Source organism: Mustela lutreola, chromosome 2, assembly GCF_030435805.1.
Source record: "Mustela lutreola isolate mMusLut2 chromosome 2, mMusLut2.pri, whole genome shotgun sequence".
In the NCBI taxonomy this organism is placed as follows: Eukaryota; Metazoa; Chordata; class Mammalia; order Carnivora; family Mustelidae; genus Mustela; species Mustela lutreola.
Window position 1 is genome coordinate 148,909,151 of NC_081291.1, and position 105,271 is coordinate 149,014,421.

Sequence of the window (105,271 nt, forward strand, 5' to 3'; positions counted from 1 at the left end):
AATAAACTCTTCAAAAAAGTTTTTTGTTATAGGAATGCCTATCTGGCTCAGTTGATTAAGCATCTGCATTTGACTCAGGTAATGACCCCAGGGTTCCGGGATTGAGCCCAGTAATCTGCCTCCCTGTCTGCTTCTCCTTCTCCCCTTGCCCCTCCCCCTACTTGTGCTCTCTTTCTCTCTCCTCAAGTAAATAAATAAAATCTTTTTAAAAATTTGTTACAAAAGGAAACATGGGGTCTGAAAATGTTGGAATTATAGATTCCATTGGAAATTCTCTGAACAAGCACACATATATAACTGATCAACTGGGTCATCATTTTTCTGAGTCCAGACTTAGAGTTCTAGAGTTCCAATCTATTTAGAGCTAAACTTTGAATTGTTTTGAAAACCATTCTCCATCCTCTCAACTCAAACTTGGTTTAGATTTAGTATGGCGAGTAAATACTTTTAGAGGGTAATATTACAAAGTAGCAATTTATGTGTACCACTAATGCAAAAAATTCCATTTTTCACTATCTTCTCTAGATCATTAAAAGCCAAGAATATTCCAGAAAAACTGCATTGTCTGGTCATTATAGGTAATGTCAAAAAAGACTAAATGGAAGCACGTTTTCTTAGTTTCCCCCTTCCTTGAGCTATATTTTTTCATCCCAAGATGAGAACAACCCAAAGAGTGCTCATTCTCCCAGTCACCTCCAAGGATTCTGATCCTGATTTGTAGCCCTGCAGTCCCAACTATAGTAATACATTCATCTTATGCCACATTTTAAAGTCTAGGAGAGGTAAAATCAGAGGCTGAAATTTCTTTAAGATCAGGACGAAATCGTGAATTGCCTTACCTATCTTGATGCCATAAATTTCAACCGCTGGCTGCTGGCTTGGAATGTGTTCAGCTGACAATGACAAATGAAAGGGAAAAAAAGATCCACTCCTGGCTGTTACTATGAAAATATCCTTATTTTAAGATATTGCTTTTCTTTGTATTAAATAAACACATTTATCCCCCAAAAGTACAGAGGAGCTTGGCAAACAAAAATAAACTTTAGAAAATTTATGAGTCTGGTTTATATATATTGCTTTATTTAGAGGATAATTCTCACATATTTTTTTCTTCCACCTACCAAAAGGAACATGCATAATAAATGAACTAAGCTTGGCAGGAAATCCATCAATAAGGTTAATTTAAACTGTAGGCAGAATAGCAAATCTCCATATGGATATCAAGGGGCTTGTTCTTATTTCAACACCAATTGACTCCCAGACATCTGAATGTGCCTCTCTGAAGAACCAGACAGAAGGAAATCCCAACAACTTAAACATCCACCTCCCCATCCTGATGATATGTCTTCTGGGAATTCATTTTTAGGATCGCTTACAACATAGGAGCAGAGCTGAGGCTAGATACGGGGTTGTGCAGGGGAGCAGGTGCTCAAGACATGGGCCATGTGGTTTTAAGCTCTGGTGCCATCACTCACAAGCGCTATGACTTTGGGTAAGATGCAGAACTTCCCTAAGCCTCAGTCTCCTCGTCTATAAAATAATGACAGCACACAACGCTATATGACATTATAGATCGATACATGGTTGGGGTGACCATATTGGAAAATTCATTAAGAAATCTTACACTCTGCCTGGCATTATTATACTTATGAAATATTGAAGACTTGGGTTTTTTTAATACAAGAAATTGGTGGGGAGTGGGTGTGCAGATAAATGGGAGAGTATCATTTTAAAGATTAATGATTTTAGGGGCACCTGAGTGGCTCAGTGGTTGAGTGTCTGACTCTTGATTTTGGCTCAGATATGATCTCAAGGGATCAAGCCCTTTGTGGAGCCTATTTAAGATTCTCTCTCTACCTCTCCTTCTATTCCCAACCCCCACTCTCAAATAAATAAATCCCAGATTAATGATTTTAAAAGAGCAGCTTCTCCAAAGAGGAAAAAAAGGAACTAAAATAAGACCTCAGAATAAAGCCCAAATTTTTGTCTTTTAGCATAAATGAACTTGGTTCTTCACCGGGCTTTACTCTTTTCTTGGCGTAAGTCCTCTACCGAGAACTGCACTAGGGAGAACTCTGAACCATACTAGGGAAAAGGTAAATTTCTTTTTTGATTCCCTGGGTATTACTTAAAAATAATACTGTCTGATTTAGCAATCCTACTTCTGGATAGATATCCAAAAGAATTGAAACCAGAGTCTCAAAGAGATATTTGCACACCCCTGTTCTTAGCAGTAGTATTTAAAATAGCCGAGACGTAGAAGCAACTCAAAAATCCATCAACAAATAAACATGTAAACAAATGTGGCATATACATAACATGGAATATTACTCAGCCTTACTGGAAGGAAATTCTGTCGTGAACTACAACGTGGATAAACCTTAGGGATATTATGCTAAGTGAAATAAACCAGTCACAAAAATACTTATATGCTATATAATTCCTCTTATATGAAGTATCTAAAGTAGTCAGACGCATAGAAACAAAGCAGAATGGGGGCACCTGGCTCAGTCAGATAAGCATCAGCCTTTGGCTCAGGTCATGATCTCAGGGTCCTGGAATCTCAGGGTCCTGTGTCAGGCTCCTTGCTTGGTGGGGAGCCTGCTTCTCCCTGTCGCTCTGCCAGCTGTTTCCCCTACTTGTGCTCTCTCACTCTCTGTGTCAAACAAATAAATAAAATCTGGAAAGAAAGGAAAGAGAGAGAGAGACAGAGAGAGAGAGAGGAAGGAAGGGACAACGATGGCTGCTAGGACCTGGGGGAAATGGGAAAGGAGGAATTATTTAATGGCTATAGAGTTTCAGACTTGCAAGATGCAAAAGTTCTGGAGATCTGTTTCATAACAATAAAAAATATATATATATATATATATATATATATATATATATATATATATATCTGTTTCACAACAATGAATATACTTCACACTACTCAGCTGTACACTTAAAAATGGTTACGTTGGTGAATCTTATTTTTTTTACACAATTTTAAAAGTGAAGGCTTAAATGAGATGCATGGATGCTTGGCATGCAACAAATGTGCAGTAAATACTAGCCATTGGTGTTCCATAAGGTCATCAAGTGCCAGTCCTCCAACATGGTTCATTCCCCCCACCTCTCCCCCGCCCTTTTCTCACAGGCACCATATGTTCTCTCTCCATCTGCACTTGCACTCTGTCCTTTCTCATAGCTTTGCTTGCACCTCTGTTCTGTCAAAGGCAGGAGCCTGGAAGTACAGAACACTGTGTTCCCTGCTGAGTCCTACCCCATGCCATGCACAGAGAGGGTGCTTTTTTTTTTAAGTGAAGTTTAGTTTGTCTTGTTTTGTTTTTTAAATCTTTCCATTATAGGTATAGCAAATCATTGCTTTAGAGAATATTGACAATAGCAATGTAGGAGACAGGAAAAAAATTTATCGAAGTCCTACCACTTAAAAGCAATTGCATGTTAATTTGTTGGCTTTTTTTTTTTTAACCATTTTGTGAATTAAATAGAGGAAAAATAAAATGCTAACTGCCTTAAAAAGGAAGGTAAGGGTTTAATATTCAAGTAAATTTGGGAATTGTTTTACTTGAGAAGATTCTAGGGTAGATTGAGATACCTGGTAGCTAAGATCTTGATGGGTAAGTTGGATTCAAAAAGACAGTGTAACTATGAAAATACAAATATAGCACTTTTAGTTAATATTATTTTGGTTGCAGTCAAAAGAACCCAGCTCTGGCAACCAAAGCAAAAAGATGAATTAATTATTGTCAATATAATTTTCCAAAAAGCTAAAGCATTAGTCTCCTACCCAATGATAGAGTGTACCTGTGTCAGAGATTTATTTAATGGATTAATGAGGGAACCAGCAGGATGGGAAAGCTGGAATGCACAAGACTGATGTATACATGATCAGGAAAAGACAGGATGCTAGAATCAAATTGCTAAATTAAATGCCAAAACCCCCAAAGTAATACAACTAGAGCCTCCATGGATATCCATTCCACTGAACAAAAATGATTTGCATTTCTATTAGACAAAAATTACATGGAACTTAATTAGTTAACATCAAATGTTTAGGAAGCGGGGCCCTAATCAAGGGTCCACTGTGAGCCAGAGTTCCTTCCTTCCAGGGTCATGGGACCTTGACACAGGAGTGCTGGATAGACAGTTCTCCAATATGACTTTGAAAGAAACATAGTCATCCTTCCTCTTGCCTTATCTCCGAAGGTCTGATAATTTTCCTGAACTGGGAGTCTCAAGTCACTGGACAATCATTACTATCACGTAATACACCTGTTCTGTGGGCCAGGCCTGTGTGACATGCTCTTGTTGCCATGTCTTTTTCTCACAACCGCAGAGTAGGAACTATTGTTCCTGCATTTTACAGAGAAACAACCTAAGGTGTAGAAAGTTCCAAACTTTCCCCAAGGTTATACAGCTGATACAGTGGCAAGGCCCAGGCAGGGCTCTGTCTCACCAGCTCTAATTTCTAATTTCTAATTTCTCCCAGACACTCCTGGAGTTCACCCAAGAGGAGGTACTGGGGTGGGGATGGGGTGGGGGGAAGAGCAGAACTCTCACTGGGGATGACCTAAGCTCTTCTTCGTTATCATTCCTGTCATATGCACGCTTTCTGGTGTCTAGATGAGCAGAACAGTGCTTGTGCAGTTTCTGAATGGATAATTATACAAGTTTTAGGACGCCACAATCAGAAAGGTTTGTAACCTTCTGCTGTAAAGCTTTCAGTTCGTCAGGACCATGGTTCACGGTGCACGTGCGTGCATTTTCGTGTTTGCTGCTGGGCATTTCTGACTCAGTTCTCCAGTCTTACTCAATCTTACTCAGTTTCCTCAAAATGTTTCAGATTCTGGTGTCCAGCCATGAAGACTGAGAGCCTCACACGTTTTCCTTGCAGTGTGAGGGGAGAAGCAGTTTCACCTCTAGTGAGATTAGGAGACGCTTGGAAGCACTGCTGTTTTCCTTCTCTGCGCTTGCTGGGAAGGCATGAGGGAGGTCAAAGCCATGTTCTCCTTCACTTCTGTCTTTAGGTCTGGGCTTTGTGCGAGTGAGGGGAAGGGGGCCAACCACAAAATGGAGAGCGATTCGCACATAATTCTCAAGTTCCTATGCAGAACTTTCAGAAATCACCTTGGTGGGTGACTGAGGGATCTGAAGATGAAAGAAAGTAAATTCTTTCTAAGGCTAGTACATTCTAGCCTTAGAAAACCAAAGAGCAGTGAAGGCTGGACACAGAGTCCACGTGAATGAAGATTTGCTCTCAGAGCAAAGTGCCGGCATTGTCCCCAAAGCCAGACTCAGGACGACTCAGAGCTTTTGGAGCAAAGCGTTCCAACTGTGCTGTAACATTAGTATTATTGGGCATTCTCTGAAATTACTAGTTACACTCAGTTGAATCAATGCTCCTAAATGCAATTAAGATTGTATTATATGTTGACTTTATGGATGAGCTAAGAAAAATACTCATTATCTTGTCTCTCTGGGAAATACTACATATATTTAGAGGCTTTCTGCCCTTGCACAGTTGTAGGGGACAAACAAGCAGGGGGAGAACCAGAGCTCCCCAGCCTAGCTGCGGGTGCCTATTCTGTGCCCCCGTATCCACACACAGAACTCAGCACCCCTATCCCCTTTCCCAACTTGGAAGCCTTCACTGAGAAAGTTGTGTGTGGTAAGGCTGGGAAACACAGCTTCTTGCCTGGTCTCCAAAACAGATAGCCTTCAGGACTTCAGGAAAGTGTGGCCCCACATCAAGGAAGAGGTCTCAGAAAGGGCATGGTGGGGACTCCCGGCTCCCCTGCTCGATTCCCTCAAACCAATCCTCACTGTTTTTCCAGGTGAATGACAGAAGCCTTCCAGCCTATTGCCTCTCTGCCTCCCCCTTCGCGAGTATAACGTGTTTGCAGGACAGACTGGGTCGTGGGCTCCAGCTCTTCTCCGAAGAGAAGCTTTGCCATTTGTCTGACAACTAACTGTGCCTGGTGCTGTGCTGGGGTATCCGCACCCCTTACTAGAGTGGCCCAGAGGAGTTCGAAAGCCTCCTTCCTCAAATGAGGCCCGGCCTCAGCAGCAGCGGTATTGCCTGGGGTCTTGTTAGAAACGCAGAATCCCAGCCCTGGCCTGAACCTACTGAAACAGAAGCTGCATTTTCAACTGCATGCCCCCAGGTGATTTGGATGTGCCTTCGTTGGAGAAGCACTGATCTAAAGGGTAACTGGTCGGAGATCACATCTCAGCCCCATCATTCACAGGCAAGTCACTTCCCTTCTCTGAGCCTGAGTTTCACCATCTAGAAAATGGAAATAGAAACAGGTCCCACCTTGCAGGCTGTTACCTTGCAGGCTGTTGCAAGGAGCAAATATGCGCCTGTATGTGAACTCTAACAGCTACATAAAGTAAGAGCTCAGAAAATAACATCAAAGAGTAAAGTGCCGTACCCCCCAACACACGGAAAGCGAGCGCTGCCACAACTGTATATTAAAGGGTGTCCCCATCTGCCTGGCATCTTCTTTGCTCAGCCTATATTCTTGAAAGGCTGACGAACCATCCTTTAGCTGAGGGTGACAGTGAGAGGTGGCTTTGATACCTCTCGAAGAGCACCAGTGGGATTCACTGACTGTTCTCCTGCAAGAAGTGAAGACGACAAATTTCAGTCTTCAGCAAATCCCTCACTGTGGTAGCCAGCCTCCAAGATGGTCCCAATTATCCCCGACCTCCATCTTTATGCACCTGTGAGGCTCACTCACACTCAAAAAAGGCTGACTTGGGGTGCCTGGGTGGCTCTGTCTGTTAAGCATCTGTCTTCAGCTCAGGTCATGATCCCAGGGTCCTGGATCCATCCTCCAGCCCCTTAGGCTGGCTGCCTGCTCAGCGGTGAGTCAGCTTCACCCTGCCCCTCTGCCTCTCTGTTCATGCTCTCTAGCTCACTCTCTCAAACAAATAATTAAGATCAAGAAAGAAAGAAAGAGAAAGAAAGGGAGAAGGGGGGGGAGGAGGGAGGGAGGAGAAGGCTGGCCTGTATAACCAAGAAGATATTGTAGAAAAAGTTCTCAAGTGTGACTTCCAGGGGTAGGTCACAAAAGACACTGCAGCTTCTGCTACGCTCTCTCTCGGATCACTCACTCTCGGGGAATCCAGCTGCTGTGTCATGAGGACTCTAAGGAGAGGTCTACACAGCAGAAATGAGGCCTCCCACCTGCTGTCACGGGAGTGCGTCCTCTCAGAAGTGGGTCCTCCGGCTGCTGTCAAGCTTCAAATGACTGCAGCCCCACAGCCCCAGACAGTATTTTAACTCCAACCTCTGAAGAGATTTTCAGACAGAACCACCCAGCTAAACCATTGCTGAATTTTTTTTTTTAATTTTATTTATTTATTTGACAGAGAGAGAGACACAGCAAGAGAGAGAACACAAGCAGGGCAAGTGGGAGAGAAGAAGCAGATTCCCTGCTGAGCAAAGAGCCCGATGTGGGGCTCCATTCCAGGATCCTGGGAACACAACCTGAGCCGAAGGCAAATGCTTAACGACTGAGCCACCCAGGAACCCCATTGCTGAATTCTTGACCAGCAGACACTATGTAAGACAATAAATCTTTAGGGTTGTCTTAAGTCATCATATTGTGGCAATTTGTTATGCAATGATAGATAACAAATACATCCACTATAGTAGCTAAATATTTCTCTCCAGTGTGTGAGCATAGTCTTTCCCAATAAAATTCTCCTATCTAAGATCAGTAGAAAGCAATGAAGAGAGTAAAATTCTCTTTCAGTCTCTTTTGATAAAGCATTCCAACAGTTTCAGACAAGCATAAAGTGTGCAGATCTAAGATAAGAAGTGTTAACAAAGGGGAGACTTGCTCCCCCCATCCTCCGTAGAAGGAATGGATTAACCACTCCATTTACCAGGAGGAGAGAGGAAAAAAAAAAAGAAGCCTGAGTCTCCTTCCCAGGACTTCTTTCTGTCCCCTCAATCTCTCCTCCAGGGGAAGCAGTCTTACCAGAATGGCACATTTAAGAGAAGGAGCGGGACATCCTCAGCTGAACCAGGGTTATCTCCCAGTTCCAAGGGGAGGCTGCTTCCACAATTTCCCACAGGAGCTTAGGGAAGTGGGGTGCCTCCTCCAAAGAAGCTGTGCGGAGTCTGAAACTAGGTGAGTATTGGGATCCCTGTGCCCCACGCTTAAGCTGTGTCCTCTGAGCCACCTCCATCAGTAGCAAAGCACCACTTGGGTCTCCATTTGTGCATCTATCTTTTAATTGGCTCCAAATTTGGAGGAAGAAGGAAGAGGTGTTATTAGCTCACTCATCTTGCACAAGGAGCATACATTCGATAAAGGTATAAGTTATTCTAAATTAATTTCTCATGATCTGTCAGCATTTTCCCAGCTCTCACTTCCCCATGAAACCACCAATAGAAGAAACATCTGATACACCCTAACTCTGGTCTCTCGTTCTCAACATGATTGTTGATCTTCAAACTCCAAGTTCTGTCTAGTAGAGGGGGATCCAGGTGCTTGAGGAAGTCAGACCATATCATTAATCATAAAAACAATAATGACATATACTATGCACTACTCTACTGTTTATGCATCTGTCTTTTAATCCTCACAATAATTCTATGAGAGAAATATCACCTATTCCCATTTTATTAAGGAAGAAACTGAGGCTCAAAGGGATGATACAGATGGGGAGTGTGCAGAACATTCTAGGACTCGAATGCAGGTTCTGTCTGGCTCTGAAGTCTTCTGTTTCTAATATACACTATTGCATTTTGAGCCCTACTTGGGAGCCCAGTCCTTAGTTTAGGAAACTTTGTTTTAAATTTCTTTAAATTTTTGACCTAAAGGGTCAAATTCTGATATTTTGTAAGCATTTTGGATTTGGTCCACTTCGGAAGCTGTCGATCACGGCCATACAACCAATCTTTCTTAGCTAGAAATAGACTTAGAAACTCCATTTCTGACACTTTCAGGAATTTCCTGGCCATTCGACCAAGAAATATCACTTCTTTGGAAAGTGAAACAACTCCCGTACTTTCCTGATGAAAAATGGCTCGTTACCTTATGAGAAAACACAGGCATATACTGTTCGACCCCGAGGAGCCCTACTCGCACCAGGGAAGCCACTGAGCCCACCACAGGCCTAGCCTCAGCCCCTCGGGAGACAAGTCCGAAAGAATATAGTGCGCTCTGGACTTTTTCCTTTGAGGATCCTTCGGGAATGTGGTAAAACACAGGAAAAGAGCACTGGCTTCAAAGTCAGATGGCCTAGGTTAGTTAGGTCTCCATCACACAGGTTTGTGAACTTCTAGATGTTTTTTTAGCCCCTGATCCTTGATTTTCTCACGTGTGAACTGGAGACAAAATATCTAACATGTTGAGTTGCTGTGGAAGGAAATAATATTCGTCTAACATCTAGCATAACACTAGGAGGTAATAGGCATCCATTAATCAGTGTTCTCACTTCTCATTATACCTTAGAATCACCTGGGCTCCGTTTTTAAAATATCCATGCTCAAGACCTGTGACCTAGGGATTCGACTTAATTATAAATTTCTAAAAGCTCCAATGAGAATCTAAACTATACCCAGGGGTCTTGTCCTGGCTACCTGTCCCTTGCTTTTGTCCAATCCTTCTAGAGACTGAGTTCTGCTCCTAAACTGACTCCATGCCCGGCGTCTGATTCAGACATGCCACCCCAGGTCCAAAAACATTGCAGTGTATTCAGGTTATCTCCTGGTACCTATGTATTGTAATTGCCACATATTTAGTTCCTTTCATCGTGCCAAAGCTTCTGAAATATGTTTCTCAATTAATACTAATTTAACCCTACGAAGTAAATTATATTCTTGTTCCCATTATACAGAGTAAGAAACTGAGACTCATAAATGTGCATTTATTCTTTCAACAAATATTTATTGCATGCTATTAAGATGCCAGCCACTGCTCCAGGCGAATGACTTGTCCAAGTCACAGAATTTTTAGGAAGGAAGGGAGCCTGGATTCAATCCCAGACTGTCTGACTCACAGTGCACTCTCTCCCATGGCTCATAGCCACCCAGCAGAACCATTGAGCCCAGCAGCAGGTGCCAGAAGGGGATTTCTCCTTAATCATTTATTCAGCCCTCTCCCTCCAGGGAGCGCTACTCCGTGGTCTTCTGCCTGAGTGATGCTCCCTAGAGCCATGCAAGCCGCAGCTCTGCCATTTCTGTTTGCTGGGGAACCATTTTGTAGGTGGGGGAACCAAGGCACAGAGAGGGTCCTAGGGTCACAAAGCGGGTAAGTGCTTCCCACGCCTCAGGCTGTTTGGCAAGGTTCCAGAGGACAAGGTGCCCATCTTCTGTGTGGCATAGAAGGCAGCGGCCTTCTCTGTAGTGGGTACTCGAGCCAAGTGAAACAATGGCAGAGCAACGCCCGCCATTGCCCTCCTGAGGGAGTCCCTGCCCTGAGGGACTGGGACAGTTGTAAGCCTCACCGTCGTGGGTTTCAAGCAAATGCCAATCTCAAGCCTGTGGTGACTATGAGTCTTCATAGTTATATTTAGCTTGCATTACTTCACATACTCAAGCAAACATATTAAAACACAGTATCTGTGTCCAAAGAACTAATACACAAAAAGAGAGAAAGGGAGATGTGTCTGGAGGAAGTGAGGGAGTCTTTCCTTTGCTCTTTCAGGATTCCAATTTGCACTGAGAGCTGATATCAGATATGCATCAATATATACTATATATACTGTTTTTTGTTTTTCTAACTGGTAGGTACAGTGGGAAGACGCAAACAAGATAGCCTCACCATGTTCTCTCTTCACCTGTTCCTGAGGTACATCGACCCGTGAATAGCCACAGCCTTGATCACGTGGGGGCCCGGCCTCATTCTGGAACTCTGGCTCTTGAACTCTGGTGGGCGTCAAATGATCCAGAGACCTTGTTAAGACACACATTTCTGGGTTTCATTCCCAGGGTTTCTAACTTGTTTGCCTTCCCTCACCACTCCCCCAAAAAGATTATTTTATTTATTTATTTACTTACTTACTTATTTGACAGAGAGAAAGAGACAGCGAGAGAGGGACACAAACAGGAGGAGCGGGAGAGGGAGAAGCAAGCTTCCACCCCAGGACTCTGGGATCATGACCTGAGGGGAAGGCACACACACACTTAAGGACTGAGCCACCTAGGTGCCCCTTGTTTGCCTTTCTAACAAGTTCCCAGGTGATACAGATGCTCCTCTCTGGGGACCATGCTTTTAGAACCTCTGGTCTCCAATAACAAGGTAGCTCCATAAATGCTAGAAGGAGCCAAATCCGAGATAGACTGTTGAGTGTCTAAAAAGCAAGGGCAGGGGTGTGGAGGAGGCAGGGGAAGAGTTTACCACTATTTGCATAGAAAATGGGTGGACATATACACTTAAAGCTTGTATATGCATAGACTATTTTTGGATGGTTACCTGAAAAAATGCTAATAATTGTTGCCTCGGGACTGAGGGTCTGGGGTGCTATGCTGTTTCCTGGGTCTCTCCCTAACTCCAACACCACCCCAGATCATTTCCCTTTCTCTGCTCTGTTCCCTGCAAAGCGTCTGTCCTCCATGGCCTCCATCACCCCATTTCCTTCCGGGGTTGACATCCTCCTGGATTTGGCCAGTGGGAGGCAGCAGGAGGAGATCTGAGGGTGGGTGGGGAGGAAGCCTGACCTTTCTGCCACATGCTCTCCCCACTTCAGTGTCCGGCTGTGGAACAGCTGCTCTGTCCACAGCTAGCTCCAGCTCTCCCAGGATCCCAGTGACATTCTTTTCTTCTTCAGCTGTTGCTAGTTCCCCAGGCCCTCAAGTCCTCGTTTATCCCCTGAACCCTCCCCTGACCTCTGTAAGTGGTCCCTTCCTTAGAGTCCCTGAATCCGGACATTCTAGAGGTGCATTTTGCTTTCTGCCAGGATCCTGACTGAGAAAGTGAGGAAACTTACTATTCACCGTGCTTCCTTCTACGTCATTTAAATATTTTGCTACATGTCTATAATATGTGTTCAAAAATGCAAATATTAAAAAAATACACTTTAGGAGGACACCTGGGTGACTCAGGCAGTTGAGCATCTGTTTTCAGCCCCAGTCATGTTCCTAGGGTCCTCGGGTCGAGCCCCACATCAGGTTCCTTGCTCAGTGGGAAGCCTGCTTCTCCCTCTGCCTGTGGCTCTCCCTCCTTGTATTCTCTCCTCCTTTCTCTTTCTGACAAACAAATAAAGGGTTTTTTAAAAATGCATTATAGGAGTAGAAATTCAATCTTAAATCATCTCACACAGTAAGTTTCCAAAGAGAATTACTGGAGAATGAGTCTACTTTCGCACCTAATGTCCCTTTTTCACGTTTGGCTTTAATCTGACGCTTAACAAGGGCATTGTTGTTTATCTTCTCTTCCAGCACTGTTGATGCAGTTAAGGTGAACATTCCTGGGGGACAAGGTCCAGACCTGATGCCTTTTTGCAATGCACATGGTGTCTGGGTTGTCAGGGTAGAATATGGTGGGAAGACACTTTGAACTTTGGAGTCACACACACTAAATTCAAATCACATCTACACCACTTGGTTTCTTTGATTCCGTGGATCTCCTGTCATCGCTGGTTCCCTTAAGGAGACTCACCACATCCCACCGTGAGTTTGCACAATTTCGGTGTGGTCTCTTGGACGCCATAAACCTTAATACTTCTACATTCTGTCGTGAGCTTAAGAGGTAAGCCATTAAATTCTTAACTGTTTTCAGTCCAGCTTGTGCCCGACGAACGTACCCTTACCCTGTGCCTGAGTCGCACCCCCTCCCTGGCAGGCCTAGAGATGGCCCAGGGGTCAAGCATGGGAAAGGGGCTGAACCGAAGGCACTGAGCTTTAGAGGACATGAAAATTGTAAATAATGATTTTGAAAGCTTAACATCTATTTAGCAAGAGTAATGGTTGAAAGTGGGAAACCGCCAGATGGTATGCTCTGTTAATAATGCCCATCTGTGAGCCATATCATGAATTATAAAATTGATTTGGAGGAGAACATCTCCTGCTGTTTGCCCCAGGTGCTAAAATGGCTCCTTCTATCTCTGGGGGTCAGGTACAGGGTGAGCAGACTAAGGTGCCTTCTGCTGAAAAATAATACTGTGTAATATTTTTACCTCATAACAAGAAAAAACCTGAATGCTATATTTTTAAGAGGTTACAAAATATTTGCAGCATTCAGAGGGCCATGTCAACTTCCTGATTTGCACACAAGCCAAGAGCCTGGGGATGCCTGGGTGGAGGCAGAGCTCCTCTCTCCAATGTTGGGTCTGGGCAACTTTTGACCTCCTGCCCTGGTTCTGGTGACCCTGGTTTCTGAACCCCTGAACCCTCACCTGGGCTCCTGACAAGAGCATCAGGTTCTCTTGCATTAAACACCAGTTTGCTCCTGCCTCTCCCCCCTTAACCCTGCAAACTCCCCATAACAGGTGTTCCTATTTCTCTTCGTGGTCCTCCTTAGTGACCTGGATGCTTCACTTGAATTCTGTTTCTCACCCCCTCGAGTACATTCTTTCCCGTACTTTTGGTCTCACCTGGGGTGAATGTCCTCCCCTGCTCCCCACAAAGCTCAAACTCAGCACTTTCCCTGTGAAGACTTGATGATCTCTAGCCACGATGTCTTGTCTTTCTAGAGTACCTGTAGGTCGAGCACCCACCTGATTTATATTTAGCTTTATGCTGCCCTCAGTTATCTTCACTTGTGCCTATCTTGTCTCTCAAATAGGTGAGAAAATCTCCTGACGCCTCTGCCTCCCATCTTTGCACCTTCTCCCACAGGGCATCTGAGCCAGACTGGAGACGTCAGAGAGAGCATAATTATTCCTGTTAGCCGTTTAATGCCTCTTATCCCATGATGTGAGTTTTCCTCAACCTTCACAGTGAACTGGAATCAGCGGGGGAACTTTAAAATATGCAGATTCCCAGGCCCTACTCCTAGAGATTCCGTTTCAGTTGGCCTGGAATGGAGCTGGCTTTGGGGTCTCTGTTTGAAAGCTCCGCCAGAGATTCCGATGTACAGCTAAGAGTGAGCACCAGGGCACTCTATGAAGTGGATGACTTGGCCGTCAGCTGGCAATTCCCCATGCCAGTCCGTTTGTCTTCTGGCTGCACTTTCTCTGTATTTCAAATTATATCTTACAAGTTAAATCGCCACCCTCAGCTCCTTTCTGATACAACCTACATGGAATCGTCTTTAGGCAAGTGAAAACTTTCTGCCATTACCTCACTGGGGAGCAAGACAGGCTGAAAAAAAACCAGCCAGTTCCCTCAACATGAGCCGCTCATTAATCAGTGAGCCGTCGTCTGAGCACCTGCATGAAGCCAGGCGGTCACCATTCTTGACATCCTACTTCCTTCCCCCAAATAAATCAGACGGGGGAGCTGGCAAACAAAAAAGAATAAAGGTGCTTTTACGTATTGAGGTCGCCAGTAAGTAATGATAAGCGAACAGAAAAAGGAGAAAAAACAGGTATGATGAATTAATGAGGCTATTATGACAAAATGATTTAATGGCAAATACGTGAAAATGAATTAATGAGGCTTTGATGGCATGTCCAAGTTTCATTTCCCTTGAGTATCTCAGTGAATCCTGTATCTCCTGGAAAACTTTTAAGAATATTTTGTTTTGAAGACTTTCTGCTAACAAGACAGGAAAAGCAGCCTCGAGGAATATTTTTTCTCATTCACCTCTTTCTGGCTTACTGCAATTTTAATTACTGCTGAAATAAAACCATGGGGTGAAAAGGGAAAAAACCAAAAACCCACAGAACTCTTAAGCAGGGAAAGTGCTTTTAAATGTAAATTTCATAAGAAGGTTAAAAGGAAGAAGAAAAGGAAACCCTAAGGAAGTACACATTATATTAAGGGGTTGTCTCTAAATTATTTTTTTCAAAATTATCCATCAGGCACCAGTAAGTTTTTAAATACCCATCAGATTCATTTTCTAAGTAAGTGCTTTAAAAGGAGCTCTGTTTGCCTATTTAGAACCAGGAGAGCTATTGTACTTTGTTATAAGCTGTGGAGCTGCTTTACTGATTACTTCAACTTTCTCTCTACAATGCAGTTTAACTGGATTCTAGAATTTAATAATTTCCTTCTGCATCTACCCAATCACTCTTTCATAAGCACAGTTTTCATTACATGAATCTCTGGTATTGAATGGGTTACTTTTTTTTTTTTGGAAATCATTTTGCAACATTATTTCTATCAAAATTTCCTTTTTTTCTTTTACAGGGGAGCCTACTAGGTGACACACGCTGCTCACACACCCAGAGTTTTCACACTTTTTAATTCCTCCCTCTAAAATATGAACAGAAGCCAAGGATCACCGAAATTGAGAAAGCCTCCAATATGAAATATACAGAGTAAGGAATGTAGCTCAGTGAAAGGTAATGAAGAGAGCAGGAGAAAAAAAAAAGTTGAAACAATTAGAACAAATAACCCTCGGGAGAAAAGAAAAGCTACTCTGTCCATTAAAACAAATCAAACCTGGGGAAAAGGATACGATCAAATAACAAGAAAGAGCTCATATAAATAAAATATATAATAGCCCAAGTGAAAATTTCAGTGAAGGATGGGATGGTAACATCACAGAAACCTACTACAAGTAGAACAGAAAGAAACGAGCAAGAAGAGAAAAAGATAAGAAATGGCCCTGAAGGTCCAACAGCCACCTCTAATCCAGAAAGGGAAAACAAGGGGTGTGTGGTGGAGAAAGGAGGAAATTATACAGAAATTATTCAGAACTGATGGATATGGGTTTTATATAAAAAGGAATGGGGACACCTGGGTGGCTCAGTGGGTTAACCATCTACCTTTGGCTCAGGTCATCATCCCACGGTCCTGGGTTTGAGTTCTGCATCGCATCAGGGCTCTCTGCTCTTGGGGGAGCCTGATTCTCCCTCTCCCTCTTATTGGTGCTCTGCCTGCTTGTGCGCTCTCTCTTTCTCTCTCTGTCAAATAAATAACTAGAATCTTTAAAAACAAATTTTTTTTTAAAGAAAAGGGATGGACTCCAGGAAGTCAATCATAGTGATGGGGTGGGGAAACAAAGCAAAGCAAATCATTAAAAAATTTTAGCACCAGGATTAAGAAAACATCTTCAAGCTTCTAGTAATTATTTCTCTCAAGTTCACATTCAGTAGAACAAGAATGAAAATGGCTCCAGGTTTATCAACAGCAATGTTAGATACTGGGAGACAATGAAATGCCAACAACATTCTTTTTTTTTTTGAAGGGATGAAACTTCATTTTTATTTATGTATTTATTTGAGAGAGAGAGAGAGTATGAGAAGCGGGAGGGTCAGAGGGAGAAGCAGACTCCCTGTGAAGCAGGGAGCCCAATGCAGGACTCGATCCCAGGACTCCAGGATCATGACCTGACCCGAAGGCAGTCACTTAATCAACTGAGCCACCTAGGCACCCTGCCATCAACATTCTAAGAAGACTCAAATACTTAACTTTTATCCACACTTCCTTAGGAAAGTATAAAAAAAAAAAATACATATACCAGCAGAAATAGGAAATGAACTAAGAAATAGGAAGTCACTGAATCGGCACCTGGTGGCTCCGTAGGTTAAAACCTCTGCCTTTGGCTCAGGTCATGGTCCCAGGGTCCTGGGATCGAGCCCCGAACATCGGGCTATCTGCTCTCCCCTCCTCTCTCTCTCTGCCTGCCTCTCTGCCTACTTGTGATCTCCATCTGTCAAATAAATAAATAAAATCTTTAAAAAAAAAAAAAAAAGAACTGCTCTGATGCAAAGCAGTAAGAGAAATCACTGAATAAAAGAAGCAGGGGACGTAAGAGAATGGTGATAGGAAGTCCCAGAAAGAGGGAGAAGGGGAGTCCGAAGTCAGCATCAGTGTCAGATTGGAGTGGTCATAGGTCTCTGGAAGTTCTCCAGAAAACAAACAAACAAAAAAAACATAAAAAAGAATTCCCAAACTGAGGTTCCAACTGACATTCCCCTGAATAATGTTTTGAGAGTTCTAGTTGTTCCATACCCCTGCTAACACTTGATATTATCAGTTTTGTGGGGGTGTTTTGTTTTGTTTTTTAGCCAACTGGGGGAGTGTGTACTGATATCTCATTATGGCTTTTATTTTAATTTCTCTGATGATTGATGATATTTGATGCCTTTTCATTTGGTTATCAATCATTTAGATATCTTCTTTTTGCCTGTTAAATCTTTTGCCTCTTTTAAATGGTGTTTTCTTTTTTTTTCTTTTCTTTTCTTTTTTTTTTTTTTCTTAATCTATACGAGTTCTCTTATGAGTCCTCTGTCAGGTTTGCCTTTATACTCTGTTAAAGGTATCTTTTTAAAAAAAAATTTTTTATTAACTTATAATGTATTATTAGCCCCGGGGGTATAGGTCTGTGAATCGCCAGGTTTACACACTTCACAGCACTCACCATAGCACATACCCTCCCCCAATGTCCATAACCCAACCACCCTCTCCCTACCCTCCTCCCCCAGCAACCCTCAGTTTGTTTTGTGAGATTAAGAGTCTCTTACAGTTTGTCTCCCTCCTGATCCCATCTTGTTTCATTTTTTTCCTTCCATAACTCCCAACCCCCCCACTTTGCCTCTCAATTTTAAAGGTATCTTTTGATGAATAAAAGGTATTTATACAGTGCAATTTATCAGTCTTTTCCTTTAAGATTAGTACTTTTCAATGTCCTGTTGATTTTGGAGTTTTCATCCCAAATTGGGATTATTCTGTATGTACTTTTTATAGCATTTTTAAAGTTTACCAATACATAACAAAGCATTTGATCTCATAATGTTTCTTCCAGAGCACTATTTAAGATGACTATATAATATTCCACTGTATGGATATAGCATTCCTTATGGAACTCAACATTTACTCTTGGATATTTAGATTGATTTAGAACATTATTTAAATAAAATTATAAAGTCAATGAGTACATTACAAATTAGAAACTAGAGATTTTAAATCCAAGTTTGACTACTTCCAATCTTCATTACCCAAAGAGTGCATATGGAGACCTAATGTTACTTCAGCATTATTTTAGAGGATACAAAAGAAAACATGAGAGGAGACTTGTCCCTAAGGAGCTGACAATGTATTTGGTGGCCAGACACTTCACCTGTTTAGCAATTAAGGAATAGTTGATAGCTCAACAGTTACTAACTATAGATGGAGTAGGAAGGAGGGGGAGGGGGAAAGCCACATGAGGATAGGCTACAGTAGTTGGCGTTGGGGAAGAAATGAGTCTTGAATCTTCTTCACATGGGGGCAGTGAGCATTCCACAGTGCATAGTCAAAGATGTGGAATCAGGAACAAGCAGTGTGTGTCTGAATGACAGGGGCGTCACTCTAGATTGAAAGTAAGATTAAATGTTGATTCGTTGTAAGAAGTAAGTCAGATCATTAGGATGAACCCGTGAGCTGTTGAGAGCGCTGACACGCAGATTTTGGATTTGATTCCATTGGCAATTCCACTGCAGCTAGGGGGGCAAGGGTTGGGGGTGGGGAGGAAATGAGATGGGTATGCAGTTGGGAGCCAGGCCACCAAATTGCAGTTTCATTAAGTTTCTTCAGGTTAGTGGTTGGGTGGGGAGAGTCGAGTCAGAAGGACGGATTGAAGTCTATAGGAATAATCCAAGGACCAGTTGATATTGTCTTAAAATAAGAATAAACAGCTTTTACAAGTTGGAAGAGAAACAGAAAACTGGATATTTGCCTCCATGGTCTCTTGTCTAACTATTAACCTGAGTTAATTTTTTAGATGTCATTTCGAAAAAAAAGAAAGTATCTTCACAATAATTGAGACATCACTAACGAGTGTTCTCTCTAATCAACTTTTCTATACACAAGAATAGTTATGAGTCTATCCCTTCCTGGAAAAAAAGAAAGTAAGACTTATTGAACAGTGCTTTTATGCTTCACTTCCATAGACAAGCATCAGAACATAGGGGTCAGGGTTCAAATCTCAGCAATGCGGTGTGAGAGAAGTCACTGCACCTCTCTAAAGTTGTTTCCTCACCTGTAAACCAGGGCCAACAATAATTAGAAAAATACCTGCCACATAATAAATGTTTACTATTATCCTGGTCTGTGAAGTAGATGTTATTATCTTATTATATTTATAAATGCATTAATCAAAATATCAGCTGCATAGAGCCAGTTTATATTGGAAAGAATACTGCTATCTGTTAGAGTGGTAAATGAGGAGTTAAGGGATGCTGTAAGTAAAAATTAAGTAACGGACATTGGGAAATTGAATCAAAGATATTAAGGACAAAGCTCCCACTCCGTGGCTTTGCGTCTATTATAACTATAGCATTATTAATAGTAATAAAATGCTTGATTTCTACAGAGCCTAGGACTTGGGAACAATGCCAAGCGACATATGTATATATTTATTTAATGGTGGGAGACCCGGCACATTTGGCGACAAGCGCAGTGTTCCACTCAGTGGGATGAAATGCGTGCCTCATGCCAGCTTCTTTGGAGGGACTGTTATTCATTACAGCTGGAACGTTCCCTTCAGAGAGCTCCCACCGGAATGGAAAAGGCGCACTGGCAATTTATATACAAAAGCCAGCCCACGTTTGGCTTTGAAAATTCACTGGGAAAACTGTATGCAGTCTGTTAGTTATTCACGGACATGCTCTGGTTTCTGATGGAAGTGCCGCGGTTCCGTTTGTTATCATCACAGTAAAATTAGAAAGCAGCAAAGAAAAATTAAAGGACTGGCATGTAGACATCTTCTAGCCAACGAATCATTATGTGTGTGAGGTATCATGGTTCAACTGCCATGTAAAAATAATCATAATTCACGCAGCCCCGTGTTTGTAGGGGGTGTGCTGGCTTTGCCCAGACTGTCCAGCCTTGCCCCCACTTTTCTTTGGTGAAATTACATAGTCATCCTCTGCCCAGGGAACACGCAACACGCCCTGTGAAGACTATGGATTTGGCTTGCACTACTACTCTGCCTCCCAAAGCAGTGTCATTTACAGAAACTATAACGAAAGTTTCTTAATAGCTAATGAAATGGGGTAACTGAAAATGTAGAGGTGCAAATTACCTTACAGTTAAATCTTGATGCCAAAGGAATATTGCTGGAGCACCTGACTGACTTCGTCAGTAGACCATGTGACATTTAGTCTCAGAGTCTTGAGTTCGAGCCCCACATTGGATGTGGAGCCTACTTAAAATATAATAAAATTCTTTTTAAAAAAGGAATATTATCTCCAGTTAACCTCACAGCCAGAATAGTTTCCCACCCCTTAGTTGGATAGGTGCCTAAAGCTAGACACCAAGCTTTCTCCCCAAATTACATACTATCTTCCATCTACAGAGGGACGATATGCTATTTTAAAAAGTGTATTCACAGATACTATCCCATCTGATCTTCACAAGAAATGAGAGAGGCGAGTGTTACAATGCCCATTTAATTGGTGCAGACTCTGAAGTCCAGGGAGATGAGCTACTTTAGCCCAGATCTCACAACCAGGAAGCACAGAAGAGGAGTTCAAACCTGGTGCCCAGTACTTTATGCTGCTTTCCTGAACTATGTTTCGCAAGGGAGAAAAAGCTCTGTCTCCTACAAAGGTGTGTTAATTCTTGAAATGATAAGTAGTAAAAATAAGTTTCTTTTAGTCTTTTAGTCTGTAGCAAGCATGATACCAGATTGCTTATGTACGGAATATATAAGAAATATGATGCCGCCATGTTTTCCCCCATGGGATTAGTTTTGTACTTATTCTAGTTCAACCAGTCTTGAACTGAACAACCACTATGTAGCAAGCAACGTGCTAGACATTGAAGACATAAAGACTCAAGTTCCAGCCCTTGTCCTGACAATCCTTATGGAGAGAGGCAAGCAAACAGATAATAACCCACAGTGTATTAAATGCTGTGATAAAGGAAGTTGCACAGGTTGTCAGAGAAGCCCACAGGAGGAGCTGGGTGTGCCAGTTCAGAAAGTTTTTCTGCAGAAGGATACATCTACGATTAGTTGTTGTTTTAAGATTTTATTTATTTATTTGACAGACAGAGATCACAAGTAGGCAGAGAGGCAGGCAGAGAGAGAGAGAAAGGGAAGCAGGCTTCCCGCTGAGCAGAGAGCCTGATGTGGGATTTGATCCCAGGTCCCTGAGATCATGACCTGAGCCAAAGGCAGCGGCTTAACCCACTGAGCCACCCAGGTGCCCAAAAGGCAGAGTCTTTATCTACTGAGCCACCCAGGCTCCCCCACATCTAAGATTTTGAAGGATGTGTGAGAATTCTCTAAGTAAAGAAGAGGGGACGCGAATTCTGGTGACTTTCAGAGACATGGGGATACAAAACAACAGGAAAAAAATAGTCTCTGTTGAGGAACACAGGAAAAAGAGAGGAGATCATTTTAAAAAGGAATGGCATGTAATTGTAATGATAGCTGATGCTTTCCTGCAGCTTGCCAGCGTGGTTCTAACACGCACATGAAGAAACGCATTTAATGCTCATACCACCCTGGGAGATAGGTGCAGTTATCAGCCCTAATTTTGCAAACGGGCAACTGAGGTACAAAAATATTAAGCAACTTGGCCAGTATTCCATGGCCCATAGAATTTCTAATGGCTTTTGATACTTTCTACAACTGCCTTTCAAAACTGTTTGTGGGGGAGGAAGTGGGGAGAGAGAAGAAGAGGAGGGCAGGGAGGAAGTGGGAGAAAGAGGGGGAGGAGACATAGAAAGTTTCTAAAGAGAGAAGCACAGATGAGCAAATTGGGGGAAAACATGTAAATTTGGGGAAAAAAAATTAAACCCATTGAGGGGCTTTATTCTGGAGAAGTGGGTTGAGAAGGCAGGCTGTATGAAGAAAATGATCCTCAATATTATTAAAGAGCCTATTAATTAAATGCAAGTAAGAATTTTGTACTGATTAGAAGGAAACCCTGTTAGACCTGCATCGCCCACGGCCTTGTCAACCATCCTTCCTGCGGGCTGTGCTGCATGTAAATGTCTGACTGGTCAGGATCCTGTCAGGTTACTAGGGCAGCATGAGAAACGCGTGTGAGTCTGTTGGACTGCATCAGCCCTTTGGGTACAGATGTTCAATAAATATTGACTGATAACAACTCATATTTACTGCTATAACTAAGATTAGTAAACTTAATTGGAAACACATTTAATATTAGCATGGTTGTTTTGATTCATGGCCAACAGGTAAAAAGTAAAGTAAAAGCCATTCTCTCTTCTCTTTTTTCAGGACTTTAGTGTAGATGAGCTGTCCCTCACTATTAAAAGTTCAAAGTCAAGTCCACTTCCGGCAAGGAAGAAAGAACTCTGTGGTATGTATTTTAATTGCCAATCTTGCTCTCATGTTATCTTATTTTTTTCAACGCATATTTCCTCTCCATATCCACTTTTTCCTTTTTAAAGATTTTATTGTGCTATATGTATCTTTGAAAATGACCGCACATTCTTTTGCAATGAGGTAAGGTACAATTAAATACATACATAAACCAGATGTGGCTTGAAGACCCCTTAGAGACTTAGTCAAAATTAGTTCACCCCCAACCCAAGAACCTCAAAGTATCCCCATGACTTCTTCACTCCTGTGGGCCGTGTCAGTGCAAGTCCGTCTATTTGTTTTTTCGTTCATGCTTTCAACAACTATTTACTGACCAGCTGCTACCTCCTGGGCATTATTATAAATGATCGCAACACACTAAGGCCTTCAGTTTGGTGAAAACCAAAGGCAAGGCAAATTCCTGTCCTGGTGGAACTTACGTTCTAGCAGGTGGGGGATCTATCAGGTAGGGTACTGTGGCAGGAGGCAGACACACAAGCAAGCAAAAGTAAGAGAATAATGTGCGTGAAAAGATGGTTTCAGAGAGCAAAAAGTTTGATGAAGAAAATGAAACAGGGTAGTGTGAGGTCCTGTGATGTGCGGGTAAGGGGGATATTTAATTTCCCCGGGGGGTCAGGGAAGGCCTCCCTGAAAAGGTGACCACTGACTGGGACCTGAATGGCTGGTTGGTGGCCTGAAGATCTGCAGGAGGGTTTCTGGGCCAGTGGAGCCACCAGGGCCATGTTTGAGGCTGGGCTTGACCTTGACACATTGCAGAAAGGTCGGGGAGGCCACTGCAGTGGGGTCAGCTATACCTGGAAGAGAAGGGCTGTGATGAGGGAGGAACAGGAGCTGGATTATAAGGGCTTCATAAAAACCAAGAGAGAGAGATGAGTGTTTATTCTTAGTGGGGCTGTGAAGGGATTTGCTTTATGATTGTACACCAAGACCCTTTAGGGGCTTACTGGAACCAGGATGGGGTGTTAGACATGCAGGTGGGAGCAGGTGGAGGCAGTGTTGGTTTTGGTGATGCTGAGAGAGAAGCCTGTCTCCCACCACAGTCCCCCCAACTGATCTCCTCACTGATTTCCGCAAGAAATCCAATTGCACAAAGATTGTGAGTCTTAGAATATTACTTCAATTTGTGGGACCAGAAGAGGGAGTTCACGCTGGGGAGCTTGCACACATCTTTGAAAGGTCCCCCCTCCATCTCACTGCCCTTTTCAGGGTCCATGGTGCCCACCTGTGACCCTCCTTTCTATGCAGTTTCTCTGACACACGCAATCCCTTCCCCATGGCCAATATCCTCAGAAACTTTTTTTCTTGCTTTATAAAGAACCATATGTATTTTCATTTACAGCATCAAATACCATAAACAAAGCTAAACGTCGTTGGCTGTGTGCAAAATATAGGGTTCCATGTGGCGCTGTAAAGAGCTACCAAAGGTCACAGACATGCCTTGGGAGGAGATGAGGGGGTGCTGGCTAACTAAAGAGAAGGCTGAGAGAGAAAGAGGGCCCTCTCTGGTTGACATTCTATAAAGGGAGGGAGACTCTGCAAGAGAAGACAAGAGCAATGACTTGCTCGATACCAGCTTAAGATCATGGCAGACATATTAAATCATGTGGAAGCTGCCCCATTCCACATTCATTATTATTTACATGTGAGCTGACTTGCGGTTGGCTAGGTGATGGGCTATTATGGTTTGCAGACCTTTAATTAGATGCTTAGTTTTATTTTATGATTTGTTTTTCCATTGCCCATTGTGATTTTTGGTAGGCCTCTACCATTTGGTAGGCCACTACAAAGCTCGCAACCTCGGTGCCTGTGGAATTTCCTGATTCACATGGCAGTGATCAGGCCTATGGCACGGCCCAGGCTCACCAGCATTCTAACCAGTGACGTCGTCTCCATGACCCCATGGAAGTGCTGTCCACTAGTGCGGCAGCTAGTGTGGCATGGGCAGGAAGAGATGGGGATGAAGCTGGGAACAACAGGGAGGAAGGGGTAGGGAAGGAGCACAGTGAGGAAGTTCCTGGGAAGACCAGCCTGGGCTGGGCAGATGCCACCAAGGCGGCCTCATCTACCTCTGCTGCTGCTGGGGCTTTGTTTCAGCGGCCACACAGGTCACCCTGCTTCATACTTTCTGGCATCATCCCATGCCTGTCCACCCACCTTCTTTTCTATCTCTGTAGGTCCAGCACATCTTGGAGTAGCAAGGTATCTTCCCCATGTGTAGAGACTTTTGAAACTGAGACAGCAGATTGGGGAATTGAACATGTTAACTCTGAAGCCACACTACCTGGGCTCAAATCCCAGCTGTCTACATAATCACCTGGGCAACCTGTACCTATTTCTTCATGTGCCTGTGCCTCAGTTTCCACACATGTAAATTGGGGTGGGGGTAGTTCCTCCTTCACCAGATTGCTGTAAAGTTTCCTGCTGAATGCCCAGTCTATGATAAAGACTCCATATATGCCAAGCTGTTATTATATGAAAGAATGGTTGAAACAGGGTTCCCAAATTGTCGTATGTTTTAATATTTATATTAACAAATTCTAATTCTAATTCAAAACACACATCATAGAACTGTGCTAGTCACCGGTGACCACAAGAGTTTGCTCATTTTTAATTAATCCATAGCACCTGAATTAATTTAATTAATAAAAATAATTTAATTAATACCACCAGGAGGTGGTATGGTCCAATCATGGGACACGAGTTAGGAGTTGGATAAGAAACACCTGCATCCATGACTGCATGTAGGACCTCTTTGCAAACAGTGTCCAAATTCTAAATTTGAGCTCCTTCATGAATGTTTGTCTCCATGCCAAATGCCCCCCATTCCCTCCCACATTCATATCTTAAGATATGGGCAGATAAAAGTGGGGAGTTGAAATAAACTCCACTTCCTAGCTCTCTGATTTCACTATTAAAGTAACAGAGTCCTAAGCATTCGATTCCATAATTGGGTGATTCATACATGTTAGTGTGTGTGTGTCACACACACACACACACACACACACACACATATATATATATAATATATATATTATATATATATTATATATATATTTATATATAAGATGCTTAAGATGCAACTGGAGAAGGAGAAATAACGCCAGGCTGAATCTCATTTGTCCTGGAAACAACTGAAGTCAGAACAGCATTTAGGAGACGAAGGCCTAGAGGTCCTGGTCAAAGGCAAAGCATGGGGAGGGCGGGCAGTTCTCCCTGAACTGCACAATTTTGTTTTAAGCTGTGTGTAACACCAGCAAAGAGTGGATGATTTTCAACCAAATGACACTTCATGCCTACAAACATGACCCTAAATTACAGCAGCCCATAATGCAGGAGCCTGAAGAGGGAGGCAAAGTTAATACTGCAGCATGATTTCCCTTGGAAATACCAATGCTGTGCATGAAGGGCTTTGTGGCTGCTACCCAGGGAATGTAGCTTGCAGAACTTTAAAAACAGGAGCCTTGGCAGCTCTCCGGGAAGCTGAGATGAAAGTCTACCTAGAGTAGAGAGGACTGGCTGACCTTTCAAAGGCCCTTTTATCCTTGAGAGTCTATGGTTTTGATGTAGGGTTGAATATTTTTCAACTTCCTATCAAGAAGAGTCAGTGAACATATGAAAAATAAAGTCTGGTTCTGCACTAATTCCCTCATGCATTTTTAAAAGGTTAAAAAATGGATAAATAGTGTAGCCATGCAATAAATAATAATTCTAAGAGGATTAGAATTTTGTATTTTTTATTTTGCAAATTTAGGAGTTAAAAAATTCCATGGGGTGCCTGGTTGGCTCAGTCGGTTAAGCATCCGACGCTTGATTTCGGCTCAGGTCACAATCTCGGGGGCCTGCGATTATTGAGTTCTGCACTCAGTAGGGAGTTGGCTTGAAGATTCTCTTCCACTCTTTCCCCCACTCACACTCATTGGCTCTCTCTCTCTCTCCAAAAAAAAAATAATAATAATTAAATCTTTTTAAAAAGCCTTTTAAAGAAAGAAGAAGAAGAAGTCCTATGAAGGCATGCTTGGGGGGCAGTGGGAGCAGGATACCATTTTTCTTTTTTAATGGGGAACACATCCTTGTTGTTTTGCCTGTAGTCAAAACAGCACATTTTTGTTGAGTGAATGAGTTATTGAGGAACACAACTTTCCCTGTCTTAATTATTATTTTTTTTAAAGATTTTATTTATTTATTTGACAGAGGGAGATCACAAGTAGGCAGAGAGGCAGGCAGAGAGAGAGAGGAGGAAGCAGGCTCCCTGCTGAGCAGAGAGCCGGATGTGGGACTCGATCCCAGAACCCCGAGATCATGACCCGAGCTGAAGGCAGCGGCTTAACCCACTGAGCCACCCAGGCACCCCCCTGTCTTAATTATTTTGGAGGAAATAAAATCTATCAATAATGATGACCACTTGAAAAAGTAGATGACATTTATTGAATGAACTTTACCTCAGTTATCAGCTGCTATATAGCAAACCACAACAAAATATAGTGGCTTAAGACAATATGGGTTGGCTGAGTTCTGTTGGGTGGTTCTTCTGGTCCACATAGCATCTGCTGGGACTGGAATGTCCAAGATGGCTGTCTGGAGCCTCAGTTGGAATAGTGAAGGTTTGATAGGGCTTTTCTCTCCCTCCCTCTTCCCCTCTCTCTCTTTCTCTCTCCATGGGTTCTGTGCAATTGAATAGGCTAACTTCATATGATGGCTCAGGGCTCTAAGAGCAAGTGCCCCAATAGGACAAACCCCTATGTGCAAGCACGACTCTGCTTCTGTACCACTTGGAAGTATCTCATTGACCAAAGCAAGTTATCCAGCCAAAGCCAGAGTCAGTGTGGAGGGCACTACATAGGGGCTAAACCCTGGAGTTGGGGGGGTGGTGTAAGGTTCATTTGGAGCCACCAGTGTGATAATCAACTGTACTACCCATGTGTCACTCTCAGGTTAAACATTTTACATAAATTTACCCCCTTCAAAAGTTAAAACAACCCTATAAAGTGGATACTACTTATAATTTTCATTCTAAGATGAGAAAACCAAGGCACAGAGAGATTGTTGACTTTGGTGCCCACGGTCACACTGGTAAGAAGTAACAGAGGTGGGACTGAGTTCAAGCCATCTAACCCTAGAGCCTAAAATCACAAATCAGAAGGCACAAGAAATAGGATAGAAAATGATCAACTTCTAAAAGTAAATAATTTCTCAGAAATATTTAGGTAATATTTGATTTAAAAGTTTACACATTCAAAAGCAATTATAAGAACTGTATCCTTGGGGAGCCTGGGTGGCTTAGTGGATTAAGTCTCTGCCTTTAGCTCAGGTCATGGTCTCAGCATCCTAGGATTGAGCCCCGCATTGGGCTCTCTGCTCAGCGGGGAGCCTGCTCCCCCCCCCCCTTAACCTACCTCTCTTCCTACTCGTGATCTCTCTTTCTCTATCAAATAAATAAATAAATAAAATCTCTTAAAAAAAAAAAAAAAAAAACAACTGTATCCTCCTCTTTCCATCAAATGTCATATACCTCTACCTCCTAAAAGAATTATGAACCAGGAAAAGCAAGAGCACTAGCTTGATGAGTTCTGCTGACCTAGGTTAGAAGTTTTTTCTTATTTATTGAGTCACTTGTTGACTTGATTTCCTCAATTGTAAAATGGGTGATAATAATATCTAACTTGAAAAACTGTAGTGAGGACAAAATGAAGTAATATAGGGAGCATATAGGGAGGATGTTTTTAATGAACGAATGCTCGTGCCCAGGTATAAGTTAGCATATTGGACAGGGCTGAATTTGGTAGGACATGTGGGGAGCAGATTTCGGAGGATTCATGATCTCCTACATGAGCTCACTGGAAAATGATTAAAGCGGGGAATTTTAACCATAGCGAAAGTTGTTATGCCTGCCCACAGCTGGGAAGCATGGACCAGAACAAGGTGGGAGAAATTACCAGCCTGAAACACCCCACCCTACAAACAAGAGAAAAATAGACACCATGGTCCCTGCAAGACTCAGAGTCTTTTTAATCCATGCAAATGTAATCCAGCTCTGCCAATCTTTTAGGGCATCCTCCAAATTTGGGGAGTTAGGAACTAGCCCAATAAAGATCAATTCTCTAGTCCTGGTCCCTTTCCAGTACAGAAAACTATTTTGACTCTCGTGAAGATGTGGAGAAAGGAAGAAAAGGAAAAAAACAATCCATCATGGGTAACTTTCCAAACCTTAGTTTCCATTGTCTGGCTATGCCAACAGCTGTCTTATGGTTGGGAGGCAATTTACAGCTGGAAGAAACAAGACTCCACATTTCTTCCTCTGGGATTTGAATGATGGCTTTTTCCATGGTATTATGGTCAAAGTTCTATACATGAGTTATGGCAGCTTTAAATTACAGCCATAATATTATGGGAAAAAGGATAAATCCCTCACTGCCTTCTTTTATCTCCAAAGCAATTGGGAAATAGGGAGGAGGCCACTTATCCAAGGGGAATAAATTGATCGTGGGAGATATGTCTGTGTCAGAAAAGGCAGCTGGCAGCAGGCTTTGCTGAAATGCTCTCAAATGCTAACACGTTATTATACAAATCTCTCTTCCCAGATGCAGGCAGAAGGACAAAGCGAGAGAGTGAGAGGAGAACAGGAACAGGGCAAACCCTTTTAGAGTCTCTCCTTTCCCTTAGGTCACAGGGAGCACATGGCCCAGATGCTGCTCTCCCAGCCCCCGGGAATGCTCTCACAAGACACGGTTTTTGGTTTCCTTAAAGTAGTCTTCCATAACTCATTAAATGCGTTTCTCGACGTCTCACAGGCCCGGGTAGTCCCTCAGTGCTGTGCCTCCATACCATGATGCATTTTTTTTTTTTTAAGATTTTATTTATTTGAGAGAAAGAGCACAATCAGGCAGAATGGCAGGCAGAAGGAGAGGGAGAAGGAGGCTCCTCGCTGAGCAGGGAGCCCAAGGCAGGGCTCAATCCCAGGACCCTGGAATCATGACCTGAGCCAAAGGCAGATGTTTAAATGACTGAGCCACCCAGGTGCCCCTCGTGATACGGTTTTTATCTAACCAGCTGTGTAAACTCACGTAAGTGATTTAATCGCGTTGAGCTGGGTTTTGGTATTGTGAAACGGACATGATGGCACCTACATGGCAGGATTATTGGGGTGGCTAATGAGGTGGATTGCACCTTCCTCTCTGTCCCCTTTCTTCCAGACTCTATCTACTCTGTATCGGGTGTGTCTCTCAAATGGATTCTCTTCTCTCCATTGTCTTGCCAATGCATCGTCTCTCACCTGAACTGTGGCAGGAGCCTCCAATAGGTTTCCGTCCCTCACATACTAGAGGGATCTCCAGAATACACATGGCCTGGCCTCCGCCTGAAGCCCTTGCTCCAGGACCTTGGCTACAGCATGAGGTCCAAACCCTGAAACAGAGCACCTAAGTCTCCTGTGTACTACCACCGCACTCTCCCCCTTCCCCCACCCCACCCTCCTCGCACAGGTTCCAACTTAGTGAGTTCCAACTCAGGCCGATAGTGTGGTCTTTGAGAGGGGAACAACAGCTGTTTGTCAGTTGGCAGAACTGAGAATCCGAAAGAGTCTTGCAGCCACATGGTCAAATGAGCAATGGCTAAAGCTGAAATTTCAGTATGGGATTTGTGTTTGAGCTACCTATCTTTATCCTTAGGAGACCTTTAGCAACCTAGGTTTACTTCCGGACAAATGCCTTCCCTTGTATTCTTTCCCCAGAAAGAACGGTGTGTTAATTATAATTTTAAAAAGAAGAAAAAGAAAAAGAAAGGCGAGCAGTACTCTCTTCTTGTCTGGTTAGAACAATCCCAGGAACTGCAGTCCTGGGAAGAAACGGAGGGACGTCAGAAGCTCGGGAAGCCAGCATGGGGAGGGAGACGCTGCTCCAGCAGCAGGACATGAGGAGAACACAGCCTTGCTCCACCTGTGCTGCTCCGACGGTATTACGGGCTTCAATCTCAGTATTTTAAAAATGAAAATTATTTGAATGGGGGCCTTTATATACTATGCAGAGAAGAATCGGAAGCTGAAGAACAACTTTGAAAACCACACAAGAACAATGTACGGTCTCAGCAATGAAAAGCAACAAATCACTGACACGTACAAATTCATGGATGACTTTCAAAAACGTTAGGCTAAGGGGAAGAAGCCTGGCACAAAAGGTGGCCTACTGCACGATTCCATTGCTATATACAACATTCTGGAAAAGCAAAATTTTGGGGACAGAAATCGGATCAGTAGCTGCAGGGAGTGGTGTGGGAGAGTGAACTACAAAGGGGCTTGAGGGAATGTGAGGGGTGACGGAGCTCTTCCGTGTCTTAACTGTGAGACTCTGTCAACACTCATCTAACTGTACGCCTGGAAAGGGTGAATTTTGCAAACCACACCTCCAGAAGTCACACACACACCTGCACTCAGGAGGCTCCCACTAGAACTGATTAGAATCCGGGTCTGCACAGAGGTATCTAGAAAATGGCCACTTGGGTTTTGCCTGTGTTACACACGAAGATTCTGTGGCAGATTTTGTTTTAGAAGGAGTTCTGCTGCTAAAAATACTTGGAAACCCACTGAATGAGACTAATGCCAGTGGGGGGCAGCCGAGGTTTCTGAAGAGAATAGTTACTTTATACTGTTGGGTCCCCCCCCACCCCCCGCAGAGGTACTTTACTAGGAGACAGAAACCAGAAGAGAGAGAGAGAGAGAAAAGACAGACTACATATTTACTTTCCCTGAAAAACCTCCACAGTGTTTTCTTTCCCTAGAATTTCATCTTAATAAGAATCCTGCCCTCTAAATTTAGGAAGAAATGTTTGGGAGCCATCTGTGTTTGCCAGCCTGCACGGCCCTGCTGATGGACAGTCCCCAGCCCGAATGAGCACTCGACTGGCTTTGCTGGCCTCACACAGCCACAGGCGCATGGCAACACGAGCACTTTGGAAAGTTTGCCGGCGGGAGAAGCCAACCGAAGGCATCACCCCTACAGTGGTGGTTTGGCTCAGGTAGCAGACAGCTGTCCTGAATTCAGGTCTGGTGACACTTACCCAGAAAGGCCTTTCTGTGGGGCAAACACTTACCTTTGACCACAGTCCCCCCTGCTGTGTCAGCCATTCTCCGGTCCCCTGGCTGAGCCCTGAAGGTGTTAACGCTTATGAAAACAGTCCGGGATTGCTGACAAATATCGGAGCTGAGGGCAGTCCCTGGAAAATGAAATTCCTTCTTTGCAGCATCTCTGCTTCATGTCAGGTATGCTCTGTCATCTTCGGGAGTCCTCACCACCTCTGTTGTTCATGTGCATGAGGACCCTTCCCTCAGACCGCTCAGGACCTGCTAGAATCCCACTCCCTCTCTGCCCCCCAAGCGCTTATAGAGGCCTCTGGAAGTCATCCGACACAGCTCGAGTTGAAGGCCCCACTTGCATGGCTCCTTCTCTTCCCAGATGCTGGCAACAGCTCGCTCCTCTTGTGCCCTCCAGGAATGGGGTGGTAAGAGCTTCCCTCCATAGTCTGCTATACCATCTTTTGCTGCTTTTCGGCCCTGCTCATGCCTTTGCCAACAGTCTTTCCATTGCATTCTCTTCCATTAAACCCTTTCACTGTTGCATCTGGTTTCTACTGGGATGGTAACCATCACAAGTCCCCTGTCCCCATGCCTTCTCAGAGCCCTTAGCATAAAATCCAAACCCCCTTCGGCCCTCTCCTGCTACCTTCCTCTGGTCCCGGGGTTCCAATCTGTTCCAACTCTTTCCCATCTGGGGCCCTTCCCATCTGCTGCTCCGGGCAGGAATATTCTTTCTCCCAACATTGGGACAACTGCCTCGTTCTCATTATTTTGGCAGTGAGGTCAGAGGTACCTCTTCAGAGAGGCCTTTCCAGGCCACACTAGCTAGATAAGTAGCTCTCCTCCTCCCTCTGTGACCCTCCTATTACCCTGTTTACATTTGTGTTGTTGCTTAGCCCTTATCACTTTCTACAATCACATAAATCACACTTGCCTTCTGTTTGTTGTCTGTCTCTCCTCCACAATAAGGTAAGCCCTGTCTTCAGGAGGAGATGCAGCCTCTCTGTAACGAACCTGAGGAGAAATCCCAGAGAATTAACAGAGACTTAGTCCACGTTACTGCAAGAAAGCAGTGATGGCACACTCAAACGGAGTCAAATTAAAAGAGTTTAATGAGGGAACCTCTTAGAAAGATGAGGGGAACCAAGGAGAGCACAATAGCCTGGGGCCAGTCACACCGGGGCCATCCGTGTTTGCCATCCGTAACTCAGAGAAGGGCGTTGAATGGACAGGCTGCCTGACAGGGGCCCCGGGGCTCTTAGTGGCAAACTGGCAGCCACCTGGCAGGGAAGCAAATTTGCTGGCCAGTCTTCTCCATTCCCCCTTCCAGTCTCCTGCTGGTGCTCCCCATTATCCTACAGGAAGTTGGAGGGTGGGGGCGGGGCGCCTGGGTGGTTCAGTCAATTAAGCTTCTGCCTTCAGCTCAGGTCAGGATCCCAGAGTCCTGGAATCGAGAACAGCGTCAGGCACCCTGCTCAGTGGAGAGCCCACTCTCCATCTCCCTCTGCCTGCTGCTCACCCTGCTTGAGCTCTCGCTGTCAAATAAATAAAATCTTAAAAAAAAAAAAAGAAAAAAGAAAGAGAGAAAAGAAAAGGAATTTGGAAGGCAAAGGAATTGCAATCCATACAGGTGTGCTTCCTGGGACACAGAGCAGGGTGGGGAAGACCAAAGAATGCATCACACGAACAACATAGCCACTGGACCTGCAGGGCTCAAGACAATGTTCCGCACCAGGCCCACCACATCTGACGGCCCCAGGGGGCACCATTTACCTAGAGCTGTGCAACAGCAAGGATCTCAGAGAAGGAAACGTGGAATTAATCCATAAATTCCTGTGTCTTTGGCTCTGGCTTCAGGGCACCGATGGAGGACTGTTTACTCCCTCCCTAACACAGGATGATTCAGAACAGACAGATCCACGCTGTGGCGGGCCTCCTGTGTAGGGCCACCAAGATCTCCTCCATGGCCCTGCAAGACGGACACGAGGGAGACATCCGGTGGCTGATAGGCTTGTACGCTTTGTGCCAAGGACATTTCTGAAGTTGAAGAGCGGTCTCTGTTGATGCGCACTGTGCCCAGAGGAACTCGGTTTGCACTGCGTTTGGAGGCCAAGGGGAACGAGGGAGCAAGTGGGAAACGTTGCTGACCTGTGATGGAGGGCAGAGCTCTCTAGGCTTTGCGGGGCTGGAATAAAATCATCCATCTGCAGGATTAGTGGCTGAGTGGGAGAGAAGCCTAGGCACTGCACACAACTGCCATCAACTTTGAGCCAGGTATAGAGTTACTATGGAGACACGGTATAGCTAAGTGGATTATTAATGAGAAGTCTTCCTTGAGTGCCTATGAGGTAGGAGAAGAAGTGAGAATTCCCAACGAAGTGAAGACATGAAGGCAGAAGGTTCTCTTTAACAATTGACAGTGAGAGGAGCTGTAGGTACAGGATTGAGAACCAATTACAAGGGGTTATGGTGTGTCACTAAGGGCAGAATGTGAGATACTCATCAAAAGGCTTTGAACATCCGGGTAGAGAATAAGTATGTGATAAAAAGTGCTGCCGGAACAATTTCCCCCATTTCCTCAGCGTACGACAGGTTGAAAGAGGAAGTGACCTGGGATGGCTGTGAAAATGGAGTGGCAAGAGCAGACAGGACATGGGGCTGGGGTCTGCTACTCGGTCACCCTGTCCATGTCTGATGGCTGCCCTGTGTCAGTCCATCAACACAGCAGAGCTGCAAACAGCTGGGAGTTCTGTGCTGCTGCCTTGACCTGCTAAATTTAATTTTCCAACACACTTTTCTGTTTGATGCCTCCTATATAATTTGCAGGAAATCATGTTGTCATTACTTTTGGTTGTTACGCGTTAGCTTTGCTGCAAAAGAGAAAGGAATGGCAGACTCTTGTGAACTTCTGGTAGGAATTGTTCTTCTCTATAGGGCAAGCTGCTGTGTGTTTCGTTGACTGATGACACCCTGATCCCCCCCAAAAAAAATAAAACTGGGAAGTACATGTTCCTCAGGGGACATTAACTTCCAGCTTCTCATGCTGAAACTTGTTCTTTCTTGCCACAAACCACCCCACGGCACCAGCTGATAATAGATTAAGAAATTTATTTTCTCTATGCGATTTGCAGTTGAGACCTTTACTAAGTGAGATCTTTGCGTATTCAACATTTATGGAGCCCTCCCTCGGTGCCAGGCTCTGTGCTAGGTGTGGAAGATACACAGATGGATAGGACAGGGCAGATACCTTTCCAGCTGGGGGCTGGGAACATGTCATGGGTCTCTTCCATTGCCTCTCAGGTCCTCTCTCAAGCTTGCTGTGTGCGGTGGGGCTGGCTGGTAGGCAATGAGTCATGGACTCCAGTACCTGCTGTTGTGGTTGGATCTGGTCAGTGGGGAACCCTAGCAAAAGGTAAGTGGGAAGGAAGAGGGTAAGGCTGGGGTACTAATTCTCCAAGATTCCTCCTCTAGGATCATTGCAGAATGGCTGTATCCCTTAGGAAGGATGCCGGATGGCTGAGGGTCTATCTCTTTCCTCTCGCATCTTGTAACCTTCTCTCCCCTTGTCCTTTCTAATCTCTGGGATGGTAGCAGTACTGCTAGCTTTTTTTTTTTTTTTTTTTTTTTTAATCTAAAACCACATTTTGGTTTCCTTAAACCTGCTCACATCTTTATAACTAATCCCATTACTAATTCTGCCCTGTTACTCAGTAATAATGCCACCTCTTTCCTGCTGGATCCCGACAGCTGTGGAAGTTCCCCAGAGAGAGGTGACTCCAGAGCTGAGTGTGGAATGGCAAGCAGGGTTATTTGGGTGAAAAGGGGGAAAGGGTCCAGTCAGAAGCAGCAAGCACCCTTTGCAAAGACATGGAAGGAAGAGTGATCACTGTGCATTCCAGAAGTCCGGGCATGATACCTGACCCGCCTCCTTCCCCGCAACATCCACCTGGACTCCGAACCCCGCACATTCTACTGCCTCACCCTCGCTCCAACCTGTCCACTTCTCTCCGCTTCCACCATCTTCGTCATTTCTTACCTCAGTTGTTACACCGGCTCTGCAATCGTTCTCATTATCTCTGCCGACAACCCTTTGCTGAATGCTCCCAACCTCGGAATAAATAAAACTCCTGGGCCCTCAGCCCTGGAGCGACTGGGCCCTGACTTCTTGTCTCCTGCCTGAGCCAGACTGAACTTCCTGCTTCAGAGACAGGGTCTCCTCTCCTGAGCAGCCCACACTGAGCTCCCTCCGCTGCACCATTCCCCCTCCTTCCATCTGTTCTCTAGGCTCACTCCACATCCCACAGGAAGCCTCTGGCTTCACCCATCTGCCTTCAGGGACCAGCCTCCCCTCCCTTTGGAATGAGACATCATTGCCTTCCATCCACAAGATACAGAGCTGCTTATGGAATCAGACAGAGGATGAAACTGTCCAGGGTGTGCTCACTGCTATTTCCCAGGGCCTGGACAGTGTCTGGCACACAGCAGCTGGCCAAGAAGTAGTATGCAATAAATGGTATCCCAATCTCACCATTTAGTAACTGTATGACTTGAGCTTTAATTTCAGCCCCGTATGCCTTGGTTACTTCTGTAAAATGAGAAATAATAATTGTAATTAACACAGAGGGCTGGTGTGTTGCTTCCATGAGACTAGTACACATAAACCACTGTGGGCATGACAGCAAGCTACCAAAGAACATTGCAGAAGTCAAAAGTCCTGGCTAATCCCAGAATAATTTCCCTCTAGAAGTGCCTTTGTCCTTAGCTTTCAACACACAGATGGGCACTCTCTCCACTAGACTCCTTACCTATGGACCTGTTTTATTTCTTTTAAAGTAAGAAGAAAAAGGACTAAAATAATATGTAGGGGCGCCCGGTGGCTCAGTGGGTTAAAGCCTCTGCCTTCGGCTCGGGTCATGATCCCGGGGTCCTGGGATAGAGCCCCGCATCGGGCTCTCTGCTCAGTGGGGAGCCTGCTTCCTCCTCCCTCTGCCTGCCTCTCAGCCTACTTGTGATCTCTGTCTGCCAAATAAATAAAATCTTTAGAACAAAAATAATGAATATGTAATAATAAATCCAGTCTGGATTCTATTTGCCTTCTCCCAATGCAATATGATTTTAAATCTTTGTTTTTTTTTAAGTGGAAGAGGGCCCTAAGAAGGCACAACTGCCCAAGGCCCCTGAAGTCACGTGTCTCTGTTTCTCTCACTGTCCTACTGTTGTTATTCTAATAGATAATTGGATCCAAACTTGATTACATAAGCAGCTCTTATAAGCCGACACTGCACTATGCAGAGGGAAATCTAAAAAGAGTGAGGGGCCTTCCCAAACTCAGGGTGCTCACCCGGTGTGTCCTAGGTAATGGCAAGGCAATGAAGAAGGACAATATAAAGATGGAATAATCCAGACAGAAGTCCTGTTTCCTCAAAAAGCGATGATGTGGGTGGATGGGAACTTCTAACACATGATGAACTCTGTGTCTGGAGGAAGGTGACGCAGCGTTGTGGTATCGTATCATTTTCCAGGTCAGGAGCCTGAAGCTTAAAAAAAAAAAAAAAATTTATTTATATATATGGATGTTAAGACACATCAGTAGAGACATGATTTTCAGTCTTGACATTTGTAATGTATCATCTTAGAATTAACCTTGATTTTGCTGAAATATCTAATTATAAGCTCTAAGAAAAATAGTAATAATGTGTAGAATGTGAAGACATCAACGGGCTTTACACTACGTGAATCCAAATAAACTTTTGACCACTTGATAAATAGGGAAACAAAAGGAAATGATCAGAACCCTGCAGGAAGTATTCTGTCAACTCCAGGACACATTACTGCCCAGACCTTGGGAGAGTTGATCACTGGGGGGATGGAATTGTGGAATATTTTATCCTCTTTTTCTTATCTATTTTCTTCTGTTTAGAGTGAACAACTGCAAATTTTGTCTCTAAAATCAATCCAGGGGCACGTGGGTGGCTCAGTTGGTTAAGTGTCTGCCTTCGGCTTAGGTCATGATCCCGGGGTCCTGGGATGGAACCCCACTATAGGATCCCTTCTTACTGGGGAGCCTGCTTCTCCCTCTCCCTCTGCCCCTCCCTCCGCTCATTCTCTCTCTCTCTGTCTCTCTCTCAGATAAATAAATAAAATCTTTTTTTAATTAAAAAAAGCAATACAATTTTCCAGACCCAACTATACAAATTATAATGTCACACATTGAGAATTTCTTTCAAGAAAATAATTAGAATAGGAAAAGGCAGGTTGATTTAAAGACTTAAGATGTTGTTGGGCGTTACCTTGATTTATGTAAAGATAATATCAACCATTTGAATAACAATAGCTCACCATTCACCTGCGGTCTGGGAGGCTAATAAAACGGGCACATTTAAAAAATAATAATAATTAGAGATACATGATTGGGTTGTTTGCAAAACTGAAACATTGAAATAAGCTAAGTATTTATCAGGACAGGACTGATTAAATACATTTTATTCTACCCCTAAATGGTCATTAAAAATTATTATTGAGATCTATATTTATTGATATGAGAGACATTCACAAGATATTTTTATACGATGTATAAAGATGTGTCAAAGTGTATACATGACAATTCCTTTTTAAAAATATGTAAAATGGCCTTTTGTGAAGCCAGAGGGATATACCTCTCTATATCTTTCTTTCTAGTCTTCTTCTTAAAAAAAATTTTTATCCTTTTATTCTCTATTCTTTTCTATCTAGAAAAAAAAACCCTAAATTATTTCCATTTTTAAAACTAGATTTCAAGAAGATTATCAAATGATCATCAGAAAAGAAGTTTTAAAGAACATTTCCCCTGAGTATCATTTCTTTCATTGAAATCCAATGTGATCTTGAAAGGAGAAACAAACCAGCAAAAAAATGCTACCATGCACTTCCTTGGAAAATAGTGCTGAGATCCCAGCAGATAAGTGGACAGTTTGTGTGTGTGTGTGGGGGGAGGGTGGGAAGTGCAATAAAGGGGGCCAGAGTAGAGGGTCTTGAATATCAGACTGAGGGATCCTTGCTCAGTGATGGGGCCTTTGGGTTTTTGAGTAGAAAAAAGACAAAAAGTAATTAGAATTTTAGAAAGACTAATCTGGGGGCTGAAAGCAAAAAGATTCATTCAGCTGCTGTTCATATCTGGGATGAGAAGAGTTTGGATTAAGACAGAAGAAGTGAGAGAGGAAAGAGTGACACATGAGAGATCTTCTGTATTAGTCAAAGAAATAGAATACATCTACAAGAGACTTATTATAAGGAACTGGTTCATGCAGTTACGGAAACTGACAAGTCCCAAGATCGGCAAGCTGGAGACTCAGGAGAACTGATGGGGGAAGTTTCAGTCTGAAACTGTGTACGGTCAAGACAGAGGAATAGCCAATGTTTCAGTTCAAGTCCAAAAGCAGGAAAAGACCAAAGTCCCATGTGAAGGCAATCAGGCAGGAGTGGTTTCTGCTTACTCCTGGGATGGTTATCCTGTTGCCGCTTTTTGGGCCTTTGACATATTTGACGGGCCCACCACATTGGATAAGGCAATCTGCTTTACTCAGTCTACCGATTCAAATGTTAATCTCATCTAGAAACACCCTCACAGATGCAGCTAGAATAATGTTTGGCCGGATGTCTGGGCACCCTATATAGCCCCGTTAAGTTGATACATAATAATTAGCCATCATATTTTCCAAAGGAAGAAGAAAATCACTATTTGCATTCAGGATGTCCACCTGCAAGGAGTAGGCCCACAGGGTTTTCCCACCTCCACCTCCTACATCTCATGTCTGAGAAGACATACCCCCTGACTTCTCAGACAAAAGCCTGACACCCTTCCTTCCCCAAAGGCAATGGCTGTGAAGTCGACCACTGAGCCCCCAGGCAGGTCTCACAGCAGTGGCCATCACCCATAGCTGCAAACATATCTGTCCAGACACAGCTCAGGACATCCCAGTGAGCAGGCATTATCATCGTGTCCTCCTTCTACCCAATTTAAAGATAAGGAAAACTGAGGCCAGGCACATTTTGATGATTTGCTAAAAGTCTCACAGCTAGTAAGTGGAAAAGTCAGGACAAGAAAGGAAATCAACTCCTGAGCATCTGTTACGGATTAAGCAATGGGCTGTGTACTTTGTACTTTACTGTGGTCGACCCTCACAGTAACCTGAAATGTTATTATTATCCCCATTTTACAGATGAAAATCAGAGACTTAAAAGCTTAGGAATCTTGTCCAATGTAAGCAGGGAGACTCAGGACTGGAACTCATGTCTGTTTGATTTTAACGTCTATGTTACAGTTCTTGGTATAAAACAAGACACAGAACAGAAGAAAAAGTTAAAGACTGCCAAGGACAATGAACCAACCCAGGCCAAAGGCCTGGGGTAAATGAGCCAAGAAATACTGATCCATTTTGTGGTGTCTATAGGGATACAGTCCATTCTCCCACTACTCAGTCATGCTGTTTACCCCAGACCTGATCTCCTAGCGAGTTTCCTCTTCCACCCCACACACAGGCCTGTGTTCAAATATTCAGTGCTGCTTGGAACCACAGAAGGGCTGGACTTTTTTGATCACAACGGAGAGGAACTCAGTGTTAGCAAACTGAAAGCAGAAATCCCAACTGTCAGAGATACTTCCACTTGGTGCCTATTCCCTTAAAAAACCAAGCAGCCCCAACTCACCGGCTGTCTGACTAATTAGCAGAATGTTCTTTCGACAGACAGAGCTCAGAAGCAAAAAAGTAAGATCAACTCTTTGGAACTGCTTTTTTTTTCTTCCTTCCAGAACAAAAGTCTGAACAGAATGCTTTGTAGCCAAGTCTCACCAGGGTCTTAAATACAGTTTCTTCAAGGTAGAGACATCAGTGAATGAAGAAAAACAAAAGAGCTCGAAGCTCCCTTGAGAGTTCTGGTCCTCTTTTCTGTTGGTATCATTCCCGTGTTACCTTGCAGAGAGGGGATGAGAAACTAAAAAGGAATAGGATTCATTGGGACCGGATTGTTCAGGTTTACACTGAAATAAGACATTTGTTCCATTCCTTACCTGCATTTACCTAGATTCCTAGAGATGCCTATTATGATCCTAGGGACTAGCTTTAAATAATAAAAAAAAATTTAAAAGTCTTTAAATCCTTGAAAAAAAAAATAAAAAAATAAAAACAAACAAAAAAACCCCATACAAGACAGAGCTAACTTTTATATGGCACAAAAACAAATCTAATGACCTTAGTAGAAGATATATCGTCCCTGTGTATGAGCATTTTCTATTCCCTAAACACCCAGCCAGGTACATATGACCCACCTTTGTCTACACTTTCCCCATAAATGTGACAGATGACTCTTTATGACCCGCCAAGAAGAAATATTTTATTTTCTCACATTGTACCTCTGATTTGGCACTGATATCCAACAGACACGTGGAGAAGGCCTCTCTAGGAGACTAGAAAATGTGAAATTACATGCTGTTCAGAGAGTGTTCTATGTGTACATTCCTCTCTCCCCAGCAAACCTATCTTGTCCCCAAGGATGGGGCCCATGGCCCTGCACACTTTAGAGCCACAGAGAGTCTAGTTTGTGGTAAGCTTTCAATGGATAGGTTAGAAGTTACAGCCAAGAGGGCAGGTCAGGGAGATAGCCAGGATAGCAACTGCAGAAAGAAAAGCCAAATGCCACCAAGCATCTAAAACCTGAGAATAGGCTGCCCTGCAGTACCCGTGATAAGACTCACTTGGATCTGATTTTGCCACGGAGTTCCAGTGGTGCAGGAACAAAGCCTAAAGCGGTGTCAGGTAGCCACAGCGGGGAAAGGAGGCTGCAGCCTGTTGGCAGCTAATGAACTGGCCTGAGCGAAAGGAAAGAGGGTACGAAGAAAGCCTTTAGTAGCACCTGCTGCTCTCTGCCCGCATCTGATACGCCCTGGAGACGATTGGTAAAGTTTCACCAATTACCCAAAGTTCTTGGCCCCTTGATTGTGGGTGGCACTGATCTGTGATGCAGTCTCTAAGTCCTGGCAGGCTTTGAGAGGGCAGAACGGACGTTTGCCTTCCACAGTGATCTCCATATTTAAGGTGGCTGCCTCAGCTGCTATTTTGGAAACAGCCACAACTAACCTAGGAGGGCTTCTCTATAGCGTTGTTCTTTTGTAGTTAATACTTTGTTGTGAAGGATATTTGTTTGTTCTTTTTGTCAAGAGGGGAGCCATCTAAATATTAGTCTGTGTTTGTGATAATGATTACAAAGCAGGATGATTTCATTTATATTTAAGCAAGAAGCCAGAGTCACTGATCTTCGTTTTGAAGACTACTGCGCTTGCTGCAAAACCCATGTATTTTATAAATGCTTAGTGGCAAGGGTGGCTCTTGAATTTCTTTTTTTTTTTTTTTAGTTTATTTAAGTTCAATTAATTAACATATAGGGTATTATTGGTTTTAGAGGTAGAGTTCAGTGATTCATCAGTTGCACATAATACCCAGTGCTCATCACATCAAATGCCCTCTTTAATGTCCATCACCCAGTTACCCCGTCCCCAACCACCTCCCCTCCAGCAATCCTTGGTTTGTTTCCTATGAATAAGAGTCTCTTGTGCTTTGTCTCCCTCTTTGATGTTTTGCCTTATTTTTCTTCCCTTCCCCTATGATCTTCTGTTTTGTTTCTTAAATTCCACATGTTAGTGAAGATTGTGTGATAATTATCTTTCTCTAATTGACTTATTTCACTCAGCATAACCCCCTCTGTTCCATCCACGTCATTGCAAATGATAAGGTTTCATTTTTTGATGGCTGAGTAATATTCCAGTGTGTGTGTGTGTGTCTTCTTTATCTTCTTTATCCATTCATCTGTCAAAGGACATCTGGGCTCCTTTCATAGTTTGGCTATTGTGGACATTGCTACTATAAACATTGGGGTGCAGGTGCCCCTTTGGATCTCTACATTTGTAGAGATAAATACCCAGTAATGCAATTGCTGGGGTGAAGGGTAGCTCTATTTTTAACTTTTTGAGGAAACTCCATACTGTTTTCCAGAGTGGCTGTACTAGCTAGTATTCCCACCAGTCATAAAAGAGGGGTCCCCTTTCTCTGCTTCCTCGCCAACATTTGTTATTTCCTGACTTGTTAACTTTAGCCATTCTGACTATTGTAAGATAGTATCTCATTGTGGTTTTGATTTGTATTTCCCTGATGTTGAGCATTTTGTCATGGATCTGTTGGCCATCTGGATGTCTTCTTTGCAGAAATGTCTGTTCCTGTCCTCTGCCCATTTCTTGATTAGATTATTTGTTCTTTGGGTGTTGAATTTGATAAGTTCTTTACAGATCTTGGATACTAGCCCTTTATCTGCTAAGACATTTACCACTATCTTCTCCCATTCTCTAGGTTGCCTTTTAGTTTTGTTGACTATTTCCTTTGCTGTGCAAAAGTTTGTTTGTTTTTTATCTTGATGAAGTCCCAATAGTTTATTTTTGCTTTTGTTTCCCTTGCCTTTGGAGATGTGCCTAGCAAGAAGTCTCTGTGGCGGAGGTCAAAGAGGATGCCTTAGTTCTCCTATAGGATTTTGATGGATTCCTGTCTCACATTTAGATCTTTCATCCATTTTGAGTTTATTTTTGTGTATGATATAAGAAAATGGTCCAGTTTCATTCTCCTACATGTGGTTGTCCAATTTTCCCAACACCATTTGTTGAAGAGACTATCTTTTTTCCATTGGACATTCTTTCCCGCTTTGTCAAAGATTAGTGGACCATAGAGTTGAGGATCCATTTCTGGGTTCTTTATTCTTTCCATTGATCTATGTGTCTGTTTTTGTGCCAGTACCATGCTGTCTTGATGATGACAGCTTTGTAATAGAATCTGAAGCCCAGCATTGTGATGCCACCAGCTGTAGTTTTCTTTTTCAACTCTCTTCTGGCTATTCAGGGTCTTTCCTGGTTCCATAAAAATTTTGGGATTATCTGTTGCCGCTCTGTGAAAAATGTTGATGATATTTTGATAGGTATTGCCCTGAATGTGTAGAATTCCTATACAGGAAGGGCTCAGGGTGCTGATATACTTGGAAATAGAGAAGGAGGTTGGAAGCTTCATTTGTCTGCACCTTTCATAATATTGAGCAAAACTCAGGTGTCCATAGCAAATAGTGAGTGGGGACTAAAGCCTGCTAACTATAGTCCATCCTCCTCTCTCTGAGCCTTTGCTGCTTAGCTTAATCCTGCATTTCAGCATGAGCCGCAATCTTTTTCTACTTCTCCCAAGAAAAGCCTTGTTTGCTCTTAGCATTTTGCTCACAAATCCACTCCGCTGACTTTCAGTCTACAATTTAAATAGCAATATGAGTTATCCCTGATGCCTCTCCTTTCCATCCCTCCCCATTCCCCCCCACCCCCTCCCCCATTCATAGTCTCTCATCTCTCTCATGGATTATTCTAAAACCCTCCTGCCTTCCTCACACTCATCCTGTTGCCCAGTGTATGTTTAAATGTATGCTGGGGCAAGACACTCCCCTTCTTAGCAGTTCCCTGCAGTATCCAATCTGACATCCTTAGCATGCCGTCTCTAGGCTTTTGCAATGTGACCCCTGCCTACCATTCTTAGAACAAGGAAAACAATTCTGTTTAGGGAGGTTAACAATATAATAGAGGCCTCTGCAAAGGGCCCCGAGATTACAGCTTGTTGGACACGCTTTTGCATTTTGCAGCTGCCCCCAGATGACTTCCAGGGAGCAATCTCCACCGAAGAAATAATGGCCATCATTTGATTCTATCCAAAAATGAAAATGAACCCTCTTACGGTCTTCCCAAGGACTGTTCCACAATGGAAAATGGCTTCAAATCAGTGCATGTCACATATGGCCATTCACTCCCAGGTAAATGCCTGTACCTTGACAGCAAGCACAGGTTTATGAATACTTTTCAGCATTCTGGAAGCTTTGAAGAACTACAGTTGAAATAGCCAATCCAATATCTAGCATATTCAGATGCCCTTGACCGAAGGACCAGTTTATTAAATGAAAAGAGAAAGAACTCCAGGTGGGCCTGATTGATCCCAGAGCTGTACGGGGTGTTGGTTTGTCCTGAAAGATCTCTTTTTGTACTTTGCTTTGAACTTGACACCTGGGGCCTGTGGGAGATACTTTATCTTTGGGCCAAAAGGTCCACTGATGCCTTATTAAAGATGAGTAGAGGTGATGGCAGGTGCACCTGAGAGAGAGACCCACTTGGCCTCAGAACCAGCTAAGCTGGAAGAGGTCAGTCCTTCACAAAATGCCCAAGGGGATGAGGTTTGTCTCCTGTCCTGTAGCCTCTCTTGATGGTGTTCTCCATGACACCTCCTCAGAGTGATACCAGGACAGGGTCGGCATTATGAGGTTATCAGACCCGGCTTCAAATCACCTTAGATATATGGCCTAGTGTGGGGCTTGTCAAAGTACATATGGTCTGCAGGCCAAATCCAGCCCACTACCTGATTCTGTAAATAAAGTGGGTTTTTGTTGTTGTTGTTGTTGTTTTAGAACCTTCAGCTAATTCACTGATGAGTTATCTATGGTGTTTTCGCCTTACAACAGTGGAGGTGAGCAACCATAACAGAGACCAAGTGGCTTTCGAAGATTAAAATATTTATTATCTGACCCTTTACAGAGTTTGCAGACACCCCCCAGCCTAGAGCAAGTCAATTAACCTCAGTTCATTATCTCTAAAATGCCATTAAGAACACTATTCCAAAAAGTTTTCATGATAATGCTAACAAGTGTTAAATAAAAAATAAGTACTTTTGGAAAACTCTTAAATGAAACAAGGATGTGTTTCTTTACTGCAGGCCCTCACAGAGCCTTGAAGAAGGCAGTAAGGAAATCTGGCTGCATTTCCCAGGAACCCTGTTGTCATGACCTCTCCTTGATGCCGGGATGCAGGTACCTGAGGGGCACAGGAAGACTTTCCAAGGGATACAGATCATTTCAAAGGAATCAATTTCTTTTATCAAGCTGATCCACCTGAGAACAAGACTTCCTTCCCACTACTGTGGGTTCTTCCCCTTCATCAGAGAGAGGCTGGGCTCTCACTCCCCCCAGATCTTACCATGAGGGTCTGAACGGAGCTCCAAGCACTCCGATTGCCTGCTCCTTGAATGTTAAATCATGACACACTTAGAGTGCTATCTTACCCAGAGCTTTGTCACACCTGCAGCTGTGTCTGAATGCAATGTTTGGGGCATGCTCCGAATTCAGAATAACTGAAATGATACCGATTTGTGATGGAGATTCTTTAGCCTGTAACTGGAATGTTTTCTGAGACCACCAAATGTTTTGAGATATATGAAAGAAAACTCATGAATAAACATTTTTCTTTCTTCTTTCCTTTTTTTTTTTTTTTCAGATTTGATTCTCTTTATTTAATAAGTGGTTAAAATTTGCTTCAGCAAGTCTTACTGATGTAATTTTGGAATGCTGGTGAGGTCTGGAGCCCACAGCCAAGAAAGAATTCTTGAGACATCTTTGGGGCAAAAAGATTTTATTAAAGCACAGGGACAGGACCCATGGGCAGAAAGAGCTGCTGCTCTGGGGTGGTGAAGGGTGGCTGATTATATACTTGGGAGCTGGGGAAGGAAAGGAAAAAGGGAGGTGTCCAAAAGGACTTTCATATGCTAAAGAAGATTTACAGAATCCTGGAAGCCTGGCCATTACCAAATTATGGTTGTTTTTCTTCTAGTAAGGCATTAATATTACAACAGCTGGGAGCTTTCTGAAGGAGTGTTATGCTCTCCCTACCACAAGTCCTTGTCAATAGGCTGCAGGTCATAAAGAAACTTAACTTTGTTTACATTTCTTTATGCCTCTGTTTTCCCACACCACTCATAGAAGGGAGGGTGATGTTAGGGCTCCAGAAAATTGAGTTATGGGTCTCCAGAAGTTAGGTTATTGATGAGAATGTTTTTTCCTTGTGAATCACCAAGACCTTGGTAAATTGGTGGACTCCTGTCTTGCAGGACTGTGATCTCTATTAGTTAACCATTTGTTTTTCCTTCCCTCCGTTTTAGGGATGCCCCGAGTGCCTGAGGAAAGTCATACACACCCCACCCAGGAGTTGGGGGTTGGGGGGGCATGGTGAATGTCAGCCTGTACTTTGCCCTCAACTTGCCTTCTGCTCCCTCATCAATATTATAAGATATTTATGCCCATGGCGATGGATCCTCACCTGAATTCACGTGATCAAATGTTTTATATTTTCTACTATTCATTTTTAAAAAGCCTTTAAATCAAAGATGAACATCATAGATGTTAACATAAAAACGTATAAATGGGTGCTAGATTTTTTTTTAAGTACTTTAATTATTTATTTGACAGAGAGAGATCACCAGTAGGCAGAGAAGCAGGCAGGCAGAGGGTGAAGCAAGCTCCCTACTGAGCAGAGAGCCCAATGCAGGGCTAGATCCCAGGACCCTGAGGCCATGACCTGAGCCAAAGTCAGAGGCTTAACCCACTGAGCCACCCGAGCACCCCGGGTGCTAGATTTTTCAGAATTCTCTTAGGAAGTAGGAGAGCAATGAAATGCAGAGACCTGTTTCTGCAGGACTAGCTTTTCCCTCCCACACTCTCGGAAGAACACTAAATTAGGGCGACTGTATGAAGAGATCCAGGGCCCCATCTCGGGGCAGCCACTTCTGGATCCTTCGCAGCCCTTTGAATCAGCGCGTTCCCGCTCTCTCTCCTCTGCAGACGTCCAGACTCGCTCTCGGGACCCGGTCAGCTGCGTTTCTTCATTCGGAGCGGTGACTGGTATCCTTCAGGGCGCGTGCACCGCATGTCACTCGGCGTCTGGACACTGGCGAGAATAGAAGTCAGTGGGAGAGCAGTGGCGGGACTGAGGGGCTTTCCTGGCTCTCTGGCGTCAGGCCATTGACGGGAACTACCTATTCCTGCTACTTGCTTTCGCAGGTGACTTATTGCAACAGTGGGGAGGGGGGCGGAGGGTGCCTCTTGAGCCCCAACCAAAGAATGCTTCGGAATAGGGCCTCAGGACGGGGATCTGGTTCCTGTGGCCCTGGGAGGCTGAGGCTGCGGGATGGGATCTGGTCTCAGGAACACATTCTCACTGGAAGGATCACTTGGGGCGGCGGGGAGGGCTTCAGCCAGGAACACTTCTGCGCCTTCTCCCGGCACCACCCACACTCAGCCAGCTTGTGGTATTTGGGGCTGTCTTGCTTTCTCAGAAGTTAGAGAACAATCTGAAAGGGCCAATTTGGTTTCTCCAACCTCACAAATGAATTCAGCAAAATGTTTAGCAGAGCACGAGCAATCTGACCAAAGCCCAAAAAGCAAATCAAACACAAAGTGATGACATTCTCACTATTCACCTTCTGAACACCTTTACTGGCCTCGCACTGCTGTGTTCAGTTTTGGGTAAGGGCCGCTGCTTCCAAAAGGAAGCCCCCACCCAGGGGGGACTGGTCTCATATTCCAAATCACCATCCCAAGAGAAACCAGGAGGATTTATTTTCTAAAGGACTTGATTCCTGAAATGAGAGAACTTTGTAGCCTATCATAACCTCTTCTATTGGCTTTGCTTCTTTCACCCTTCGTTAATACATCAGTTTAGACTATGTTGAAAAGTAAAAACAGAAAACTCCATTCTATTTGGCTCAAATAATAATCAGTGGATTCACTCATGCATCTGAAATCCAGTGAGAACTGATGTTTCAGGTCAGGTTTGATCCAGCAGTTCAGACAATGCCACTGAAGTCCTCATCTCTGCTTTGCTACAACATAGGGGCCATCCTCAGGCTCCAGTTGACATGCCCATAGCCCACCTGGCCCCATACCCTCCACCCCATGGATACAGCAACTAGAGACCACATATTTACACTATTGCTTAGGGACAAAAAGTCGTATTAAATAGGAAAGGAAAATATTTTTTTTCACAGAAGCCTTAGCAACCATCTTATTTCTTATTGTCTCAGACTGGGTTACGTGCCTAGGGACCAATTACTGGATTAAGTCAACCAGGACCAACCTCTGCTGTGGGGATAGAGTAAACCCCAACTAAACTATAGACCCAGTTCCTTGCCCACCTTGAGTTCACCTCTTTGTTAAAATACAAGACTGGTCATTTGTGTTATTCTGACTAAACTTCTGAATCCTTGGCCTTTGCCTTGCCATGACCTTTAACATTGAACCCCTTCCTTGCTCCTTCTGAAAGATACCCTGGCTTTTGGATCTAGTTTGGATCACTGATCCCAGACTGGGGCCTCAGTTGCCTGCCCCACTGGACTGGAACTTAGTTTTGATGTGAACATCTGTCTAGTTCTCTCCTCTTCTCCTAAAGAGCTTTTCTCTTATAACGTAGTGTCAGAGCCAACCATCTTCAGAACAGTGAAAGGGAGCATCAGATGAGTGATGGACCCCCCAGACTGTTATTCTGATAAGTTAGCATAAACATAAACCGTTCCAGTCTGTTTCAGACCATCCTTCCTTTGATCCCTTCCAGTTAGTTGCCTCAGTTGTGACTCTAGCCTTTGATAAAGGGAAACACTAATGATACATGATCTCTGCTTTTCCACCAAGGGCTTCACCTTCAAGTCAGCTGTTTGCATTTCTCTCTAGGCAGCATGTTGAGAGATTAGCTACAACCAATTTAGGACAGGAATTAAGCCCTGAAAGTATGGCAAAGATCTGCTCTCCTGTTCAAGCTCTCTGGGAGGCTCATGTGGATGCTCTTCCTTCCTTTCAGGCATCTGGCCTCATGAGCCTTTGTGAGCCCCTCAGGGCCCGTGGCCTATCCTTGTGTGGTACACCCTCACCTGGGTACTGCCGCACCCAGACTTCACTGCTCTGACATGGCTGACAACATGCCCACAGCTGAGTCTTCCTCTTACCCCGCCAATTCTGGGAACAGCTCACTGTGCTTCTGTGGCTTCTGTGGCCTGTGGAGGATGGTGCCTGCCCACCATGGGTCACACATGGGCCTGATGTCTATACCTGCGGCCCATGACCATGGCCAGGATTAAGGGCAGCAGACTGCACCAGTGACATCATTCCTGAACCTTCTCCACCCACGCCCTCTGAGTGGACTGGAAGCATCCTTGAGCTGAAGTGAACAACTGTTTGACCATTCCCTGCACACCTCCCTTCTCAGTAATGGCCAGGATGTAAGAATCAAGGAAGACGGCTATACTGGTCTTGGGAAGAGTCCAAACAAGTTCTGCCAGCCCAAAGTAATGTTCAATCATCTCCCCACCTGTTTGTCAGCCAATATTTCCACAACTCTCCACATGACAAGTGGGGGAACTGAGGGCTCACTAATTAGCACTCAGAACAGAAAACAGGACTGGGGCAGGAGGTCCTCCTTCATGGCCTGAATAAGCCCCAACCCCATTTCCTACAGGTAGAGGCCTCCAGGGTAATAGCCAGGCTGAACCCAAAACTTTGCATCAGCTCCTCCTGGCCTATGAGGCCCCAGGCAAAAGCTCTCTCTCCTCACCAATGACTATGCTTTTTCTCCTTCCCTCTCCTGAGCCCGAGGAGACACAACAAACCAATCAAAACCTGAACAAATGAGGATGCCAAAGCTTACTTGAACATTCAAAGATCAATGTAATTATAAGCATCTTTGTACTTTGAACCAACTATTTCATTATTAATGTGGAATTAAAACCTGTTCTGAACCCTCATAATCGGGTAACTGTTCTGTCATCATATTTACTGATATGACCCTAATATCGACCCCCTGGGAACAAACAGAATAAATAAAGCATGCTGCAAGTCTTAACGTATGATCACTTTCAAATCGGGGGTTGAAACGGGGCTTTGCAACTTGCCTGAGCCACTTAAATTCTCTGAGCTTCAGCCTTTGATCAGGAAAACAAGGGTAATTATACCTACCACCTAGGGTTGTTGTGAAGCTCAAATTAGATAAGACTTGAAAAAGGCCCAACATAACTCAATAAATAGCAGGCATTAACGATTATGCTACATGAATTAAAAGTGGCAGTATGGTGTAATCAAACGATCCAGGTAAACAGAAAGGCTCTTAAAATATTTTTTTCCGTTCTTTTTGCTCTCAGCAATGTTGATTGAGCATCTCCACTCTCCCAGACCCATCCCAGAAGCAGGAAATACAGCAAGAAACAGGAGAGGTAAGGCCTCAGCTCTCCTGGAGGTTACCTGTGAATGGCAGGCAAACAAGAGTGGAAAAAGAAATAATTGATAAAGAAGATAATTTCAGAGATTCGAGTGCTGGGAAGGAACTTATGCAAGGTGATGTGATAGTGACTCATGAGTTTTTAGGGAAGACCTCTCTAAAACGATCTTAATCAAGTGACCCTTGGCAGAGGAAGCCACCGGAATATATGGGGAGAAAAGGAAAGGAAAGAGCATGTATACCAAGGCCCAACAGGGGGGTAAGCCTGCCCTGTTAGGAGAACTGAATGAAGACAACCATTCCCTGGGTGTCCGGTGTCATGAGGGAGAAGGAGAGTGGCATGAGATGAGGTGGGAGGGCTAGCCAGGGGTTCTGGGCCCCTATCTCAGCTCTGCCAACAGTTTCAGTTTGGATAAAGCTCTTAAGCTCTTAGAGTCTCAGTTTTGCTGTCTGCAAAATGGGAGAAGGGACTGACCTCCATGTTGTCAAGGTCCTGTCAACTCTATGATTTGAATGGAATATAGATCAAATACTATGTTACTGTTATAATGACAATGTTGGGGTCAAATATAACTCTTACAGATTGCCTGGTTTTGATTGTAAATATATTGATCTTCAGGGAAGACTTACCTATAAATCTTATTGGCTCTGTGATGTGGAACCTGTATCTCAAAGCATCCTTTGAATTAGTTGTGGCCAAAAGATTAGCTGACCACAGATTATTTTTGGTTCCTGGTAGCAAAACACTAGCAGCTCACAAATGTCCCAGGAACCTAGTTTTAACTTTTTATTTAATTTTTCTGTCCTGTGACACTTTTTTCAAACACCCAAGGAACATGTATCAGGTCACAACTGGGTTTAGGAAAACTTTTTATTCTGTTCAATAGCATTAACTCACATGGAAAAATCATCCTGAAGAGTCAGAATGCTCTTTGTTAATCCTTATCTCCTGGAACATTACACCAATTCCGACTGTATTCTATTACCAGTCTCTTCTCTAAGTAGTTAAACTGCAATTGGTCTGCCCACTAGGGCAAAAGCATGTTTAGGAAATGAGAAACCATCCACCATCATCACCAGTGACATAGCTGTTTCAGGGTCAGAGGAAACACAACTAGGGGCACCTTGGGTGGCTCAGTAGGTTGTAGGTTGAGAGTCTAACTTTGGCTCGGATCATGATCTCGGGATCCTGGAATTGAGACCCCTCCCCATCTTCCCCAGTGCCCCCTCTCCACGTTCCACTGGGTATCTACTGCCCCCCCCCCCGTATTTGAGCTCTCTCTCTTGATCCCAAATAAATAAATAATCTTAAAAGAAGAAGGAGAAGAAGAAAGTAGTAGTAGTAGTAGTAGTAGTAGAGGAAGAAACTGACAACTAAATGAAATTCCAAGCATCCAGATGAAGGTCGGAGCTCATCAGGAGATGGCCCTAGGCTGAAACTATCCCGGTCAAACGAGTAACTCTTCTGCTTTTAAAAGCATCTGTTTTTCAAGCCCTTGTAACTTCTTTGATGAACTATTTTAAAAAACAACAAAAACTTGCCAAATTCTTCCTTATTCTTCATCTGAATCTCTCATACTGCTTTCCGGGCTATTCCCAATTCTGCCTGAGTGCTGACAAGGAAGCTGGTGGTCTCGCTCAGCATATTAACCTCTCAAAACAAAGAACGACACCATAGTGCCTATTCGCCTAGGTTCTTTACTCCTTTAATCTTCACAGCAATCTCATGAGGAAGCTACTGTGATAAACCCCACCTTACAAAGAGGAAAACTGAGGTACAGAAGCCACCAGAGGCAGAGCTAGGATTTGAACCCATGCCACCTGGCTCCAGGATTCATGCTTTCAGGCACGTCACCCTTTTGCCTCTAATAATGAAAATTTCTAGCTGGATTGCTATGCAAGAATCTGTCTCTTTTTGTGTGTAAGTGATTCCTAAGAGAAACCAGAAATGTGTTTTTTTTCTCTTACATTTAATAAATAAATGTATTACATTTTCTTTCTAGAAATGGAAACCCAAGATCTATGCTTTGTTTCAAAGCTTTCAGAAATGGTCTTTTCAGAAATGATGTTTGATTTATTCATGCTTTGTCAATAATGGAGAAAAAGGCTTGCTGGTCCAAACTCAGCCAGTGCTTCCCACTCACCATCTATTTGTTTCAGAAAGTGGGGTCCAGCCCTGGAGTTCCAGCAGGAATTTCCCCTATCCTACTGTGACAGCACAAGAGGCTACAAGATTAAGTGCATAGTTAAGGCTGGCAAAGTAGATTGGAGACCGCAGGAGATGTACTGTTCAGATTCATGTGGAAGCTTTAGGGGCACCCGCTTCTCCCCCATCATTACAAAAACTGCTCTAGGCAGACAAGTGGTAGCTCAAGATATCTGTCTGTCTGTCTACACTATACACATACATACACACACACAGACTTTTTAAAATTTTCCTTATTGGAACCAGTGTGATAATTTTCTGCTTACCCTCTTGAGCCTTTATCATAGCTAGAAAAGAAAAGCCCACTCTCCTAATTGTCTACTTCCCAGCAAACTTCCAAGCCATAAATATAAAATAGAGAATGCATATAATTTAAATATATAAAATATTATATCCTGTATCTATCAACTATCTATTATCTATTTATAATGGACATGTATTTCAGATCACACGTTTAGTGGTATAAAATATATAGATTTATTTAGACTCTTCATAACCAAACTTAGTGTGCCTTATATGGAAACAGTCTAAATCAAGGAGGGTTTCTCCTGTCCTTTTAAGTTGCTGGGAAGAACTGAGTGCCTGCCTGGATGAGAGTGGGTATCTAATCTGGGTCATTATCCAACCAATGATGGCTATTCATTCATCCATCCATCCATTCATCCTCATTCTTGTCTGGTTTTCCATTGTCCATGTGGGGAGGCTCTAAGGTCCCAGGGTTCAATTCTCTCAGGGATCATTCCAGGGCCCCCATGCTGCCCAGGGCACAGGTAGCTCTGTGAAGCTGCCCAGGGCCATCAACCCAGAATTCCAGCTCATATGTAGGTATTCAAGGAGTCCTACATTCTGGCTGTCTTCCCAGCTTTTGAATGGGTTGGAGGGGCAGGGGAGTATAGATGCTCACCACTCTCAGATCCCATGACCTCATTTTTTTTTTTTTAAAGCTTTCTCCTCACCTTCTACTCAAGGCCTCAGCCTTGAGGAGGGAGCAATGCATGGAAACCCTCTTAGGGCCACACCAGAGTTCAGCTAACCTCCCTTTGCCTTCCCTCCAAATCTCTTTCCTCTCCCCTCACCTGTGGGCCTTTGGGGGAATGAGTTGATGCAAAGACTCCTTCTTTCTCATTAGGTCTTTTCTATGCCTAGAGCCCTTGCACTTTTGAAAACCAAAAAACTTTTTTTTCTGCTCTACTGCTTGAGACAAAGAAGTTCTGTGCCTCATTGATGCAATGGAGCAAAGGGAAACAACTCGAGAGATGTTGGTCTCTTCATCAGTACTCGTTTCGGAGTATATGGGTGCGGTTGGGTGGCTTAGTCAGTTGAGCATGCAACTCTTGGTTTCAGTCCAGGTCATGATCTCATGGGCCATGGAACCAAGCCTCGCTTTGGGCTCTGTACTCAGTGGGGAGTCTGCTTGAAAGATTCTCTCCCTCTGCCCCTCCCCCTGCTTCAATGCACATGTGCCCGCATGTGCTCTCTCTCTCAAAATAAATGAATAAATCTTTTTAAAAAGGATTATATAATAAAAGCCTACTATATGTAGCAACATGATATATACATATACATATTTAATACACAAGAATTCTGTTTACACATACAGGCAAGACTCACCCATGTGGTTTTGGTCCATGGGTTATAGCTTTTGTGAAAAAATTAATCTATGAATAAATAGTTATATCCAATTATTAAATATTTAAGTCATAAATATTTTGGATTTATGTTTCTAGTTGAGGGTTTGTGGGACATTGAGAAAAATGGAGAACCAGAAAAGAATAGATAGATAGATAGATAGATAGATAGACAGACAGATTTCTCATTACCAGCTGCAGAAGCAAGAATTCCTGATTCAAGCACTCTGTAAGAGTTGACTGACTATAACCCCGGCCATGTCATTTAGCTCAACTGACAGCCTTATTTTCATCTTAATAAGAGTTTAGAAAGTACTCAAATGCATGGCAAGTATAAGATCACAGATTTCAAATAATGAAGTTGATTGTGTTTGAGGTTTAAAATATTGTCTTATTCATGAAGACATTTTAGAGCATTGATCAGAGAATAAAGATTCCCTAGTTCTTATACCAGATGCTACGATTCAGTATGTTTTCTTGGTATGAAGTTGCCTTTAAGCTAGATGCGTACACACTTAGAAAAAAGTCAGATCACGTACGATCTTTCTCTACGAACTATATGTAAAAGGAGCCAAAAAAGAAGCAAATCGGGTGCCTGGGTGGCTCAGTTGGTTAGGCCGCTGTCTTCGGCTTTCGTTGTGATCTCAGGGTCCTGGGATCGAGCCCCGCATTGGGCTCTCTGCTCAGCAGGGAGTCTGCTTCCCTCCCCCTCCCCCCGCCTGCCTCTCTGCCTATTTGTGATCTCCCTCTGTCAAATAAATAAATAAAATCTTAAAAAAGAAGAAGCAAATCAATATTTGATTGGATTGATCACATCTTTAACTTACTGCTGCATTTCTAGGGTGGAAATTTAATTTTTATTTCTCCCTGACCATGCAAAGAGAAGTACTTCTCCTGTAGTAAAGAGATTCAAGGCCGCAGTTTTTGATTACCTGTGTGTAGGGAACAGCTATTTAGAGAAAAAAATCCCCACTTTTCTGACTGGCCTGAGTCTTGAGAGGACAATATGCCTCTTCCAGGCTGTTGGACCTGATCCTGTTTTTGTTCCTGAATCTGTAAACATATTGTCACTGTAAACCCCAAATGATCTGATTCAGGGAAAACAGTCTCGGGAATTAGCTGGAAGGAAGGGACAATAGATAGAATCCTGCGGGATGTGGCCCAAGGTAAGGTTTGCCAAATTTAGAAGTAAAAATAGGGGATGCCCAGTTAAGTTGAAATTTCACCTGAGTGGCTCAGTTGGTCGAGTGTCTGCCTTTGGCTTGGGTTATGAACCTCAAGTTCCTGGATTGAGCCCCACATCAGGCTCCCTGCTCAGTGGGGAGTCTGCTTCTCCTTCTCCCTCTTCTCCCATTCGTGTTCTCTCTCTCTCTCCATTAAATATGTAAAATCTTAAAAAAAAATTGTGAAACTGTCAGAGGGTACCTGGTACTCCTGTATCCTCTTTAAAAAAATAAATAAATAAATTTCGAAAAAAATCCGGTATAAATAAATCCCAAGTATTGCATGTGACAACCCTACCAAGGTGGCATTGTGCAAAGACAGGAAGTGGCAACTGAAGGTGGAGTGCTCAGTGGAAAAAAAAGAATTCACCAACCAGAAGAGTAAGCAAGTGGCCACAAGGGCCCCTTGACCCCTGGCCATTCCTGCTTCAGAGAGTAGGGCAGAACCAAATTCCCCCTCAGGGGGCCCTAAAACTGTAACTGGCTGAAATGATGGTGCTAACTCGAGCCTGCCTTGGAATCAGCCTGAGCAGCCTTGCCCAGCATCCACCGGAGACCGAAGTGGAACAGAGGAAGGAAAGAGAGCCAGTGCGCCCAGGGTTGCCTTGTCTGTCGTGCCAATCTGTGGCTCGTCTTTAAATTATCTTAGCACACAAAGTCTGTGTTCGAGAAGTTCATCTGTTTCTGTACTTCTGTGTTTTCCTTTTTTGGTCTTCTTGTGCTTTCCCCTTACTTCTCTGTCAACTTTCCTTTTCAAAAATCCTAGCTTTTGTGTCTAAATAATAAACATCGAGGTCTCTAGTCTTGATTAGCCTCCTCAGTCCTTCTGCTTCATGTCAATCTGACAATACTCTCTCTTTTATTTTATTTTATTTTTTTTAAAGATTTTATTTATTTATTCGACAGAGAGAGATCACAAGTAGGCAGAGAGGCAGGCAGAGAGAGAGAGAGGAGGAAGCAGGCTCTCTCTTTTATTTTAAAATCGACTTTATTGAGGTATATTTTACATATAATATACTTAACCAGTTTTATGTGTACAGTTCTATGTTTTTTGTTTTTTGTTTTTTGTTTTTTAAGATTTATTTGAGAGAGAGAGGGAACATGAGCAGGGGGAGGGGCAGAGAGAGAGGGAGAGGGAGCCCACAGGCAGGGCTTGATCCCAGGAAGCTGGGATCCTGACCTGAGCTGAAATCAGACACCTGACAGACCGAGCCACCCAGGCGCCCCAGTTCAATGTGTTTTGATAAATATATACAGTTATTTAAACACCACCACAATCAAGATGGAACATTTCCATCACTCCAGAATTCTCTCTTGTACTTTTTTTCAGGTAATCTCCTTCTGTTCTTGGAGCCGGCAAGCTCTAATCTGCTTTCTGTTACTACAGTTCTGCCTTTTCTAGAATTTCATATAAACGGAATCATATTGTACATAGTCTTTTGTGTACAGCTTTTTCCACGTAGCATAATTCTTTTAAAATGCATCCATATTGTTGTATCAGTTGATCTTTCCTTTATAGATGTTTTCCAATATTTTGTTAGATTTATACCTAAGTGTTTCATGATTTTTGATGCTAATGCAAATGTTTTTATTTCAATTTCTATTTATAGCAGATGGAAATAGTAACTACTTTTCATGTTGATATTGTATCTTGCAAAGTTGCTAAATCACTTTTCAGTTCAAGTAGCTTTTTTTATAGATTCTTTGCTATTTTTTATGCAATCTTAATATCTATGAATACAGTTTTATTTTTTCTTCCAATCTCTATGCATGTTTTTTTTTTTTTTTTTTTTTTTTTTTGCCTTACTACAACTAGCTAGGACCCCTAGTACACTTTGAATAGAGGTCATGAGATTGGACTTCCTTGCCTTGTTACTGATGTTAGGAGGAAAGCATTCAGTCTTTTACCATTAAGTATGACAGTAGCTAGAGATATGTAGTAGTTGTAGTGAATGTTCCATGTCCACTTGACAAGAATGTGTATTCTGTTGTTAGGTGGAATGTTCTAGACATGTCAACTAGGTCAAAGGGCAAAGATACCTTTTTAAAGAAACATTTTATTTATTTGAGAGTAAGCATGCATGAATAAGGAGAGAAGCAGAGGGAGGAGGAGAGAGACAAGTAGACACTCCACTGAGCATGGAGCCCAATATGGGGCTTGATCCCAGGATTCCAAGATCATAACCTGAACCAAACCAAGAGTCAGACGTTCAAATGAGTGAGCCATCCAGGTTCCCCAAAAGGGCAAAGATACCTTTTGCCCAGTGAAGGACTTTCCCTTCTATTCCTAGTTTGCTGAGAGTTTGTATTATGAATCTAAGTTGATTTTTGTCAAATGCTTTTGCTGCATTTGTTGAAATAATCTTGTGCTTTTTCTTTTCTAGTCTTTTGATATGATAAATTATATTGGTTGATTTTTCAAATGTTGAACCAGCCTTGCATTTCTAGAATAAATTTCACTTAGTCATGATGTATTATCTTTTTATATCACTGAATTCCATGTGCTAGCATTTTGTTAAAGATGTTTGTGTCTAGGAAAATTAGTCTGTAAGAATACTGGTCTGTTGTTTTCCCGTCATGTCTTTGTCTAGTCTTGGTACCAGAGTAATACTGGTGAGTGAGTGAGTTGAGAAGTGTCCCCTCCTCTTCTATTTTCTCAAACACATTATGTAGAATTGACCTTATTTCTTCTTTTAAGGTTTAAAAACCCTTCCTTTAAGGGTAGCCATCTGAGGCTGGAGTATTCTTTGCTGAATGGTTTATAACCATGAATTCAATTTATTTTATAGTCATATGGCCATTCAAATTCTCAATTTCATATTGGATGAGTTGTGGTAGTTGGTGCTTTTCAAGAAATTGGTCCTTTTCACCTAAGTTGTCAAATTTATACATGTAGATTTATATTTATACATGTAGATTTTATATATGTATACATTCATATTTTTGTATTTATACATGTATACATTTATATTGATACATGTAGATTTAAATTTATACATGTAGATTTGTTCAGGGAATTCCCTTATTATCCTTTTGGTATCTGCAGGGTCTGTAGTGGTATCTTCTATTTTACTATTGATATTTGTGATTCATTTCTTCTTTTCTTTTCCTTTGTCAATCTTGCTAGAAGTTTATAGATATTATTGATTTTTTTTTCAAGGAACTGTTTTCTGTTTGTTTATTTGTTTGCTTCAATGACTTTCTCTATTTTTCCATTTTAAATTTGACTGATTTCTGCTCTTCTTATAAAAATTTTCTTTTTTCTCTTTGCTTTCAGTTTAATTTACTCTTCTTTTTCTAGTTTCTTCAAGTGAAAGCTTAGAGACATTACTTCATTCCTAATCCAAGCCTAATTCTATGAAACTCCCTCTAAGCACTATTTTAGCTGATATGCTGTGTTTTCATTTTAATTTGATTAAAATTATTTTGTAACTTACCTTGTAATTTCCTCTTTGACTGGTGGGTTATTATGCTGTTTAATTTCTAAATACTTGGGGATTTTCAGGATTTCTTTCTGTTACTGGGTTTTAGGGTAATTCAGTTATGGGCAGAGAACATATTTTGTATGATTTCAATACTTTTTAATTTGTTAAGGTTTGTTTTATGGCCCAGAATGTTGTTTATATTAGTGAATATTCCATGTACACTTGACAAGAAAGTATATTCTGCTGTTGTGTGAAGTGCTTTATAAATATTAATTAGGTAAAATTTGTTGATAGTGTTCCTGAGCCTTCTATATTTTTTATTTTTTTAAATTTACTTAATTTATTTTTTAGTTGAAGTATAATTTAACACCACAAAATTCACCCTTTTCATATACAAAGTTCAGTATGTTTTTGTTTTTTGTTTTTTAAGATTTTGTTTATGCATTTGACAGAGAGAGAGAGCATGAGTGGGAGAGCTGGAAGGAGAGGGAGAGGGAGAAACAAACTCCCCTCTGAGGAGAGCGCCTGATCTAGGGCTAAAACACACTGGGCTCATGACCTGAACCAAAGGTAGACACTTAACCATCTGAGCCACCCAGGCACCCCAATTCTGGAACATTTTAATCATCCCAAAAGAAACCCCACACCTCTAGTAGTGTCACTTCCCATTTGCCATTTTCCAACCCTTAGCAACTACTTATCTCCTGCCTGCCTCTCTCATTCTGCCTATTCTAGACATTTCACAGAAGCGAAATCGTAAATCATACAGTATGTGGCCTTTTGTGTCTAGCTTCCTTCACTTAGCATAACGTTTTCAAGTTTCATCATGTTGTAGTGAGTATGAGAGCTTCATTCTTTTTTCTAGCCAAATAATATTCCCTTGAATGATATATAGTCATTCCTACTTAATTAGATTCTACATTTGCTAATTCACCTACTCCCTAAAATTTGTAACCCCCAAATCAATACTCGCATTTTTGTAATCATTTGTGCCATGCACAGAGGAGCAAAAACTTGGAGTCATCCTAAGCACAGGCTCCCAGCTGGGGTCACACAAGGTGATGCTCAAGCTTCTTGCTTTAGTTCTTTTACTATAAACCAGTGTCTTTTTTTTTTTTTTTTTTGCAGTTTTTGTGCTTTTTGTTGACAATTTTGCTGTTTAAAATGGTCCCACAAAAATAATGCTGACGTGTTGCCTGGTGTTCCTAAGCACAAGAAGGCTGCTGTGTGCTTCATAGAGAATAGAGAAAATGTGAGACATAGGTGAGCTTTGTTCAGACATGAGCTGTCATGCTGTTGGCTATGAGTCCAGTGGTAATGAATCTGGTGTCTTTAAATAAATAAGGTATCTATAAGCAGAGCCAAACTTTTATGAATTGATCCATTGACCAGTATGTTGTGACCAAAGACTCACAAGAAAGTAACTCTGTATTTCCCCTAGATGTAATGGTTCAACATTAGCAAATTTCATATTCACGGTGACTTTATCAACTGTATTACACCTTGTTTACTCAGTCATCAGTTGTTGGATTCTTTGGGTTGTTTCTACTTTGGGGCACCATGAATATGGACATCTATGAATATTTATGTCCAGGTTTTATGACGATTTTCTTTCTGATTTTCTGTCTGCTTGTTCTGTTACTTAATGAAAGAGAAATGCTGAAGATTCCAACTGTAATTGTGGATTTGTCTATATCTCATTTTGGTTCCATCAGTTTTACTTCATGTGTTTTGAAGCTCCGTGTTAAATGCATGCATTTAGGATTATTATAGCTTATTCTAGTGTTGTGCAATGTCCCTCTCTACTCCCGGTAATATTTCTTGCCTTAACTGGATGTCAAGCACTGTGAGGATTACATGTTGGATTTTATCATATTCCTTTAAATAGTGTTGGATTCTATTCTGGTGCACATGGAAGTTACTAGGAATCATTTGCACTCTTTTGAGATTGGCTTTCCTGCTCTGTTGAGGTGAGTTCAGAGCACCCTGTAGCATATGGCTAATTTAGCTCTACCACCAAGATAATACCCTTCTGAGGATTATACTCAATGTTCCCTATATTCTAAGGTCTCTCTACTCTGGATTGCTGGAATATAATCAATTCCAACTCTAGTCATTGTTCTTTCACTCCTTTCCAGTGGTTCTTTCCCTGCCTCTGATACATGTAGATATATATTCAGCCAAACATTCGAGGATCTTCCTCTATAGATCTCCAGAGCACTCTCTCCTCTCTCTCTCTCCTGCTCTCCCTCTCTTCCTCTCTCCTTTCTGGTATAACACTCAGAAAATTCGAGCTGCCTTGACTTCCCCCCGAATTCTGATCTCTGTCTCCTCAGTTCAGGAGATTGTTGAGCTGTATTGGGTTCATCTTCCCTGTGCTACAGCCTAGAAAGAGCCTGGAAGGAGTGAGCTGGGCTACCACAGGATCACCTCATTTCTTTCCCCTCTAGTATAGATCACAGTCCTACACTGCCTGCTGTAAATCTGAGAACTGCTATTTCATATATTTTGTTTGCTTTTCTAGTTGTTTAAGACAGAAGGATATATCTGATTTTAGTTCCTCCATATTGACTGAAAGTAAAATTCTGACCCTGACCTAAGGCATCATACAGAGTGCGACATGTACTTGGACATGTTATAGTGAATTATGGACAGCAGGATTTTCTTCCGCGAGCTTAACATCCTGTCACAATATAATTTTCAAAAAGTTGTACAAATATAGCATAAACAAATGTCAAAGATTTTATTTAAATCATTAATGAGGAAACTATTAAGACAGTAAAGCTGGTGCAAAGAGCATTGGAGGAACTGGGAACTTACAGGCAATAAAAAATAAAAAAGATTGCTAGATTCGATACAAAATTGGTTATAAAACCATAATTTTTGAGGTTATTTTTTTCTGCCAGAAAAAAGTCATTTGCATCTCTACCAGACAAAAAAAATCTACAAGTTAACATGTAATTTCACAGAGTTTGGGACCATTAAACATTAGTTAAAAAAAAAAAAAAAAAAAGGAACAAGATGGGAGGGAGACAAACCATAAGAGACCCTTAATCTCACAAAACAAACTGAGGGTTGCTGGTTGTGGGGGAGGTAGGGAGAGGGTGGTTGGGTTATGGACATTGGGGAGGGTATGTGCTATGGTGAGTGCTGTGAAGTGTGTAAACCTGGCGATTCACAAACATGTACCCCTAGGCTAATAATACATTATATGTTAATTTTAAAATTTAAAAAAAAAAAAAGAGTCAAGTGAAGACATTTTCCCCTAGACACTTCAATACTCATTGGTTGATTTGTGAAGCAAAGCCCCAGTATGCTACTGAAAGGCTGTGTGGCTTTATTTTTACACAGACTTATTGGTCTTGTTTCCAAGTTTGGGTTATTTTTCTTGGACTTATTCCCAAGTTTGGGTTGATTATCTTAAAAAAAAAAACACATTAGGAAACCTATAAGTGTCAAGAGGTGATAAGGATGGGTACAGGATTTATGGGGCCTGTGGCTTATGTAATGTTGGGGTCTCTCCTTTAAAAAAGAATGCAAAAATATTTTACTTTTACAAATCTTAAAAAAAATATGAAGATGAGAACACGTGGTTTACATTTCTCCAGGGCCTTGGAAGGGGCCCTGCACAAAAATGTCCCTGACGCTCAAACTACCTTCATTTCATGGCCAATTGCCTCTGTCTTTGACCATAACGCTATTTTGTATAAAAATAATAAAGCAGCTGGTATAACAAATGTGTATCCCTGACCTAAATCCTACGATTTCTTTGAGTTACCAAGTACCGGTCAGCATGTTCAGATCATTCGCTTCACTATTCCAAGTTATTAACGTGGGCAAATCAGTTGAATAAATTCTCTGCAGCCTTGCAAATGGTCTTGAAGATTTCATACCAGGAAACACATGCAGACATTGAGTTTTCACTGGCCAAGAAGACACCAGGAGCTAGCGTGAATAAAACAATTCGTTTATGCTTAGTCCGTGCTTGATGGGCAACTTTTTTTTAAAAAACAGATTTTATTTTTTTATTTGACAGACAGAGATCACAAGTAGACAGAGAAGCAGGCAGAGAGAAAGAGGTCCTTGGCTCGATCCTAGGACCCTGGGATCATGACCTGAGCTGAAGGCAGAGGCTTTAACCCACTGAGCCACCCAGGTGCCCCTGGGCAACTTTTTAAATGAATGTGTGTTGTTATCAGACTCTCTTTTATCCCCATTCACAACAGAGGCTTCTGCATTTCCCCAGCTCAGTTCCTTCCAGCCTTCCAGGTAAAGTTCTGCCTTTACCACTCTCTTAAGGTTGGGGAGGGAGAGTAAGGAAGAGAGGAGGGAGAGGCAAGGAGAGCATGAGAGGCGAGTATGTATAAAATGTACTGAGTACTTAGTTGGTGCCAGGCATCATTCTAAGACTTATATAAGTGTTAATCTAGCCAAGGCGGACACTCCTACTAAAATTATAATATACTAGTGTTACTTATTACAAAAGAGGAAACCAAATGATTAAATGTTTCCCAGGTTGAGCCAAAATCTACATGTTTTATCCCAGAACAAAGTCACATTCAAAGAAATACTAAAGATTAGTATTTTTTTCTTTATAGGGACTTTAAAATCCTTAGAGTTAAAACACAGAATTTTATCTACTCTTATTAAAATCCATTGGCCTCTCCTAGTCTCTAATTCCCTGTGTATTTGGTTTCAAATGATAAAATCTAACTCAAACCTTCTCAAGACAAAGGAGTACTAGAAGTGTCTGCCTTCAGGCATGGTTGGATCCAGCACCTTTAAGTGATGCCAGCAGAACTGTGTTTCTCTCTCCACCTCTTGGCTCTGCTTTCCTCTCTGTGATGGCTTTCTTCCACATGTACTTTCTCCCACATTGCTGTGGGAAATTGCCTCTAGCATCTCCAGGCTCACACAATTTCTGCAACCAGAAACCTCAGAATAAAATAGAAGCTCTGTCTCTCTCTCTTTCTTTCTCTCAATGACATCCTGTCATAGGAAGACCAGTACCCTGAAGGACTGAGACCCCTGACTGGTCAGATACAGTCATAGGGAGGTGGGGAACATCTGAGGAGAACTTAATCCTTCCAGGGCCACATGACTAAGAGAAGCATAGTGCCCAAAAGAAAAGGAGCATGCCATTACCAGACAAAGGGGAAATAGCAATCAGGTGAAATCAATAGACATCCATTGTATCCTGAAAAGCTCTGTTCTCCCTCCCTCTGCTGACCCAGAACTCATTCATGCTATTCAGAAGCAATCATCTCACACCCCAATAGCCCAGGATCAATCTACCCAGAGCTCTCAACAGATTACATTCCTGCTTTGCAACACCCTGCCTCCATGGCATCCTTCTAATTTAGAAGTATATGTCAATCATTTACATTTTAATGTGATTCCCCCCCCCCCTAAGGCACAGTCTCCCAATCATTTTGGCTGTAAAGCCTAACTAAGCAAGCAATTAAAGCCTTCATTCCCAGCTTAAATTAATTTTAGTATATGCAAACGGGGAGGAAGGCTCTGCTTTGCAACACATGAAAAGCCCAGCAGATGTCCAGTGTTCCGCACGCCAGTCATTATCAGAGCCTCCGACGTCAAGGCCTTCTGCTGACCACACACCAGGTCTTCGCAGTAGGAAAACAGAACCTGACTGCAGCCTGTACACAGAGAATTCCTTCCACGAACAGTCATAGTATTTCTTTTAGTTCTGGGACACATGGGCCACTTCTCTCCTCAAGGGGATTTGCGAGGACTCAGAATGATCCTACCTTCTCTGGTTACCCAAAGCAAATAATTGGCCCAACCACTAGTTTCATCTCATGGCATCATACTGGAGCAGCCCTCTTAAATATCCGAGCACAATTCTCTTTTTCTTTATACTTCCTTTCTCGGTTGGAAGGAAAAAACACTTTCTAACACCCCCCTCCCAACTAAAGCATTTTTGACCACTTAATGCCTCTCTATCTGCAAAGTAAATCTTTTGCCAGGCCTGCTGCAGCCCACAAAGTACGGGAGAATTCTATTGGCAGGATGATGGAGCAGCATCCCAGATGCTACAAACAGCAGGAGTAAATGGAACGCGACATTTCTTGCCAGGCACTGAGCGGAGAAGGCTAATAGTAAATTGACTAAGAGCTCACACACGGGAGGAGCAGCAGCAGTGAGATCGCCACTGCCAGGACAACCTTTGGTTTTTAAATACATTCTGCCCACAGGTGGCCCAGTGTTTCCTCCAAATTGTTTCTTGTCAACTGATGAGCTCACCCCTCACTCCCTACTTTTCACCCCAAAGCCCAGCAAATTCCATTGTCACCCTGCAAGCAAAACTAGAGTGTATTTCTAGTGGGAGAAAATGCATTCTATTTTCTTTTATTTCTTCCACATTCTTCTGGTTGGCTTGGCATTGATTCATGTAGCACACTTATTCCCCAAGGAAAAGGTTTTGCTAATATAGGAATGCTAAACAATATACACTTCGCCAGTGTTTATTTCCTTCATTCTGTAGGTGGCATTGGCCCCTGTGGGCCCATAATCAATAGGAGTTTGCTATTTCCTTGCTCTAAAACACTTAGTTGTAAAATACTGCCTTCCCTTCCTGTCTTCCCTAGAGCAGTGTTTCTCTGTCAGCCAATTCTATTGTAGCCGAGGTCCCAAAGACCGGTTAGGTTGTGTTTCCAGGAAAATCCGGGCATGTCAAGGTACCTCCATTTTCAAGTTCCAAATGAACTGACATTTGGGATCAATCGGTGTTTCTTTGGTCCTATAATGTACACCATTTCCAAGATGCCCCTGCAGGTGTGGAAAGTCAAAGCAGGTCTAGAGATTACAATATCGGTTTCTAGTAATAAGTGCACTTCCAGTGGGAAAAGGAGAGTGGGCCAAATCTTCAGTCAGACTTCCATTGGGTGTCCCTTTTTTAAGGCTGCAATTTGGACGCCTGCAATTATTTGCATTTTGGTTGCTAATTGCTCCTGCCATCGGTGCAAGCAACCACTTTTGGGTGCAATTACCCCCTTGTGGGAGCAATTACATATGAAAACAGTTCTGCACGTGCAACTAATTGTGACCAAACAAAAGGAGGCTGGGGAGGACGATTTGGCTCATCAAGTTGCAACTCCAACTTCAAACACGTGCCAGCCACAAAAAGGCACAACAGCGGCACAGGGTACTCACTCACACCTACTCTGGGTCAGGGACTCAAGTAGTCCTGCCTCTGGTTACTCTGTTTTTAGAGGATTAGATGGTGGACTTATTTAATTAGAAAAGAGCAGCTCATTTCGGCTACTCATTGGCCTTTTGCTGAAGTGGGTTCTAGGTACCAAATCAAGCCTGGGAGTCCTCTAATCACCCAGACTCTCAGAGAGTGCCAGACTCTAATGAAATCCTTTTTTTTTTTTTTTTTAACAAAGAACACTGACACATCCATCCCGCTGAATTATAACATACACACAGGTCTCCCCTGGCTTTCCTAAACGTGCCAACATAACTGTTTCAGCCTTAGTATTGGAAATGATGGTTTAATGAGCTGACACCCGAGGTCTGATTGCCAGAAACAGTAGTCCAGGTTGGCACAATGTATCCAGCATTTTTTACAAACTAAATCTTAGGGTTTCCAGGCAGGCCGAATAATAGACAATCAAACAATCATTGTTTGATTCAAATTTAAGAATGATTCGTTTCATAAGAAATGAAAAATGGGGGTGCCTGAGTGGCTCAGTCATCAGGCATCTGTCTTCAGCTCAGGTCATGATCCTGGGATCCGGGGATCAAGCCCAGCATCAGGCTCCCTGCTCAGCGGGAAGCCTGCTTCTCCCTCTCCCACTCCCCCTGCTTGTGTTCCCTCTCTTGCTGTCTCTCTCTTTGTGTCAAACAAATAAAACCTTTAAAAAAAAAAAAAAGAAAGAAAGAAAGAAAAGAAAAGAAAAATGGGAGTACATCGATTTGGTGCTCAGCCTGCCTCCCTACTTCAGTCAAATTTGCACACACACACACACACACACACACACACACACAGAGCCTACTGTCCCCTTAGCTGTTTTGTCGGGGAGGCAGCTAAACACTCAGGGTCTGGAGCCTGACTGCCTTAGTTTCATCCTCTATAAAATGAGCACCACACCAGCCCCTGCCTCACAGCATTGTGACGGAAAAGAGCAAACACATAAAACAGCCCCCAACACGCCAAACACGCTTGCTGTTTGCGTCATCACTTCCGCTCTTTCCCTGCAAGTATTTATTTCCCAATGTCTCCTCTCTGAACTGGGAAGAAAAGTTACCCAAAACTTCAGATAACCACAGAGGCTTTTAAGTCATACTCAAGCATCATTTCACACACAGGCCTAAAGGGAAATTCACTTTGTTTGACTTACTACTTTCTATAGATTAGAGGCCAGAATCTGGCAAAGTTTGATGTTAATTTGCAGAAGATGAATACATGCAAGTGACTTGTATTCAAGAAAGAGGCAAACTGTTTCTCTTCATTGAGAAAAATAAAGCCAAAGTTTAAGGTTTTTAGGTTCTTGTAGGACATGAACCAGTTTTGTTCTGAACTTTGCAATCTTATTCCAGCATTTTCTTTTTTCCTGTTGTCTAAATGTATCCATTTTTTCCTATCTCCTTTTAAACCAGTTTTGCCATTTTGTTGATTCCCTCATTAATGAATTAAATAAAGCTTTGTCACTATGTATTTTTCTGAAATTGTGTTTTTGCCTTTTAAAAAGAATTTTTTTCCTTCAGAAGCGAGGAGCTAGCTCCTTGCTGATAGGACTCTGCCTTGGTCACCTCTAGGCTTCAGTTCCATGTTTCTCCATCTCTGTGCATCTGCATCAACCGAGCATTCAGTGGGGCTGGGAAGGAGCCTGGAATTTGGAATTTGTAGCAGATGCTGCTGGCCTGGGTCCCAAGCATAATGCCTGGACTTGGAAAATGCAGGTGCTTGGAAGATGTCTGTGTAAGCATCCACCTGCAGGAGCATTGACATGTCTTACTCCTCAGGCCACCTCCCTCCCACAGCTCTCCTTTCTTTTCACCACTTCCCCACAGTAACACTGAGGATCTCATTTGCATGGGGGCGCAGTTAGTAAAGCTTGCTTATCACAGAGATCCAGTTAGGTGCGAGGTTAACAAGAGTGTGAGGAAAGATGGGAAAGATGGTTCACCAATACCAGGAGAAGACAACAAGTTAGGATGTCGGGACTAAGCCGCATAGGATAGCAATGTGACCCTCCCGCCCCCACAGAGACCCCATCGCCAGCCTCTCAGTCAGAGGGTGCCACCAGCAGCATCACCAACCTCCTTCCCCCAAAGCCAAGTGGATCCCCTCTTAGGCTTCAGAGAAGTGAGCCACAAACACCCTGTGGCCTTCATGCCCAGGCAGTGGACTCAGGGGCCGGGTCCTGTCGTCTCAGAGCACCCCACCTTCAAGTATCTTCATGTGTCTATAATAACCCACTATTAGAAAAACAAGGTCATCAGGAACTCATCTAAGAATCCAGGAGGAACTATGAATGTCTACCACAGTGGTTCTCCACCCAGTGGCTCATTCGATTGAGAGCTCAAGTGCAAACATGTGCCCGGTGTCATCTGCAGTGTGCTGTGATCAGTCTGGGAGGGGACCTGGACAATGGGGTGCTTAATATTGTGTGGTGTCCTTAGGGAAAATAACCACATTCACAGGACTGTCGCTGAGCAAACAGGAACTTTGTTGGCTATCGATTCCTTCGCTCAGTCCTCTTTGGAGAATTGCAAATTTTCAAAGACAGTAGCTTTAATTTTTTGTGCTTTATAACATGAATGGGGTTAAAGATACTTTTGAGTAGTTTTAGACGCCATGAAAGCTCTGCTGTGGGCACCCCGGGAAGCCTGGCCACAAGGTGTGCCTTCCCCAAACATGTAATATTCCATCTGAGGCCAAAACTCATAAATCCACATATAATGGATATAATTCAGCAACCAAGAAATAGTGACTATGTGATTTTGAAGTTTTCTCTGGTGTTGTTTGTGAAATGCTTGTATTACTAAAAACTCTTTACAAAATAAATTACTTTGAAAATAGTCATACGAGGGAAGGATGCAGAGTCCCCCATTTCCACCCCCTCTCTCACTCCCCATTACAGCTTCTCAGCCCTCACCAGGGACCATACTGCTGGCCTGGAAGGAAAGGAAGGAGAATTCAACCTGAAAGTTGGTCCACACTAGTCCCTCTGTTAATGAAGAAGATGTTTTTGGACCACAGCCGTCCTTATTCTGAGAAATAGACCAAACACTATGGAAAAGGGTCATTAAATACCAACAAAAATAACGTCGAACATGTGTGCCTCCTCGGAAAGGCTGGAGGAAGAAGGAAGGAAAGAAGAACAGCTAAAATACAGAAAACAAATGCAAACAAGCAATTGGTAGGTAGCAGCTCCCCTGTGTTGCTACTGTGTGCTAGCTCCTTCATATGGGTTATTTGATGCAATTCTCAGAAGAGTCCAGTGACGTGGGAGTCATTACTGACATTTCTCAGATAAGGTCTCTTTTCTGTCCTGGCAGTTAAATCAGGATCTTTGCCCACTCAGCCAATTTAGATCATTTCCAATTTTGATGTCAGGAAGAGAAGGGCCTGAAGCTGGATGTTAACGGGGGGAAGGAGAGGACCCAGAGGACATGGAGCAGAGTGGAGCCCCAAGAAGGAAGGAAGCTGGGCCCTGCATGAGCTCAAGAAAAACTCACAGACCAGGGACACCCACAATGTGTAAGTGAGCAAGAAATGAATGTGTATTCATTTGCTCATCCATTCATTCATTCAGAAGCCACTAATAGAGAGTTGCTACATGCCAGGCACTATTCAAAGGGATTTATATATAGTAACTCATTTAATACACAAAACAACATTGCCCTCATTTTGCAGATGAGGAAACTGTCACATAAACAAGCTAAATAATTTCCCAGTGATGCACATATTGTGCGAAGCCACTGATTAGGAGTTTTATTACAGAAGTGAGGTAACCCTAATTAATATAGTGTCACTATGTAGACATTTTCTACTCAGACTTAAAGGATGGACTTTGTTGAGAAGTTTACAAAGCCCACCATGGTGACTTCAAAGACATTAGAAGCAAGGTTCAAAAGACATCTCCCATTTTGGTGTCTTAGCTCGAAACATTTATGACAAGAAAGCGTTTGCATGGATGGTGTTCGTTTGAATGGTGGAGAGGGGAGTAATACGTTCGTTGAGTACGAATGATCTTTTGGGAGGTATCTATACAATCTGATTTACAAAACCTTCTGTGAAATTCAGTCTTTTATGTGAGGTGAATTAGTTGGTCACTGGGATGCTGGTGCCTGCATGTTCTCTGTTAAATGAAAGATAGGGACCAAGGAGCTTGGAAGTAACTTCCAGCATCAACACGAAGCATCCAACATTAAACTTCCTGTGCTGAGGCCGTCTCGCCACGGGAAATTTAACTTAAACAAGGAGTAATCACTTTTAAGAACAATTCACAGACTCAGGGCCCAGTCCAAGACTCTGATCCCAGTCTCAGCTCAGAGCCTGGAGCAGGAGGCGTGAGGCATCTGTGGAAGAACGGGGCCCTTATCTGCAGATGTCCACAAATGTAAAAAGATTGTAAACTAGGCTTTCATTAGACGATGGTTTGTTGTTGTTTTTTTTTTAATCACACTCTCTGATTTTATAATAAACAAAGTGAAATTAAAAAGCAAATAATCAAGTAAAACATTTTCCTTGGCTGCAAGGCTACCCCACCGCTGCCTCCTATTTCCAAGAGAAAACATATCAGATCCCTGAGACCCTTCGACTTTCTCTCCCTTCCATCATTTCCTGCTGCCTTTTGTTCTCTGTCCTTTCAAGCCTCCTCATTAGCGCCTCTGGCTCTCTAATTTTGCGGTTCCATCGTTTGACATTGAACTCACCTTTCCTTTTGACAGGACCTGCTGCTTTATACTTCCCCCGCTCTGCGAAGATAAAATCTCATTTCTCAATGAAAACGGAGACTTGGGTACAAAGTATACTCAGGAATAGGCTTAATTGGCAAAGAAAAAAGAAAATTATTCAAGGAGCCAGATAAGTGACCCCAGGCCAGACCCAACTTTAAATCTGGCATAACCGTTATCCTTTTTCAAATGCAGAACTGAACCCAACTCACTGCTTTGTGAAGGTTGTGTGAAACTTAATCAGGCACTTCTGCGGGTGTGTGACTGGTGATATTTACAATGAGAATCCAGGGACACTGCCCAGACCCTGGCTTGAACCTGCACCGAACCGAACAAGCTCGGTGCAGCTAGGTCTGCTCTGTTTAGGGCTAAAGCGGCAGCGGCTATTAATTTTATCAAGGAGACTTCGTAGACTAGAAATAAACAGATTAGAGAATTTGGTTTCACCCTTCAGTTAAGGGGGCTCTTGTTTATGCCTTAAGCTGAGGTTGGATACTTAAACTGCTCGTTTTTCTCTTTCTCCTCCCTTCCTTCCTCCTCCTCTGCTTCCCCTCCTCTTCCTCCCTCTCCTGCTCTAGTCCCCCACTCTTTCCCTCAGCCCCTCCCTCTTCCCACTTTGCCTCTCTCCCTCCCAGGTCCTCTCCATCCCTCTTCCTCTTTTCTACCCTTGATTAGGGAATGTGTGCCGGCAGAGATGACCTCCCTAGCTCAGCCTTCTTAACAATTCCTCCCTTAAGGGATCTGCTCTATTCTCCTGAATCCAGCTCCTTATCTCTGTGATTTCTCCCTTCTGTCTCTAGTTCTATCCTTCCCCTTAGAGGCCAGGTCTGTAGGACAAAGTCACATGGATGTTGTTGTAGCTTGTCTCGGAGAAAGCTGCATCCCTTCCTTCCCTCACTGGCAGGTGCAGCCTGTTCCTTTACCCCTTGAATCTGAGGGGCCTGTGACTGCTTTGACTCACACAACATAGTGGATGGAGCACTGTGAGACTTCTAAGGCAAGGTTCCAAGAAGCCTTGAAACTTCCACCTGAGTCTCTTGGAACAATAGTTCCAGGAGGAGCCATCCTTGGGGAAGCCAGCCACTGGGAAAGAATCCATCTACCCTGAGACCCCCATACTGTAAGGAGGGCCATGCTAGCAACAAGGAGAAGCTGTACGGAGGAAGCGATGCCCACTCAGTCCTCGAATGGCCCAGATACCACAGTCCAAACACCAGATGTGTGAATAAAGAAGCCATAGGATAACGTCAGCTGAGCTGCCATCTGATTTCCAGGTGAGAACTACGAGGTGAGCTTATCAAAACTGGAGAATGGTTAGAGATACTAACAAGTAGTTGTGTTAAGTCACGAAGTCTCGAGGTGATTTGTTACGCGGTCATCACTGGAAGAGATGTCCAACTTTTATTCAATTGCGACTCATTAACACTTGTTTGTTGAACACTTACTATATATGCAGCACCTTACAAGGTACTGGGAATAGTAACGAGTAAGACAGATCTGATTCTTGCTTCCATGGGCCTGATGCTCTCTTGGAAAGAAGGATGTTGAACAAAAATTGACAAACCATTTCAAACTTCTGACACCTCCTTCCCTGCTCTCATGCTCAGGTAGTAACTTTTTAAAAATATTTTTCATTGAAATAAGAGAAATAATCATGGAGGGAACACCTGGGTGGCTCAGTGGGTTAAGCATCTGCCTTCGGCTCATTTCATAATCCCAGGGTTCTGGGATTGAGTCCCACGTCAGGCTCTCTGCTCAGTGGAGAGTCTGCTTCTCCTTCCGCCTCTCTCCTAGCTTGTGCTCTCTCTCTCTCTCTCTCTCTCAATAAGATAGAATAAAGAATCAGAGAGGAACTCCTTCACCAACCTAGGATGTAGACTCCTGACCCGGCAGCATCTATGTGGAATTCTCCACTCAACTTCTCTCAGTCTTTAAGTGGAGTGTCCCCAGAGTCCACCCCATCCAGTTGAGCTCTGGATCCTACTTCCTTCACAATGACTTCTCCATCAGTTTAATTAGAAAGCATACAAGCTCCAGAAGATCTCAACCAGGCTCTTGACTTGAAATATCATCTTTAGGCTGAGGGCCAGGAATTCATATCTTCAGCCTTGTTCTCTGCCCAGAACCACAAACTAGTGTATATCCTGCCACCTGCCTGGCTCCCCAGCTTGGATATAAAACTGAGGTCTGAATAGGCATCTCCAACCTAACATGACCCAAACAGAACTCTGCTACCCACCCTCTCTCACATTCTTTTCTGTTCCAGTAAATGGCTTCTTCATAATTCCATTCCAAAGGTAGACCAGTTACCCTCGATTCTTTCCTTTGTGTCCCCCACATCCAATCCAGCCAGCACCTGTTGACTCTATTCCCAGGACATATCCTGAAATGTACTCACTCTTCTTCAACTGTGGCACCTCCATCCTGGTACGAGCCCCACCTCTCACCAGATTGCTAAAATTCCAGCCTTCTCATGTCCATTCTTGTCCTTCTACCATCCGCTTTCCTTACATCATCCAGTGTAACCCTTAGAAACATGAATTATGTCATGAGACTTCTCTGTTTAAATGGCTTCCTAGTGGCTCCCATTGCACTGAGCAAGCTTCCATCTTTGTCTCCTTGCTCTTAAACACCATATCCCTGTTTCCATGATCTGACCTCTCACATTTCATTTCACAGGACTCTTGCCCTCACCCACCCCACATTCCAGCAAGGAGGTCTTTCTCTCCTGGGGCAGGCCAAGTTCATTCCCACTTCAGGGGCTTTGTACCAGCTATTGGCCCTGGTCTTGGGCTTGGCTGACCCTTGCTCTTTGGCCTTTAGCTCCGTCTCCTTCTCAGACTATCTGACCTAGTATGCTGGCACTGTATTTTATTTCTTCACATAGTACTGCTCAATCTCTGACATGGTTCCTGTTTCTGTATTTTTTAACGTTTCTGTGTTCTGTCACCCCGCACCTGGAAAGTAAGCTCCGCACATGTCGGGGCTCTGTCCTGTTCACTGCTACCTCCAGATCAGCACCTGGCCCATAGCAAGTACTCAGTAAGCACTGATGGGCTTGCAGAATGAAATAATCACTAGTGTGCTGAGGATTATGAAGAAGAGTGCTGGGTGTTATGGGAGCAGATAAACGAGTAGACTAACCTGGTTTCAGGGGTGTCAGGAAGCTTTTCCTTGAGAAGGTGGCAGTTCAAGCAGAGACCAGAGGATGAAAAAGAGAAATCCAGAAAAGCTGTGGGGTGGGGAGGAGAGCAGAAAGGCCTGTAGAAAAACCCTGAGGTGGGGGCCCTGGGTGGCTTAATGGGTTAAGCCTCTGCCTTTGGCTCAGGTCATGATCTCAGGGCCCTGGGATCCAACCCCATGTCAGGTTCTTTGCTCAGCAGGGAGCCTGCTTCCCCCTCTCTGCCTGCCTCTCTGCCTACTTGTAATCTCTGTCAAATAAATAAATAAAGTCTTTTTAAAAAAAGAAAAACCCTGAGGTCAAGAAATACCTGGTTCTCAGGGAGCCTGGTTAGCAGGTTAAGGTTAGAGCCAGACCCTGAGAAGGGTCCTGGAGGTTGGAGGTCACTTGCTTTCATTCTGCCTGAACTTGGCTTACCTTTTTGCCAATTTGGAGTCTTCATTAACATGCATTTCTCAGGGGCTTCTGCATTTTCCCCTGGGTTATAGAACCCTGAGCTCACCTCTGCTTCCTCTCCTTGGGAATTTTGCCCCTCCTGGGGGGTCACTGTCTGGTGGATCATCCCACTCAGATCTCTCATCGGCTCTGTGGTCTCTGTTCTCACCATCCATTTGGCAAAGAGGAGCTCCCTTGTCTTGTGAAGACCATGAGGCCTGTCTCAGACTCTCTGACGGCCTTTAGAGACACTGATTCTCACCTGCCCCATTCCCTTACACACACACACACACACACACACACACACACACGCCCTACCAGCCTGTGGCCCCATACAATCTTCCTGGGTAGTGACCTTCATCACAGCATCTCTCCAACCAAAGACTTGAGTCCTTAGTTTCAAAACATCTCTAAACTCCTTCACCGGGCTCCCTGCCCCCCATTCCACCCAATATCCCAATACCCCTTCTGAAAAATGCTGCTTCAGAAGGCAGTGAACATACCCAAGTCTTTCCCTCCTGTACTCCCAGAATTATCCCCTTTCTCCTCTCAACAGCGGGAGTCTTACTCCTTCATAAACACCTGCCTGTCACTCAGTATGTGGCCCTGGCTAAGAGCTCAGAGTCTGGAACCAGATAGCCCAGCCCCACCCTCACCCACAGTGGGTCCATCCGTGGGCAAGTCCCTTCACCTCTCTGTGCTTTGTTTTCCTTATCTGCAAAATGAGAGCAATACTGGTCCCCGAGTCCAAGGGTTCTTGTGAGGGTTATGGGAGTTCACATATGTGAAGTACTTAGGGCAGTGCTTAGAACACTGAGAGCACAAAGTATATACTATTGTGTTTTCAGTCCATCATTTCTGTTGTAAACTCATAAAGTATGCAGGATAGTTCATATCACCAACTTACAGCTTACTCTTTAGTCGCAATTGTGCTTTTCCTGTTTTTCCCAAAGACCCTGAATGGGATGCTCATTTCCTTGAAGGCACGGAAACAACGAAGGTTGTGTTGTGTGACGGCAGCCTCGGGGAATGCCGGGATGAACCAGACGGGGTCCTGGCCTTCCAGCGGCTCACCTGTAACCTGTAATCATCATTCAACACCTCGGGGTGGGGGTGGGGGTGGGTGGGATGGAAGTGTGGTAATAAGACCGCAGAGGGTGGAGGGTTGGGGTGGGGCTATAGAGGCACCAAGGAGGAGATTTCTGGAAGCAAAGTTGTGCAACTTGTAGGCTGAAAGAAGAGCAAGAATGAGGTCTGTAAAATAGGGCGGAGGAGACCGGAAGCACTTCATTCTGACCCACACAGCCTGAGCTCTTCTTCCTAGAGCGGCATTCAGTTCCACCTCCAAAAGCACTGGGAAGGATTTTAAAACTCTACTGAAGCTTTAAAAACAAACCTAAAGCAAGACACACTGCATGACTCAGAGCAAATTCTCCTAAAATTCCTCCTCAGCTACCCTTACAGCTCTCCACAGCAACCACCGAGAAACCTTTACTGGCTCCTCGCCGTTCGCTGTTCTCAAACTCTCCTCCCAAATCTCCTCCAGCCTCGAGGCTGCTTCCTACTGCCTCCCTACTTCTGCTCAGCTCTTCACTGACTAGATGCGTTTCACTTTTCTGGGCCTCCTTCCATTCATCTTCTATTTGCAGCAGCAACACAAAGCCAGGCTCTGAGGCCTCCTTAGAAGAGAGGAGGAGGCTGCAAACACGTATTATCCCATACTTTCTCTTTTACCCTGTCACAGATTCCCCCTAGTGAAAGCTTCGGGAATGTGCCTCTGAAGGGAGGACAGCACAGGGTCCAGGCCACGCTCCTCCCACCCCAGCACCCTCCCCCAACACTTCCCTCCTGCTAGGTTGAGCCCTGATTCTCCTCTGCCAACGGTGAGAGTGGGGCCACCTGGGAGGCCTGGGTGCTACGCAGTGTCTTCTAGAACAGTGGCTTTTGAACTTTGAGACTCACTGTGAGAAATGAGTTTTACACCACAGTGAAATGTATACAGCACACCGTGCATACACACATGCAATGGAAGTAACAGCTTCATAAAACATGACTTCACTCTCCTCTTCTAGGCATTCGTTTTAAAATGGGAATAATCATTGTCTTTTAGGGATACAAACCAAAGTGTTTACAGATAAAAATGATATAAGTTCTGGAACTAGCTTCCAAATAATTGAGACAGATGAAAGGACATGTAGATGAGACAAGACTGACCATGAAGGGGTAGCAGCTGAAGCTGGGTGAGAGGCACATGGCAGGACATCAGAATGTTCTCTCCCATATTCTAGATATTGAATATCTTCCAAAATAAAAATTCAAAATAAAACCAAAATATTGGTTCTGCCCTACTCAATTGACTTCACAATCCACTGATAGGCCAAGAATTATAGTTTGTAAAATACCTTCTAGAAAATTCTGGGAAATTTGAAACTAGGTGGCAGGAGAACATGTCAACATCTAGAGTTTATCTAATACACACACAACCCACCCTCCAAACAAGGTCTGTTTCTTCTCCCAGTATTGGGAGGTGGGGGTGTGCTGAGTTTTGCCCCCCCTCAGGGGACAGGTGCTTACCAGACAGCGCTGTTCACCAAAATGGAAACCAACACAGCAGTTATCTCTGCCCACCAAAATTCGAGTCAGTTTCTCATGACCTCAGATCTTCTGGACTTGAGAGGCTTTGTGCCTGAGGCCCACAGCAATCCTGTCTATGATCAAGCCAGTCATGGTAGAAGCAAATTAGGGGATGTTGTCTGTGACCAAAGCCCTGCAGGGACTCTGAGAAGGCTCTGGATGGGGCATGAAAACCTGCTCATCACTTCCCTACAACCAGCTGGTCATCATTTCTGGCTCTTTGAGCGCTCCCTGTTGCCTCCTGGTATTCTCCCAAGAATTCTAGTAACTCTATCCTTTTTTTCCTTTATAGTTTAGTCTATGAAAGTGAGTGTTCAGCTAGGCCTTTTGTTTGTGACCAAGTATAAGGTTATTCAGTTTCTCTTGGTAACAAGGTACTCTGAACTAGCTTCAAAACTCTTCACCACACTTGCCAAGTGGATGCTATAGCCAACCCTCGTGCCCCAAAGCACACAGGGACCAGTTCTCTGTCCCCTCTAGTATGCAGCTATGAATTCTACATAAAAACCCCACTTGGGTGAAAAACCTTTCCATAGAAGAAGCAATTCTGCCACAAAAAATGAGGCTCACAATCCTGACCATGTGAACCCACACTTCTCCCCACAGGAAGTCTATCATCTTTGTAACTCAAGGTTCTCATTTCCTAGCCTACCCACAATTTCTGCATGTTTTTAATAGCAAATAATACTTCCTCGTGATTTCCAAACCCTTATCACTGGAACCACCGTGGGAGCCCCATGCTGTCAGTATCTGTATGGATAAAATGTAATATGGCAGGGTGGGGAAAATGCACAAAGAGTTGATAGAAATAGCCAAGGCAGTCCTGTATGATGTCTGTTCCAAGCAAAGGAAAATGGAGGTGATTGTCATGTCAAATCTAAACATGAGAGTGAGCTTTATCTGAAATATTGCCAGTGATGCTTATCAGTGGGTCCCCTGGAATGCTTTATAAAGTTTGTATTTGACGTCAAGTTGCCAGGCTCTTGGGATATAGTCTCCATTTTGTATGTTACCATCTGTATGAAAGAAGATAAGCTTCTACTTGAGGAAGGGCAGGTGGTGCCTGTTGCCTATGATGTGGAAAGCATGGTCCCATGACCTTTCTAAACCAGATGGCTATGCAGCTTGTCCTGAGGTCGACTCTTCCTCTCCTAGAGAATTTTGTCTGGGTAGTGATAGGCCTAACTCAGAAGGGCCCTGGCTGTGTGGCTTTTGACCACAGACCTGCGGGACCTGTTAGATCTGGTCATCTGGTCATGTGACCTTAGCACCATCATTCCTGGAAACCATTAGCAAAAAAGTCTGAGCCCAAATACTCCAAACCCTAACTGGGTATATGGAAAAGGAGGCCCCAAAATACATAACTGAATTATTCTGGGATTATTTAGCCAAGACCACAAAATGGTCCTCTTGGCTCATAAATGTATAGACTACCTCCTGAAAGAAACTATAAACCATCCCCATTCCCACAAAGACTATGACAAGGTTGCTGACATCCTTCGTAATAACTTACATACAAAGATCAGTGATTCCAGTGGTAACCTTCTTCACCACCCCGGAAAATGAGAGTCCGCCATGGTGGGATGACAGTGAACCCCCTCACTTTGTTTCTTGCAATCCCTTGCAGAAACCTATTCCCTCACTTGCCATCGAGCTATCATCAGAGCTCTCCTGGAGATGAGCCTTGCCCACCCCCCACCCCACTGTCAGCATCCTCACTGAGTGTCAGTCCCTCCAGCTGGCTAAGAGAAGAGCTGATCCATTCATGGCGACTCTGAGGGTTAAGACTCCTCACTCCAGTAAAAATAAATCACACATACTCGGGGAGCTCTTTCCCTACAATGTGTGATATGGCTGCTACTGTTGCTCCATAAATAGACACTAGTCCATAGACTACTACTAGTCATAGTCAGGTACTATGAAACCCCAGGACTCAGCGGTAGTATAGTCCCTTGGCTTCAGAAAACCCTGCTGTCCAAGTCTTCCATCACTGTAGGGACACCCAGCTAAGTGGCATGACCAGATGACCTCCCAAAATGAGAGGAGCAGCTCTCGGAGCAGCTGGGCTTAGAGCCCCACCCTCACACCGCCCATCCCCTGTTATCTACCTCTGACTTCCTTTCTTTGCTGGAATGGATTCACATTTCAGAAATTGTGTCCATGGAGGCCTAGACAAACAGACCAAAATGAAACAAAACAAACTGCCTCCAGCCTGCGAGCTGACGAGGGAGAGTGAACCTTTTCCATCTAGAGCCACGTCCGGAGGCCCCGTGCAAGTCAGACCCTGTTGCACAGCTTGTCCTGGTTTCCCAAATGCTGGCTCCGCAGTCTCATGGTGGGTTCCACCACTTCTCTAGGACTCTGCGGCCACGCCACAGAGAGAGGCCGCTCTCCTGGGCCTGTGCCATCTACTGGCACTGGAACACCACTGACAGGCAGTCTTGTAGAGGGTGCCCTTGAAGCTTGGTTCTAGAGGATATTTAACTCAGTGGGTGCCTGGGGTCTCAAGGCCAAGTTCCAAGATACCTTCTCCCAGTTTTGCCTGGTTGGGCACACAGAGTGTCTAAAACCAGAAGAGTAAGGCTGGGAAGTGCTAAGAGATTGTCACTTACATTTTCTATTTTTCCTTAGCAGCTCATGATAGAGGGTTGAGGACCTAAAAGGCAGGGCCATATTATGACTTTTGAGGGCCCTTGGCACTTTAACCTTCATAGACCTCTTCCTCCGTACAAAATATTTAACTTTATGCTTTATTGTTTTATTGCTATAAGGGACAAATATGTTAATATTATGTATTAAAACATTTTCTTTAACCCAAAAGTTATATTCAGGGGACGCAGTTTGCAAAAAATGCTTCACTATATTTCCTTCCAACTTTGACGATGGCCTTGAGCTCCCTGCTCTCAGCCATGATTTCTAAATCTCCAAATCACTTTAAAGGGTGAGGGAGTGTATGTGAAGGGAAGCATCATTTCCCACACACAAATCACCACAACACTGTAGTAACAGGAGGATAACAGTTTCCAATTTTAAGGAAATTTATTTAAGCCCACAAGCAGAAGTATCAAGAATAAATTTGGTCCTTTATTACAAAAATCACTGCAGATGTACTAGCATTAGTCATGAGAAAAAACTGTTTACAAAGCTACCTTCAGAATCTTGGGCTTCATTATCATAATATTTTCCAGCTGTTGATTAAGTGTCCAGTCGTATGATCCACTGAGTCACAAGTATAGAGACATAAAATTGGCAGTGGCTCCTAAAACATTTCACATTTGTCATTTTTCGAATTTATTATCAAGAGACAGTTTATTATAATTTTCCTTGTCAGTGTGGTTCTAATTCACTTTTTCCTACCTCAGTCTACAGGTCTACAGATGGATGAAATCCTGAAAATTTCCTGTTCATTTAAAAAGATATTTTAGTTTACTTCAACCAAACAGAGATGCCAAGCAGTGCACTCAGCAGTAGATTGATGTGTCCTCAAATGAGGATGGAGTGTTAGAAAACCAGAGAGATTGAGAATTGCTATTCATAAGGTCAGAACTAAGTGAACTGAATTATTAATGGGAAGAGATAATTTTCCCTCTACCCTTCTAGGTTCTTGGCTGAGACCCCTCCCATGATAAAAAGGGTAATAGGAGAAAAAAAATTTAATTATGTACCTGTGGGAGCATCACAAACATATGACCCAAAGGCACCCAGGCAAATGAGGTTTGTATGTGTCCTGAACACATATAAAGGGATAGGGCTCTGGGACTTCAAAGGGCAGGAAGGCAATTCATAGGAAGGTGAGAAGAGCAAATATTTGGTAAACAAATGTGCCATGCCTTGCAGATAAGTCTCACAGATGAAAAGCTTATCACTGGTAATGATTCCCTTCCCGGTACAGGCCCCCTTTCTAATTTCACTTAAGCAGTTAAGGGGGAAATAAAAAGCGTTTCCTGTGTCTGCTGGGTTTTGATTGCCTTCAGCTGAAAATAATCCATGTGCCAAAGTGGCACATTCTGGTGTGGCAGTTCTGAACCCCTCATTATCTTAGAGCAGCAGTAAGCAAACTACAACCTGTGAGCCAAATCCAGCCCACTATCTGTTTTTGTATGGCCCAGAAGAATGGTTTTTCATTTTTACTTTTTTTTTTTTAAGACTAAAGAAGAATATTTAGTGACAGTTGAAAATTAAGTGAAATTCAAATTCTGGTGTCCATAAATAAAGTTTGATTAGAACACAACCATACAAATTCATTTACAGATTATCTGTGGCTTCTTTCTTGCTAAAGGCCAGAACTGGATATTTTTGGCAGAGACCGTATGTCCCACAAAGCCTTAACTTTTTACTAATCCAGCTTTTTACGGAAAATATTTGTTGATCACTGTCTTAGAATGGAAGAATCCTACACAAGATCAAAGCCACCAAGTTTCAGGTAGTCAGGCAGTTGAGGCTTGTATACCACTTTGAGATAAGAAACTCTTACCCATGAATAGTATTACTAGTTAACCTCTGGTGGCGTCTTATAATATGCCCAGCCCTTTGCAAGGTGTTTTTGTTTTAAACTTAAAAAAAAAAAAAAAAAAAAATACACTCTTTGGCTTTCCTTTATTTCTTGAGGCTTACACAAAACGTGAAACATACAGGAAAGTGTCTCCCCCCGCCCCCCCCGGAGGTGCCAATAGACGCTCCTGCACAGCGACATCCTCGCTCTCCTGCCACCTGGCCTTGCCTCTGGCCGCTTGTCCATCCGTCCGCCGGAGCCTGCTGGGCCCCTACTTGGAGGAGGAGGTCATGAAGCAATTCTCGATGCAAGAGTTCCATGAAAGTGTTGTGGCAGCTCCAGGCTTTCCGCTCCAACAGTTTGCACGCGGGCAGCGAGGAGGCCGGGCCAACCGCTGCCGCAGCAGGGGTCCGCCACATCTGGTAGCTGGTGCCGCACCACGCACTCTTCTGGGGCCAGGAGAGGTGCTGCAGGACACGTCTGTCGTCGAAAGAGAAGACGCGGCCTGGGCTTCAGCTGGCCCTCGGAGCCCGAGAATGAGGCCTCCCAGATGGGACACAACACCTGCCCGCTCCGCGCGGCGCCCGCTGCTACGGAGGGCGGGGCAGGTGCTCCTCTGCTCCATGGCGCGCGCCTGCTGGAAGCGCTGGAAGTCCCCTGGGAGGCTGACTCGCGGGCCGCCTGGATGCCGGCCTCTGGGCTCAACCAGGTGGGGCACCGCCTGGACATCCTGGTGAGTGTGGGCGAGCCCTCCGGAGGGGTGCGCTGGCGGGAAGTGCACAGAGGAGTCGTGGTACCGGGCTCTGGGGTAGGACTGGGAGTCCGCCAGACGTGGGGCGCTGGCCAGGGTGTCATGAGCCGCCCCTCCGCCAGGGCCACGACGCTCCTCATGGTGGATGCCAGAGATCCCGGCGGTCCAGGTGGGCCAGACTGGTCCCCCAATGCTCTCTCCCTTGGGACCCGGAATCCCCGGGTAGCCTGGAGGTTCAGGGTTTGGAGCAGGCACACTTGAATCAAACAATCTGCCACCCCCAGCTCACCCTGTTCACCCTTCGACCCAGTGCCTCCTCGTTGACCCTTCTCCCCCTTCATTTCAGCCCTCGTGTGCTAGTGTTAGGTGCTTTTATCCATTGTCTTGCTCAATCCTCACAATAGCCCAGTGAGCTAGACGGTGTCATGGCCTCCATTTTATAGACGAGAACTATGGAGCTGCCCGAGATTAATTAATCTCCAGTCACTCTTGGCAAGTCCCCCAACTGGTTTTTAAACCCAAGACCATCTAACACTAATTATGGTGTCACTGTCACTCTTCTAGCCTTTTTGGCATTGTGGATGTTTGCCACTTCCGTCTCTGGGTAAAGGCTGTGCAAATTAAGACTTCCTTTTGTTTGTCCTAATTTGGACCTTTTTAGCTTTGCAAGGGAGCTCTGGGTTAGGTACATTGGTTCTTGGTAAGAGCTGTGTTATCCACCCACAGCTCCTCTTATTGTAAGTATTTGAGTCCCATCTGTCTTAGTCTGTTTTGAGGGAAAGGGGGTGTCCCTGACTTCTGCATATGGACGTCTCCTCTACTTGTTTCTAGTCGGGAATGGTTTTATTTCTTTAAAGGCAATGACCAGAACAACATACAATATTTTCAGGTTCAACAAACTGGCTGGAGAGTGTTTCTTTTCCTCACCTACCTCTTTCTTAATGATTCTTAGCATTTCATTGCTATTTTGTTTCATCTTCTTGGGGCCACAGAAGCAAAAGAGGACAATGTTTTCAGCTTACCCAGTCACATTCCTGGAACATAACTTGTTTGCCCAGAACTAAGGATCCTATTATTTTGCTCATATTAGTTTTCTCTGAATAGTTTGAATATCATTTTCCTGCATAGTTCGAATTTTTAGTCCTCATTCTAAAGGGAAAGGTATAGCACAAGCTGTGTGTGTATGTGCATATGTGTGCCTAGGGGGGCATCCGCACTGGGAAGGGCTGCCCATGAGGTAGAAGGCCTACCACGAACTGGAGATTCCAAACATCTTCCCAAGAATATCAGATATGATCTAGTTAGTCTCTAAATTGGAAGTCAACAGACTATCCCCATTACACATGACTCTAGATATATCTTTTAATTGTCAGTTTTGGGGGTACCTGGGGAGCTCAGCTGTTACGTGTTGGACTCTTGATTTTGGCTGGGGTTGAGATCTTAGGGTCCTGGGATTGAGAACCCCCACCCACCCCAGCTGCATGGAGCTCCTGACTCAGCAGGGAATCTGCTTGAGGATTCTCTCCCTCTCCTTCTGCCTTCTCCCCGCCCCTGTGCACTCTCTGTCTCTCTCTAAAATAAGTACATCTTTTAAAAAACACTCTTCACAGAGACAGAAGTATCTATTACCCAAGCTATGTGGATGAAGCAGTTCTTTTTTTTTAAAGCCCCCATCCCCTTTGGGGGCACCTGGGTGGCTCAGTTGGTTGAGTAAAACGGCTCAGATCACCCTCTCAGGGTCCTGGGATTGAGTCCCCCATTTGGCTCCCTCCTCAGCAAGTAGTCTCTTTGTCTCCCTTTCCCTCTGTCCCTCCATCTGCTTGCTCTTTCTCTCTCTCTCAAATACCTAAGTCTTTAAAAAATAAAAAATAAAAGCCCCCCCTTTTCTTGCAAAGAGTAAAAACGTTATTTTGATTTTGATATATTTTACTCCTGTCTTCTTAAATATATTTTCCAAAACATCTATTTCTTCCAGGTTTATAGATAAATTTTCATGTAAGCATAATTTCAAATCAAATGCCTCAACATAATTGCCAGTTGGTAGCAGAGGCTTGACCCTGACCAGCTCTTAACAGTACATTTTTAGGCTAGCTATAGTAATCAGTTTCTCAGGCTGTGTGATTTGAGATAATATCATTCATCAAGCTGGATGAGAGAGACTGTATAATTCCTGCCTAGCAATTTATTTCCAGAACGAAAGATTCTTTCTGGACATTCATGTAGCTTTTTCGAAGTTTGCTTAAGTGTTTTTCATTATTTCTCTGTGATGTTCATGCTTATTCTGTTTACTCAGCTAAATTCTCCCAGTTCCTTTTTGGAAAACCTAACAAAAATTTCAACCACCCTCACTGTTGAATACATTTTCTATCTTATATTTGTGTTTTTTTTTAAATTTTGTTTTGCTTGTTTTTGTTGTTGTTGTTGTTGTTTTAGAAAACCAAGATCAGAAATACAAACTGAAATCAAGAAAATGTTTTTGTGACAAACATCCCCACCTGTGTGGTGTCCCTTTCAACTGAGCTTGGCATACTTCCTCAGCCAAGGTAAGCATTACCACTGTCCCGAGACCTCCCAGGTTTCTGACAACATAGGGCGACTAATAAAGAAAACTTCCTAAAAACAAAAAACAAACCAAAAACAAAAAAGAAAACTGTTCCTCTTATGCCCCCATGTAATCAATGTAAATTGTGAAGACCTAATAATTAGGACTCTGCTTTAGGATTTATTTTTATAACTATTGTAATAAGTTTATCTTCATACATGTAAATTCATGTATGAAGATAAACTATAAACAGAACATGTTTTATTTGCTTATCAAGAACCCAGTAGAGTAGAACTTATCTTACCTAGCACAAAGATTCTAAAATCAATGTGTAATAAATTTTAAAAACCAATGTATAATCCAATCCAATATACTCCTGAAAATAAATTGTATATTCCATAAAGTACTCAGTAAGCATAGCTTAGTGTCTACAACTCTTTGCAGTGGGTGCAGGGAAGTACACAGAATAAAAAAAACATATGCCAAATATGTGTATAGTATTTTAAATCTATGAGAAGATAGTTGAATCGGGCTACAAAATGCACATATATGTGATATCTATATCTTATCTCCTCTAATATGATAATGTTAATAGTGTGTGCATGGCCAGTAGTAGACACTAAAGTCACTGAGATAATCATAGCCCTGCTCAAATCTCCTGTCATGTAAGGTCAACCTTAACCAAGGACAAAATGATGCCAGCTGAGTTCAAAGGTGTAATTTTAGCATATTTCAAATGGCTCGAGATGATACCAAACCCAAACTTTTGGTACCTCTAGTCCATTTATTTTCCTGTTTTCCATATAATTTTCTAAGATCGGCCAGCCTTGTCAGCCATCTCCATGTCTCATCAGTGGTCTGAGACAGGACTGAGCACAAACCTCGAAAAGTCACTTTTCTGGGCAATTCTTCCTATAGCCTCTGCTCCCCAGCCTGTACTTGCAGTTGGTGGAATATATTTCTGGGCTGGATCTTTGCTGCTTTTGGGCTCCAATAGCTCAGCCTCCTGTGTGCTTTGTAACTGGGCTTCCCCAGCCCACTCTACTCATAAGAGATGCACTGATGTGGGGATTATTCACTCATACTCCTGACTCTTTATTAGGTAAGACAAAAAAATAAGCATCTACATTCATAATTCACACATAGAAGTCATCGGGATTAGATGACTTAGTAGACACAATTAAAATCTCGGTTTACTGAAGACCAACTTGCACATTTCTCAGGTGGTCAGAATTCCACAAAAAGGGGCTTGCCTTACCTGGCTTATTAGAACTGATACAGTTTTATCAATAAAATGGCATGTATTAAAGATATTGAAGCAGCCTAAATATCCATAGATCAATGAATGGGTAAAGAAGATGTGGCATACAGATAGAATAGAATATGGCTCAGTCATAAAAAAGGATGAGATCTTGCCATTTGAGACAACATGGAGGGACCCTAGGGGGTATTATACTAAGTGAAATAAGTCAGATGGAGAAAGATGATACTGTGTGATTTCACTTATATGTGTAATCTAAAAAACAAACAGAAATAGGCTGGTAAATACAGAACACAAACTGGTGGTGGTGGGGAGTAGGGATAGGCAAAATGGGTGAAGGGGAGTGGGAGAAACAGGCTACCAGTTATGGAATGAACAGGTCATGGGAATAAAAAGCATACAATGAGGAATACCGTCAATAGTATTGTAATAGTGTCATGTGGTGACAGATAGTAGTTAGATTTGTGAGCACATATAACATTTAGAGTGGAATCACTGTGCCGCACATCTGAAACTAAACGTTACATTGTGTGTCAACTATGCTTCAATAAAAAATAAAATGGCAAGGATTGGCAACCAGTATATTCAAACCTGATGCAGATATTGTGTCACAGAGTCAACCAACAACCTCATCTTTGACAAAGTCCAGGAAGAGTGGATCAAGGTGAGTGCTAAACCAGATTCAACCTAACGCCCACTGACTGGGAACCCAGACGGCCAAGAGGGCTGCCATTCCCAGTCTCAAAACAGGTCCTACAGAAGAAAGCCTAAAACGGGACTAGAGCCTGTGAAACCCAGAAACAACCAGCCATGAGTGAACCATGAATCAGGGTAAAAACGCCCCAAATCTGGCCAAGCTGGAGAAGACAAATTAATGCCTTTAGCCATGACAGATATAATTGAGTAATGTGAGTCTCTATTCTTATAATTACCTATACTGAATAAAATTCTCTGGAACTAGACAAATAATAGTATATGATCCTGAGCTTTCTGTGCATGGAAAACATGTAGTAAGATGTCTGTGAGAGACAAGAAAGGATGAGAGGTTACAAATCCTAGGGTTTTACCTTTCTGTCCCTTTTAAGAATCACAGAATGTGAGCTATCACCTAGAGACACCACCATGGAGGGGCATCTTGTAGCATTCCGAGAGCTCAGGTCACCAGAGACAGTTTTACATTAGCACAGCAGTTTCCAGATAGCCCTTGAAACAGGATTTCTAGAATCGACACTACTGTCTCCTCCCTATTTTATTAAAATACTGTGTACATTTGAATATTTGTTGGTATACAAATAATTCTCAACCAAAAATACCACAATGAAAAAGAAGACAGTAAAAATACAACCCTGTTTTGTCATGTCGTCATTTATAGGAAGAAATTGAAAATTATCAAAGCTTCTTACACATTTCCAAATTTTCTATTTTCTATTAAAAGAGGGTTTTTTTTTGTTGTTGTTGTATTCTCAATAACTCATTCTCTAGATCAACCTCATTGTTGATAGTGCTGTGGTATACAAACAGGGAAATGTGGTCATAAATATGTAACATTGTGGGTGCCTGGGTGCTTCAGTCGGTTAAGTGTCTGCCTTCAGCTCCAGTCATGATCCCAGGGTCCTGAGATCGAGCCTCGTATTGCACTGGGCTTCCTGCTCAGTGGGGAGCTGCTTCTCCTTCTCCCTCTGCTACTCTCCCTGCTTGAGTTCTCTTGTTCTCTGTCAAATAAATAAATAAAATCTTAACAATAAATAAGTAAATAAACATGTAACATTGGTATCTAATAATCTGGTCTACCTATCATGTTTTTATATAGTATGTTCATCAAAATACAGGATCATAGGTCATAATCTTCCCAGTTTGGGAAAGAAGGCTTTTTAAAAGTCAAATTGCAAGAACTCTTTTTTGTGTTTGTTTTTTGCTAGTTGAAATCTTATTTTTAAAATACTTAATACTTAAAATATTTGACACAATCTGTTAATTGTTGAGTAGGGCACTTAGAAGGCAAACTCCGTATCCAGACGTTGGTGTTGTATAACATAATCAAAATGTGTTGTTTTCCTTAAAGAAATACTTTGAATTGAATAGTTAACTTCTTAGCCACCCATGTGGCTAAGTTAATTTAGCCACGTGGGTGGCTCAGGTGTTAAGCGTCTGCCTTCAGCTCAGGTCATGATCCCAGAGTCCTGAGATCGAGCCCCACATCGGGTTCCCTGCTCAGGGTGAAGCCTGTTTCTCCTCTCCCACTCCCCCCTGCTTGTGTTCCCTCTCTTGCTGTGTCTCTCTCTGTCAAATAAATAAATAAAATCTTTTAAAAAAAGAAAAATTAACTTCTTTAGTATCAGAAATTGAGTCAGAGATACGGTCTCTCTCATTTTTGTTTAATAAAATCCTTTCCAATATTAATAATGTTAATCCTTCTATCAACAACTTATTTGAATAATGTCTTAATAAAATCCCATTTGAAGTTCTGGTCTGGATAATGGTAGAGAAGCTTACATCAGACTGATCTTCCTGCAGATAATAATTATAAACTTTAGAAAAAAATGTAAAGACCTACTATATATATTTATATTTATATATACATACACACACGTATAAGCATATATGTGTGTATATATGCATATATATATATATATATATATACATTCCTCCTGCAATGTGCCTCCAGCCTTCTCTACTAATAAAGCCTAATATATTAACTCTACAAAAAAATGTTTGAAGAGTCCATCCATTTTCATAGAGTAGATACTAAAGGATGAATTTAGAATTAAGAGACAGTAAATTGATAAAAGGCACAGTGCAAAGAAATAAAATGTGATCTAAAGCTAAGAGGGAATATGGTCAATAGAAATCAACTCTGGAATTAAATATTGCAATTAGCAGACAAGGACGTTGCAACAGCTATTATAAATATGTTCAAGGACTTAAAGGAAAAGATGTCATAATGATTGAATTGATGAGAAATGCCAGCAAAAGAAATGGACACTATAAATAACCAAATAAGAATTCTAAATCTGGGGGCGCCTGGGTGGCTCAGTGGGTTAAAGCCTCTGCCTTCAGCTCAGGTCATGATCCTAAGGTCCTGGGATCGAGCCCTGCATTGGGCTCTCTGCTCAGCAGGGAGCCTGCTTCCTCCTCTTTCTGACTGCCTCTCTGCCTACTTGTAATCTCTGTCTGTCAAATAAATAAATAAAATCTTTAAAAAAAAAGAATTCTAAATCTAGAAATGAAATCAGAAATGAAAAAATTAATAGCATTTTGGAAATAGGATGAAAAAAGATCAGTAAATTTGAAGACAGACTGATAGAAATGATCAAATCTATAGAAGAGAGAGAAAACAAACAGACAAAAAGAGTTTCAGTGACCTAGGGCAATATCAAGGGAACTAATGTATGTGGGACTGGAGCAACAGAAGGAGAGAAAATAGAATTTTTCTGGGGCAGAAAAAATATATATATTTAAAGAAATAATGGTGAAAAACATTAACTTGGAGATCTAAGAGTCTCAGCAAACTTCAAGCAGATAGATACAAGAGAAACTGCAATTAGCAACATCATAATCAAATTGGTGAAAACTAACAATTAAGAGAACATCTTGAAATCAGCAAGAAAAAAAAAAAAGACATAGCAGGAGAAATACAACACAAATGACAGCTCACTTCTGATCAGGAAAAAAAATGAAGGCTAGAAGACAATGGAATAACATCTTTAAAATGCTAGAGGAAAATAAAAAGTCATCCCAGACATTTTTGGATAAACAAAAGCTGAGAGAATTTGCCACTAACAGACTCATACTATGAGAAAGACTAAAGTAAGTTTTCCTGGCTGAAGTGAAGCAGCATCAAACAGGAATTTGAATCTGTGGGAAGAAATGGCAAACACTGGAAATAATAAATATTTGGATAGCTATGAAAGACTACTTGTTCTTCCCTTAATTTATTTAGAAGAAAACTCATTGTTTAAAACAAAACTTTGTAACATTGTATTGTGAGGTTAGTAATCTACATAAATGTAAAATATGTGGTAAATGATAGAGTGGCATAAGTGGAATTTTACTGTCACAAATTCTTTTGAATGAAGCATTCCAGTAGTAACTCTAAATAAGTTCTGATGAATTAAGATGCAGGTTGTAATCTTTAGAGCAACTGGCAAAAAATTACAAAGGGATATATTTTTTTATTGAAAAATAATTAACATACATTGTCATATTAGTTTCAGGTACGCAACAAAACGATTCAACAGTTCTCTGCATTGCTCAGTGCTCACCACAAGCGTAGTCACCATCTATCACCAAACAATGTTACAGTCTTATAGTTGTACAATCACAATCTTACTGAGAACATTTCCTTTGCTGTGTGTTTCATCTTTGTGACGTACTTATATTGTAACTGAAAGTTTGTGCCTCTTAATCCCCTTTATCTGTTTCATCCATGCCCCTACCAACCTCCCCCATGGCAAACATGAGTTTGTTCTATGTATTTGTTTATTTGTTTTTCTCTTTGTTTATTAGTTTTGTTTCTTAAATTCCATATATGAGTGGAATCATATGCTACTAGTCTTTCTCTGACTGATTTCACTTAGCATTATACCCTCTATCTCCAACCATGTTATTGCAAATGGCCAGATCTCAATTTTTTATGGCTGAGTCATATCCCATTGTGTATATATACCACACCTTTTTTATCCATTCATCTATTGATGAAGACATACATCTTAAAAATAGACAAATATAGATGAAATACTCAAATGTGTTTGATTAACTTCTTATGAAGGCAGAAAAGGAGGAACAGATGATGGGACAAATAGAAAACAATTAGCAAATCATAGACCTAAATCCAACCATATCAAGAAGTACACTGATTGGGGCGCCTGGGTGGCTCAGTGGGTTAAAGCCTCTGCCTTCGGCTCAGGTCATGATCCCAGGGTCCTGGGATCAAGCCCCACATTGGGCTCTCTGCTCTGCAGGGAGCCTGCTTCCTCCTCTCTCTCTCTCTGCCTGCCTCTCTGCCTCCTTGTGATCTCTGTCTGTCAAATAAATCAATAAAATCTTAAAAAAAAAAAGAAGTACATTGATTATAGACAGATTATATACCCCAATTAAAAGGCTTGGAACTGGTAGGCTAGATTTTTTTAAAAAGCAAGACATCTCTTTCTATAAGAGATAGCTTAATATCCAATTTATCACTGAATAGATATTTCCTAATTTGTACATCATGAAATTGAAAATATCCCTGGTTTTAACCAAATGTGTGTGTGTGTGTGTGTGTGTGCTGTTTGAGAAAGAGAGAGAGTGTGTGAGTAGGGTGAAAGAAGTTGGGGGGAGGGGCAGAGTGAGACGGAGAGAGAGAGAATCTTAAGCAGGCACCAGGCTCAGCATGAGCCTGACACAGAATTCTACCCCATAACCCTGAGATCGTGACCTGAGCCGAAATCAAGAGTCAGATTCTTAACCCACCTAGCCACCCAGGTTCCCCTTAACATGTTTAAGATACTTTGTAGTTTGATTAAACTATTACAGTTCACTCTTAGAGTCACAATCCACCGAGCAGATGGAATTTGGGGATCTCCAGAGACGATGGTGTTTCTGCTGCCAAATGATCATTTGCTCATGTAACTTTCTGCTCCCTCTATAACTGTGTGCATTAATATGTTACATTTAAACTGCAGACATGGTCTCGTATATAAAACTACATTTGAAGCAGATGAAATTATTCTAACAGTCTTTAATGCCAGCAGAAATGATTAAATATACAAATAAAATTGTATCAGATCATATTGAATCAATGAGAATCAGGTATTCTCCAGTGTCCCTTTTTGCTATTTAGAGAGACAGTGTGGCGTGATCAAAGGCAGGGGACACAGGGAGCCCACAGACCTTACTTTGACTCCTGTCTCTTCCTCCTCCAAGTAGCTACGTTTTAGGTTTCTCACCCGTTTCCTCTTCTGGTTAGGAGGATGACCAGGAGCCAGACTGTTTAGGTTCTAATCAAACTTCCTCCTTCTAACTAGGTAATTTTGAGCAAATTACTTCGCTTTCCTATGCCTTCACTTCCCCATCTGCAAAACGAGGGTACTAATACCACAGACTCCATACAGGTTTTGAGGATTGACTGGGCGCATCCTCGGAGAGTGCTTTGAACAATGCCTGACACAGAGCAAGCACTACATAACTGTTTGCTAAATAGAATACCTTCCTCACTGAGTCCTTTTAACAATTAAGATGAGTTCAATAAATCACTTAGCGCTATCTAACCAATAGTCAGTACTCAGTCAACAATGGTTGTCAATAGTGTCACTGGAGGTGCTTGGAGTAATCATTGTTAACTGTTAACAGATCGTCTTAGTATACTTCCTACCCTGCACTGGAAAGAAGTCTCTGCTAATTAACAATGAACTGGTGATCTTTATGCATTTTTCATAGCCTACACAATCAAGTATAAAAGTGTGGTAAAAAAAAAAAAAATTGTGTGCTGGGAGCCTGGGTGGCTCAGTAGGTTAAGCCTCTGCCTTCAGCTCAGGTTATGATCTCAGGGTCCTAGAATCGAGCCCCGCATCCGGCTCTTTGCTCAGCAGGGAGCCTGTTTCCCCCTCTCTCTTCCTGCCTCTCTGCCTACTTGTGATCTTTCACTGTCAAATAAATAAATAAAATCTTAAAAAAAAAAAAAAAGAAAAAATTTGTGTGCAAAGAGACCGCCTAAACATTGGGGAGGGTGTGTGCTATGGTGAGTGCTGTGAAGCGTGTAAACATGGCAATTCACAGACCTGTACCCCCGGGGCTAATAATGCATTATATGTTTATTAAAAATTTTTAAAAATTTTTTAAAAAGAGACCCCCTAAGAAGGTAAGTAAAAGTTGGAAAATGCTAATAGATATAAAGTTCGGTCAGCTCTGTTCCAAGGTGATGAAAATGTTAGCAGAGAACGAAAGCTTTAGGATTCGCTACCTTTGGAGTGGGTACAGTTAATGGAAGAGGAAATCAAGCTTTCAAATATTGGCAGCAACTGCATCCCTTGAGAGCTTGTTAGAAATGCAGAATCTTGGGCCCTACCAGAATCAGAATTAACAAGATCCCCAGTTGGTTCTTATGCAAATTAAAATTTGTGAAGCATTGCTGTAGAATATTTTCGCTTTCCATGTTTTTCCCTGGAGTTTATTTTAATGCACCCTATTAATAATACTGAGATTTGGGTAATATGTCTCTTTATAGTGACATTTTTCTCTGAAGATATGACTTTAAAATTTGGCTACATGCATAATTTTATCATATCCTGGGAACAAATTTTTTCTAATCAAAAGCCACTTCTGATTTTATAATGCAAATCAATGTGAGAGGAATCACCAAGCAGGTTTTATAGTAAATGTCATTGGCATTTCTCAATTTCATTACATGAGGGATGTATGTATTTTAAAAATCATCCCTGAATCACCAGTGTTCAGAATTTCATCACTTCCCACAGTTCACCTTTGCTTAGCCCGAAGATGAGAAAGATAAAGCGGGTCCCTGATTCATGCTTTTTCTGTTGTCACGAAGTCACAATTCACTGACTTTTAAAATAGAATGTCTCAAGACCAAATATTTTATTTGGATGTATCTGAACACAAAAATATTTCTATTGAAACTCTCTGTGAGAAAACATTTTAGATATGAAACATCTGGTTTTGATCATTTCTGTGAAAAACTAATCTTTGCACAAGTCAAAGAGGCCCATGATGATACTGTGTTATCCTAAGTACAGTATTTCTGTGATTAAGTATTCCTCAAGGGTTGGGTAGCAGTCATCAACCTGTAACATGGCTCAGACATTCTTAACGTATTTGGGAATATGTATATCTGCAAATCTATAAAACTGGGTTTCTCATTTTCTCCCTTCTTCTTGGGGAGAGAGGATGAGGAGGATATGGGTTGAGTTTGAACACAGCTACAGAAACACACTAGGGGCTCAATATGAGAGGCAGAGTGCCTAGAAGTGTCAAAGGAGACAGGAGTATGGGCCTCAGTATTTCTCAGGTGGGGTCCTTACCAACAGTGCCCCTTTCATAGGATCCCCTGGCCCTGAGTGAATATGACCAAGGGACCTGCCAGGAACTTTAGTGTGGGGTTGGGGGCCACCCCTTCACCACCTTTTGCAGAGTGAGAAGTCTGAGATTTGCATCTTCTAATCTAAACTTCCTCGTGCAGGGTACTGGAGCATGAGAACCTGTGATCAAACCTGTGGGATTTCAACCTCAGCCAAACTACGGAATCACCTGTGACAGCTTTTGCTTTGTTCTTTGTTGTTGTTGTTGTTGGTTTTCTAATATTTATTTTTGAGAGAGAGAGAGCCCATGCGCACAAGGAGCAGAGGAATGGGGAAAGAGAATCAGAAGCAGACCCCATGCTCAGCACAGAATCCAACACAGGGCTCAATCTCATGACCCTGAGATCATGACCTGAGCAGAAACCAAGGACCCTTCACCTGGGAGAGCAAGAGTTACTGAAGCCCAAGTCTCACCCCCAGATATCCTGATTTAATTGTTCTGAGGTATGCCCTGGCACTGAGGTGTTTTAACGCACGCTGGTGACTGACGTGCTGTGAGGGGGTTTCATATGCTTAGGGCTCACCCCTCTCTCACCTTCCTTAAGACCCTTCCCACCTGCCCAAAGTCAGCTCTTCTGATTATTCGATTCCTTCTCTCTCTCTCCACCTGCCACCCGAGAGTTGCCACCTCAGCAAGTTTCCAAGGCTGGGTCCTTCTGCCTGCAGTGATTGAACCTCCAGATTCTTGAGTTTTAGAAATTGTTATGGGCTGAATTCATATGTTGAAGTACCTCAGAATATGACTGTATTAGGAGACAGGGTCTTTAAGGAGGTAGTTAAGGTAAGAGGAGTTCATATGGGCGGACCCAGACCCAACATAGTGAATTTATGAGGTTATTAGGCGACTGGCATAGAGGAAAAAACCACATGAAGACAGAAAGAAAAGGGCCCTCCTCCACAAGCCAAGAAGGGAGGCTTCTGAAGAAATCAACACTGGAGACACAACCTGATCTCAGACTTTAAGACTCCAAAACTATGAGGAAGCACACTTCTGCCATGGAAGCCACACAGCCTGTGTCCTTGTTATGGCAGCCTGAGCTAATGAAGACAGGAAGCTTCCTTCCTGGTGTACAGGGTGACTTCTCTCTCCAGAGGATGATTCTGCTGGACACGTGGATTAGTCTTTAATACTGAGAGTGTTTTATGCACAGAGAAGAACACCCACAATGATATGAACTTGACTTAATGCTCAATGGGTTGAGCATTTAGGCATTAAAATAAAATTTGATTAAATTCCCTTATTTTTAACTGAAACTGCAAACCCAATGAGTGATTCTTTTGGATACTTCATTACCTTATGTAGCAGACAACATACAGAAATATAAAAAAAACTTATTATATTTAACTTTAAACTATTCTATATATCAAATGCCATATGTTGAATGAATTTATTTATTTTTAAGATTTTATTTATTTGACAGAGATCATAAGTAGGCAGAGAGGCAGGCAGAGATAGGCACGGAGAAGCAGGGTCCCTGCTGAGCAGAGAGCCCGATGTGGTGCTCGATGTGGGGCTCGATCCCAGGACCCTGGGATCATGACCTGAGGTGAAGGCAGAGGCTTTAACCCACTGAGTCACCCAGGCGTCCTGAATTTATTTCTTCATTAAAGTTGTTTTATATATTCCTAGGATTATGGATAATCTTATTTTGACAGTTTCCTAATGTTTCAGTAATATTAGTTTTATACATTCTAGGTCAACAATCTCAGACCCCAAAACCCTCTAAGGTTCTCTCTCACGCCCGCGTTTTGTTTTGTTTTGTTTTGTTTTTTTTACCATTTCTTAGGGCACAAAACTCTGTTTTTCCCTAAGTCATTTAAATTGAAACCATTAACTACTATGCTGAGCCTCCTTTTCCTACTGCAAAATTTAGTTTTAGGTTACCTAGACTTTTTAAGTCTACTCCCTTCTCTAGAGGTAAGTTTGTCATTAGAACTTGTGTTTGCCTCTGAAAATAATGTATTTTTCGCCTTGGCCAACATGATATAATGTGTTGTCCTATATTGGGATAGACCGATCTGGTCTAATTAGGGTTATAAACAACATATGTGTCTTTACTGGGGTTTTATTATCATTAGTGGAACCACCAGCATTTCATTCCCAGAGCTCAGTCTATGTGTTCAGCAACCCTCTGCAGGATAGTTAGAAAATTTATTACCTTGGAATACACTACCAAATCCTTTTTATATTTGGTTTCTGTGACGGATCCCTGATGTTGTCTAACTGTTGGGCTCTCTGTCCATCTAATTATTCCACACTTTCTGTAAACTCATTGATTAGCAGCTCATATGTATCACATCAGATCAGGGAGTACATGATACAAACATGCCTTATTATTGGTGATATTAACTTCCACCAGCTTTTAAGGTTTTGTCTGCCAGTTTTCCCTACTGTGAAGTTACTATTTTCCCCTTTCCATTCTCTATTCAGTAAAAGTTTGTCATGAAGTCCAGCCTGGACCCAAGGAGGAGGGAATTAAGCTCTACCTCCTGGCGGGGAATATGAAAAACTTTGTAGGCTTATGTTAAAACCACAAAAATTAAAATAAATATTTGGGGGAAATATTTGTGGGGAGATACTTTGAGGCTATGCAAATACCTTGTTTCTTCTAAAAGTCTCACCCACTAATTTTAGCTGTCATCAGTTGATCTGGCTTACAGTAGTTATGCTTGTGGTTTAGTGGTAATTTCTATTTCCCTCATCCCTCTACATTTAAGTACTTGAAAATTTTTTTATAAAGAAGATTTGTCCCTTCTTCCTCATTAACTTATTTATATCAGTAGGGAGGCATGCATACTTTAAGGGTTATAATACAACACTATCATTATTTAATCTTTTGGCTCAAATTGTTCCAACTTTGGCCATTAGAACCTCTTTCAAATGTTCTTGTACTTGTAACATACCCCATCTTTTCTTCCTTTTTGAGCACCTTCTTCTTAAACAGTTTTACTGAAGGTACAATTTATAGGCCATAAAACGTTCCTGTTTTAAAGTTACGTGTATGTTTAGCTTTAGGAAATTTCATGCCCATCATGTCACATGGTAATTCTATTTTTAATTTTTTGAGGAACTGTTACACTGCTATCTATATACTTTACATCCTCGCTGACAGTGCACAAAGGTTCCAATTTCTCCACATCCTCGCTAACAATTTTGTTTAGGTATTGGTTTTTGGTTTTTGGTTTTTTGATAGTAGCCATCCTAATAGGGGTAAGAAGGTGCATTGTGGTCTTATTTACCTTTCCTTGGTACTAATGCAGTGGTGCATTTTCTTCTGCCATTATTTGACCTTGGGAACCCCTTTTATAAAGTGCATATTCAAGTCTTTGCTCACTTTTTTTTTTCTTTTACATGTTGTCACTCTTTTTCTTATTGGCTTATAGTTTGTTTATATATTCTGAATGAATACTTGGCTAGATACATGCTTTGCAAATCCCTTATTCTGTGGGCTGCTTTTTCTAGTAGGAGGGGAAATCTATAGCTCATTTTTTTTTTTTTTAAGATTTTATTTATTTATTTGACAGACAGAGATCACAAGTAGGCAGAGAGGCAGGCAGAGAGAGAGGAAGGGAAGCAGGCTCCCTGCTGAGCAGAGAGCCAGATGTGGGGCTCGATCCCAGGACCCTGGGATCATGACCTGAGCTGAAGACAGAGGCTTTAACCCACTGTCCATGATTTTGAAAATCAAACCTCAGTCCCATCCATTCTTCAAGATTGAACAGTTGTTGTACCTTTTCTATGAAATAACCTTTTATTACTTTCTTATAACTCCAATTTTAGTTGGAGTTAAAAGAAATATAACTCTGTCCTTCTAGAATGCTATCTGATTTTGTGATCTAATGCTATCCTGTCCTACCCTTGCTTGTCTCTTACATATCCTCCAGCCAGACGATATTGCTTAATTTCTTTCCTGCTTAGACTCTAAAAGAGGGGGCAGGGACCTTTTTTTATATTCTTAGCATATATCAATATTTACAACCATAGCAAGAGCTCAATACTTGTTATATGGCTTGAAAAAAAAATAACACTACAAGGATATCTACTATCTATTAAGAAGAATTGCAAGCAAATAAATTGTTGAAATTAAATATATTGTGTTAAAGAGATTTTGAAAAACAGAGTCACAGAAGTAGTCACTAAAAGAGTCCATCTCTACAATGTAAAGTAATAGTTTTTGGAGCATTCCTCTTTAACTGCCCTACATGTTATTTGGAATTCCAGTCATCAGTGGTTCTGAGTACCACCTTCATTATCATAGTCTTACTTTTTCATCTCTAGAACACTCACTTTCACCTAGAGTTGGAATAATTATCCTATTCTCCATTTGTTTTTTAATGTTTTTGTTCCGCCGTTTGTCTCTTGATCAAAGTTCACCCATTTATACCATGAGTCTGGATAAGCCTGAAGGTAGCTGGTCCCAGAAACAATTTTCCCTAAAAGCGAAATCTGAGCTTTCTGAGAGGAAACACAAAAATTTAAAGCCTCATTTTAGTACTTTTTGGAAGGCTACTTAATTAAATTTTATTGCTTGCATTCTGGGGCTGAGATCAAGAAAAATTAGATGTGTTATCTCTTGGGGGGTGTTCTGAGGGAATGCTGGCATTTTTCGCATATGTGAGATAACAAGACAACCAGTGTTTTTATAGGCTTTGTGTCCTTCCCCTTGGAATTCTACAACAAACCTCTCAAGTTAAGTAACTTTCTTGGAATGACATGTTCTGCATATGATGCCAGAATCCCAGAGTCCTCTTTCTGCACCTGGTAAATCGGAGAAAAGGAGTCAAAACTCCTAGGAAATTCTCTGTCAGCTACTGAGACATTTAGGAAGAAGGCATCTGAAATCCTTGAAACCTCTAGGGCACTAAATGTATTATAACAAAACAGTGGAACAATGTTCCATGATGTGGCCAGTTCAGTCATTATTACAATAGGGATGCAATAAATATAAATGATTTCCTCACATGCTTAACTCATAATGGAAAAACAACACTGGATAACTCAGAATGCTTAGGGACCTGAGATGGGGGTAGAAAAATGGATGGTTACTACAGGGTTTGGTTGCACTTAACCGAAGTTGATTATAATAGCTTAACCAAATAAGGAGGTTATTTATCCAATGTTGTAAGAGTCTGGGGGAGGCGGCACAAGGCTGATGAAGCCATTTGAGAAAGCAGGTTCCTTCTCCTCACCATCCTTAGCATAGTCACAAATGGCTGTTTGCTTCAACACTGCATCATCACAATCTGGATAAAGGGGAGGACAGATTAAGGGCAGAAAGTTGTGTGTGTATATATATTATTACATGTATCAGGGAAATTATAAATATATAAATATAAAATCTGGGGAAATTATATAAAATACAAATATTTAAAGTAGGGGAAAAGTAGCTTTCCATGAAATAACTTCTGTTTCAGCTCCTTGGTCAATGGGTTAGATGATCACCCTAGCTAGAAGGGCATTTTGGAGGTATTTTAAGATTTTTTTTTTTTTTTTTTTAATTTGACAGACAGAGATCACAAGTAGGCAGAGAGGCAGGCAGAGAGGGAGGGAGGGGGAAGCAGGCTCCCTGCCGAGCAGAGAGCCCGATGCGGGGCTCCATCCCAGGACCCTGGGATCATGACCTGAGCCGGAGGCAGAGGCTTTAACCCATTGAGCCACCCAGGCGCCCCTGGAGGTATTTTAAATTGCATTTCTTACCTCTCTCCCCCAAGGAAATTTATGATTCTGTTAGCAAGGAAGAACAGTAAATAGTGAGTAGGCAAACTGGCAATATCTTAACACATTTGATTAATTAAGTGCCATTCTTTATATTTTAAATCTTGCTGTTAGAGATTTTTTAAAAAATGTGTGTATCTATTTCCATGCCTTTGAAAGTTTACAAACACAAATCATAACCAAAATTTTTTGTTTCTCAACTTACTTGATTTTTTCAATATCAATGGACAACTTATGATACATCCACCTGATGGATTACTCCCTAGTTAATCCAAACAAATGTATGAGAAAAGTTTTATACAAATGCTTCACAAAAGAAAGTGTCCAAATGACTAATAAATATATGAAAAATGTGCTCACTTTTGTCATTGGGAATATGCAAATTAAAGCCATAATAAATTACCATCACATACCCAGTAAAATGTTTATGCTTATAAAGAAATGCCAAATGTTGGTGAGGATGTGGAACAACTGAAACCGTCATATATTGCTGGTTCCAAGGTAAAATGGTAGCTCTTTGGAATGTTATTTGTTAGTATCTTCTAAACCCAAACCTATGAGCTAGCAATCTCATTCCTAGGTAGATACTGACCTCTGCACACCAAAATACATGCCAAAAAGTGGTTATGCTCCTAATAGCAAAATCCTAGAAACTAACAAAATATGCACCAAGAGTAGAAGGGATCAATAAATGATGGTATAGTCAGATAACAGAATACTCTACAGTAATGAGAATGAACAAACTACAATTACATACAACACTGTGATGACTGACAAACACTGAAGCAAAAGAAGCCAGACAGAGTCATGGAGAAGGACCTGTTGTGTGAACCCACTTACATAAAGTTCAACAATAACCACATTTATTCTATGACTTCTAAGAAGTCAGAAAAGTAGTTAAATTTTGAGAGGAGAGTAATGACTTAAAGTAGGCAAGAAGAGGATCCCTGGGATCCTGACAGCATCCTATTTCTTCATCTGGATACTGGCTATCTGGGTGAGGTCACTTTGTGAAAATTCACAAGGTATATATTTATGATAAATTCACTTTTCTGTATTCATATCATAGTGCCATAAAAAGAAGAGAAAGTCACGATCATATACTGCTGTTACAATGAAGGTGCCCCATCTTTTTTCTAAGGGCATTTCTATCCAACCAAGCTTTGGATCCCAGGCCTTTTTTTAAGTGTTCCAGAGCCTTGAGGCATTATCTTCCTTTTCTTGTATCTTTAACATCTCCTTCTTTAATAGTGCCATCTCATCAGCATTTAATCGTGTTTGAGACTCTCTAAATAAAACAATCACCACCACCCCCTCCTTTACCCATAAATTCCATTTGGTTAATTCTCTCTTTATTCTCCTTTACTGTCAAAATTCTTGAATGAAGAAATTCTCAGCTCTCTTGCCTTCCATTTTTTCCTTTATTCATTGCAATCTGGTTTATTCGCCATCATTCACCTAAATCTGTATTTGTCTATTTCCAAAACAGCCTCTCTGTTGCTAATTTAATGAACACCTTCCAGTACTCCGATTTGACATTTTAGTATTATTTGCTATTTGTTTTTTAAAAAATATTTTACTTATTTGACAGACAGAGATCACAAGTAGGCCGACAGGCAGGCAGAGAGAGAGAGAGGAGGAAGCAGGCTCCCTGTGGAGCAGAGAGCCTGATGGGGGGCTCAATCCCAGGGCCTGGGATCATGACCTGAGCCGAGGCAGAGGCTTAACCCACTGAGCTACCCAGGAGCCCCTGCTATGCTTAAACCATTCCTACCATCTGGAAAAACTCTCTTCCTTGGGCATTTATGACCTAGCTCATTCCTGATTCTCCACCCAACTTCTCTAGCCACTCATTCTTTCACTGTAAACTTCTCTTCCTCTACTCATTTTTGAAGTGTTATCTCAAGTCCAGATGTCTCCTCTGAACTACAGAGCTGCACATGTAACTGCCATACAGCATTTTCACGTAGATGTCTCACAAGTACTAAAAAGTCAACTAAATTAAAACATTTTCCTCCTTGATGATGTTCATCTTGCTATATTCCATGTCTCAGTAAATAGCACCAACCAGTACCCAAGCCAGAAACTCATAGTGAATAAAACACAGAAGATTCCCAGTTGTGGTTATGATTTCTGCTTCTGGCATCATTGTTGAACTAGATACTGTAGGGGAATTCTCCAGCAAAACAACTAGATACTGGATCAAAAACATTTTTTGCTGTTTTGCCTGACACTCAGAAATTAGAAATCTCTTCAAAGACCCCTCTTCCCACCAAATAAAGAGAAATAAATCTTGAGCAGAAACTAGAGGAAGCGTCTGTATGCAAGCTGGAGAGATGGGGTTGGTCTGAATGCAAATGCCAATAGCATCTCTATGTTAGTAAGTGAATCAGATACTCCTGCATTTAGGGGACATGATAGGAAGGGTTAAAGTGGCCCCAGTTGCTGGTACTCCTGGGCACATGGCAGAACCAGATGCAAATCATCTTTGAAACAAAGTGTCTTCAATTTAAGCCATCAGAGTTCCCACATATTAAGATCAAGGAAATATGAATTCACAGTCTAAAATCACCAAGTATACAGGAGGCAAGCCATCATGAGTAAGAGAGGTAAAAACGTACAACTTACTTAGATACTGGAATTGTCAGATACAGAGTATAGAATAATAAGGTAAGAGATGTTTGAAGAAATGAAGTATGAAGCCGCAAAGATAGGCAAGCAATTAGAGACCATCAGGAATGAGAATGATCTCGGTAATAATAAAATGGAACTTCTAAAAATGGAAAACAGATTTTAAGAAAAACTCATTGTAGGGGTTTAACAGCAGGTGAAACATAGTTGAAGGGTGAGCTGTAACTTTTGGCTGAAGAAATTACCCAGAATACAGTACAGAGAGAAGACAGAAAATATGAGAGAAGCTAAGAGATGTGGAGAAGAGGAAAAGGAAACATTTATTTTGAATCCCAAAAGAAGAGAGAGAACTGAGGAAAAGGAATAATTGAAGAGATAATGATTGAGCATTTTCCAGAAGTGATCATGGATATACACCTATTTTTTCCAAGTAGAATAAAAGAAACCTAGATATAGATACATCACAGTGAAACTGAAGGACAGCAAGGACAAAAAGATTCCAAAAGTAGCCAGAAAAAAAAGAACAGATCATTCATAAAAACACAACTGGCAATGATGAAAGCCAGAATGAATGCCGTTTTTTCAAAGTGTTGGTCTTGTATTATAAATTCGATTTATTTTTTTAAGAGTGAAAGTAATACAAAAACATTTTTGAATAAACAAATATACACAATTTACTAAGAGAACTCTATTAAAAGAAGTTCTAAAGATTTACTTCAGGAAGAAGGATCATAGAATAACGATCTGGGATATAAGAAGGAATGGTAAGTACCAAATGTATATGTATACAGTTGCCCTTGAACAACACAGGGGTTAGGGGTACTTAGCCCTCATGCAGTAGAAAATCCATATATGCGGCACCTGTTGGCCCACTTGGTTAAGACGAAACACATTATTGGCAATAAAGAGGGCCACTACCTAATGTAAAGTTAAATATATCAGAAAGATAATATAACAATTTTAACTTGTATGCATCCAATTGAATAACCTCAAGCAATAAAAAGCAAAAATTCATTGAGTTTCAGGATAAAATGGACAAATCCAGAATTGTAGATACTCCATGTTCTTTACTATAAAAATCATAAATAAAACAAGTGAAAACATTCAAATGACATCATTTGCAATGTTTATGAGATTAAGTGTGATTTTTCTCCACTTTCTAAATTTTATTGTTTTGATAATTATGTTTATAATTAAAACACTTTTTCCAAAAAATAAGTGTGGAGGTGAAATTTTAGTTAACTGGGGGCTCGGGATGGGCTTAGTTAATTATTACTATATTTGTGGTAGTTATGTAGTTTTAGTCTACACAAATGTTTAATGGGTTGAATACATTTTAACCAACTTAACTCCTTTTTCTTTGTATTTTTGCTAAAATGTCAAATGATTTACTCATGGACTTAAAATGTTCAGACACACCTTGACTGATACCTTAAAGAATCTGATTTACCACATAGTTTCTGTTTTCCTAAATAAGAATTTAAAAACTTTGTAAAGAATGCACAAGAACTCATTCCTAATTTAAATATGCTACCACTGACGGTTAAAGGCTCCATCATTCTGGCTACCTATTATCAACAGAGTTAGGATTTTTCTCTACTGCCCAGACATTAGTATTTTCACTGTAGGGATCAGTTACCCTGAAAACAAAAACAAGAACAAAACCTAGATAAAGATACAAATTGTTAATTCTTCTTTTCATATTGGCACTCCTTTGGACATAACACATTGCTATTCCTAAAACTCAGTGTTTAACCTCCACTTACGCCTCTTGAAGCATGTGTGTGGTACACAAGTTATATGAAATAGTAACAGATCATTGTATACAAATAGAAAATAAGACAGAGTGCTGGGAAACCGGTTCTAAAGAAAATAGGCACAGGATTATTTTATAATAGTACACATCTTAACACATTGTAAACTGAAACTATCGAAGGTCGACAATGCAATTAATCTATCTTAGAAACGTCCAAAGCTTAGTCTCACTACTTTAAATGTGGTCAGAACACTTGCGTTAGCCTACAGTTGGGCAAAATCATCAAACACAAAACCTACTTTCTAATAAAGAATGGACTATCTTATGTAGTTTACTGAATACTGAAAGTGAAAAATAGAATGGTTGTATCAGTTGCTTACCCTTGTGATTGCGGGGCTGCCTGGGAGCTGACTGCTGACTGGCTGCCCAGCATCTCTAGTATCACACCGCATACCACTAACCAGGGAAAAGGTCAAAATTCAAAATCTAAAGTACAGTTTCTACTGACTGCCTATGGCTTTTATATCAAGGTAAAGTTGGAAAAGAATAATTGAACCATAGTAAGTAGGGGACTGTTTGTACTAAAAAGAGTAAGTAGATTCCTTTGAATATATTATCTAAAAATCTAAACTGTAAAGCCTCATTTAATCTATTACACAAAATGGTTTTTTCAGTTTAAATTTTACTATATGCAATTCTGGGAAAGTAATAACGCTGTTGAAAAAGTAAAATGGTAATGTTGAAGTGTATCAAATTTTGAAAAATATGGAAAAAGGACAGAAATTCTAAATTCTTCGGAATGTATTACCCAATAGATGTCTTTGAGAATCTTCTTAAAACCTTTT

The 105,271-nt window shown here is 42.3% G+C and overlaps 1 protein-coding gene and 3 long non-coding RNA genes across 6 annotated transcripts in view; 2 read left to right on the forward strand and 2 right to left on the reverse strand.

The window, feature by feature from the left end:
* Positions 1 to 7,561, forward strand: part of LOC131825900 (uncharacterized) — a 20,393-nt gene extending 12,832 nt beyond the window's left edge. Inside the window, exons 2-3 of the long non-coding RNA XR_009351362.1 lie at positions 5,838 to 6,255; positions 7,385 to 7,561. This is a non-coding gene — a long non-coding RNA (uncharacterized LOC131825900). The remainder of the gene's footprint in view (positions 1 to 5,837; positions 6,256 to 7,384) is intronic.
* A 24,972-nt stretch (positions 7,562 to 32,533) lies between these two features.
* Positions 32,534 to 41,233, reverse strand: LOC131824999 (uncharacterized). Its single transcript, XR_009351080.1, has 5 exons — positions 41,144 to 41,233; positions 36,755 to 36,950; positions 35,942 to 35,998; positions 34,661 to 34,815; positions 32,534 to 32,857 (listed from the first exon to the last, which is right to left on the reverse strand). It is a non-coding gene; the product is annotated as an uncharacterized LOC131824999 (long non-coding RNA).
* LOC131825000 (uncharacterized) lies at positions 34,737 to 50,123 on the forward strand. Of its 2 annotated transcripts, none has more exons than XR_009351082.1 (5): positions 34,737 to 34,825; positions 44,104 to 44,271; positions 45,222 to 45,315; positions 47,119 to 47,337; positions 49,130 to 50,123. It is a non-coding gene; the product is annotated as an uncharacterized LOC131825000 (long non-coding RNA). The 2 variants fall into 2 exon arrangements; XR_009351081.1 differs by lacking the exon at positions 34,737 to 34,825 and adding an exon at positions 41,258 to 41,344.
* On the reverse strand, positions 47,137 to 104,967 carry LOC131824998 (uncharacterized). 2 transcript variants are annotated; one of them, XR_009351079.1, is made up of 2 exons: positions 104,807 to 104,967; positions 47,137 to 47,224 (listed from the first exon to the last, which is right to left on the reverse strand). XR_009351079.1 is itself a non-coding variant. In XM_059163777.1 (2 exons), exons 1-2 carry the CDS (start codon positions 104,876 to 104,878, stop codon positions 81,983 to 81,985), a joined length of 762 nt encoding a protein of 253 aa, XP_059019760.1. In that variant the 5' UTR covers positions 104,879 to 104,967; the 3' UTR covers positions 81,867 to 81,982. The 2 variants fall into 2 exon arrangements, 1 of the variants encoding a protein (XP_059019760.1); XM_059163777.1 differs by lacking the exon at positions 47,137 to 47,224 and adding an exon at positions 81,867 to 82,672.
* Between the last annotated feature and the right edge of the window lie 304 nt (positions 104,968 to 105,271).

Bases quoted from the DNA above. Each gene is read 5' to 3' on its own strand.
- LOC131824998 (XM_059163777.1), bottom strand. From the start codon at position 104,878: ATGCGGTGTGATACTAGAGATGCTGGGCAGCCAGTCAGCAGTCAGCTC. The intron at 82,673-104,806 runs GTAAGCAACTGA...CTGAACCTCCAG, and splicing joins GCAGCCCCGCAATCACAAGG to GCTACCCGGGGATTCCGGGT.